The sequence below is a fragment of the Coloeus monedula genome, assembly GCF_965178545.1.
Source record: "Coloeus monedula genome assembly, chromosome: 5".
Taxonomy (NCBI): Eukaryota; Metazoa; Chordata; class Aves; order Passeriformes; family Corvidae; genus Coloeus; species Coloeus monedula.
In genome coordinates this window covers 34,984,296-35,128,474 of record NC_138785.1, presented here as the reverse complement: position 1 = coordinate 35,128,474, position 144,179 = coordinate 34,984,296, and the positions used below count along the sequence as shown (strand labels likewise).

General features: G+C 37.0%; 2 protein-coding genes across 6 annotated transcripts; one reads left to right on the top strand and one right to left on the bottom strand.

Annotated features, from left to right (window-relative positions):
• Window positions 1–25,453: 25,453 nt before the first annotated feature.
• Window positions 25,454–112,353, top strand: MARCHF1 (membrane associated ring-CH-type finger 1; the record flags this gene model as incomplete). The annotated part of the gene is made up of 6 exons (XM_082281923.1): window positions 25,454–25,555; window positions 68,478–68,528; window positions 80,591–80,670; window positions 93,463–93,643; window positions 109,640–109,787; window positions 112,052–112,353. The coding sequence occupies 6 exons, from the start codon at window positions 25,454–25,456 to the stop codon at window positions 112,351–112,353; spliced, it is 864 nt and encodes a 287-aa protein (XP_082138049.1).
• A 9,704-nt stretch (window positions 112,354–122,057) lies between these two features.
• Window positions 122,058–139,829, bottom strand: TMA16 (translation machinery associated 16 homolog). Of its 5 annotated transcripts, none has more exons than XM_082281913.1 (7): window positions 139,797–139,829; window positions 138,501–138,613; window positions 131,219–131,256; window positions 130,349–130,433; window positions 129,074–129,222; window positions 123,651–123,693; window positions 122,058–122,295 (listed from the first exon to the last, which is right to left on the bottom strand). In XM_082281913.1, the coding sequence occupies exons 1-7, from the start codon at window positions 139,797–139,799 to the stop codon at window positions 122,124–122,126; spliced, it is 603 nt and encodes a 200-aa protein (XP_082138039.1). In that variant the 5' UTR covers window positions 139,800–139,829; the 3' UTR covers window positions 122,058–122,123. The 5 variants fall into 5 exon arrangements, with proteins under 5 accessions (XP_082138039.1, XP_082138037.1, XP_082138036.1 ...); XM_082281911.1 differs by having other exon boundaries at window positions 138,501–138,640; window positions 139,797–139,805; XM_082281910.1 differs by lacking the exon at window positions 139,797–139,829 and adding an exon at window positions 139,241–139,368.
• Between the last annotated feature and the right edge of the window lie 4,350 nt (window positions 139,830–144,179).

The window sequence follows — 144,179 nt, the reverse complement described above, 5'->3', positions numbered from 1 at the left end:
AAATGTGATAATGTTGATCCTACATTTTCACTGTATTCCTTTTTTCATAATCACTGTACATAACTACAATGACACAAAGATAAATATAAACATTAATTTCCTCTATGTTTCTGATAAATATATCAGAAACATAGAGGAAATTAATGAAGAATGAGGAAAAAAGCAGAGCAACAACAATAAAAAAATAATTTAGGGAAAGTGGATCCACTACTGCAGGGCAATTTTACGATTTTATATATCTCCATTTTAGTAAGATCTGTTATTTCTTCTTACATGTGAATGTGTATTTATATGAAGACAATCCAAAGCCTTCATACTAAGCAGAGGCTTAGTGAATTTGTTGCTTGTACCAGTTCTCTATAAGGATTTTTATTTTCTATTAAAAATTCAAATGCTCTTATGCATCAAGGTGTAAGTCATGCCACGTTACTACTAAAACATTGTTAGTTAATTAATGTCCTAATTAAAAGGATTAAAACCATACAAGTTCACTGTTTGTTAAAGGAATTTGTTTCAGCTGATAAAAGTAATGGTTTCAAGTTCAAGAATACTATGTTTCCTCAGAAAAGGTTGAAGTCCTGTTACAAAATAATTGTTAAAAAAGATGTATCATAATTAGCTCTTTTGAAAAGTGGTGAATCTTTAAAAAATGTACAAGATTCCTTTCTTTTTTCCTACACATAAAGTTTATTGATCAACATCTTTGGGAATCAATAGCAGCACAATGCCTTAATTCCCCTGTTGATTAACAGCATGATTTTAGTGAAGCAGATGAAGGGAATCTTCAGTAATTCCTCAAGTATCAGTGTAAGCAATAAATAGAAATCAGGGAAAAAAAAATCGTAATTTTTGTTGTTGCTGCTGTTTGGGTTTAGTGTTTCATTTGGTTTGGTAGTTTTAGTACACAGTAATTTCTTTTCTAATTAACACCCCATCTTCAGTAAATACTAATTAAAACATAGCAAGTGCCATATTACTGTTACATTAAATATAGCAAGTATGACAGATTTTTTGTTAACAGCTTTGTTATTGTGCCTTGAGCATTCCTGCTTATAAAGTGCACTTTTACCCATGTTCCATCCTTCATGGGACTGTACTCATTATTCATTGTTGCTTCTAATGTACCTGTGAAAGCAGCTCATTTTTTCTGCTCCAAATTAAGTGCATGTATCCCTGGCTGTTTATGATGGTGTGAACATGGAGTCAACATGGAATGAAGTAAAAGAGCAGAAAAATGCTTGCCCAGCCAATACAGAATGCAGCTTCTGCAGCCTCACCAGGATCACCAAATTCCAGACTTGGGAAATCTGAAGTTTGGGCCAGGGTTGTGACAGTTATTTTGCCATGTTATATCCAGGATGTGATGTGGTCCCAAAATCTAGACCCAAGTTAAGGTAATATAATAATACAAAAATAAGAGGAGTAAATAGGACTTGCAGTAATGAAGAATAAAGGGTGTAATTTGAATGTGTGTTGCTAAGTTAACTCACTGCATCTAATTTTCAAGAACTGATGAGGGTTAAGTTCAAATGAGCCAAATATTTTGGTGCCAAAACACCTTTAGGTTCTGTGACAGGCATTTAGGTACTAAATGCCTTTCAAAATCTGAGGTTTTGGCATAGTGATAGTTGTTTGGAGATGCTTCTATTATTATGTAAAGGCATGACTTATAGTTGTGTTTTCTTTCCCTTTTTAGAAAGTAATGAACTGAATTCAGCAGACGAGTTCTCCAAGCCTAACAGTGCTCAAGATATACCTCTCCTCATGTTTGCTAGAATTTAACAACCAGGAAGTGTGAACAGAGTGAATAATTAGGGAAAGAGTAATGCTTACAAGGGTATTACCTTCTCCATTTCTAGGTTACTCTGAAATACATTTGCTTCTTTGTTGAAAAAGTAGTTATGAATGTGGATTGTATATTGAAGGGATTCTTTTATAAGCAGAAAAACCAGCAAGAATCTGCTCTAATTGGTCTGGAGTAGTATATTTCCAAGAAACTAGATTAGATATAATTATCTTGGGAGGTTAGGCAACCCTCTTATCCCCATTAGTGTACTTACATAATATATGTTTTAATACCATCTCACAGTAATGCTACTGGTAAACCATAGGAGATATGCAGATTGCCAGTGTTGCATTTTCTTTCTCAAAGGCACAGAAGAGATATCACTATTCCTGGAGATATGGTTTTCTTTCTTGTCCTCTTTTTGATACAGCTTATTATGGGCATTTGTAATTTTCCAACGTGCTTGGCCTTGGGTGTTGGGCTGTTCTAAAGGAAAGAAAAAAGTGATTGTGAACTGCTGAGTGTTTTTCCATTCCTTAGAAGAGGGTTGTGCTGCTGTTGATATCCGGTTGATTTGATGGTATAAATCAACAGTAGGAGGAGAAGATTCCTGATTTTACATGCTTTTTTTTCACTAGTGAAGGAAGGTGAGCTTCTGTGCAAAACCTGATATGCATGGGAGTGGTATTGAATGTGTAAAGTTCCATGCTAATTGAAAATTTCTGTATGATGTTACCATTGTAATGATATAAACATTGTTGTTGATGTAAACATATTAGTAAAAGAGCCCATTAGGTTTATGGATTCAAGCAACCCCTCATTAAATCCTATGAGCACAGCTTTTTAGTTGTTTTGAGAAGGAAAACATTTTCTCCATGTCCCCATGAGTGCAACACTGTCAGTAATGTGTGAACTTCTTGAAATGTCTTTCAGTGGCTCAGTGGAAGATTTTTCTTCTATTTTTATTTCTCTGTGGTTGAACACTGTCAGTTTTGGTGATCTGACAAACATGAGGACTTTGCAAGTGTTGTCTCCTTTTGTTTCAGCTTTCTTGCTAGGATATAACCTATTTAGAAGCTTCTACTTCTGTTTCATTTTTTTTGCTTTTTTTGTCTTGGGTTTTGTTTTTGTTTCTTTTCATGTTTGAATCATGAATAAAATTTCTTGTATAAAATTACAGTATAGGAACCACTACCCAACACTGAAATAAAAAAAAAAAAAAAAAGGCATTCAAGTTTAGAAATTCTTTATTTCTTGTATGCATTTTAGATTGAATATTTTCCTGTAAGGTATACACTTACTGATATGGCCAATAGCCAAAATAGTGATAAAGAGGCTATTAGGATGAATAATATTGATCTGAGGAGGGATGACTAATAAAATCTGTTTTGTTTTAAAAAGCAGCAACAAGAAAGCCCACAATAACAAAAAAACCCAAACATTAACAGAAAAACCTACTTTTTTTTGTTGGCACGTTTTGCTAATTCCACTCCACCTTTGGGTATCTATTTGAAAAGCAATTCTTGGACATGCAGCCTTCTGTGATGGGTACTTCCAGCAGGTACTTACTCAGCTTAGAGAAGGTTTTCTCCCCCACTGAGCTCTGTGTGAGCTGAAGTTATTTCGAGCAGTCTGGATTGGCACAAAGTAAATCATTAATATTAATGCCTTTACAACTTTTGCATTTGCAGCTTCATGGATCCTTCTGGGGAGAAGTGCTGAAATCCAGAAAGTCTTGATTTTAGTGTGATCATCTTGAGCTTTGCATTCGTTAGAGAATGCATGTGCTTATTAAGGAAGCAGGCAAATTCTTGCAGAGTTGGACTGAACTTGTAAAACCATCTTGCTTTCTGAACTTCTCTGATAGGTCATAGTATGGACATCTCTTAGTGATAGGAATAGCTGTTGGTGGTACTAGAAATTACAGGAGAATTGTTTCATGCCGCTAACTTTGCTAAGAGCTGTCTTCTTATATACACAGAACTGTACAAGAGTTAACCAAGGATTATGCAAGTCAACAAAAATAATCGTCAAATGGGATTGCATATTTTTTCAGTTTGTCTCAGTCTAAGGCCTGCAGGACCTTTTGTTTGGCAAACCCCTGGATTTTGCATTGAATTCCAAGTTGTAGGTTTATAAAAAACCACTTCTTTTTTTCAAAACAGATGTCCAGATATTAGTGGAACAAGTTTTCTGTATTTGGAGCTACTGCATTTAATGCATTAGAATACAATACTCTGTGTTTGTGTGTATGTAGTTGAAGCTCTCAGAAGGCATTCCAACACTTGGGACAGTGCTGCAAAGATTTTTATGTGAACATTGCTTACCTTGATATCAGTATTTGCTTTGCTTTTAAAACATATTTTAAAAAAAAATCAGAAACAGTATAGGATGTGATCTTAAGGAAATAAATCATTCACCAGTGCATCTGTTTTTTGAGGGTTTGGAGTTTTTTAAAGGGCAGGATGGACTTGTCAAATATGTTAGGCAATTTAAGTAGTACTTTTGGTAGTTTTCAATAATGGTAAGATAATAAGAATAAGCATAGAATCACAGAATGGCCTGGGTTGGAAGGGACCTTAAAGACCATCTTGTTTCAACACACCCAACAGCTTCCACTAGACCAGGTTGCTCGGAGCCCCATCCAACCTTGGCTTAAACACCTCCAGAGATGGAGACTCCACAACTTCTCTGGGCAATGTGTTCCAGTGCCTCACCATCCTCACAGGAAAGAATTTCTTCCTAATATGTAATTAAACCCAGTCTCTTTCACTCCCCCTTGTCCTGTCACTGTAAATAGTCTCTCTCCATCTCTTTTGTAGAACCTTTTCAGGTACTGGAAGGCTGCAATTAGGTAACCGAGAAGCCTTCTCTTTTCCAGGCTGAACAGTTCCAATTCTCTTAAGACTTTCCTTATACAATTTCTGGTGGACTAGATTTTAGAAGAGGAGAAGATATTATCTGAAAGGCTAACATGATCCAAAGAATTTTGGAATAACTTTTTTAAGAATTTATTTGCAGCTCGAGGTTTTGCTTTTTGTTTGAATGAATAAGCTATGTAGCAGTCACGTTGGTGATAATTTTATCTATATTTTTTGTCATCTTTAATTCCCTGCCATTGACATTCATCACTGTGTGAAAGCAACATAGAATTATCCTGTCTTAAATAGAGAACATACAAAACAACCTACAGAAATATGTGAAAATGTTATTCTAAACAGTTAAAACAGTTTAAAGTACTTGCTGTGCCTCTCAGCCAATTGCTCAGCTTTTCCGATGAGGCCAGTATGGATAGGAACAATTTTACAGGTGCACAAGTCAACTGCAGAGCTCTCCTACAATTGTTCCTACATGTATAGGGATGACTGCATTGATATATTTTCCAGTCTGTACTTGACTTTGACCTTACCTATCACCTATGATGCAAGCATCTATCACACAGTAATTTATTGTTATTTCACAAATCTCTCATTTCTGCCCCAAGTGTTGTTTAATTGGACCAGGTTTTGCAATTAAACCCAAGCTACTTGATTTTTATCCATGTCTAATTACTTTTTATTGCACAGTAAAAACAGGAGATGATGCAAAGAAATAGACTGGATTCTGCTTTTAGTGTGCAATTAATATTTCTTTCTGAAATTCCACACACTTTCATCTGTGAGAAAAAGAGTGGAATTGCAAAGGTATGAAGAGAGAGCATTCTGTAATGTGCTGGGTATTTTTGGATAATAAATTAAAAGACAGGAGTTTCTTTTCAAAGCCTAGGCTGATTTGTCAACATCTACATTTGGAAAATTTATGCAATATTCAACATTTCTTAGCAAACACTGAAAAAGAAGTGCTGAACCTGCAGCACCATTTTTATTGGCTCTAATCAGAAACAAATTGCAGTATAACTAAACTTTGTACTGTGTTTACTCTGTGATATGTAACTAGCAACTTGCCATCTGAATGCTTTCAGTAGTGAACTATCTCAAGGGGAGGAAGTATGAGATTTTTTAAAAGTCACTTTCACTATGGGATTGGCTTGCTGCTGTCAGCATGCCAAATTTGAAACCAGATTGAAAGTTGTGAGTGCGTTACAGATCCTATTTTCAGCAATCTTTATCTACTGCTGAGGAAACATGAAATAAATCCTGCATGGGGAGTGATAGAGGAACACCTTGGAAGGCATCCACTGAATTGAACACTAAGCAAAAAAGCACACACATCTACATTTTTGGACAAGTTTCGTAGCTTCCTTCCTCAGTTTAGTATTTCTCCATTCCTTACAAAATGTTTGGTAACATTTTAGCCATTTGCAAATCCCTGAAGTACTAAAGTGCATTTATAATTCTAGTATTTATAAAATTTGCTTTACAGAAGTGAATATACTATTGCTAAATGTGTCTGGGAAACAGGTTTCTCATAAGCCCTGGTTATTTTTTTCTTCAAACTGTTGTCTGTCCCTGTGCACCAACAGAAATGTTACATCTTCTTTCCTTTTGTCATTGTGCTGCGCCCACCCAGCAGACTAGGTTTCTTCCTTACTAACATATGTATGGACACAATCATGACTGTAAGGAAGAACACAGACGGCTTACGCAAAAGGGAGAAACGAGTCTGATGATATATGCTATTCCTGACCACTCCTCATTCTTTTACAGCTGGGCCTGTTGGCAAAGTATTTATTTTCCTGGCCAGATTTCAACTTGTTCTTCATTTCTAATCTAAGTTTGTCCTTAGCAAAGACGTGCTTTTCTGCAGAATCTCACCCTCCCTCCATTGGCTTTGAATTTGTTAAAAAATATACCTCAAGAAACTGTATTTCCTTACTTTAGGGGTTAAAACTTGAGTGAAAGGATTTCAAGAGAATGATGGGTAGATATTGAGTATCAGCTCAGAAGCTACATATTTCAAAAAAAATCCACTACCTTAACAAGAGATATTTATAATTAAAGGTTTTCTGAATCACAGCTTTAGCTGATAATTTTGTTGTGCTACTGTCTGAATTATCACACAAGAGGTGTTATATTTTAGGTTGTTTGTTGATTTCTGATCTTTCATGTTTCAAAGACTTTGTATCAGCAATAGAGTGTCCAGCAGGACCAGGGCAGTGATTGTCCCCCTATACTTGGCTCTGGTGAGGCCACACCTCAAATCCTGTGTTTGGTTTTGGACCCTTCACTATAGGAAAGACATTGAGGTGCTGGAGCATATCCGGAGAAGGACAACAGAGCTGGTGAATGGTCTGGAGCACAAATCTTAAGAGGAGTGACTGAGGGAGCTGGGGTTGTTTAGTCGGGAGAAAAGGAGGCTCCTGGGGGAGCCTGGAAAGAAGTTGTAATGAGGTGAAGGTCAGTCTCTTTTCCCAAGTAATGTGTGACAGGACCAGAGGAAATGGCCTCAAGTTGCCTCAGGGAAGATTTAGATTGGATATTAGGAAAAATTTCTTCACTGGAAGGCTAATCAAACACTGCAACAAACTGCCAAATAATGTGGTTGAGTCACCATCCCTGGAGCTATTTAAAAGACAGACATGTAGATGTAGTGCTGGGGGATGTGCTTTAGTGGTGGACTTGACAGTGCTGGGTTGGACTTTATGATCTCAGAGGTTTTTCCAACCTAAATGATTCTATGATTCTGTGACTGTCAAGCAACATCACAACACATAAGACTGATGCTTCTAATATTTAGAATGCTATGCCAGTGCTATGCCTTCTACTCTGTATTTGTTTCCAGTCCTTTCATAAAGAGAGGTTTTCCATGCATCAGGCAAACTGGACTTGCTGAGTCTTGTGGTTATAGCAGATAGAATATCAAATTCTTTGCTCTAAAGTGTGATCAGGCAAGAAGTTTAGTGTCCCTTTGTGATACAAATTCATTCAAATTCTTTAATATGCATTACATAAATGCAATTATTTATTTTGTTAAAATCCTTGATTCTTCAAATGTCATTGAAATGAGGCAATGAGCTCTGAATTGCTGTTATGGTAGAGAGGCCAAGTAACTTTTTAAAATCAGCATTATCTACTTTTGATACTTGAAATAAAAAAGGTGTGTCAAATGTGAGGCTATCAAGTTGACCTATTCATGTCTAAAACACTAATAGAAGTGCCAATTTACACAAAATTATGAATGTAATTCTTTCACCCTGGAAAGATTTAGTGATTGAAAATAGTTTTTTCTTAAAGCAAGCTGAAATTGAGTGTAACAACAGGAGAAAATACATTTATATGGGCATATTAGTCTGCCTGTGCTAAAATGATGCTCTCAGAAGATTACAATATATGATATTATTTGATCACTACCAAGAAAAATTAAACCATGGATGTATTGTTTTGGAAACTAGTGCTTCTTTGAGTCTTTTGTGGTTTTTTTACAGAGCACTAAACTTTCTTAAAAGTTCTTTGGTACTGGTTGTCTTTAAAAGTTATTGATGCTAGAGTCGATTCAGATTTGTTACTGGCTTCATTTCTCCTGATAAACTGAGAAATAACTTGATGAACTTTACTGTGGGGATTTTTCTCCCTTTCTTTTTTTTAATTTCTGGAGCAGATTTTTGTCTTCTCTGTGAGACATAAATTGTAGGATGTGGTAGAAGTGATAAGTTTACACCTTTCCTTGCCTTCAAAAGTTGCTGTAAAATCACCAGCTGTGATCCCATGAGTTTATCAGTGTAGCGGGTTGGGTTTGTAAGCGAGCAGAAACACCAATTTAGTGTAGTGGTTTGGTTCAAAATACTCATTACTGTTTACCTTCTGTGAGATAAGAATTAGGAGAAACGCAAAGCAGGCACCAAACTTGAAAGAATATAAAGTTTATTAACAGACCTAAAAGAAGAGAAAAAAATCATACCACACCTTCAGAACTCTTCTCCTCCCCCCCCATCTTTCTCCCACTGACAATGTAAAAAGACAACCCTTGAGATGTTCAGTCTGTTTACCACTTCCATAATAACCTTGTTCAGTCCATTTAAGAAGAGGAGTCTCTCTTGCCCATGCTATGAAAACATTATCACAACGAGACAGCCGCCCGGGTTGGTTCTCTGCTCGCATGTGAGTCCCTTCCCACGACTTGCTGCTTTTCCCACAACTGCTTTCAAGGGTCCACTCTTGAAATTACTGGGGTAAAATTTTAAGGTTGAGCCATTCAGAAACAAAAGTTCCCTTCACCCATCTCTGGGAGCATTTCATCTCTAAGAACAGAGGCCCTCCTCCTTCCCTGGGAGCAAAGGGTCCTCCTCATCTTCATCTCTAGGACTATCTCTGGGAGCATCTCTAGGTACTGAGGTCTTCTCCTTTTCCGTTTGGAGCAAAAGTCCTCATCACTTCCATCTCTCCCTGTTCAAACTTCTCATGAAATTACAGCTGCTTCAGCATCTGCCTATCTCAGCATAGGTGCTTTTGCTCACAAGTACAAGTTGAACACTCCACCCCCCATGCCTTCATGAAATTACAACGGGATACTCTGATGCATCATAGCTTTACAACAGAATTTCAGCTTTAAGCATCTCCTCTTTCTCTTCCTTCAGGTTTTCAGCTCTTCATAGCACTAAAAGGGTTAATCTCACCTAGACTTTGCAGCTGGAATGTCACTTATTGCTGTTGGTGACATGATCTCTGCCGGACACCAGGGCAGTTTCAGCTGAATCTTGGCCACACTGGAGAGGGGGAGCCGAGCTGCTCCGGCTGCCTACAGAGCAGGGCTGTGGGGGGGGTTCTGCGGGTGGAACAGGGCCCATCGGCTCCAGGATGGCCATGGTCTGGCCCAGCCTGGCCTGAGCAGGGCCTGGGCCGGGCCCACTGGCCCCCGCATGGGACCCGCAGCCACCTGTCCCTGCACCAGAAGCAAGACAGAGCTGTGGGGGGGTTTCCTATTCTTAAGTGTGCATCACAGAGGCGGTCACAACTTTAAGTGGCTTGAAGAATTGTCCATATTCAAACTGGCCAGCTGATAGGTTCTGTTAGGTCACAGAGGAAGCTGTAAGCACCCCTTTGCAAGAACATCACTTCTGGGACTATGCTTGCTAACCCATGACAATCAGTCAAATGCCCTACTCATGCAATCCTTGAAATTCAGGAAATGACAGATTTCACTGAGTCAGTTCTTGAAACAAATAATATAATTTTGCTTAATTAGGTGAACTATAATATTGAAATATGAGATTTCTATTTTTTTCAAATTCTTAGAAATCCTTAAATAATTAAGCCCATATGTTTCTCAGTGCTGCGCAAAACTGTTCAGAGGGAACAAAGCCAGTTAAAAATTCAGGGATCTAGTGCAACTAGATAGCTGAGGAAGATGCATAATATTAAGGGCTGTCACCAAGTTTTCCACCTAGAATTAGGGATTGACAGGATTTGAAAGCCACAAAACCCTAAATTTTTACTGGTGAATGGAGGATTCGTGACAACTTGGGTCACATCTTTCAATGACACATTGTACGCTGGCAAGGGCAAACCTTTCAGCACATAAAACTCCAGGTCTATCAGCCCCCTTAAGATCTGTAAATTATGTGTAGCACTGCTTTAGCCTATGGTTATGGTAGGATTGAAAAGATATGAATGTTCTGAGGCAGGTTTTATTCTCCTTCCAGGTAGTATAAAATACCATGTGTTGCAGAGGTGAAAAACAAAGCCACATATCTATGAAAGACCTCACAAATTAAGTTTATGGATGTCACAAGTTTAAAATGAGTGCTTAACATTAATGAAAAAGTCATAAAAGAATAAATGTCAATATATTTTTTTCCAATAAAAGAGCCAAAGAGGGAGAATACTTCAGGGTGGAAATTTTCCTTCCTAATTCTCATTCCATCCAGTCCCAGTAAAGGTTGCTCATTGCATAAATCCTGAAGAAGTGATTATTAGGAGCATATTCCCTTAAAAGTTGTACAGGACTTGAAACAGGTAGGCACCTGTATTTCACAAGAATCAGAACAGTAAGAGAAGCTTAATTCTGAGCTGTCAACGAAATGATTTCTGTGAATTTTTAAAACTAATGTCTGTTAACTTATGAAGCAATCAGTTTTTCATTGAAATAAAAACGCAGATACAGGAATGCTTGGGCATCCTTTCACAAAATCTTCTGGTGCCTCAAGTTTCAGACATGTTTTTCTCAGCTTATTGCTGTTGGTCACATGATCTCTGCCGCACAGCAGTGCAGCTTCAGCTGAATCTTGGCCGCACTGGAGAGGGGGAGCCGAGCTGCTCCGGCTGCCCACAGCAGGGCTGGGGGTGGGGGGGGGGGGGGGTTCCGCTCGCATGTTCTTGCTGTGGCTTTGCTAACAAGCCTTTGCAGGCTGTGGCTTCTGAGAAGGGCAGTACTCCTGTGGCTTTTCAGAAGTCAGCTTTTATGTGGTTTTGGTTAATGACCATTACACACCTAAACTGCTTCCAGGCCTTGAACCCATATGTCTGCAGTCATATCGTATTTCAGCAAAGTAAGTTTTTGGAGCCAGGCTGTCTCTGTCACCAACTCTGTGAGTGTGTCAGAGGAACAAGTAATTTGTAACCTGTATGGTGAGGGATATGTGGGTAATGGAGAGTTTTCTGAGTGTTAATTGATGCTGTACTAAAACCTATGAGGAAATCAAAATTCATCTTTTGAAGAAGGACCTGGACGGTTGGGGAGGATGAAAGTTTGGTAAGAAAGTTTCACAGATATGTAGGCTTGGCAGAAAGATCTCTGAATGTAAAAACTGAGGATGAGGTAGAAATGGAAGCAAGTTTTGCTATAGAGTAAAAGATGTTTTGCTGAAACACTGACCACTGAGTAACTGAGAAGGCAAAGGTTGGAGATGAGTTGGAAGGAGATTTTTATAAATAGGACAAAGGTATGTGACTACAAACAAAGACATGTTTTTCACCAAGTAAATAAGTCTCAAGAAGAGCATAAGTAAATAGAAAACATGTCTTTACCAAAAAGAGAGATATGGCAGGCAAACAAGAAATGTCAAAGTAGGAAGAAAAAGAGAGGTCTGAGAATTTTCCATTGTAAGCTTAAATTGTAACTTACTTACTCTTGTGATTGGGTAATAATGACTATAATATGGTGATGGTAGTAGTTATGATAGGCTATAGGCAAATGTAAAGGTGTTGTGTATGGTGCTTATTGGTTGTTATGTGTTAAGATACTCTGCAAAGAAAAGTATATAATGCTTTGTAACTTGAACAGAAAGTGGCTTCAGGTATGCCTACAGCTGGAGCTGGCAGCTGTAGGGCTGGCTCTGGATACCCACTCCCTGAAATGCTGTAACTTCGCCTTTGCAATAAACAGCTTTCAAGAGAGCCGTCTGAAGTCCAGACATCCTTCATGAAACTTTCTCCTATACTGGACAGTATAGTAAACATGGTTTCATGTTGTGGGGTTTTTTTCTGCTCTCTCTTAAGTGATTATTTTCCACTTTGAATATGATGTAATGCAAGGAAAGGCAGCATGTGACCCTATCAATGAAGTTATAGTTCGTGTATAATAGTCTGTTACAATTTTGGTGTTTTTCTCTACTTATTATTTGCTTTGTCAGCTTCAGCAACTTTCCTCAAGCAAGACTTCCTAGTGTTCAAAATTGGAAAACCCTAGTGTAAAACCTTGAACATGTCTTCTCTTCACAACAGAAATAGCTCAGCTCATATATTCCTGTTTCGGCCTACTGTTGCTCAGCTGAGACACATTTTTGTCTGACACAGAACTTTGCATAATGCCTGTGATTACTTACTTTAAATATCTTTTTCAGGAAGGTATGACCTAAAGTTCTTTGAGAGTCCAGGTAGATAGTGATTTCTATTCTTTGTTCGTTATACTGTTGACTTTCCGCCAAGAACTGTAAGGGGTCAAAGAAGCAGGATTTACCTTATTAGTATTCTGCCCATAGTTTCCTGTTACCTCATGGTTATCTGTTTCATTTTAGATTTAGCTCATTCTGAAGGTGCCTGGCTTAATTTTTCTGAAGACCATTAATGCTGTTTTTTCTAAAGGTAGTCACAGCATGAGTTGCTTAGGCAACCTTCACTTCTTGTGTGAAGCCGAAGAGTTGAGGCCAGGTTTCTTCTCTGCATGAGTAATAACTGATCAAAACCCTATGATGCAATAGGCCAGAATAACTTAAAATTTACTTGCAGCTTTTGTTCATTGTAAATATAGTTATGCCTCACTATTAGCAAGCAGTACTGTCAAGCAAAACTATTTTAAATGTTCGAAGTGAAACCAATCTTCTGTTAACCTGAGATTGCCCATTGTAAAACAAATGATAAGCAGAGTTTATTGATATTTTAATATCAATAAACTTGTGGAAAAGTATATATTGCAATATAAATATTTAGGTATACTGTATCTTCAGATTTAGGTTAAGTGTATGTCTGAAATTTAGATCTGTGACAACAATAGCTCTGTGCTGATTCATTATGCCGTGTTTTTATCTTAGTTACTTTGTTAGCATTATGTAGTTCAGCAGTTCTGGATATAAAGTTCAAGAAGGGTTTGGACAATGCTCTCAGGCACATGGTGTGACTTGGGGATGTTCCTGTGTGGGAGTTGGACGTGATGATCCTTGTGGGTCCCTTCCACCTCAGCACAGTCTGTGATTCTGTGATATGATTAGTGTGAAATCTACTGGAAAAGTTTTTAGTGATAACAATTACTGCTGTAAGTAGCTCAGAAGTGTTTGAAAGATCCTAATAGATTTCCCTCCAAGAAGTATTGTTTTTTAGCTAAACAGACACAAACCAGAAGAATAGAGAAATGGCAGAAAAAGTCAGTGGGGCAGAATTGCTGGGAATAAGGATCTACTATCTTGCATGTACCTATCAAGTAGTCTGGTTTTACTAGTCTCTGAATATGAAAAGTGTACATTGTACTACTCCAGCATGGGAGCACTTCAGTGGCAAACAAAAAAAGAATGTGTAATTTTCATGCTTTTGATACCATACCTCTTCATAGTTGCACTGAGCTTACATGAAGCAAAGCATTTTAATTCCCTGTATTGTTTCTTTTCCAAGACTTCTTTGTTACTCTTGTAAATTTAAGGATTGTATGGTTCTTTCTGTAAAACTGTATGGAAATCCTTCCATAGTGAAGCTTCTGCTCTGCTGAAAAGCAATTTCGAGCTGGCATCTTCATTCTACATTGCAGTTGCGGGCTTTTGCTTGCTGGGAAAAAAACTTTTTGGGATGAAATTTTGCATAGACGATAACAGAAGGATGTATTTTTTTTTCTGTCTTATGATAGAACTTACATTTAAATGTCATTTTTAAAGAGAAGCAGAAATTGAAACTATGTTTTACTTGATATTGTGATCTAAAATATATTCTTAACAAAAACATATTTTTTTATTACAGTGCAGGAAACATATGACATAAAAAATGCATAATGTTTGTATTAACAACAACTGGTAATTCTCTATGCAAACTCAAATCCCATGGGTTATCAGTAAAGACTTAAGTAAATACTTGTGCATGGAATCAATATATTTTGTGTCTGAGAATAGTCTGCCCCATCCTGACCACACCATATTGTAGTGCTTTGTGTTGGCAGAGATAAATGGATCGTCATTGTAAACATGCCAGTGCATCTCCTCTGATGGTCTGGGAACATCCTGATGCTTCAAAATGTGACATAGCTTTAGCATGGACATGAGATTAACAAGACTGTCCTTCACCAATTGCATGTTGGGCTGTAAGACTGCTAAGGTGCTTTGCTTTATGACATGCTCTGTGCATGCTTCATTTTTCCAGTTTTCTCATCACAGATGAGTGTGTCTGACCCCATTGTTTGAGTATCTTGTTTGCACTTTGCTATTTGTCTTTTGCTTATTCCTACCAACTTCCACACAATTATCAGGGGCCTGACCTGGATTTGCTATATCCCAGATATTGCCTAAGCTGAGAGGGAGGTTGGGCTCTTCATTTTGTTCTTGGAGTCTCTTAAAATGAGTACTTCAGTAGCAACAACAGCCTGTATGTAATAATTTTCACCAGTGCATTTCTTTTCCCCTCAAGAACTTGTTGAAATGCTCCCTAGTTTTGTGGGTGGCTGACCTGCGGTTAAATATGGGTTTTACTTTCAAAGTTATTTTTTCTCTGCTTAGCTTTCTAATTAAGTGTTAAAGTTGAATATAGGCCAACTACCTACATGTGCTTTTGCATTCATCTCTGTTTTCCATCATTTTGTGTTTCCTGGAGCATGCTTATTTTGTCTGTGGAGCTATATATAGAGGAAGGGTCCTTAATACAATCTTCATCTGTTGAGCTAGTGCTTGCTAAGTGTGTGTTCTCGATCCACTCATGCATTTGAGGAAGAGAATGGAATGGCTTTGGGAAGTCCAGCTATCTTGTTGAACTCTGTAGCATGTTATCTGTTTCAAAATTGTAAACAAGTCCTGTGATAATGTACTGAAAATTATTTGTTCAAGTTGTATGATTTTGTAGATGAGCTTTTCTAAATGCTTACTTAATTTTATAAGTGTATTGGTTCTACCACCTTGCCAGAATTTTATTGGTGAAATTTTTATTTATTAACTCTTTCAAAAAATATTTCTAGTTTAATTTATTTTTCTGAAGATAATGAAAAACTTAACACTAGAATGGAAGGTTGCTTGCTTGTTTACTTCGAATGAGAAAGCTTCATGTAAAAACACTGTGATTAGAGACATACATATATATGAAAATAAATGGTGTAACAGAGAGCTAAGTGGCAAAAAACTACAAACCTTAAGAGAACCTTAAAGAAGCAAAGATGTCTGAATTCAGTGTAAAACATCTAAATGTCTAAATGAATAAAATTTGAGCTTCAGAGAAGCTAAAGAAAGAAGGTATAGCCTATGTACCAGCTCAAGAAACTATTTTATATTGGAGAAGTGTTTAGGTTTTAATAAATATTTTAGTGATTTCAACAAAAAGTATACACTGATTAGTGCTGAATGCAGAAGAAGCCAGAATTGGGAAATGAAAAGGGAGAAATTCCTAGAAAATGGGAAGAATAATAGTGTGTTGGGAAAAAAAAGCTGAAAAAACAGCCAGCTGGGTAAGTACTTATGCACAAGACAGATTCCGTGTTAGTGAATTACATCAGGTCCATGGAAGACTTTGATTCCAGATCTTGTAGATTCAAAAACATGGTTACCCTTGAGGAGGCATTTAGTACAGGTCACAGAATCATAGAACCCCTCATCCAAGCTGGCCTTCAGCACTCCCAGGGATAGGACATCACAACCTCTCTGGGCATCCAGTTCCAGTGCCTCACTATTCCCACGGCAGAGGAGTTTTTTCTAATATCTAATCTAAACCTACACTCCTTCAGCTTAAGCCTGTTACCCTTTGTCATATCAGTACATGGCCTTTTAAAAAGTCCCTCTCTAGCTCTCTTGTAGGCTCCTATTAGGTCGTGGAAGGTTCTCCAGGATCTCCTTTGAGGCTTCTCCATGCTGAACAGCCCCAATGCTCTGAGCCTGTCTTCATAGGAGAGGTGCTACAGCCCTGTGATCAATTTAGCTTGCTCTAGCAGGCCTACATCTCTCTTGTGGTGGAGGCCCCCGAGCTGGATGCAGCCCTCCAGGTGGGTGTCACAAGAGCAGAGCAGAGGGGCAGAATCCCCTCCCTCAGCCTGCTGCCCATGCTGATTTGGATGTAGACCAGGATGTGGTTGCTTTCTAGGCTGCCAACACATGTTACCAGGTCATGTTGAGCTTTTTGTCCACCAGCATCCCCAAGTCCTTTTTCTCAGGGCTTCTCTCAATCCATTCTCTGCTCAGCCTGTGTTTTCCCTTGGGATTGTCCCAACACAGGTGCTGGACCTTGTACCTGGCTTTGTTGAATATATGAGGTTTACACAGACCTACCTTAAGCCTGACAAGGTCCCTCTGGATGGCATCCCTTTCCTCCAGTGTGTTGACAGGACTACATACCTTGGTGATGTTGGCAAACTCGCTGAGGTTGCCTCAATCCCAGTGTCCATGTCTGGACTATGTGTTGCAATTGCATTGTCATTGGTGGTGTAAGGTATCTTAGGAAAGCTAAGGCTTGTCTCTGTTATGCCCCAGCTGTAGAAGGGACAAATAATTGAAAGTTTTCACGAGGGCAAGGCTTATGGTTTAGCTGTGGAGCTGCTCTTAAGTACAGCAGCTAAACAGGTTTTGGAACAGGGCCTTTGTATGGGGCTGGAGGAACGGGTGTTGCACAGCTGTGCTAGGCCGTGTTGCACAGCTGCAGAGGCATCTCTGTGCCATGCTGTGCTGCATTCTCTTGTCTCAGTTTCAGCACCAGGGTTCAGCATAGCCCCGTAGAAAGCAGTACAAGTGGTGGCAAAGTCAGAGGAGGGTTGTCAGAGGTAGAGATCAAACCTTCTGGATGGCACAGGATCAGACTCAGTTGCCTGAGCTGCTGCACCACAGCCACTGCAGAGTTAGAAATCTTTGTGTTCACCCTGTCACCGAGGAGAGCCAGGGAGCAATGCTGTGCCATCAAGCATTGTGTTTGTTTTCTGCTGTACACTCAAGATTTCAGTTTTATAACTATGTTTTGTCAGTATCCTTGCCAATGTCATCTTCCTTCGAGGTTCTTTGGAAAGACTTGTGAGAGGATGGATACTTATATTGTGCTTAGTGTTATTTTTAAATAGAAGAGATGAACTGATGCTGTGTTTAGTTTTACCCTTTAATTAGCAAACACAACAAATACTACATCTTTAATTTTTTAGAAATGATTTGTGAGGAATGGCATATTATAACTGTGATGTGCATATGGTCTCTGTGAATCTTAGCTTGCTGACAGCACTGTGAGTTGTGGTTTTAACTGCATATACTGCATTGCTTTCATCTCACAGAGAAGCCAACCCCAATTTTCTCTATGGAAAATAATTAGTAAACTATTATGGTCTGGCATTATAATAAATTAGGTTCAGGCTTAACTTGAAACTATTGGAAGACACTCTTAAGAATCCCACTAATTTTAGTTTAGAATGCCATGCTGATATTCACCCAATCTTCTTGTACCTCTCTAGCTTTATTAGTTATTCAGCAAAACTTTTCTGGTTTTTTCCCAACTACGAACATAAAAACTAGAAGGACTACATAATCCTTCAACTGTTTTTTTCCTACTGAATTTCAAGTTATTTTTTGACAGCAACCAGAGCAAAAAGAATAATTGCTTACAATAATTTTGCCACCATTATTATTGTCTAATGGGAACCCATTTTAAAAAAGCATTATTTCAGCTATTTGAGTCATACTTTTGTTTCCATGCATTCACTTCTAAGGCCTACTTTTGTATTTGTTTTCTGGAAGTTTTGATTTAAAATTATCAGAGTAACATTATTCAAATGCTTATTCACATAATTATTAACTTTTAGGTTAACATAATCTTTACTTATGTAAGGGACTAGTTATTTAAGGTGTTACCAGTAGCTGCAGCGTTAGGCCAGTAGGCCAGTAATTATTTATAACTTAAATCCGTTCATCCTGAAAAACCCTGAATAGGCCATCTGCCATGGTTTTCTACTAGCACAGGTCAGATCGTAAGTCATGATCTTCACAATTTCTACTAGAAGGGGGCGGTATGAAAAAGAGGTACTTGCAATAGTATATTTCAGTTCGTTCCGTGTTGAACAGCTATTTAATGGGCTTATTTAATCATTATTAAAAAGGATTCCAAATTTTCTCCTTTGGTAAATCTGTCACAAGTTTTCATTACACATTTGACTCTTCTGTCAACTTATTAGGTGGTATACCCTTGATGACAACAAAAGTCTTCCTCTAAATATTTAGCAGAATTTTCTTTATTATAATGCATACAACTTAACTTCAGTAAGGGTTCTAAATATCTTCCAACAGAATATCAGGTTTCACCTTCTAATTAATTAGAATTCAGGTCTGTAGTTTTTATAAGAAAATAGCTGCACCTCAGTTTCCAGAGATGACCCTGAATTTTCTACCAACTAGCATTCAAATTAACTATTTCATGATATTGATCAATCACAGATTATCCACAGATTTGTATTGATGGATATGGCTGTAATTTTCACTAATCACAGAATGGTTTGGGTTGGAAGGGACCTTAAATATCATCTAGATCCAACCCAACTGCCATGGGCAGGGACACTTTCCACTAGACCAGGTTTCTCAGAGCCCCATCCAACGTGGTCTTGATCACTTCCAAGGCTGGGGCATCTGCAGCTTATCTGGGCAACCTGTCCCAGTGCCTCAACACCCTTACAGTAAAGATGTCCTCCTAATATCTAATTTAAACCTACTCTCATTCAGTTTGAAGCTATTCCGCCTTGTCCTGTAACTACACGTACTTGTAAAGAAACCCTCTCCATTTTTCTTGTAGGCTCCTTTCAGGTACTGTAAGGCTGCAATTAGGTAACTCTAACCAGGAGTAAATTACTTGCAAACACTGATTATTAAAAATAAGCATTAGCTACTTGCAGCCAAAAACCAGTTCAACAGTTATGTTTTATAAATTTATAAACTGGAATATGAGGGCAAATGACTAATGCTAATGATGGTAATGATGGCTGATGCTACTCACCCTAAAAGAGGTTCTGAAAACTATCTGAAATGAGGTAAGAAAAATTTAAGAGACCAGCAAAGATAAAGTAGCAGTTAGCTGTCCTGCCCTGGAGTTGTTACAGATTGTGTTACAAAGAGCAATGATATCCAAGCAAAAGGATAAGCCCTTCTTTCCAGCAGTGATTACCGCTGTCTAGTGTGGGTTCTACATGACTGACCTATCACAGGAGCAGTATCTGAACTGCTCACAAGCAAGAGCTTTCTTTGTTTAGGGTTGTCAGTGGAAGATGGTTTATGACTGCCCAGGACTTTGTACTTGACAGAACTTCTGTTAAAAATGCTTCTCTGACAAAAGGGAGATACTTCTTTTGATGGACCAAGCATGGTCTTAAGCACATTTTGGCATGTGTTTCTGGTACTTCAATTAAATCTGATTTTCTCTTTGTTCTTAAAAGCTAATTTAAATTCCATATTAATTACCTATCCTTTGATACAGCGGTGTTTAATGGTTAAATTCTGTCTTTAAGGTATTTAACCTTTATTGGGCTTTTAAAAAAAAGTTACTTCTGTCTTTGTCTTCTTATTTCAATAGTGAGCTCTGCCTGATTCAAAGTGGATTTGATTTTGCAATAAAAATATACTCTTCTTCTTCTGTAAATAAACCACATATGAATGGGAAGAAACATAAGGAAATAACTTTTAATTTCCTTTCCATAAGGAGAACAAAGTCCATTAAAGTGTTACTGTAACTTCTTATGCCCTGTTCATTTGGATAATTGCATGCATAACTTCATAAGGTAGTAAATGCTTTAGCTTCATGTGGATTTTTTGCATGTTAACATTTTCTGCTATTTCTATAGCTTCCCTGAAGAGTTTTCATCTGCCAAGTGCTGGGTATGGTTTATCAGGTGCATTTACCAGTCATGTCTTTATTTTAAGCTGCTTGGCAGTCCTGTATGGCTAAATATATGTAAACTCACAAAGCAAAAACATATACTTTGTTCTTTTTCTCAACTCCATGATCATATCAAGGCTGTTCTCCTTTCTACCTGGGAGTCTGATGCATCTGGAATTTACATGGAGAGGTCCTGAGGGAGGGGTCATTGCTCACCTGTAGCAGGAGCACATACAGTTGCACTGCTTTTTGAAGGTCTGAGGAAAATTCAATGGAGATGTCTAACCTTTGATGAGCAAAGCATTCCTGAGAAGAGAAGCTGTGATATTAACAGCAATAACCTTTTAGAAAGCAAAGTCGTATTTGAGGATGGAATAGAGGTTGCTTATGAAAATAGTTCAAAAACTGTGCATCAGTAAATACAGATTTTTATATGGTATCTACATGTATAAAAGTTGGGGGGTTTTAAACATTAAATCAATTGCCATAAATGTACATTTCTCAACATTTTCTTCTTGAAGTCTTCACAAATGCAAAATGGCATAATTACAATGCTAAAAATTTACCATGGGGAAAAAACCCTATTGGGGGTTTTCTGAAGAGCCTTGAGTGATTTAAAATTGCTTTCTGCTGTACAAAAGAGATACTCTTCCTTGTGGGGGAAAAAACCAAGTGTGACTATGAAGGCAAACATACCCACGAATTTTAAATCTTTAGTAGCCCAAAAGACTAATTTCTTTGAAAACTTTTATAGATTTCTTGTCATGCTTTGGGCATAGTAGTTAAGGAGTGGTAAACAAAGCAATATTAGGTGCAATAATTTTTGCACCAGTCATCTTAAATTTATTTATTTTCAGTGATTGAATTGTTTGAAGTGATAAGTGAAATTTGCATCTTTAGTTGCAACAAAAAAGAATCAAAGTCTTAAAGGACTAAGGACAACTTAAAATACATATTAGCAGTATAAGAGAAAAGAACAAATCAACAAAGGCTGGATTTACTTGGAAATAATTATATAGTTAATTATGGTCCAGGACCATCAAAGTAATTCCTGAAAATTGATTAGATAATATAGGTATTGATTTAGGAATATGTCATAGTTGAAAGTTTGCAAACTTAAGCTAGCTATAAGTTCTAGAAAACTTGGTTATAATATAACGTCTGCTGCTTTAGAGAGGGGCGCTGATTCTGCGATGGTGTTTTGAAAGGGCTGCATAGCTAAGTTAAATGGCAACTCTGTTTTGTCTTTACAGGTAGGGAAAGGCATTTAGATGTGCATAATTGGGCTTACGCTTCCAGTAGTGCTCTGGAAGCACTTCTGAAAACAGTCATTAATAAACATGACATGTTTGAATTCAGAATATTGCATACACTTAATGCAGAGGTGTTTGATTGTGTATGTCCAGTAGCTATACAAGAAAGCTGGTACCATTATAGCCTTGATTGGTACCATCATTTTAGGTGTCAACTTAATAATTTTTGGGCATGTCTGCATTGTTTTTAATGAGGCTAGAACATTACTATTTTATTAGCTATTATATAGGTATTTTAGTTGATTGCTGCAGGTATCAGTCAGGAAGATAAGACTTCTCTAGCTTGATGGCCTTTCATGCTATTTTAATTCCATGCTGGACTCACAAAATTATTCCTGTGTTTGGAGGGGCAGAAGGAACTCAGCACTTCTGATGATAAAAAATTTTACACGTAGTTATCACATTTGTATGTGGAAAGTAATTTTTTCCCCCGTCTTGAAAGAACCACAGCACTGAGATATTACTGGACTTTTACAGCTGTTTAAACAATCACATATATTTTAATATGAATTTATTTATTTATTTTTAATATAGAAGTAATTTTAAAACCTGAGGTTGAGCTTCTTATTTGTAGAAAGTTTTAGTGTCATTATGTTATGCTATGGCTACACTGAATTGTCCTTGTGAAACACAGCAGCCACAGGATAATGACTGGCTGGTTAAGAAAAGCCAGTTGCTCACTTGTGATTCAGAAATAGCAGAAGCTATCAGAGATTTCTACTGCATCCAGCCCATCAATTCGTGGTTTTATTCAAATTAGAATAATTGATTAGAAGGCACAGCTTGATAAGGCTCAGACAAGAGACACACAATGAATAACAGTATTTCTCTTAGCAGAGCTCAGTATTGAAGGCTATTTGTATTTCAGTATTCCTGTGGCTCTGCTCCTGGAATATTTTGATGGTCTGCCAAATCCTGCAGCGTATTTAGTTGGCTAGACAAATACCATCACTTTGATTGCTGTTGGGAATCTTTGAACACGAAGAACAAAACTTAGCTTAGATAAAGAACAGTGTGGTTTTTGTGTTCAATTTCCTGCTGTTCTGTGATAGCAGCTAGATTCTGGTAAGGACTGAAAAAGCGTAACCTTCTCATGTACTTCATCTTAATGCAGCCTTTGTTGAGGCCTTTGGTACCTGAATCTGATTATGATTCAGAATTAAGATTATAGATTATTTTCTTTTCATCTCTAAATTAATGAACTCTTTTTTAGAGATATGATGCTTTTATTTCATACAACTGGCTAGTTTTTAATACATCATTCTTAACTAAACCCCTTTTTTTTAGCATTGCTATTGTGCAAGATGAACAATAATTATGTGTCCCTTTGCTTGGCTAAATTATAAGTAAAAATTTTCTCCCATGAAAAAATATGAATAAAGTAATTCTTCAATTTTTTTAAACAAATCTATAGAGGATGAATTAAGATTGTTTTCAGGAAATTTATTTGTGGTGGTGGTTCTTTAGATGTATGAACAAGAGCTAAGTTTTTCTTTCAGTTATGACCTGGACAATGGTAGTCATTTTGATTGCTCAGGGCAAAAAAAGAAGAATTTCAAAAGTTCCAAAGGGTTCTGCACACCAAGAAGACCAGAATAGGACTGTAACTATATTCAGATGATTCCTTGTCTTCACAGGTACAGGCAGTATAGAAATGATTGATTGATAACTTACTCAGCATGTTTTTGTATCTCATGTTAGATTTCAAGAGACCAAAAAATTGTAAGAATCGATTAATCTGTAGTGTCACTCATCTAATCATCTCCAGTGCAGTAAAACTCAGGCTAATTTCCACTTATTCCTATCAGTTCCATGAGGTTGTGTGGGGGATAGAGCTTTGTGCATTTCATACTTTGAAAACTATCTATTAATGGTTAAGCGTGGAAATGGTAGAGCTGTAGTTATTCAGGAAGGGCTTGTGGTTTTTCAGACTCAGAACCTGGTGTCTTGGTTTGAAAGACAGTTGTCTGCTAAGAAAGGCAGGAGCCCCCCTTGGAATGGCAGATGCGACCCCCCTTCCTTCCGAGTTATTATAATTTTGAAATCAAGGGGCTTTTAGGCAAAGATGTGGAAAATAGGAATAACAGTTCTTTATTATTATATATCTATATGTGTATAACCAGTCAAACAAACAGCAACAACTCTGGCAGTACCAGCAAACAATCCCAAACCCAGTGCCAGCCTTCTCGGCTGTCGGGCCCTTTCCCCTCGGGTGCAGTTCCGCTCGCAGCCGGCAGGGGCGCTGGCGGCTCCCGGTGAGCAGGGCAGGTGCGATGGTTCCCCCGCGGCTGCAGGGGGCGCTCCGGAGCGAGCTCGGGGAGCACGCGGCACTGGCGGCCTGGGATCCCGGGAAGGGATGGGACAAAGGCTTCACAAAGCCCTGGGCAGCCGATCCCGGTGTCCAGCCGGACCCTCGGGAACAGCAGGCTGGAACGGCAGGCTGGAATGGCAGGGACGGGCACAAATCCCGGGTGGCAGACACGATATATCCAAACTGGAAACCCCCCCGGAGGTCTGGGCGGGCAGGTTGAGCACGGCTACAACGTAGCAAAGGTTCGAAGCAATGGCGGGGGCAGGGCGGCCACGGCCCTGCTCCGAGCGGGGCAGAGAAGGCGGGCTTGGGATCCCGGGGTTTTTCTCCAGCAGAAGGAAAAGCTAGCTCTTTGCTTTTCTTAAGTATCCAGCCATTTGTCCCCCTAGCGACACATATGGGGAAAATTCCTTTAACAACAAAACAAAACAAAACAAAACAAAAAAACAAAACAAAACAAAACAAAAAAAAAAACAAAACCAAAACAGGAGAGCTCCTAAAACCCCAACACCTGGGAAGATGAAATCGCCTGTAAATAAATGCGTATTTTGTGTCCTGCATGGAGATGTATTGCAGAAAAAATAAACCCGTGTTACAAGTGAATAATATTCAGTGATGCTACATGGTGCCATGGAAGGTCTTTGGCTTTATTGTATTTATGTTCCAGTTTTATTCAGTCTAGTGCTACCCTTGTTTGGAGTACTAGGCACTCAATCTGGCAGGTTAATCTTTCTGTTTATTATGTCTCATGATGCTACAGAATAACACATGTTAAATTACAATATGTTATAAACAACAAGATTAGAAATTGCTTCAGATATTGAGGAGAATAAAATTGCTCAAAGTTGTTTTTGTAATTAATTAACAAAGTTTTGCACTGAATTTTGCACCCCATTATCAATTTCGATTGGGAAAAAGCAGATTGTGAAATTTTAAACATATTTATGAAGGTTTCTTACACTTCATAGCACACTTTACTAGTGCTACATTTCCAGAATGTGGTATTACGTAAAAGGTATTTTGTTATTGTTACAAACTAGAAGAAAATTCAGAGATAATTTGCAGTTGGAACATAGCATTTATTGCTGGTGTGTGTACATTACTTTTTTCTATTTATAACACATCCTAGTGTAGCACTTCAAGATGAGCCAGGTATTCTGGAGTGTCTGGGTGTGGGTACATACAGGTTTGTGTGTTTTCACACTGTTTATTTGCATCTAGTATCTGCTACTCTGTTAGGGCCATTTCTACTTGTTTCAGTCAATGTGGGGGTTTGTAACCAAATGTTATATGGTTTTTGTCATGGTGCTAGTCTCAGAGGTATTCTATAATAAAATCCCTTTAAAATAACACTTTTTAAATTAAAGTTACAACTTGAGAAAGATTTAACGTGGAGAGAAGGCACTATATTTGCTGACACTGAAATAGTACTAATGCATGTAAGGTTTGCTGAAAGTGCTCAGATCTTTTCTAACCTTCAGGGTTTAACACTTTGGGATAAAGATGTATATGTTTATTAGCTTGTTCAGATACAACTTTAAAAGCTGTTTTTAAAGGCATGCATCCAGAGACATGCACAATGAATTCAAAGTGTCAATGTTTCAGGGAATCTAAATTATTTTCAGAATTTCAGAAATTGAGAAGGGATAAGTGGAAGGAGAAAATGTTGGGCTGGTGCCAAGCGATAGCTCGTAATCCTCACAGACTTCCAAACAGCACAAGAACACCCGAGGTCTCAGGTGATGCTTCACATAACTCTACTTTGGTGAGTGAAAAGTTACATTTCTTGACGGTGGCATGCTCAGATGAACTTGAGAGGTGTTAAATTTATTTTTAAAATTGTGCTGTTTGCCATTGCTTGCATTTCTTCTGTGTGTGAAACCCTTTGATATGTCATCTGTTTACTCTTTCCATTTGCTTTTTTTCGTCTCTTATGTTATGCATGGTTCATTCTGACTTGCATGCTGTCTCTATAAATCAGTATTGATGTTTTGTGAACGGTAGAGTCTTTGAGCAGGAGATGATCGAATGTGGATCACTTACATTCTTTGTGATCTTAATTGGTGCAATGGCATTTGGTCCCTGATGAATACATCTGGGTGTTATCTAAAGGCACCTGATTTGCTCTTTGTTCCTGCCAGTAACAGGAACAAAGTATCGTGTCTAAACTCGTGTTAGACAGCTGGATTTTAAAATTATCTTCATATATTAAATGTACTGTTGCAAGAGATGGTTGAGTTTCTGCATGCAAAGCTGTTGATAGTAAGTGTTTAGGCATTATAAAGTCCACAGTTTACACGGTGGAATTAAATTGTATCATATAGGATTGAATTAAGTTACTCATTGATAAGAATTTTAATCCTCCAGTTTGATTCATTGGAATAAAGCCATTTACATCAATAGACCTGGCCAGGTGAGTAAGAATTGGTGCTTGTATGTAAAGGCTTCCGACTGCCCTGACTCTAAGAGCAAAAACTGTCTCCCTGTCTGCTTGTTTTAATTCAACTGACATTTTCAGACTACAGAAAGACTGAATATTTGAAACATATTGAGTTCAATATGCCTGCTCCAATTTCATTAATGAGTGTTAAATAGACACTATATTTCCCTATCCTAAGAAACATGAGTGATCAGGAAATACTGCCCTGCAGTTGTTAAAACATGGACAGGATGACATCTAAGCTGAACGGTGAATACTTGTTCCTAACCACTGAGGAAATGTGGTAGTCCAAATGAAGAGACAGGGGTCTGCTTGAAAGCTATTGAAATTTTGGTGAAATAAAGCCCCTACTTAATGTGGCAAAATTATAATGTTCTGGGGTAAATGATATAGAATGTAATTTTCTGCTACAGAAGAGAACACAAAAAGGCAGCATTAAAAGCTGCAAATTTATAGTTTATTATATATCTTAGATTATTGTTATAGCTCACTTTCATCTAGAATACTTTGCTTTCAGAGAAATAAAAGAAAATTAAAAGTCAATGAGTCTATGAAACAAAGATGTCATGTATATTATCCCCACATTTGATTACTATTGCTATTTTATTTTTAAATTTTTTAAATTGATTTTACTATTTAGGTATTAATAGTAATAAGAGGTAGCTATTAAGGAATTAAGTGTAAATTTGCATACTTTTATTTCTGCTTTACTGATAGTCAACGTTTAATTTGGTTTGATGTGTATGAGATAAGCATTCCAATCTACCAGATGGGTTTTAGAAATGAACTGGAAGTACAGTTCAGAACTGGTGAATCCACAGACTTAGCATCTTTTAACCTTATTAATATTAAAACTTGTTCAAAAATAAGTTTGCGTGTAGACTGCTGCTTAGTTGATGAAGTGTGTAGGAAAGCCAGAGAAATAAACTACTGGGGAAGAAGTCATTTAATATTGTGACTGGCTGTAGAACAATAATCTTCACAACAGGAAATAAAACAATAATGTCTCGAGGCCTGTCAAGCTTTTAATTTTCTTTGCTTCCTGCTCTTTCAGCCATGACTTTTTCTATCCCTCACTTCCGAAGAAAAGGATATTCAGCTTTTGTTGACAATGTGTTTCCAACTTGCAGGCTGTTGACCAAAAATCCTTATTTCACTTGTGAACATTTTAAATCTGAAATTTTGTTTCAAATCAATTTTGATTTTGCTTGGTAGTCTCTGCCTTTCTATATCAAAAAAATTTTCTGTCTGGTCTTGATTGAAGACACAGACTTCAGCACTGGAAAGTGAAAAACAATGAAACAATAGAAAGTAAAGAATATGGCAAATTATTTGTTCAAAGTGTACAAAGACACTTCTGATGAGCTATTCAAGCCCCTTCTGTCTGAATTACACTTCATTTTTCAGTGCATTGCAGCTCCTCTGTGGATCTGATTCCCTTAGTATGAGTTTATTTGGTCAGTCTTGTTTCCACAGTTATGGGATGAAGACACCGCTCTTTGCTTCCTTATACTGTAGGTGACAAGTCTGGGTTTGGAAGGAAGCAAAGTGGAATGTAGACTACATCTTTTTTTGACCTCTCTCATATGCCTTTTGTGTACACTTCTGATTCAGCAGGATGTCTTCTTTATTTGAGAACTTCAGCTAAAGTATTAAAGAGTACTTTACATTTAAAACTAAACCCCAAAGTGGGCATTTCACAATGCCACTTTTCCAAAGGAAAATGATCTGAAAATTGCCAGCAAGTCTCATTAATTTTTCACGGAGCTGTAGAATACCAGGATGGAAGGAATCTCAGGGATCATCTGGTCCAACCTTTCCTGGCATAAGCACCATATAGACAAGATGGCACGGCACCCTGTCCTGCTCAATCTTAAAGTATTCAGTGTTGGGGAATCCAGCACCTTTCCTTCGGAGATTGTTTCAATGGCTCCTTGTTCTCATTGCAAAACATTTTCCTCTTGTGTCTAATCAGAGTGTGTCCAGAGTGTGCTCAACTTGTACGCATTACTACTTGTCTTTTCCTTGTAACTCCTTGTAAAAAGGGAATCTTCATCTTCTTTGTAGCTATCCTTGAAATACTGGAACATGATGATAAGGTGTCCCCTAAGCTTTCCTTCCTCAAGGCTGAGCAAACCCAATTCTCTCGGCCTTTCCTCATGTGGCAGGCTTCCCAGTCCATTTTTATGGAAAGAAGTATTTTTCTGTCTTTTTGAAAAAAGGAAGGAAGCTTATGGAGCAGGAAGCAGGTTATGATCATTAAGAAATTGCTTTTTTCATTAAGCAAGTAAATGGAATACAGAACAGTAGTGGAGTAAAAATTACAAAAGAAGTAAGATCATGAAAACATTGGAATGTATTTAAAGAGTTTAATAAAATCAGTTGCACCGTTTAATTTTATTTGATGTTAAGATGTTCTAGCTTCATCGAAATCAAATAAATTCTGAAATATTTTAGGAAAACTCTACTAAGGATTCTCAGACACATTTTTCTGTTATTGTTGTCAACCTAATTATAATAATATCCCCAAGCTTTATCACCTTAGTCTACTTTATTTGAATATTAAAACCTTTGTATTCAGTTTTAGGTGACACTCTAGCTTCTTGGTTCTGAGCATACCTTAAAAATTTTGAATCATTCTGTCATCAAAGGAGGCATAAGTTCTCAAAAAATATTGTTTAATATTGCAGTTTATTGGCTTTGGGAGTTTGCATTGATAATTTTAGATTCATAGTGAGTAAACCTTTTTATACTCAAAACAATTTCATATAGTCAATTAACTTGGCGTAGTGGAACAAAAAGCTGGAATTAACTTTGCTTCTCTGATAGCTAGAAATCATCTCTTTTTCAAGCCAAATTTATTATCAGTTTGTTTCTGTATACATGGTTTCTAAACTTTGAAGGTTCATCCTTTCTAATGTTCATCATATTTTGAGAGACCTGTAATACAACTTTCCCTTTTTGTCATAGTTTCCATGTTCCCATGAGTATATTAAAAGGTCTTGTATATTCCTGCTCCAGTTGGAACAGGAGTGACCAGTTGTGCACAGTATTCCAGATCAAGCTTTCTCTTCCTGACAACTGTAACACTATTGCCTGTCCAGTAACACATTTATCATACTACATAGGTTTAGAATCACTTTATTGATCCCTTTTTGTAGCTGCTGTTTTAGTTTTGAGACCAAACCTCTAGGCTCTGTTGGTTTTTGATACATGAAGACTGTAACAATTCCAATTATTAATGCTCTTCTATCCTTTTCCATTCACCAGGCAATATGCAAATTCATATATTTTTGATTTTTCCCTTTCTCTGTTATTTTCTAGAGTTGAGGAAGGAATCGTTTTTTCCTTTGCTTGAAAAGAATCTAGATCTTGAAAGCTCATAATTTTATGCAGTAGTATTTGCAGGTTTTTTATCTTCTGAAAAGATAATGGATATAATTGAAAATAAGAAATTTAAAATTATTTCTTCATTAATCACTCTGTGCTGACAGTGTGTATTTATACTGTGATTCTATGAGCATATGTATATGTGGTGAGTTCAAATGATTTTGATGGGAATACATAAATATGTATTAACATTGATTAAGCAATTTGCCTAGAAGCAGTTCTGTTTCTATCATTGCACAGTGTCTAGTGCTTCTCTGGGTCCTAATTCAAAACTTGAGCATTATTATAATCTGTGTTCCCAATTGTTATGTGCAGCCTCTTCTGCACAGGGCATGGACTGGTCCTCGACTCAGTACAACATGTTAAACACGTGAAGCTAATGGCACAAAAGCACGTTCTTAGTGTTGAGTTGTAGTCATTAGTATAAACCACTTTTCCCCATTTTATTCCCAACCAGAAGTACAGGTGAATATATGTGAAAGTATAGTCAGGTGAGTAACTAGATAATTTGTGTTTCTACATGCAAATGCAGTGTAGAAGTCATGGCAAGTGATCAAGCATCTGATTTCACTCTAAGGGGGGATTTTTTTTTTTTTTTTTTTAATGTGAGCAGGAAATACTATCTGCTTCCCCAAGAGAAAGTAAAATATGATTATGAATGATCTGTTGGGCATAGGTAGATCACAGGCTGCCACATCTGATTTTTGACTAACTAATCGTTGGTTTCTTCTGAATTATCTCCTTATTTGTGTAACTATTAAGTAGATTTTATGAACAAGGCTGCAGAACCAGCTAGGAAATCCACAATACCTTACCTACAAAATTCTTTATAGGCACTGGTTTTAAAAATACAGTAGTCAAGCAATGTGTAGCTGTGAGTGAAAATGTGGAAGTGAGAGATTATACAGAGAAATGTAATTCTAAAAGGCACAGAATTATTCACCAGTATAATAAATTTCATGATTTCCTGAAGTATCTCTTCATGTTAAAGTTATGGAAACTGTTCCTTGTACTGTAGGTGTTCCACATCCTTTTGCACAATGCAGCATGCTGCCCAGCAGGGCAATTGTTTTAACTACGTATTGCTTTCCAAATTACAGGATCAGCCTAAGCTGCCAGTGGCCTCAGGAGCCATGCTGCCCCAGGCCAATCTTGTTGATTTCCTTATATTTAAAGCCAATTAGCAGTTGTAACCTTGGTTACCATTGCCCTCTACCTTCTCAACATGAATGTGTTAATAAGGATGTAAAGTTGTTAAGAGGTCATTTATGTTCCTTTTCTATGCATACATAAACAATCAGAGTAGGGTAGATGTAGGCCAGAGCTTTTGGGTAAGTCTCCCCCAGTGTCATTAAATTATTTAAGAGTGAGGCAGATATGGTGAAGTTTTTACTTGTTTGACCAGTGATTTCAGTTAGACTTCCCCTGTGGCAGGCTTAAAATGACAGTCCTCACTTAAAGAATTTGCATTTTGCTTTTTCTGACCAAAAATGGAGGCTACACAGAAAATTAATATTACTTTGGATTTGTATACACAAAAATAACTTAAATGTAGGAGGAAAAAAAAAGCTTATCTGAATGCTGGATTCAATAAGGGAATAAGGTTTTATTGTTGTCATTAGTATTATTAATAATATTATTGTTATTATTATACTGTCATGTTTTATTTAGCTTTATAACCCAAATGATATTTAAGTTTTTTAGCTGTTAGGTTTCTGCATTTATTATCAGTGAAATTTGCAAGAAAAAAATTTTTTCTAGATAAAATTACTACAAGACATTGAAATAAAATATGTGTTAAATTTCTGTGTAACAGGAATAGTTTGAATAGGTTGTATTCAACCCTTTATTTTCCCCAGAATATTTCATGCATCTTGTGTCTCACAGCAACATGTGCTCACAAGATTGGTTCAAATCTATTTCATATAAATTGTTCGCAATTTGTTTCTTTTTTGTATAATTGAAGATCTCATTAATCTTTCACTTAGGGAAAAGGAGCATCATTTCGATGAATTTAACACCTATTAATTTTTTTTAGTTTTGAAGAGGAGAGAGAGTCTGACTACATTAGGGTTAATCACATGAATTTTGACTGAAAGTTCAAGAAATTATTTTTCTAGCAATTTTTGATATCTTCATAAAAACCTTACATTTAGTTTAAAGTATGTAAAACTCCAGGTTATGTGATGTAGGGTTGCAGACAGTGAAACAACGAGGGAACTGCTGGATCACAATTTAGTTTCTATCTGGCAAATGAGTTCTTGAAAATGAGAAAATCAGACAGGGCCAAGTAATTAACCTAAGTTTTTTATAAGGTGAAATGGGTTATTCTCATTCTAGCTCAGTGAAGCCTTCAGTTCCATCATTAATTGAACACGTACACTGCAATGGGGAAGTCAGGATGATAGGAAGCATCAAAGAAATGTCTCTGCTCATTCATTTATTGTCAGAGTAATACCAGCAAGGAAAGCTATGAAAGCATATTTTGTTTAAAAAAAAAAGAGGAAAAAAGGTAGTGGTAGAAGATGATAACGCAACTTTACCTTGTTAAAAATTTTAAGGTAATATTAAATGTTTAATTTAAATTGCAAGTTTAGTTATAGTCCCATTCCTGAGGCTCCCTAATTTTTATGTGGTATTTTGATGTCCAATAATACTTGAATTACAAGATCCAGAAACAGTTTAAGGATACACTCTCTACTGTGCTGACTACTGCAGTTTGTGTATTTCTGTGAACAGAAATATGTATGCATAATTTGTTTAAATATTCTGTACTTATACCATTTGCATGCTTGCAAATATGTGCATATGTGCATGTAAGTTTGTGTAGTGTGTATATATATATATTTCAACCCTGCAAGTTTAAATTGTACCTAATCATGTAAGTTTGTGCAGTTTCTGTAACAGGATTCATTCTCACTCCTAAGTGGTTCGCAAAGTAATGATTACTGCAAAATATATTCCAAAATATATTCTTAAGAGGAAAATAGGGTTGAATGTGCACACCTAGAAACCATTTTATGCACTCATCTTAGTAAATAAGTTTTGTTACAGACAGGGATGGAAGAAGAAGAAAGTAGTAAAGCTACAGGGATCTGTATACCTCCCTAGACACATTTGTAATGTATTCTTCTGTTTTGCTGTCCTCAGGAAAAGTCTTCCCAACACTACAAATGATTTGGTGTTGGTTTTGTGTCCTAGGAGGCTAAGCAGTACAGCACATCTCTGCAGCTGTTCTTCCACTGCAATGCTGTGCCAAAGTGTCATGGAGCCATTTCAGCACACATTCAGCACCATGTTCCACCCGGGCTGTGGGCTGGTTTTCCTGCAGATAATGAGCCTGCACATATCAGGGCTGTCATGTGAGCACCTAGCCTGGGTAGAGACAGCTTGAGTCCTCATTGCAGCTCTCTGTCATTCTTCCTTTTATCTAATAGAGGCATCTGTAGCATAGAAGATTAAGTAGGGCCTCTTGAAATCTTCAGCATGTACTATTTCCCTTTTTATATGATTTTGATGGAGAACTGAAGTGGAATAGGGTCTGGGGGGATATCAGACCTTCAGATAAAATATAACCTTTATAAGCTTATTCTTCCAAAAATATGCTCCAGGAAATCTCTGAAATCTAATGTCTCTGTTCCGTAGTTGTCAGTGTCACTGAATACTTGCCATTTCAGCTGGAATTGTGGTGTCCCCTTTAAACAAAAAACTGCAACAGAAAGTGCTGGAGCAGAAAAGGAATTATAATTGTTGTGTAGGTTAAAGCACTGACTTGTGTTGTATGTAACTTCCATGTAGCTTTGTGAAAGTAATTTCTACTATTATTTCAACCTCATTAATGTGAACTAATGAACATGCGGGATGAAATTTCACTTAAAATTGTGAGGTGCTTAAATCCTCTAGAGACAAAGGTGTTAGACTTATCCTGGTTGATAATGGAAGGATTTAATAACCTTGGATAATTAATACAAGGAAGGAGGAGAAATTATAGCCAAAGACCTGGTTTTTTTCTCAAGATTAATCAACGGACGGGCTGCAGTTTAGTGTTTTCTCCACAGGAGATGGAGGTAACAGCCTGAACCAAGCACCCTGCTGCAATATCAGAGGTGTTAGTTCAAATCTTTGTCTTCGAAATGCCAGTCCTATCAATTTCACTACAATGGGCACGTGGTCAAAGATGGTCTTACATGGATGCTGACCATATCACTTGTGTTGGCTCTGCTGACTGAGAAAACTGCTTGTGACCTTGTTAGGCTAATTTCATCTAGGGTTAATCTGTTGTTCCCTCCCTCTTGCCCTTTCATAAAGTATGAGATGAGAGTAATAGGATAAGGTTAAGAAGGGGAAATTTAAATTGAATGTGAAGAGCATAATCTTGCCAACAATATGTCTTAGGCTGCTGTGTGATTTAGTGTTGTGGGTTACAGGAATTCCATGTCTGTGATCCTTGAATTTGGAATGGAAATGGAAAGATTTGCTATGATATTTTTGTTAGCTTTTTTTCTGTTTCTCATTTTCTGTGCATGTAGGCTTTTTTCCTATTTCTAAAGGAAATACACCCTGGCTTTTCTTGCCCTACTAATTCTTTAGAAAAAAATCGATGGTATGAAAGGTACAACTTCTGTACTAGATCCGTTGACTGATTTGTCTGATAACTAAGCATTGTTAAAATAGAAGTGTTTGGGTTTCATCCTTTGCAAAGATCTTTTTGTTTCTGATAAAGTGTTTGTTTTCTATTTCTGTGCCCAGTATTTCAATTTTTTTTTCTCTTTTTCAATCTGCATTGACACTGGCAATATTTACTTCTTAACCGTGTGGGTTGCAATTTGTGTAACTGAGGTATTGGTTTTTAAAAGGTATTTTAAATAGCTCACATCATTACAGTAAGAAGAGAGGCACCAACTGTAGCTATGCTTCCAGCATTTTTATACCTAAATGTTAAACACTAGTTCTCTTTCATGATGGATGGGGAGAAAAAAAGTAATTTTTTTTTTCTTGTGACAGTTTTATCTTTTCTGTTGTTTTGGAGAAACAGAATTTTATGACATACAACATAATCATGACCTGACAGAAAAAGATGAAAAGCATGAAAAAAATTGATTTCATAGATGTATTGATATTGCAAAGAGGAGGTCTTGTTTTCCATTTATTTTCTACTTATGAATAAATTATACAGTCAAATTTTAAGAAGTGTTTGTTATTCTTAGCTTTAATGCGGTATTTATTTCATGTAAAAGAATCACGTTTCAAATTGCAGTGGGATATGCTCACATGTGTATTCTGCACCTTTATTATTCAGGCTGTAAATGCCTCGTTCTAGCAGTATGTAAATGTGATAATAAATGTATTTTGAGTTTTATTACTGAATTGGAATACTGTACGTTTTTTCTCTGCTGTGAGAGAGAAGAAAGATTTTCATCCTACACATATGTTGGATTTTTTTCATTTAGAACTATAGAATCATTTGAGTTGGAAAAGAGCTATAAGGTCATTGAATCCAGCCATAGACCTAACACTGCCAAAATGGAAAGTTTCCCAAAATGACTAACTTTTCTGTCAGTTTGAGCTATTCTTCTTTGATATTTGCTAGGATACTAAACAGTAGTCCTGGAAAGACTTTGGTTTGTTAGTTTTAAGATTAGGATTCTAAAATATGTATGGGAAAACCACATTAAAATTTCTTTTTTTGAAATGTAGCTGTAATTTTTTGTAATAAAATATTTGAATTGGGAATGACAGATTATGTCATTTTTCTATAGATTTGTATTCCTTCCACAGAAATCAATTTGGTAGCGCATAGAAATTTTGCCTCCCTTTGTTTCCTGTGTTAAAGAAAGGGAAAAAAAAGGTCAAAAATGAGAAGGAACAAATACTGGGGGAAAAAAGTAAAATTGAAGGACATAGAAGACTGTATTAATTCCATGTAATCACATTTTACTTTTCTTGGGTATGATTTGGCTCTTTACATTGTCTTGAGTCCCAGAGAAGGATCTCTTCTAGGACTATCTTTACTATCAATCAGTCTGTAATTGGCATTTTCAGTATAACCATTGGAAGAAATATGTAAGGGAAATAGATAAATTAGGGGAAAAGATGTATTGTGGAACAAAAAGTGATTGTAGATAAAGCTCATTTGCTGTATAGGCCGTTAATTTGAACTTGTGTTCTCCCTAGACAAAGAACCCCCCAAACAAGCAAACAAAACAAAAATCCTCAAACCTGAAATATCTGCAGACTTGTTATTCCTTGTGTTTCGTAGAGTACAGGCTTTGACTCGTGTAGATTTGAAGGCAGGCAGAGTAAAGTTATGTGTAGGGAAATTTATGGTGATGAGATCATTGAGCAGAGGTGCGTTGATGCTGCTCCATCTAATGACAAGCTCACGGTGGGTGAAGACAACAGCAGCAGTGCAGGTGCTTCTGGGGGCTCCCAAGGTGCTCTGTTGGTAGTGTGGTGCATCAAAGCTGTGTACTCAGACTTCATGTTCAGTGAGGAACTATTTTACCTATTTGGTGCTGAAATAATTGAATTCATTTTTGTATTATGGGAAACTTGTGTTTATCTAATCATGTTTGATGTTTGTTTTCTCTGGGTAATAATATTTCAGAATGTGTTAATTGCTTCATGTAATCTTTTTAATCTATAAATATTAATGCTTGTGAAATGTTAATAACAGCTGATAAAAACAAAATGCAGAAAAATGAGCTATTCAATTAATCAATTTATAATTGCTTGAATAATTACTAAATTGTCAAAACATTAGTAATTATGTGCGTTGAACTACAGTAGTGTGGGATAGGTTGGATATTTCATACCAACTAACTATGATTTACCTTCAATTTTCTTGCTGTTTTGGGTTAAGGCCATTTTATTTAGAACTGAGATTATAAAATGCTGAAGGTCTCATCTTGTGAATAGCCAACTCAAGACGATCATGTCATTTTTAAAGAAGTGCTAATGTCCCAGTACTTTAAATGTCTCATGGTGCTCCCTATCTGAAAATCCTGGTCTGTAATCAAAAAAGGTGTTTTCAAAAGTGTGAAGATAAATTTTGCTTTTAAATCACTGTTTTGGGATTTCAATAAAAATGGGCTGATTTTCAGGGAACCGATAGAAGTTACATGCTTAGAATATCTGAAGGGATGCATCTCAGAGTTGATGTTACTGATATCAAGGTCCTACACTGGAATTTTTTGAAATAATGAGAAGGTGATTAATACAGGCATGTATTGTGATGATGATGATGATGATGATGATGATGTAAAGGAGAGAGAAATGGAATGAGGAAGTGGAGGAAAAAAGGGAAAAAAATGAATACTGTATAAATAGAGATGTCAACTCCACTTTGATAAGTATCTTGTACAACTCCGACTTCACTTGTTCTCAAAAGAAAGTTTATTTTCTTCATGCTTTATCACACCATATTCACAGTTCACCTTGGCTTCTGTATTAAGCAATATAAGCTAGCTGAATATTCACTGTGTTGGCACTTCCAGCTAAGTGCAGTTTTAATGTTCTGTGGGTGCATACCCTTTTGGCATGCAAGTATGTTTAAAATACAGTGTAAAATTTTTTTGAGATATCTATCACTAATCTGTTGTTTTTGAAGATGTGTTCTAAGGAAACTGAGTTTTTATGTGCACCATCATTGACAGGAATCACTAGTAGTCATCTTGCTGTACTTCAGTCATTGGAACATTAATTTTTCCTGCTTGATCTTGAATGTTGATCATGTTTCTTTCTCAGAATAGGCATAGAGAGCAAACAGCATGACATAATTAATATAAATGTGTTTTTTTGGAAACCTTTTTCCCATGGATCCAAAAAGTGATTAAAATACGAAGAATTCTGCAAAGTGCAACATTAAAACTTTGCTTTAATGCTGTAAGTGACCTAAAAGCTTTTTGTTTAGCATGCACAACAATTTTTCATATAATACATCTCCATTTATAGGGTTGAAACAAGAAATGCTAACTACAGTACCATCTTGAAAGTATGGTCTCTTCTTCTTTAAAAGAAAAAAAAAAATCAGCTTTTTCTTAATGAGTTCAGGTATGAAAGATTTTTCAACTCGATGTTTAGAGTTTGAAGGACCATTTGCAAAGAGATAGGTTTTTAACAATGTGGATTACAGTACCATGAGTTAATGCTTTGGTCAGTCGGTGCCTGCCACGGAAAATGCGCTGCTCATCAGCTTCTCAGATGCATAAGATGTGCAATTACTGTAGCAATTTTTTATATTTATTCTCAATTCAAAGTGGTTGGTAAAGCAATTGGTTTCATACAGGTGAAAAAAATAATTGAAGCGATTTAGTTTTGTACATGAGAAAATTCAATATGGTTTGGCTATCTATGTATTTATTTTGGGGGGGCAATTAACCACATAAAGGCCAATCAGAATGGGATCTGTGTATTCCTACATATTCATGCATTCTGGAGTGACTAGCAAATTGTCTGCATTAAAAATGTGGTTTGGAGTCCAGAATGTACTTTAATTAAAAAAAAAAAACACCAAAAAAAAAAACCAAAAAAACACACTACATGCAAAGAGCCTCTTTTGTTTTTCAAATCTTTTATTTTTTGTCATCTAGAGATCATATTATTAGGAATTTTGTTTCTATGGGCCATTTTCTGGAGGTTTTGTGTTCTATTTTTCATTTTCTAATTGCATGGTACAGGTAAACTCTTTACCAAAATATGTATAAAGGTGGAAGAATATCTGAGAATTTTGTTTTCTGTTAGCTCATAGGGGATCAGACCAAATTCACTAGTGATTTTTTCAGATTTGAAACAATGTAGTAGGATGGATGTGACCTTACCTGAATGCTTTTTCTAAATTGAGAGGTTACTAACCCAGTATATGAATTTATTTGATGACAGGTTTTTATTTTCCTTTAATACAGATTGTCTCCTGCAGAGAAATAAGCTAAAAAGCATTCTGGCAAGCTTGCAGACTTGCTGCATAGCTCTCTGGTAAAGTAAATATAATTTTTAAACAAATCTGTTAGAACTTCTCTTAAAAAGTTAATGTATTTGCTTGAATTAAATAAAGTAATGCACCTTTGAGTATTTTTCTGCATTATTTTATTAGATACAGTTTAAAAGCAAAGATAAATGGAGTAGACTTTGTGGAATGAGCTCCATTGTGGCTTCATGTAAAATAATAAGCAGAATGTATTTCTTTTAATTGAGTATTGCTAAAAACATAGCAAGACAGTTCTCCAATGCAGCTTGGTAGCTTCTGGTTTACCCTGCAGGTAGCAGAGTGTCTACTTTGATTAACAGCATTTTATTTTTTTTCCAAATAACTTGAGCAGCTTTGCCTACCAAATAACATCTGTGTTACCACAAAATTGTCAGTGGTGGTGTAGACATTCCTGTTCCAACAAGCTGAGCACTTCTTTTAAGGCTTTCTGCACACTACCACAGCCTTAGGTTTAGTGCTTAGACCCCTTTAAAAACCCAAAAAATGATAAAAAAACCCCATGACATAAGAAAACCGAGACTCAGTAACTTGTGGCAGACAGGAATGACGTAAACTTTTGCAGTTTTTGTTTTAGTTATTTCATAAACCTTTCATTTGCCTTGGACTGGTTGCAGCCACCAAGAAATGTAACTGCTTCAAGATTTATTGGCTGAGTGTTTACATTATTCCATTAAACATCTCAAGTTGCTTCAAGGACATTACTACTGTTGTTATTATTACAATTATTGATATAAAACAAGAAATCAGAATATTTGCATTATTTTTTCGATGATGTTAAATTTATAAATACTTTGGGAAAGGACAAATATTTCCTTATTAAATGTGAGAATTAAATTACTGCTAAGTTTTCTGTGCCATGAGAAAGAATGAGGAGAGAAAATATATTTTACTATTTTTTTTTCTAAATGCGGTGTGTGAGGAGAATTAGATGTGTGATACTGAAAACCAGGGGGTTTACATGTTCACTCCTTTCCCTTTCAGCCCCAATACTAAATGAAGCCCAAGACTAAGAAAGGATGGCTTTTTAAATACATTATTTAGAAAGCTGAGACTGAAAATTTAATGTATTTCAATGCATTTGACCTGTAGGTTATCTTTAAAACAATATAAAAATAAATCCGATTCAGCAGGATGTCTGTGAATAACATGTCTGCTCAAGAAAGCTTATTAGTTTTCTCTAACAGCCTTCCAGTCACTGCCTCTGGATTTGGATGTCCTGAGATTGTTATATTAATGGAAACAGTATAGTTAAAACTGCTTTATAATCTTCAGTAAAACCTATGCTGTCAAGAGATATCTGTGATGAAACTTTTCACAGTCATGAAGCTGTTTTTGACATTCATGCAACTGCTTTTTTCTTGGAAACATACATTTTTGTATTGTGTTCTGTAAAGCTCACCTTTTGAACAAAACCATGAATTTTGCTTTGTCTTGTAAGAAGTAAATTTATTTTTAATAGAAATCAAGTAATTGTTGAGGTTCTTTGCTTAAAAAAGTGTTTTTAAAAAATTAATTGAAGTCTAAATTTATTTTAAGTTCTCAGAATTGTTCTAAGTTCTTATTTTAAATAGCAAAAATTAAAACCTTTCAAATATTTTGAACTTGAAAATCACATTTAGAATATATATATGCTGCATTGCCTTTCCTGATTCCCCATCATTCCCCATCCCATTATTTCCCATCCCAGTCTTGGCTGTGCACATCTGTCTTCCCCAGATCCAAAGGTCTTTTTCAGGAGGGAATTATTGTAGGATTTGATCTTTAAAATTTCAAAGCCTCAGTAATGGACAGCACAGATGTCTTTGGGGGAGAGGGATGAGGGGAAGATTTTGAACACAATTTTCTACTATTCTACCTTTCATCTCATCAACTGTGTACAATTTTTCAATATACTTCAAGTCCCAGATACGATGTTTTCAAGATAAATACATTTTTAAATGAGCCTCACTTTTAGTCAAAGCTTAAATATTAAACATTAGAAATATTTTTGCTCTGATTTGAAAAATCTTGTCTGATGTTCAGATTAGAATAGATTTGGGCTAAACCACTATGCATGAAAATCCACTGTAGAAGGTTCAGTAATTAAAGACACATGGCTGATTTTGATGGAGCACCCAACTCTTTCTTACCTGAGTAGTCCTCTTGGTTGCAAGATGGTAATCATATTAATGCTTGGTGAGCTAAGATGAGAAATCTAACCAAATGTTCATTTTAGTGCTGTAGAGGGGCATCTTTTTCAATGGATCAGGTAAATAAACATGTTCATAACCATATCCCTTGGCTGTTTTGTTGAAAGCGTGTCTCTAAAATGGTATGCACATGTGACCTGAGGGATGAGAAAAGCTGAATATACTTGGACTTTCCAGAAGTACTTTTATTTTTTTTTAAATTCCTTTTCTCTATTCCATTTCTCTCACTCATTGCAGTAGCAATGAGCACGTTAACAAAGGAAATGAACCTTTTATATTGCCATGAGGAGGTGGAAGTTCAGTGTAAATAAAAACTGCTGACTTTTTTTTAAATAATTTTTTTACTGTGAAAGTACTGAATGTGTTTGGGGGATGATTTTGGATTAAAATTTAACCAAGACTTTTCGGGTTTTGAAAATGTTTAGGTAGAAAGATTCTTGGAATCAGGTCAGAATCTCTGGTGGAGTAGTTTGTCCTTGATTATCACTTCTTGTAAACCTTTCTCTGAATGCATGCAGGAAGAAGTTAAATTAGTAAGTTTGTTCCCAGGTTAGTTCTTTAGGTACTTGGCGGTCGAGTTTCTCACATCAGGCATAATCAAAGGTGAAACAAAAAGGTTTGTGACTCTATTTGAAGACAGATCTTCTATGATTTGTTTGTACAAAAAGCATCAGTAAAAGACTGATCCTGCCTTCTATCTGTAAATTCAGCAGGGCAGAATAGCCATATGTATTTCAAAAGTAATTGTTGTGCCTCACATAGCCTGAGTTTGAGATGCCTGAGCATTCTCTGTTGCTTACAGAGTTCTAGATTCTTTGGCATTGCACAGTACACTTAGCTAAAAGTCAAATTTTTATTTTGGTGTGGGACAGAATAACTTATGCAGACCCTCTGCAATAACTATGCACTGTAACACTTGCTGGGAATTTATCCTCCCAAAGTGTTATCTAAATCTTAGTTTCATTTCAAAGTAGTTATTTTTATATGTTACATATTTATATGGGAAGTAGTCTTTCATTTGTCTTCATGATTTAGGCAAACAGGTGATTTACCATGCAGACATGGAAAAGGCTTTATATTCAAAGGCTTTACTGGAGTCACGTGCTGTCGTTGAAAGCTCTCTCCCTGGAAAACAATAATTAACATTTTTTATGTGATTTTGATGTGTTGAAAAGCTAAAAGGGTGGAGATCAAGATGTGCAGCTGTGCAGGGAGAAAGAACTGAATGCAGGGTGTATATGAAAGCTGCAGATTATTGTCAGACTACTTCTGAATCCAGGGCTGCAGGTGACCTGTTTAGTTTACACACTTTTTAACTTAATTATGCCTTACTTAGAGGCATGATTTTTTTCTTGTTTGATAAACTTGCATAGGCAATTAATATAATATCACAGGGAAGAGTTTTTCTACGATTCCATGTCTTATGTTGTTTTTTTCTGCCTCCTCTTACTTGAAGAGTCCTTTAATTAGTATCCTTGCACTTACAAGCATATTTTTATTTACACCTTCCATTAGTTGTGTGAATATTATTTTTGTATCTTTTAACATCAGCCTCAGAATATTTTAAAACTAAAGGTTTTAAGTGGGATAGTAGCAATGAGATGCTTATGTTTTGTCACTGGGTGTTCAAGCACTTTTGAAACATTCAACCTGTTTTAGAAATAGCTTGGGACTTGATAGATTAGGAGAAATGTTAAATGTGCTTTTTGTTGTTCTCTGTCACACAGGCATTAGGATGTATAAATGCAAGTACTTAAAAAAACCCCAAACCACTAGATGTTTTTTAATAATTTTATACTTATGTAATAATCTTTTGTTCTGATGTATGCTTATTATGCTGAAGTGTGCTGAGTTCCTAACTTCCAAGTTAAGTTGTCAAGGTTCCTGTTAACCATAATACTATTTCTTTCAGGTATGCAGGAAGATATTGGACTATAAAAAACCTATTAATTCCACTAATTTAGTGAGCTAAAAAAAAGACATTAAGTTCCTGATAGATTGCTAAATATGAACATATGCTGTATTGTTTGTGTGTGTTAAAATGTCAACACTGATTTGTAAGTAATGCTGCATCCAGCTATGTGATCAAATACTTTAAGTAATGTAATACTTCAGTGGCTTAAAAATAACCCCACAAATAAACTACTTGGGTATACATTGCTTCTCTTTATGACTTCTCTTTTCAACTACTTAAGTAGTTGAAAGTAAGCTAAGATACAAATTTTACATTGTTTACATCTAGTGGGAAATTTGCAATTCTCCCATGGCACCAGCAAGATCATCTATCCCAAATTCCCAAATTTATCCATGAAAATAAGAAATAATTTTGCCATATTATATCCTACTTTTTAAAGCTCAGTCAGCCCAGGAATTTGCAGAGTGATATAAGTACATTTTTGAAAAAAAGGCATTTTTGAAAAAGGAAAATTATGGTTTTGCATGAAGGTAAACAAAACCTTTTACAAAAATAAAACATAGGAAAAAATAAAGATTCAATTTACTAAGGAAATAAAAATTAACTTTTGAAATTAATATTCTAACTTTAGTAGCTTTAAGCATGCTTAGGCTGTTAGAGTAGGGGTTAGGGTGTGTTCAGAGTCATTAATTACTTTTTTTCTTAAACAGAAATTGACTCAAAAATGTATCTCAGAGTTTTCAGGTCATGTTCCAGCCTTCTGATGGCGGGCTGGCACAGGACTCATTATGAACACTGGTAGCAGCATTCACCAGGAGCACGAGTGTATCATCAGGCACTTCCTATTATTTTGTGTGCTTCCAGTATGCCAAAGACTTCATTACAATTTCGTGTCTGTCTAGCCATGCCCACATAGCAGGGTTCAGTTTACTAGTGAAATAAAGGAAACCAACGATAAGCAGTTCACATCATTCGAGCAGAGGCTTTACACTGAATGCGTAGATTTGCATTGAAACTTTTGATGTTGCTACCAAATTGAATGGGAATTTTAGATGTTATTTTCTCTATTGTAAATCAAGCCTGAATGAATCACCATTGCATTTGGCTGATAAGATAAGCAGATTGCTGAGCATAGAGAGGAGATAATGCACTAATGGACAAATCTTCATGTGTCCAGCATTGCAATCTGCACCACAACAAGGCAGTATATATCAGCAGAGCTAGTTCCAGTGCTGCAGATGTGGAACCAAGATTATCCTAGAAAAGAAAAAAAGTCAGCCTTGCTGGATCTCCTTCATTTAGAGAAGAGTAAAATGGGTGTTTTTTCAATTTCTTACTTCATCATATGCTGCAGAGTCATCGCAATCTCACATCAGCTGTGCGTATTCAAACACATGACATCAGCTGAACTTTTTTATTTGTCAGAGATGTAATTTTGGAATTCTGCTAGGTTAAAGGAGTGTTGTGATGCACTGGCCATTGGACATGGTTTCATTTGGAAGGTAAAATTAACTTTGCTGCTTATAACATTGCTCTGGTGTCACAAGTTAAGCGTGTTTCTCATTTCATTTCTGGGTTAGGTTGGGGGCAATCAGAGTTCTAACAGCATGGCGGATTGCAGTTTTTTTAATTGAGTGCTCATCATTGCACCCAAATCAAATGAGGAAATCCAATGTTATATCCTATAACCAAAGCTGAATAGAATAAAGAGATTAGAGTTTAGATATTCACCAGTATCTAAGGTACAAGGTTTATGGTTTAGCTTGCAACTTAGTATGTTTTATATCAATATACTAGTGAAATGCATGGTGTTACAAAATCAAAGCGGATTATTTTGGTGTTTGCATCATTTATGAAATTTGAATATAAAGTGATCCAGATTTTGTAACAGTTTGTGTTTATAACTTCATGTCAACTGAGCTGACAGTTGTGGAATCATCTGTGAAGTATAGAAATACTGCAGGGGAAGAAGAAACTTTTCCCCATAAATAAAATACATCTTTTTTATTAATGAATGAATGTGCTCTAGTGAAGTTTCCCTTACAGGGTTTTTGCTGCTTAGTTTCTCCTATAGGTTGAATTGAAAATTGTGCTCCTTCTACTTACTATTGAAGTAATAGTAAGATGTAAAATTCACTACAAAAAATTGGGATTCAGTCCAGTTGGTCATATTTACTCAAATGGTGGTATTTAAAAAAGAGCAGGCCAGAATTTAGTTTATTTTTATACCTTTTAATAATAGCTTCTTATAGTAAGATTTAAATAATGGAATTAACTGTCACTTTCAAATGAAGAGGGAATCAAGGATTCATAGAGTTATAAAATTTTAATGGAAACAGCTTGCAAGGTGCAAATGTTGTGTCATAACTGGGGATAATTTTGGCGTAGGGAATATTTTGAATAAAAATGTCTATCTGTATAAGAATAGTTTTATTGACAACTATTCTAAGGAAAACTTGAAAAAAATGCATATTTGTTGAAAATACTAGTAATTAGTTTTAAAATTTAACAGTAAATTGCTGTACAAGGCAATAAATATTTAGCTAGCTAAAGTAGCTAAAGTCTCAATGTTCGAGTGAATATTCACACACTCAGTTTTGAAGCTCAGTTTTGTTGGAGTGCTTAGTGTGTGAAAGGCAGAATGAAAAGTCACAAATGTGTTTGAGAAAGAAAAGGTAACAGTGAATGGAAATAGCCTTTGGATGAACAAAGGGAAATGACAGATTAGAGAAGCCCAAATCCTTTCTGTAACTAATAAGGTCCTTGAGCAGTTCTGAGAACACTGAGGAGATACAGAATCAAGGATTATGTGTTTGTTAATTATTTTGATACTGGCTAACTAAAAAAAGGGATAAATTCTGTTGATACTAAAGGATTATTCAGTGTACAGGAAATAATAAATTATAGAAGAATTAACTATTAATTTCAGGTTTGATTTAGTACTATATTTCCATCTTGGATACTGTATGTAATTTTGCGTCATGTTCCTGAAGAATGCTCTTAGCATAATACCTAGTGTTAATTAATGTGGGTTTCTTGCTGAAAGCGGAGCTCTTCTGTCCAGCTTAACAAAAAAGTGCATCTAAGCTTTCAGTTGAAAATTGAGCTTCTGTGTTTGAAATAAAGGAACACGGAGCCAGGTTTTTGATATTCAAGTTAGTTGCCACAACTGCCTTGCTTATACTGTATTTTGCATATTACATCAACAAAATCTTTAATAAGCTGTCTAGATACACGCAGTCTGAGGTCTGAGAGGTCAGACTTATACACTTGCTTGAGAGCAGAAGGCAATAAAGTGCTTATGCCATTTTGTGCTTCATAGGAATTTCAAAACCAAAACTTGCGTCATTTTTGCATTGGAAGCATTGCTCAGGCCATTCATTCTTCTAGATATTGCCCAAGTTTGAAACATTAATAATTTGAAGCTTTGAAAAGTTGTATTTCTGGTGGAAGGTAGATTGAAGGAAAAAAATTTCCTACTAAGCAGCAATTTTGGTGAAAATTAATCACCCTCTCTAATGAAAGCTACAAACCATTCTTTCCAAAATAAAATATAGGTTTAGATGTGGCTTACTCCATCATGGAGTCCATTAGTGTGCTGTTACAATTTTCGTGTTATTCTTTGATTTATTGTCAACAGTCACCTTTTTTTCTCCTCTTACTGGGAAATTGTTCTTCTAGCAATTAAGAATATTCTGTGTCCTGCCTAAATTTACTCTGTGAATATTTTAAACCCATTTATTTTATGCAAACTGTTGTTTATCTTATATTTTCCCACCCCTAGTTACCTATTGCAGCCATACCTTTATACATACCAGCTATCCCATTTTGGCCATAATTTTAGTAATCTAAACCAGTCAAACTCTTTAAGCCTCTCTAGGAGAGTGCTTTCTCTAGTGATTCTACTGCCTTTCTGCCCCCACTTCTGTTTCAATTAATCTTTTTTATGTTTCTGTCCTTGCACATGCTATTATAGACGTGATCTCATCAGTGCCTAGCACAATGATAACATTTCCTGTCAGAAAGGATGCACATTTTTTTTAGTATCAGTTAATAAAAGGGTTATGAAGAAACCTGTCATTGAAGAATTTGGATTAAAAGTTGTTATATATGACATACTGTGCTAAACCAAATGTGTCATGTAATAAGAATGGCAATTACCATTTTATTCTTGAAAAGAAGGAATTGTTCAGGCAAGAAAAGAAGTAAAGTTTTCAGATAGAAATTAGTTGCTTTCAAAGATACTGAAGCTGAAAATTCAGGAAGGAGCTTCCACGAGCTTTACATGGTATGAAAAGCTTTATATGATACAAAAAGTGAAAACAACTGGGACAAAGCTAGTTAGGTTTTTGTTTGTTTGTTTGTTTTGTTTTACCACTGCAAATACTGAAAGTTAGATATGGCAATTTAAAATAGTTTTTATAGCATCCAAAATTAACACTTTCAGAAAAATTGTCAGTATGCGGTTATGAATTCCTCAGGAGAATCTTCGTCATGATTAAAATCTAGATTCTTTGAAACCATAAGTATGAGAGTAAATCACAGGAATGAGACCATGTAAATCAGTATTAAGGCCTAGACAAAAATTCTAGAAAACTTTATACATTTTTTCCACATTTCAGAAATTGCAACTCAAAAAGATTTAGATTAAATCTTGAGACTCGAGCCTAATCCTCAAGGCCTGGGGGGGGAAAAAAAAAAAAAGAAAGAAATAGGAGCAAAATTGGAAATAGCAGTTCAGCTCAAGGAAAGATAAGGATAGATTACTTCAGCAGCAGGGGAAGACCATGCACATACTGGATGTCATAGCAAACTGGTTTAGGAGTATAATAACTTTCTCATAATGCAGGATTTTCTGTTATGATCTGATTAACAATTTCAAGATGCTACTCAGCTTGGGTAAGGATGGAAAAACGTAGAGTTCCATAAATGGCAAGTTGACTAATGAGCTATAATTCAGTTCCCAGAAGAACGAGCTGAGAGGTACTGTATGGAGTGCATGATTTAATTTCATGGTTGGGCTGAATTATTGTTTTGTTAGTACCAAAATGTGAAGGTCTTTTCTTGCTTTACATGGAGTTAATATTTTCTTTCTTTCCCACAAAGTGAAACTTGGGGCCAAGAGGCTGAAAAGACAATTAATATTTGTCCATATTGTTGATAGTTCCCTTTCTTCTCCCAAAGCCCCTGAGACTGTATATCCTTCCTTAAATGTTTCCTCTGAAGTCTCTTTTCATCCTAGGGGCTGGTGGGGCTGCGAATTAAGTCTCCAGGACCAATAGAGGTCTTTAGGACTACTAAAGATCAGCTTTTTCTTTTACTTGTATTTTATCTTGTTCTTATTTCTTGCTTGTTCATTCAGTTCCGTCAAGTTTTCTGTACAATACTCAGTGTAGTGTCTAATTAAATTTTATAGCACTAATCTACTCATCCGGGTTTTCAGAATAATTATTGTCAGGAGTCACAACATGAAGCATGTATGGCATAACTCTTCTCCCCCTCCCCTCCATCCCTCTTTGCCGGCATCATATAAAATTATATTCCCACGTCACTGTTTAGCATCTGATTTCATTTATCAAAATGTATCTGGAAATCTTTTCTTTACTAAGTTCACCAATTCAAAGGTCTTTTTAAAAAAAAAGTTGAAGTATTTAAGTAAACCTTTCTGAAACTTCTGCTAGATGAGTTAAGGACATTAAGAAAGGAGGGAGTTATTAATATGCTATGCACTAGTTTTCTCTATGACCTGTAAATTAGAATAAGAAGGAGAACTACTATTCTTGATTATCCTGCCCGTTAGCAAGGAACTTATTAAGCGAGTATAGTTTCTGATGATGATTCTCCTTTATCTCATGCAGAAATGATATCTAAATTCAGGTTAGTTCAGAACTATATTGGAGTGTTCAGTAAAGCTTTTCAGTGCATACTATGGTGAAAAAACCTTGCTCACCTCCAACAACAACAAAAATAAATCTGTTCAGAATAAGATGAAACTAGGATTCTTCTGCACTTCCTCCTCCTTTATTTCTTTCTTCCCCAGCAACAGAGTGGTATTATCCCAGGAGAGCTACTAGTTTTGTGGTTTGAATCAGACAAAACAGGGAGTGTCACAGTCGGATAAACTGATTCCACCAACTAACCTCTCTTGTTAGGTGAGTGGGAATCCTTTCCAAATGAAATTTTCTGCAAACTTACAAAATGGTTTTGTTTCAAGGAACATCTAATACATAGAAAATCAAAAAAGAATCTCAACCATTTTTAGTAATAACTCAGTGTATTTATGTTTTTGTGATGGTACCTACATGTGTTTATGTGAGGTTTTGTTGACTAACTTCTGCATAGTAATCATAGGAAGGATGGAAAAGCTGAGTTATTCTTTATATAGGTCCTATTGCATAAATGTTATACAGTATGATGAAAGAATTAGATACTCCTTGCTGTTCTTTGAGTGGTGTGCAGAATAAGGCCTGCCTGCTGTTGTAAAATTCTTTACCTACATGTGCACACTGGGAATTTAGGCTTCCACTGGGGTATTTAGCTTCTGGTTTTGGTACCTGAGATCAAAAAAGGCTTTTCTCTACCATGTTACATACCTGGTAATTATAAGTTTACCATCTTAAGTGCAAGAATATGCTGTGTAAAGTGGTACCCTAGGTAGAATGTGCAGAGATGTTAGCACTGATAAACTATTGTGTCACAAGTAGGCTGAGATGCTATCTTTTTTGGGTTTGCTACAGGCCTAATACAGATATGCCAACATGGTCTTAATTTTTTTTTAATTAAAACATTTTTTTCATTAAAAATTGTATTCTAGACAAAGAATAAAATATCATATATCTGCATGCTTGAAAATGTGCATGACAGTGATTTGTTTTCTAAGAAATTTTGTAGATTCCTCCTACCAGTTTAAAGAAGTAGTAGTGTGGATAATGTCAGTCAGAATCTGTAGAATAAGTTTGTTTACAACAGCCTTTGACTTTTTTATAGTTTGTCAAATTTTTTATGGTTTACTGTGCATTTTTTCAAATTGGCAATTGAAAGAGATCTTGTTATCAAGCACTAAATAGTGGGACCACACTGTCAGAGATGAAGTATCTTGTGTAATAGTATACTCGCTGGTTTGAAAGGAAGAAAATAAACTTCTGAAAACCATGCTTTGAAGAAATGAAAAGCTAATCTAAATGACAGAAAATTAACTAGTCTGTTACTAAAGCTGATCTCTAGCTCTATTTTTTCCACTAAGGACAAATTGTCCAACTGACTTCGAAGTAAAAATATAATCAAAATTAATCCTAGTTACATTGTGCAGTATTTGTAACCCCTGTATATATCTTGGGTGTTTTGCTCAGCTCTTGTAAATCATTGAATTTAGTTTCCTGTAAATGGTAAAAAAATTTCAAAATGTCTTAAGTTAAGGACAGTGTTTTATTTACTCTGAACTTACTGAGGAAAAAGTGTAGACATAGCTACAGATGAAGAATTCACCAGGAATTTCCCCACATACAGAAGGATTCACATCACATATGATTTCATCTTACCTTTGGACAGTCTGAATTCATGAAGGTTTTGTTGTATTGCAGGTTTTCACATTTACATTTAAAAAAAATCTCCTCACAGTTTTCAGGGCTGTTGAATTTCCAGTTAATAGAAACTAGTTCCAGTTACTTCCACTAACTTTAAGTTAATGGGAGCTAAATAATTTGCTTTACATTTGCAAAGATGTCTCCCAGGACTGAATTAATGAAATACTGTCATGCATAGTGTTGCACAAGAGTTCTATTGCATGAAAAGTTCTCATTTATCCCAATCTAGGTAATTGAAATGACAAATTTCAGTCTGATAATTATCCAATTTATGTCTATTAATGTAAGAAGGTCCAAATGAAGACAAACTAAATGCCCATGTAGCTGGTGTGCTGTCTCAGACAGTGGCTCATTGTGAATGCCATAAGGGTAAGAGGGGAGCTGTTAGCATGACTCCCCAGAATATTCTCCTGGCATCCAGTACCTTGTAGTTCAGCAAATTCCTCGCCAAGAAATAATTATTTATGTGCTCCCCTGGAATGAACTTTCTTTCTGCTGGTATATTCAGTCACTTTTTAATCCCTTGTAAGCTGTGAAAAATTTCTGATGTACTTATTAAACATTACCCACGTACAGTATTTACTTCGTTGTAAATCTGCTGTTATCGTGTATGATTTGGTGTTCTCTAGTTCTTGTACTGGTAGACTAGAAAATAATTTCCTATTTTCTATGTCTCTTATTGTTTTGTAGCCCTATAACATATTTCAGATTATTGTCTCTCTTCTACTTTGAACGGTTATTTGGTTGTTTCTTGCGCAAAGGCCTTTCCATCTATTAACCACACAAATTTTCCAGCAGATTTCTCATTCTTGGGGGAATAAAGAGGATTACTGTTGTTCTGTTGCTTATTGTCTTTTTTTTTTTCCTGGGCTCATATCTTTTTACACGTAATCACCCAGAGTGATTCACACCCAGAGATATTCACATTTTCATCACACGGACACAACTTCAGCTTTTTGTAGGTATCCTTCACAGATGTACATTGAGTTTTTTCAACACTAAAGGGGACTGAATTCAATGTGAAAATTTACCTGAGTCTCAAATTTTGAAGTCAGAAACAATATATGTTTGCTAAGGCAAGAATAAAAAATATCTTTTCTAACTGCTTCATCAGCAAAAATGCAGAAATTTTGAGCTTCAAAAATGTATAAATGAATCTCAATAATTTTCATATGAGTTAATATTTTTGTTCATTTCTCTACAGTTTTGGATAGATACAACTTTTTTGTTAGATCTGAATTTGACTTGACAGTGCTAAACAGAACATGAAGTGCTGCAGAGACATAGTCAGACCTGAGTAGGTCACTCATTGCTCAACAATTATTCTACCAGCTAAATAACAGAGTAAGGCTCCAAAAATTTTTTTGTTTGTCTTGGTTAGTTTAATTGATAAACTGTTTCATGGGAAGCTCAGAGCACCTGGTAGCAAGAGAATAGTTTTTCATGCTGGCTAAGATGAATTTGTGAAGGTAAGACTTAGGGAAAGGCAAAGAGCCTTTGAGAGGAAAGTGCCTTTTGTTTTTATTTATTTTTTTTTTTTTATTTTGTCTACCCTAGGTAAAAAATGTATTGTACAGTGGAATTTCCGTACAGCAGTTGTTACAGCCAAGCTGACAGCTTACAGTATATTTTGAGTATATATTGAATAAATATGAGTCTTATCATGATTAATTAATTGAAATGACTGAAACATTTTGTTTTAATGGTGGTTCTGTTTTGTGTTATTTTCATCATTAAAAATATCATGAGCCATTTATCGTATTTGTCATTATTTACTCTTTATGCTTTTTAAAGTACCTAAGAGTGAAAGAGGAGACTTGAATTTACCAGTTTTTTTATTTGCCAAATATACAAACTTGTTGTCATGGAAATCAGTGCACAACTCAGATGCCTGAGTCAGTGCTGGTAAAGGGAGCACCGCAGTGGATTACCAGGTAAATGTTTGACACTATTAATAGGTAAATAAAGTACAGGTGTTTGAACACATTTATTTTAGGATGCAAGGGAATTTGCTAATATCCCAATACCTACTCTCAAATTCCAGTAAGTACTTGTAAAAACACAACTTTGCATTCACTGCTCCTGTTCCATGTCACAGATTCTTAGCACCACAAAAGAAATTGTACCAATTATAGCCCTTAGAGAAGTGCAGTGTGAAACTGAACTGAGAAGCTGATGTAAATATGAACTCAAAGCTGCATCCACAGGGACACTCAAAGAGCAGGAGTGTATTGCAGAAGTGATTTGGAGTGGTGTAAAGGTATCTTTTCTTTTTATGTTTAAAGAGGAACAAGAGATTCTTGGTACTCACTGAGCATCTCAGACACAGGATGGAGAGGTGTTCCTTGGATCTTTCACATCCTGTAGCTGATTCGGGCTCCTTCGGTGCTAATTTTTGCCATGACACAACTGAGGGACTGACAGCAAGGCCATGTTGTGTTTTTTTACTGTAAGTATACCCTAACATTTCTGCAATTAGGAGCTAATCTCACTTGTTCTCTGCTTACATTGTTAAGATTCTTACTGATCACCTCAAGTACAGATTTGAGAAGGGAAGAAGATCCAGCTGCACTGTTTCTTCTTTCTGGTTACTTGCAGAAGCCAGTTGAGATGAGAACATATCATAGTCAGAGACTGACTCCAGGGAGATAGTGTTATCTGTTGTATGAGGGAGAGCTGGGACATGTATATGACTTCTCTCCCACATGGATCTCCTTATACAAAGAGCTGTTATTCTTTGCCTTGTAGATACTTTGCATCACAGAGGCTTAACATATTTTACCTGTGCAGCACTTAATCTTCTGCTTTTATCTGAGCCTTCTGAGCTCATTTTAATCCAATTTCCCTGAAGCATAATGCAGGGAAGGAAGTGATCTCACTTCATGCTTGCTGTGAGTAGTGCAGGCTGAGAGAATTTAATGGCTGAGATACTCATATTCACAGGGACTGTAGTTGTGACTGTCTTTTTGCAAATAATGGGAAGGGGAAGGGGCTTCCACTGTCCTGTCCAACTAGACCATGTGTGCGTTGATTTTAAAAGAGAAATCATATCAGCGCTGTTATTGGAGATTATATTTTCTTTTTTCACTACTAAAGTTTCTCCATGTAATCACAGTATGAGGTTATATTCATCATCCTGCTAATTGACACCATTTTCAGAAGTCAGTTTGTCCTTATCTTTCCTCTTTAGTTTGTCTCTGAAATGGATGAGTAAGCTGAATTATGTGCTGTAGTGCTTGGATGTATCACAGTTCAGTGGCTTTAGCACATCTATTTTCTTTGAATGCAAAAGGTTAATTTCATTGCAGTGTACGTTCAATCTGGATACTGACCTTTACAACTGGAGAAACAGATAGAATCATAGTTTAATTAACCTTCCAACCAGGACACATATTTGAAGCATACTCAAGAAGCCTTATGTTTTAAATACTACTGGGAGTCACATTGGAGTAGTGGATCATTGGTATCCAGAAACATTGTCATTGTCCTGCATTAAACAAAAAGAGAAGTTTATTACTGAAATGGTGAAGCACACAGCTGAGCTTGGAAAGAACTAAGGTAAACTGAAAACAGAATATTGAAATTACATCTTCATACTTTGTCTTTATTGTGAAATAGGAACAGCAAAGAAGATACTGAAACTGTCTCATTGTCTATTGACATTTTCTCTAACCTGTCCTCTTTTTCAGATCATTGTTGTAGTTTTCCATGGCCCTTCTAAGTTAAAACACAAACATGTTTTGTGGAATTAGATTTTGTGTGCTATTTTTAAAGAAACTCAGCTCTGGAAGCAAGTAAAGAAAAACAAATCTAGATTTAATCCCTTTGCTTTCTGCTTGATCACTCATCATTTCTAATCAGTTAAATGCTTAATAAAAATATCAGGACCTAAAACTGAATCCTTAATCCTTCCTCTGAGGCTCTTCTCTATAATAATTTATTCTCTTTATTTATTTATTGTGAAAGCTTTGTTTTGCTTGTTTATAGTAATAATTGGCAAGATTACTGTTTCTGTACAAGGAAAAAAGTTCATTTTGAGCTAAAGATGGTTTTTTAGACCTAAAAGAGAATCACCTGAATACCATCTGCATTTTTATATTTGTATAAGCCAATGTTTGCCAGCACTGGGAGGTGAGATTTCCAAAAATCTGAAAGGTAACAAGTTGCTGAGGATGTTCTATGAGCATCAGATTGCAAATTGTGGACCACGACCTGAGATGAATGAGCCAAATCTTCAGTGGACAAGTCTCCATTTGACTATGTGTAAGTCACCAGTTAAATACCTGCTTCAGATACAAGTGGCAGGATATTGTGTATTTTCTTTAATTGGTATAACTGTGCTCGAACATAGACAGCTGGAAATCTGGAAATGTACTGAGGACTGAAAATCTAGAGCATTTATTACAGTGAGGTCTATTGAAATGTGAAGAAGTATGGTACTTATTATATTTAGAAAATTACGCTAGAGATTTGGGAGTAATGTTATTTCACGTTGTGTAGTGACTAAGCAAGGCAGGATTCCTTGGTGAGAAAGCACAGAAAAGAATAGAATGAAATCACATATGCTTCATTACTGCCTGCAGTAATGGAAAAAATGAAGAGCATAAGGTATTAACTTATGTCAAAGACAGTAATTAAAATGTTTCATGAATAAGAGACTGGATCATTTCAGTGGTGTTTTTAGCAGCTACAACCTTGAAGACAAACACAAGTAAATGCATGGAATATTGTGTGCAAATGCTAAAGTCAATTACAGTGTCAGGATGTTACTCCCAACACATTAGTCTACATTCTGTGCAGTAATTAACAGATATTAATAAAATGAATGTAGCCTATTCCATATTCTGGTAAGTAGTTATTTATAGCTACCCTGGGAAAGTTTGAATTATTGTCTGTCCTAATTGTTCCAGGGACTTTTTTTTTAGGCATGAAGGTCTGACTGGGAGGAATTAATAACTGCCTGCAAAGTCTTTGCATTACAGTTAATCAGATATCTTGGCAGAGCTGCTTCTTATATTTTGGTCTTATTTTTCTATTCCTTCATTTGTCACATCTAGAATCAGAAACTGTGCTCTAAACAGTAAAATCTTCTCTTGCTAGTGTAACATTTTGTCTCCACCAGGACAGCGTCATTATTATCTGTTTTCCCCAATCTTCCTCCTCCTTAGCCTCGTGGTGTTCTTCTTCACATCTAAGAGATTTCTGTTTATAACACAAAATCTGCTGAGAAGGAGTAATCAGTAAATACTTTGCTGTATGTGCCCATCTCTCAACACATCTTTGAGTCTAAATGTAGGTCATGCCTGTCTGGAGAAACCTTCTGTCATGAATATGTATAACTTGCTTGGCAAGTTTGCTAACAAATAGGTGTATTCTGTGTTCCTCACTCCTTTTTGCTTGCATTATTTTATGTGGAAAAAAGAACCAACATTCAGCCTTTTAATTAAACATTAAGGTAGCTATAAAGGAAAAGAACCAAAAAAATCTTTTGTGTAATAATTTCCTTCCATCCCCTGACTGAACAAATGAATATATAGCAATAGTTAGGGCTTGTGAGTAAGCCCAACTTACTGGTCATTTCCATAGCATCCTTTAATTAATGAATATAATGAATATTTCAGAAAGCAGAGGGGAAAAAAATTGCTGTCCTAAAATATTCTAGAGGTAACTGAAACAAGGATCAAGCATTGGAACAGGCTGTCCAGGGAAGTGTTTGAGTCACCATCACTGGACATATCATCCCTGGAGTTATTTAAAAATCTTGTGGATGTGGTGCTTGTGGACGTGGTTTAGTGGTAGATATGGCAGTGCTGAGTTAACAGTTGGCTTGGTGATTTTACAGGTCTTTTCCAACCTAAACAATTCTATGATTCAGTGTTTTATGAAGGATGGATTGAAGTACATAGAAAGAAGATTTGAGTTAACTTCAGTGTTAGTTCTAAAGCAGAGACACATAGGGTATAGAGATACATTTTAACTTGAAGCTGTCTTTTTTCAAATTTTCTACACCTTTTACTGTGAATACGTGTATTACCAGGAGCTTTCATATAGAGCTTTGTTGAAAATAATTTTATAGAAATTTTGTCATTCAGGCCCTAAAGTTTTTATTGCTTTGATGGTTAAAGAGGCATGAGTTGCAATGTTCACATTTATGTTGAAAATTACAAACTACACAATAACGAAATGAATTCTATTAAATGATAAGCCAAAATGTCCTTAATTATTTATTAACCTAATCTCTCATTAAGATGAATTTAGGGATTTCCAGAAGAAGTGGGGAAGTTGTTAATGAATATATCTATGGAATCTATGTGCATCTTGGATTCAACTGGCATAAAGTTTCCTCATGTTCTTACATTTCTTATTTTCAGCTTGTGATTGTAAGGTTTCAGGAATGCTAAGCCCATAGCACCAAGATTTCCAGGGCCTGCTGGTAACATTTATGGTTTTTTGTCTGCATTCACAAGTAGGAATCCTGGCCACCAATGTACAACATAAAGACATAAAACTGTAATTAGATATCAGATATAAAAAGGGTGATATTGAACATACAGCACATAATCAAGTAATGTTTTATAGCTCTATTGTAATTGAGGCACTTTGTGTATTTAATTAAACTTTTGTCCTTTGATAAACACTTGGGTGTTAGAAAACTACTTGACCACCCAGAGGCTTTCATCTCTGGTACTAATTGATTGGAATACAGGAGGTCACAAAAACACAAAGTGATCCCTGAATTCCAGCTTCTGAAATGTGTTAGTTGGTCTTTTCAATTAAAAAATCTGCATATTTTCATCCTGAACAGAGATAAATCAGAATGCATACCATGCTGTGAAATAAAATAAATTACGTGGTCCACACACCACGTCTACTTTCTTGTAAAGAACTTAGACTATTTGCTGAAATTTGTATACTGACCACCAAGAGTGTTCTTACAAGAGAGAGGTTCCCTGCAGAGACCAGATGTTTGGGGTAGCATCCTGAGGGATGAGAAAGGATGTTACTGACAAGAGAAAAATGAAGAGCATTCAGACTGATAATGGATCACACACTGATTGGAGTTCAGCATGGTGATAAAAAGCCTTCTCTTCAGATTCACTGCATCTTATGGAAAAGCAAAGTCGTGTCTTGTACTGAGAGGTTTGGAAAATAAATAAATGCAGTGCCTAGTGTGTGTAGGAGGCTGGAGTAGCAGTTGATTGGCTCAAAACAACCAGGTGGGAAGTGCCTTATTCCATCAGAATGTTCTAAAGTTTGCAAGTAAAAGTTGTTTTGAACCTCCTGAGAATTTTGTTGTTTCTCTTGCGCAACTCCCAGAATAAATCCAATTACCTCCTCCCCCTAAATCCGCTGAGCAGACTGGGGATTACAGTGTACTAAAGTACTGTCATGTTATACAAGATGGAATGAAAAGACAGATCTTTACTGATTAAGGATGGAAATGCTTAAATACATCATCTCTAAATGATAGTAATGTGTAAATAATATACCCATTCGATTTAAGAGTGCTACAGTGAAATTTATTGTGTTGTGTTTCTGTTCATCCCAGAGAAAGACAAAATGACAACTTGATGTCATGGTGAGGAGGATTCTATTTCATTTTCTTGTTCTGTATGTCAAACCCATTTAAGATGGGTAATATGGTGTGAAAATAAGTGATAATTAAAGAGTTGCTTTATTTCATGTCTGAAACCAAGATATGTACAGTGACATATATACGTGTCACACCTGTCCAGAAGTAATAAAACTAAGCTGAACTCCTAGTCTGACATGAGAAAAACAGATTGACAAATTACAGCCTGCAGGCTGTTAATTGCACTTGTATTTTAGAGAAAAAAAAATCAGGGAAGTGGTGGTTGTCTTCATTTTCTATAGCTGAGAAATTTCAAGAAAAAGAAGTATAAAACATTTTCAGTTTTTCAAAGCACCTTTATCAACCACACCCAAACACAAAATCCCCATAGCATGTCTCCAGAGTTAAATAAATGTAAATCAAGTGTTGGTGCAATCATGCAGGTTGTTTATAAGTTCCAGGTAATTTTAAAATTAGCAAAAAAGTAGCAGGAGGTGGTTTTGACGTGGAAATCTATCACAAATCTTATGGCTTACCTGTTTTACCTAAAGTGCTCTGATTAACATAGTGAGATGGTAGAAACTAAACAGAATGCCGTTAGACATTGATACAATATTAATTAAAGCCCTGTGTTTTTGCTGAAGAGAATTAACTTGGCAAATAGCAGTGGGGAAAAAAAAAAAGCATTAATAAGATATTTGTAGGCCAAGATGTGTTTCTAAATGTGACAAGTAAATCTGCAGACACTATGTGTTAGAGAAGCTGGAGCCTTGTATTGAGTGCCAATAAGTGCACATTTCTCTGGTGAAAAACTTAATGGTAATGAATTAATGCAATTTCTCAGCCTCCCTGTAGGTTTCTCTTTTGTCTCTAAAGAGCAAGCTTTTTTAAATGCCTGTATGCATAGAGGAAATGTTTATAAGAGAAATAGAGAAAATTCTTTATATAGTTCCACATTTTGACAAAACAGGGGAAACATTTTCCCATGTCTATTTTTCATTCCATCTCTTTTCCCTTATATTTGCCTTTTTTTTTAAATTCATTTATTGTCATAGTATTTTCTTCAGTTGTAATTAATATCATCCCTCTGCATTTTGTTATTTAGTAGCCTTTGCAAATAGTATTCTATATGTCTGGATAATACCAGAGTATGTCATTAGGGTGCTGACTACCAGTTTATTGATTTTTAAATTATAGGCTTCCTACACTTTTTCCTCTGTGACTTTTTAATAAAAAAGTACTGGCGAGTTTCACTTGTCCAGTATCTGTCTTTGCAGATTTTAATTTTTAGCTATATGGTCAGCTTTGGATAAAACAGGCACCCAAAGGATAATGTGAAGGGCACAGGCAGCTAATTTTACTAGATTTTTCATGCAGTGCTATACTTAATGCCTGGTGTTCCACCACCCAGTTCCTGAGTCAACAAGGGCAGATACTATTTTAGATGTGTATTTTTTGCATGCTCAGTATTTTAGAATGCCTAACCACAGAGAACAACTGTAGGTTAGATGCTTGTGGTTTTTCTTAAGGTTAAGGTATGGCCAGTCAGCTGATGGATTCAGTGAGTGAAACTAGTGCTGTATGAAAATTTGACATCTATTTAAAGAATGGAAACAATCATGTGAAACTATGAAGGGTTTAGAGTAGGTTAACCTAGAAACTGGTTAGGATATTGCTGTCCTTAGTCTCTGGTAGATTGTGTCATTTGGAAGGGAGCTGGGTGTTACAGGACTGGGGTTTATTTTAAAAGAGGAGTGCCACAAACTTCTCTGCCAGTAGGTTCAGTCTGCTGTATTGCCCTAGAACAAGGAAGTAGAAAGATCCCCTGTGACCAGGCTGTTGCCACACAGCAGTGTGCTGCTTATTGCCCAAGTCAGTCCTTAGCCTCCTAGTAGAGCTGAGTGGAGACATTTGTCAAAAATGTGTTGCATTGTATTGAATAATGCAAATACTGGTACTTCCTACTGGCACTTGTTTCTATGAATCCCCTCAATTCTTTTTGTTATTTTAATAATTTGATGCTTTGGACATAGAAATATATGATGTTTCATGACCCTTCAAGTGAGGGTGTGATAGCATCTTGTCTGCTCCAGATTTACTTTTCAAAGTATGTTCTATTGCTGAAGGACATGTATACAATTTGTGATACTTTTGATACATTAGAACTCAATCAAATAGCTTACATTGAAAATTTGTCCTGTGGTAACTTCTTCAAGTGCTCAAAACTTAAATCACCTGGGGCTGGGGCTGGATTGTTGCACAGCATTTTCTGAACTTGGATGAAGTATGTAATCTGAAGCAGGAAAATGTGGAAGATGGTTCTTAGAACAGTTTAATATTCATCCAAGTTCTTTTCTTCTGTTCGGTGAGGGAAAGGAAATCATCTCCTTCAGCCTCTGAACTCAATCAAGTGGCTCCTCTTTGCATGTGCAGAAGGACATTAGAGCTATTTCCAGCCCTCAGTTCCTGGTTATCTTAATTGCAGTAGGACGAAGTTCACTTTGCTCCTAGAATGCAGGAGATATGAATGAGCAAGACCTTTTACCTGCTTTGTATGACTTCTTTGTTTTAAGACTCTTGCTCACCTGTACGTGTTGATCTTCTGAAATCCTGGCCTTTTTCTGTTTTGTTCCTTTAACCTACTGTTTTTGAAGCCCAGCTGGCAACTAAGCTGCACACAACCATTCACTCACTTCGCCTGTGTTGGGATGCAGGAGAGAATTGGAAGACTAAAAGTGAGAGAACTTTTGTGTTGTGGTAAAGGCAGTTCAATAGGTAAAGCAAAAGCCACACACACAAGGAAAGCAAAACAACATTTTCTCCTTCACGACTTTCCATGGGCAGGCAGGTTTTCAGCCATCCTCTGGAAGGTGGGGCGACATCATCTGTTTAACAGTTTCTTGGGAAGACAAAAGCCATCACTCCAGACATCCCGTCTTCCTTCTTCCCCCAGCTTTATATGCTAAGCATGACGCCATATGCTATGGAATATCCCTTTGGTCAGTTGGGACCAGCTGTCCCAGCTGTGTCACCTCCCAGCTTCTTGCACAACTCCAGCCTCCTCACTGGCAGGGTGGGGTGAGGGGCAGAAAAGGCCTTGATTTTCTGTAAGCCCTGCTCAGCAACCAAAATGTACCTGAATTATCAACACTGTTTCCAGCACAGTCCAAAACACCGTCCCATACCAGCTACTGTGAAGAAAATTATCCCAGCCAAAACTAGCACAAACCTCATTCCCACTTGTAATAGGCACTGCCAAAAATAATTGTCCAATAAAAGCCTCTGACTAGATTCTTACCTCGCAATCAGTCAAGGGCAACTACGTGACACACGTCTGTTAAGTGATTTGTGTTGAACAAATTCCCAGCTTCATGGTTATTTAATTTGTAATTTTGGCAAGGATTTCCAGGACCTTTTCATTTTTGCTACATATGGTAGAACAAATTAAAATCTGGCCCTTTCTGTGATCTGAGAAAGGGATTTCACTTAGGTCAGGTGGGTGTTTAGTATACTGTTTTCTGACTATTCTGTGCATGCCTGTGCTTTGTTTCAAGGTTGATTGAATGCTGCTTTTTTTTTTTTTTTTTTGTAATGGTGCATTTCTTCCCATTTGACAACAGCTTTGACCTTGAACATCTGTGCAACATAGAGAAAGTAACTGAATGTTTTAACATGGAAGATATGCATGTAATTGCAGGTAAAAGCATCACTGTGAAAGCCTTAACAGGAAGCATGCTATTGACTCATCTTGGCCTGGGATGGAAAGTGCTCTGAGCCTCATTAAAGTGTAATTAGCATTTTCAACTCAAAAGGAGGGTGGATCCAATTCTGATATACTTAGCATGCTTATTAGCAGCTTACACTGAAAAAAACAGCCATAAGTAACCCAGCAATATGTCTGTGCCATGCAGTTGGTGGCATTGTAAATTTTTGTTCAAAGGATAAAATGCTGAAAAAGAAGATAACTTCCTCAAAATGTTGACTCTGAACTATATTACAGTGGAAGTACCAATGTAAAAGTGTTATGGTCTTATGGGCTGCGAATCTGGCAACGAGGATTTCTTAGTTGCACAATAAGTGACAGGGCCTATGACAAGTAAAGCACCTGTACATTATTCTTAAGTAAGGTTACCCAATAGACCATGAACAGGTGGGTCTCTAGGATCACTGCTATGTACTCTTCTACCCATGTACAAATGTGGCAAATATACAACTTCTAAGGTAATTAAACTTTTTTTTTTTTATGTCACACTGGAATATGTAGTCTGTTTCCACAGATTACAGTCAGAATGGCATTTTGAAATGCTTCAGCATCCTCAGCAGCTTTGTTTGTCATAATTAGCTGGTTTTGCACAGTTATGCTTTACAACAGAGACCTTCAGTCTGTTTAGATTTGCCTTCTCTTTCTACCTTTCCCCTAGTGACCTTGTAGGTGATTTGAAATTAATGTTGAACTTCTTAGTAAAGTTAAAATGTCTTAGAATAAGCAAGTTATTTGTTTACAAAGAAGGGAGATAGATTTTCTTACATTTTTAAATATAGATTTGACTACCAATAATTTTATATTTGGTGATTTAGTGGTATGATCCATTTGTATGAGGAATTATATGTCTGACTGTTAAATACTGGAAAGTATGAAAAAAATAGATAAAATATGTAGCAGCACAGAGAATGATTGCATGAAAAGAGGTAACTGCTAGCTGATGATAGGCTTTTTTCTCAGTATTATTTTAGAGCCAAAATCTTCTTTGACCTCCTTTCAGAATGCAAATTCCCCACATCAAACCTGTTTAGGTATTGCCAGTTTCTCTAAGTTTGCTAGGATATCACCAGCAACTGATTTCCCCCCTCTCCTTTCCCATGGAGAAAAGGCTGTCCAGGTCCAAATTTGCCTAGAGGCAGGCTGTATGCTCTGTCAGTAGTAACATTACCATTATCTTCTTGGCATAAATAGTTACAAATAGACAGTGATTTGCTTGTATTTGTTTTAAAAATGTGGACTCCCAACACAAGAAACTGCAGTAGGTTTTGGGTAATGTAGCAATTGCCACACCATGGGAGACAGTGTTATCCTGGCTCTGGCTATTCACAGTAGCAGATAACTAGTAGAGAGTAAATACATTTGCATATCTATTCATACAAATAGATTAAGAGATAGTAATGTATTTTTAGATGTTTATATATGTGTAATACAGTATATGTGAATAATACAAATGGTAATATTCTGTGTATTTTGTTGATATTTAATTTCATCAATAGATTCTGTTGTCTGTACTTCGTTCTTTTAATGAAAGGTTGCATCTGTATCACAGTCTTTAATATTCACAGTGAGCTTTTTTTTCTGTCACCTGGCACTTTGAATCTAGCAGTTTTGTCATATTGAAAAAATTCTGGGTTCCAGTAAAATTATGCATGATGCCCAGTAATTACAGGGTGTTTAAGTCTTAGTTAACTATGGGCATTGGAGTTTTTGGTTAACAGTTAAAGCAGATGTTCCTGGTTTGTGATTTTGTCTTTCCATTTTTACGTTGAGATATTGAAATAAAGTGTATCAAGTCCATACATTAATTTTAATAATGTCAGTTCCTGCTCTTTCAGCAGCTGATGTTCCTGCTTGAGATCATCTACATATGTGATAGGTCAGGCCATAAAGGGAAATCAGTTTCTGCTCCCGTTCAGAATTCTAGAAGTGAAAAGGTGCCGAGATGAGGCTCCTGTGCAGATCCAGTGAGGGGGTACTATGTGGAGAGGCACTTCAGGCAGGCAAAACTGTGTTTGTTTGGCCTGTGTTGTGCTTACACTTAGGAGGCATTTATTTTTGTTACGTGAGACATGACTTCCAGATGAAAATCTGTTGTTGCAGTTATGTGTGGAACTCTAAGCCTGAGGACTGTGCACACGTGTGAAGCAGCATGTGGCACCACTGGGATGCAAAGATTAGAGTCCACAAAAAAGAAAAGTAAGACAAAATATTTTGTAAAAGAGGTTTTTTGGGGGGTGGGTTGGGTGCAATTGTATGACAGAAGCTGTTGCTTAAGATTCTCCTGTGATCTGAGATACCCTGATTAATTCTTGATGCTTTTGTGCTCACTTCAGAGAGATGAAGTGCAATCCATTAGCAAGGTGCTTGGGTCAGCCCGAGTGATGCTCAAAGCCAGAGCAAAACAAGGGGCAGCTGAGGAAAGAAACCAGACAAATGGATTAGTTTAAAATGTGTTGTGCTGCCCAGCAAGACTTAAAATTGTTAACCGTGCATCTGAATATTTATATATGAGCCAGAAAACAACCAGCTAATCTCCTACTTTCCTCTTTTTAATGAGAGCCTGAACTGTTCACAGCAGTATTTTAGAAATTTGCTATTACTAACATCTTCCTCTACCCAGTCAGAGTTTTATCTCTTGCTTTAAAAGCAAAAATCTGTAAACAGTCCAAGTCACATTTCCAAATTGAAAAAAAAAACGAAAACCAAGAAGCTGTATCTAAGTATTAGAAAGTTTAATGGGCTTAGATTTAAGATGGTGACTGAAATTAATATCACTTCAAAAACCCAGTCTTGGGCTGAAATGAAGTTTTAGGAGGTTGTAAAAACTGTTGTAAAAAAAAAAGAAATTTTGCACTTATTTTTAAATATTTTGATTACTAATTGCATACAGAATTTTTTTTATTATGTGGTGGGACAGGTGCATGTAACATTCCACCCAAAGCACGTTTATGAACATGTCATAATCTGAAATTTTGTGGTATTATTTCTCCTTTGTCTTCCTCCCAGAATTTATATTGAAGGCTAAATTTAATTTTCAATTATATCCTTGTAAGTGATCCTGGTAAAACCGAATTCTTACGAAATTTACAAACACAGACTGATTCTTCTTGATATCCGAATGGAATAGTTAAAGGAACTTATTTTTCTGCTATCACATCTTTGCAAAGATACCTGATGACTGCTTGCAGGATGTAGTGTAGGATACAAGAGATGAGATACTGGTGGTACAGGACATCTGATAATAAGGAGAGGCATTTCAGTGTGGTCTTCATAAGACAACCCAAAAAGCTTGTGCCTGTCCAGGAGGAGTCTTGGGAGGAGTTGTGTTGCTATTTTGTTGACTGGAGGAAAGCATTGTTTAAGAATTTTATTGAGAGGTCTCTGAATATCTTGTTTTCACTTTGTTCAAGGGCCAGAACTGTGTACGTATAAGTTTAGAAAACTCAGTCACGGAGATCAAAAATCCTCTTTACAGGCATTAAATAATTCCTGCTGAGAAGTGTAATTCTAGAAGGTGAATGCTACTTTCTTTGAAATAATCTGATTTGAAGATTAAGGAAATTGAATCTGATTTCCTCGATGCACAAAAATATGTATAGATATTTGAATATATATGTCTTTGGTTATTTCTTTCCTCTGCTCTGCAGTGCTGTGGCCTCACCTCGAGTCCTGTGTGCAGTTTTGGGGACCACAATATAAAAAAGATATTAAGACTTTAGAGAGCGTCCAAAGGAGGGCCACAAATTTGGTGAAGGACCTTGAGGGGAAGCTGTATGAGGGGCAGCTGAGGTCACTTGGTCTGTTCAGCCTGGAGAGGAGGAGGTTGAGGGGAGACCTCACTGCAGGTACAGCTGCCTTGTGAGGGGAAGGGGAGGGGCAGGGACTGATCTCTTCTCTGTGGTGACAGTGACAGGACCTGAGGGAATGGCCTTAAGTTGTGTCAGGAGAGGTTTAGGTTGGATATTAAAAGTGGTCACAGCACCAGCCTGGCAGAGCTTAAGAAGCATTTGGACAATACTCTCAGGCACATGACACTTGGAGAGGTCCTATGTAGGGCCAGGAGGTGAAGATCCTTGTGGGTCCCTTCCAACTCAGCATATTCTATGTTTTGTTAGCTTTTAAAATGTAAATTAGTATTGAATCTGTACCAAAAAAAAAAATCTTCCTGTTTAGCAAGCTTGTAGGGAAAGCATTCTTCAATAAAGATAGTTCCTCTTCATGTAGTTATAACAAAAATCGATTATTCTTAACAATGTGAGTACTTCGTAAACATAAATCGTTAAAACAGAAGTATGCAGACACTCTTTAATGACACATTTCAAAAGTGATTTTGCCATAACTTTTCTGTTCTGTTCTTTTGTTGTTGAATAGGAACTTCAATGAAGAATTCTGTATTTGATTTATGTACTGTTATTTAGTGCAACGTTTTTTGTTCTATTTGTACTGTGCTTTTCAGGATAAATTACCGTGAAATTCCTGAACCTAGTAATAATGATTAAATTTATTTATTTGTTTTTCCAAAAAAATTGTTTAGACTGCACTCTTTTTCTCAGTTTAGCCCATTCAGTGTATGAGCAGTGCTTTGCAGAGTGTGGATGCTCTGAATTTTCAGTTGGAGAGTGAGAATCTTGTTGTAAGTCAAGTGAAGGAGATAATCTGCCAGAGAGAAAAATGAATCATGTAAAAAGCCTGGAGAGTTGTAGTCAAGAAACAGATTTTGAAAACGAATCTTGAATTTCAGATTGTTGAAAGAAAAGAAGTTAGAGTTCCAGGGTTCACTACAGTGTCAGAAAATACAACGTATTTTTTAGTCCAAGTGATGGACAATGAAGGCTACATGCTTTTAGCAGGGAGTCTCTCAGCTGTGATCCCCGTTCATAATTTCTAACCACAAAATGGGAATTAATTTCATGGGTCCATAAGTTCTATTATTTTGAGGTCAAAGCAGAGCTCCTCTGAATGATGTACTCAGAATATCCAAAGTGTATTTTCTATGGATATAAATGCAGACATTCAAAACTGTATATATTTAATGTTGTTGAGAAAGGATAAGCAATTATGAATTTATTACCAAAGCTACAGGGGATAATATACCACAGAAGTAATATTTGAATCGTAGGATACTTCAGGTCAGAAAGGATCATCTACTACACGTCGCTGTTCAAAGTGGGGCCACCCTCAAGGACAAAATGTAATAAATGAATGCATAACTTAAATAATTTATTTTTTTTTAATTTTTCTTTAAAAAAAAGATGAGACTGACAAACCTGAAGGTGGTTAAGTTCCAAGAATTAGTTTCTATGATAGAATAAAACGGAAAATGCTGTGTGGTCAGGGAGCTCAGTGGTGCTCATTTTGATGACAAGTGTCCATTGTGCTACTTAGTGCTAGTGAAGACAAAGGAGAGAGAGTTCAGGATATTAATATTTAAAATACAAAAAAATGATGGCACTGAGGGATGAAATAAAAACATAAGCCACCTACAATCTGGAGGAAGAGAGATATGTAGGTATATGAAACAACAAGTAGTTTTAAAACTGTTTTTTCATATGGGTGTGCTCACTGGGATTGAGATCAAAGTGGCTTTTTAAATACAAAAATGACAAATAAAAGCGGGTTTTTTTATGTTTGCTGATAAATTACCTAAGGTTTCTTTTGGGTCATTTTTGCCACTGCAAAGCTGTTCTGTGCTACAAAGTATTGGGGAAATACTAATTTCTGGACTAGACATGCATTAACAGAGGAGGAAATTTAGCCTTTGGTAGCTGTCAGCTTCTGTATTTTTCTGTAGTTATGTTGAATACAGGTTGAGGAGAGATGGGTTGAAAGCCTCTTGTGGACATGTATGCATATATGTGTTTGCATGATGCATGAATTGCAAATAAAGCTACAGAAGTGAAAGCTCTTCTTTGGGTTTTGACCCCCTGTTTCTCCAAGCAGGTTATCTAACAGACTTACACATGATACCTAGTTCAACTCCTTCTAGGTAAAAATCAGTCTTGTTGACATGAATGTTTCACTTGAGTGTTTGAACGTACATTCTCAAAAGCTGTGAAAAATATTTTCTTGATTCTCTTAAGATACAAGCATTTACTAAGGGGATGAGCCCTGTTTCTGAAATATCTTACCTTTTCTGTGTAAATGAAGCTGAATCGATTGCCAGGGAAGTGTAAATACTGAACAAATTTTTGAACCCCTGCTCCACTCCCTCCTTTGGATTGCTAGAAAAAACCCCACAACTAACATGTGCTCTAGAAAGGTCGCTCTTTGACATACACTTTATTAATGTATTTCAGCCTGTGGTGTTGGTTTGTGCATATGTGTTGTTTGCAAGAGTGAGAGGGGATGGAGGAGTAGGTGTTAATGGAACTGCATCTCTGCATGCTTACAATTTGTTGTCCTCAGAACATATCTGTCCAGGATGTCATCTAGTACTGTTGATTTTCCTGAGAGGATTAGTTCTACTTTTTTTTAAAGCAGGAATATGTTCAGTGTGACTAGGAAGTTTTTATTTTTGTAATGAAACATTCCTTTTCATACATAAGTACCAGTTTTCATGAGGAACTCTGATTATTCATTTCACTCAAAATGGTTTTTCTAAAAAACCTCAAAATAAATGGAAATTAAATGCTAGCATTAATTTCTTACAGAACCTTTTAAAAACTTTTACTCATGTAATTCTCAAGACGTTGTGGTGGTTTATTTCTTGAACTGTCTTCCAGTGTACAGTTGGTAGCCAAACTGAAGAAAATAGAGGAAGAGAATCTCTGTGCATTCACAGTCACAGAAAAGATTAGGTAGAATCCGAATGACATAACTTTTTTTCATCTTTTAATTTTGTTTTCCAGAATGACAAATCCCCAGGGCGTTCCACAAGTCGATCAAGTAATATTTCAAAGGTATGTGAAATCTGTTTCCTTTTTCTAGGATTTAAAGGAAACTAGGTTATTAGATATAATACAGTACTTAAATCCATTATATTCCTTATATAGTATTTTATTTACAAAACCCAGATACTAAAGTTTTGCTGCAGAACATTATGGTTACCCTGTAAACTCCATCATAAATACACAATTAGTCATTACTGTAAAATGGGTAATAATAATTAGCAAATAACACATGCACTTTTTTCACCTGCTTTCCCCAAGTGTTTAATGTTACCTTAACACTTTGGCTTAAGATAGAATTACTATTTCATTTTTCTCCTCCTGCCCTACCCAAATAATAACAGCTGTAATGTGTAGAGCTATGAATCTGTCTTCATTTCGAACTGAATTCTGAATTCCTTTTACAGGGATATATGGTTCCCTGAAGCCAGGACTTTACATCTAGATGCTTTTTGGTTTCTAGGAAACAGAGAAAGGAAACATTAGGAAAGGCAAAATATGATTTGTACTGGAGTTCTCTTGGCTTAACCCCATTTTTTTCTGTATTTTTGGTTCAGATGTGGCTGAAATCTCTGCCAAAAAGCCAGTATACACAGCAGGTAAAAGATAAAAACTCAACAATTTTTTGAATCCAAGCCTAAACATCTGCCATGCATTATGTTTGATTATAAATATTAAACATTTTGCATTCAGGGTAAGCACAGTATCCTTAAACCTCTTCCCTATAATATTTTTTGTCTGTGGGGTACCCAGTGTAAAACCTTTTTCTTCTCAGAGCCATAAAACAAAAAAAAGACAACAATGATTTTAATTTAAAATACTAGTTCTATGGTAAGTTCTGCTGTCTTACATAAAGAAGGGAAAAAGGAAGACAGGGAAAAACATGTAGAATATATCCAGCCTGCTGTAGGATGTGGCTGAAACTCTTCCAGACTTACTGCCTATCTTTAAAAATTATATAGTTATAGACTTACAAACTTGATCACTGGGAATTGTAGTGATTACTTTAATTAAGAGTTTTAAATGCATGTCTCTAGCTATAGTTACTGTAACTATATGACTTAGTATGACTTTTTCTGCTTTTTTGAAATACAGGTTCATGGGTTGCACTGTGACAAAGCATAAATGTATTCACTGACATGGGAAACATGCCAGTGCCTAACATTTATTTTGAAGTGATTTCTGCAGAAATCAGTATAGTTGCTTATTAGAAAGTGATATTTGCACTGGTTTTAGTTGCAAGCTAAAAGAACAGGTTTTCAGTCCTGCACTCGATCTTTTTCTGATTTATAGCATCATTCATTGTTTTGGATCAATTTTTCTATGAGAAGCTACCTGTCAATGAAGTTTTTCAAATGCTGAAAGACATTTGATTGGCATTCCAGTTTCATTTGCTATCTGACTCAAAATGCTTTTTTGGTAAAGCAGGTTTTTATAGGTGTGTGTGTACATAGAAAAGCAAACACCTGACTTTGCAGGTTAATATTGCATGGCAGAAAGTGATAGTAAAATACTGCTCCTCAGAACAAGATTGAAAGCTTTTAGGCCAGATAAACTACATGCCAAAGGCAAGAGCTGTGTTCTGCGCAGTGTCAGATCTTGCACACAATAAAAATTTCAATGGGCAGAAAAATTAGATAGTCTTTATGTAAAACTATATATTAGTGTCATCAAAACATTGTCTTTCACTGTTTTCCTTTGCCTGTATGTGTAAGTTAAAAGGGTCAAATAGAATTATATTTTAAGAATTACTGTGTGTTAAGTATTCCACCCTTGGCTGGATGGAGCTCCTGCCCCAGAGCAGATACCACTGGATTTTGTATATTTCATTTGTGAAATGAAATATAGCATAGATTCTGTAAATACAGATTCATATTTCATAATGCTCTTAAGTTGTTTATTCGGAGATGACACCTGACATTTGCAGTGTATGCTTGGGCAATTTTGCATGCTAGGTACATTAACTCTGAATTTTGTGGTATTACAGATTAAACTGAATTGCTGAACATTGAATATGTCTTACTTAGTTATAATGAGAAGGAATGATTTTGATTTGTTATTTTCCAGATATTAGTTATTATACCTATCCAATCCAGAGATTTTAAAATCAAACATTCCCTAGAGGGGTGGATGGGGGTGGGGGTGGGGGGAAATCAACACTTCTATTTTACCATTCACTTTTGCTGTCTGTTGAGAGTGCAGGAGTTTAGCATGTTGCAAGGACTTTTCTTATTGCATATATATAGATATAAAAAAATTTCTGTCAAGAATTTCAGTAATAGACTATTTAAGGCAAATGAAAGAACAAAACTTAAAATATTTGACTGACTACTGTGGCTGTCTTCAGTGAAAAGCCACCTGGGAATTCATTCATTCATTCACCTCAGCCTTTTATTTATTTATATCAAGAAAACTGCCCTGGAACTCCAAAAGCAACTGCTTCTGTTAGTTTTCCAATCAGAGACAATTAGGAAAATGTATCAGTGTCTGGTTTTGCTGCACTTCTGGTAATAACCTAGATTTTTCCTGTGCAATCAATAAATCAAGAAACAATCTTTTTGCATTCTTCCCTGCTAGCGTTAGATTATTAAATCATATTTTGGATTGATCAGTATTTCACATTACTTTGTATGGAAAAAGTGTAGCCCTAGTTAGTAGTTACAGCTTTCAAAACCTATCTACATAAAGAAACCTGCACATAAATAAAAATATAAAGTATTTGGAAATGTGGGTTATGAACCAGCTTTGATGATTTTAAATTATTACTATTTTTTTAAGCATTAGACTTTTTTCCCCACCTATTTCCTATGTTGCTGGTAGCAGAAGGAACTTTATTATTCTTTGTAAAAGATAGTATTTTGCAGTGTTCTGGATTTCAGAATTGAAATTGTCCTATCTGCATGTGTTTAAAATCTATGTAAGTGAAAAACTTGACCTTGTCCATTACCTACTTGACATTGCTTAGTTTTCTGTGTGCTGTAACTTCTTTCATTAAAATTCTTATGTCTTCCTAAACACGTGTATAATTTAAGAGGAAAGCTAGTCAGAGAAGGATCTGGTGGATTCATTGTTTTCTGTTGTGGTTAACCAGTGGAACAAATCTCATGTCTGAATTACAGTCTGTAGAGGTTATGCTTTATATGTGTTTCTGAGGCTGCCTGGTTATGTTAAAATGCTTTCTGGAAGAAATGTTTCTAAAACATTGTAATTATCTTTCTGTATGTTAATTATGATTCAAGAGCTCATTAGAGAAGGATGCTCTCTCAGCAGCAAGATTTGGAATTCTCTGATGGGAACCTTGGGCTTATTTTTCAGTGCAGGGAAAATCAGGCTTGGAGCAAATTGCCTGAAATTTTTTTTGCCTCAATTACTTCTCAAAAACCTGGAGCAGGTGTTAGAACACTTTTTATTTACAAGTCTCTGAAGCATCCATCTAATAAAACTCTGTTGAGTTATATCAGGAAGTGAGGTGCTTGTTTTGGAATATTCTGTGTGATAATATTCACATTTCTAATTTAGAATATGAATAACAATAGAGGAAAGAAAGAAGGAAAGAATTGTTTTTGCTGTATGTTAGCAATTTCTGATTTCTTGTGTCGGGTGGGGCTCCTCTCAGTAAGATACAAACAAAAACCAAAAGGCACCAGGATGCCAAAGTAGTGCTCACTAAAGTTCTAGATGAAAAATTTACTGTTGCCAATGTATTGATTGTTGATTTGAGCCACTCAGTTTGTGACTCTGAAATAAATTTCACAAACTGGGTATCAAATCCTGTAATAAGTAATATAATATTTATCCTTTTGAATTATAAGTTACCATTTAATCTCTTCCATTAAGATTGAATAATCTTTCACATGGGTTTTGATACTCTCAAGTATTTCATCCTCTCTCAGTACAAGGTGAATGTATGAAGAGTCCTGTATGGCAGTGTGGATGGTTTACACAGCTTGAGGCAGAACTGACTATTACCCACTGTAAGTGTGTAATGGGCCAAACATGCCACCATGTCTGAGGCAGTGACACCAACAGAGAGCACATAATGTCTCCTGACAGCATTATTGTAAGGAGGAATGATAGGTTTTATGGTGAAAAAAAACCATAAAGGAGCTCAAATGTTCTTTTTAAAGAAGTTCTTGCCATGGACTTTGATTGCCAGCGCCAGGATTGCAGCATTTCCAAGATCACCTGTTGCATGTCTGAATCCTAAAGACTGGCTGTGTGACCCCTTGTGTTTTGCTACAGGGAACTACGATGCTACAAGTTGATCCATAGTTTTTACTGTTCTCTGCCAATTTCACACTAATCATAAATGAAAATTCTCTTCCAGATTGGTAGTTGATTTTTTTTTTCAAGGAACCATGTAGCCCCATCCCTTCCAATTGTAGGTTCTAGATTACTGTAATGAGCAACTGAGAAAAAAACTTAGGGCTTTCAAAAAAGAAAACAAATCAAGCAAAAAAATAAGTCCTTGCTCTTGTAAAGCGTAAAATGTCATCCTTCAAAAGTGCTTTTACAGTAAATAATACCAGGTATACAAAACTGGTATTAAAATATAAGTGTTATGTTAGTCATCAAATCGTTCTTCTTGCTCATAAACAGAATCATTATTATGAAAGGTGAAGCCTAACCTAGCGCTTAGCTCTCATTTACTGAAAACAGTGCAAAGTAAACAAGTTAGTGAAAAGATTTTGTTCATCAAAACAGAATTCGAAGGCAAAAATAAAAGGCAGAAAACCAGAAAAGCTAGAATTAGATCCATTGCATAGTAACTGTTTCCGCACTTTTTAAATTCCTAGATATGAATGTTTAATTTTTATGTGTAGAGAATGCTTTGTGGTTTGTCCATACAATTTATTCTTTATTTACAATTAGCTTAACAAAAGGCAGGACAGCAGAATTTATGTAAGTCTGCCCAAAACTTGAACTTCTGAATAAAATTGCATGAATATATGCTGATAATAAACACATGGGGACCACTATTAGAAAATAATTCAATTTCAGTTTACTCTTGGATACGCTTTTTTTTGGACCTGTTATAAACTCATGTTCTACTGAGAGGGAATACATAAAAATGTGTGATTGTATGTATACAAGAATGTGTACAGTTTTATTAAATCACTGTTTTTATCAACAGTGTATTCTGAGTATACCTGAATGTGTCACATTGATGCATCCAGATAAAACTGCATATATGTGTGGAATGGGTTGTGCCACAATTTCTATGTTTTTATACAAGCTTACACAGTGTGTAACGCCTGTATATAATTTTAATTTCTGCTATCACAAAATTCAGTCCTATCCTATGATAGCCAATATCATACAGAAGTAGCTTTGTTTTGTTTTCAGTAAATGGAGGATACAAATTATTACCTATGCTTATTGTGTATAATTATTATAATTATCTCCATAAATGTAAATAATAATGATGATCTGTTACATGTATGCTCCTGGAAGTGTTTGCATGGCATTTAATTTTTCACCATGGCACTCTGAAGCCCATTTCATGTATTTGTCCTAAAAACAATTAAGCAAACTTTATCTCTTCAGAGTTACAAAATTGGGGGTGGTCGTGCAGATTTAGGTTTATTGCACTTCATAATAAATATGGTATCTCCTGTTTTTCACAGTGATGCATTCTCAGGGTTTCACTTACTTAGTTTTAGTCATTTCAATATTCTTACTACAACTCTTTTGCCTTGGCACATTTAGGCTTCTCTCTTCCCTTAGGGATGGAATAAATAGACATCAAATACACACCAGAATGGAGTTGTTCAAATATAACTATATAACAAATATAACAATAACTGATATCCTCACGGATGGGAGTTTATCCAGTCTGCCTCCCGTGCAGTCCACCAGTCCAAAGGAAGAATATGGTGGGTGTGTGCATATGCACTTGTGAGAGCATGGCAGGAGCATCATCTGAGTGGAAGCTGTGCAGTATATAGGAATGTTTTGAGGGTTGCAGTCTTGCAGATAGAGAGATGTGAAAACAGATGTCTGCTTTGGAATAGAAATTCTGAATGGCTCTCTGAGTACTGACTACCTCAGAAATAAAGGGCTGCAAAATCCAGTAACAAAGAAAATACATGTTTTGTGCTTCACCTTTCCTATAGGCTAAATTTCCTTTTAGCTCCCTCCAGACAGTCAAAAGCTGTTGGTCTTATGGCTGTGCACCTTTTGCATAAAATCTGGTACATCCTTTGTTCCAACTGCCTACATTTTTTTAAAGAAGTATGAAACATTTTTATTAAGAAAGTGATAATGACTAGAATGATGCATCCTTGAAGAGACTCATGAATGAAAAATATTGTGTTGCTACGATACAAAGAGTTTTGCATACTATAATCCATCTGATAATTCAGAGTTTAGCTAGCAGTGCTTCTACGCCTGTAGAAAAAGTGGATTTTTTAGTTGAATCTGTACCTTGAAAATAAAGATTAACATAGATTAGTAAGGCAGGAGAAAACAACCTAAGCAAGCTGATTGAATCTACAAGTTAAAGTCATAATTACTCGTTTGCTTCATTTTTTAAATGATAGTATAGATTTGCCATTTGCAATTTTGATTTTAGATTTCAAACCACTTTATAGCATGATCATACTGACTTTCAAAGGTGCTGAATGGTACTGCTTGGCAGAATCCTAAGGATATTTCTGTTCCTTCCTTGTGAGTTACTTTTCCCTTTATTCCTTCTCTTCAGAGGCAGGTGAAAGGAGGGGAAGGAGAAAAGGAGAGAAAGAAAAGGTTTGGAGAAGAAATGTGCAAGGAATAATTTATGAAAAAAAAGAAAATCTGTGAAAGATAATTTAACAGAAATTCATTTGCCAATTAATGTAACAGTTGCTGTAAAGGCATCAATCAGATTTAAATAACTTTGAAATCTGAGCACAAAGCAGGAACTCCATCATGAAGAAACAAATAAAGAAGAGAAAAAAACCAAACAAACCAAAACCCAGAAACCCCCTTCCCCAAACCTATGCACATAAATTTCAGTTGCCATTGAGACCGAGCTTGTAAAATAACACCCGGCTTGGGTCACCTTCACCGTCTTTTTGAACTTTTTAGACCTGAGGAAATGTCCACAAAAAAAGTTCATAGAGGTGTATTTTTCCACAAAATGTTGCATTGTTTACAAAGGGGAAATTTTCAGATTAAAATACACAGACTGGGTCTCCTGCTGAGCCTATTGCTATACAAACTGCTCTAATCTTCTAAGGTGTCTATTCCTTTGTGTGCTGTTTTTCAAATAGGATAGAGTTTCAGCTTCTTAACTATAATGGCTGGTGGGATCTGGAGTATTCTGTGATGCATCACTGCTATTAGAGCAAACTCAGCAGGAGAATAAAAGCATTAGACATATTCCCTGTCTGCCCTATCACCCATCAGTTGGCCGCAGCTTTCTAGTTCAGCACGGTTGTAAGTTGACCAGCTTTTGGAAATGCCTCTATTCAGAACAGAGACAGGAGAGGATTCACTAGCCTTTCTGGTGATATCTGTGAGGCCATTTTATATAAGCTGTCCATTACATCATCTGGTTTGTTAATTTAAAGCTTCACTCCCTTCGTATGGGAATCTTTGCACTTCTGGAGTCTGTTTTTACTTAGCTTTTCAGTTAGGCCAAAGTAGAGCCCTTCTCTGTCCTTAGGCAGAGCAAACGTTACTCATGTTCCTGCACTAGTTTCAACAGGTTAAGCAATACATGGTCTGTAAGGACTCCCTTTTTTTTCTTTTTTTAAATTATTATCTGGAAACTTCTATCAGATCCTGAACACCTAAGTAAAGGCAGTCTTGATGTGAAATTCTTACTGTTTTTACCGGTTGAACTTAATTTTGTCCCCCGTATCTGTCTTTGCTGGTCTTTTAACACAGACACATGTGTGTGACTGAAGTCCCCTTGTGTTGGGTAAGTGATTATCATCTCGCTTATCCTGAAAACTCTGTATTTACCAGTATTCTGTTTGAAAAGCACACTATCAACATACCAAAAATAATTATGGATGAGTGCCTGTCATGTCTGGTAATTGAATTTCATATCCTTGACAAGAGAGTTCATCTAAACTGGCCAAGACAGCAGAAGGTGGTGACTGGGGAATCTCTCTCTACTAACAATCTTTTTTGAAATGCCAGACCTAATCAGCTGGAGTTGGCATTATCCCCTAGACCTCTTTCTTGTGTTGATGACATAGAGAAATGAGTTGCCTTGCTCATAAATGAATTGTGAGACAGCTTTATTTTGAATTACCACATTTAATTCTGCTACTGATATAATTCATTGTGATAGAACTAGTACACAGCTTGTTTAGTTTTCTCATTCCAGTGAGCTGTACAACATACCTGTCTGAAGAAGACATTCATTCAAGGAATACTATTTTTAAAAATTTCGTTATTCTGCCTCTCAGATGGAATTGGAGTCCTCAGCATCAATCTGATCCCTCTATTCACTAAATACAGTATCTCAAAATATTCAGTGTGCTGCATAGCAATATAACAATGGGATAGCAATTATAGCAATAAGATCTGTCCGCTTGAGACTGTTTCCAACATCTGGTGCAAATACATTCCCAAAAGAGCTGGACCTATAAGACGTGAGCAGAATGTATTTAAATTATCATGTTCTGGTTTGTCAGATATGCCTTGAAAATACACAATTCTCTCTGTAAATACACTACCCAAGTAAATGCCCCTTTAGGTATCTTTGCTCTCAGACTGGATTTAAGAGATACAATTATTTAATTTTTTTAAATCATTTTGGGATGTATAGTTTGTAGAAGAGATGGCAAAGAGGGAATATTGCCAAAAGAATTGGGGTAAATCCAGAGGCTGTGCTGGTAGCAGAAAGCAGATACAGTTACTGCTGTCAGAACAGGGTAGGATGAAAATGCAAAGGGGGTTGGGGATAGAGGTCTGGACTAGGCATCCAGCTGAGCTGAAATTTACAGGTTCTTAAAAAGAGCTCATCTAGCTGTGAATTATTATATTCATATGAAATGTGGTAGCAAGGGCAGACCTGATGTTAGGTCTTTCCACTACTGTTTAATTAAAAAGACTGGACCTAGTTACAAAATAAGGGCCTCCATATCCTGTGAAGTACACAAATCAACATCAGAAAATTAATATCAGAAACACTAACATTTTTGATTTTAGAAATCACTCCATCAGTTCATTTTTGTTTCCACAACATCAAACACTTTTAAGAGTCAGCTGGACAGGGTGTTGGGACATTCTGTCCACACTGTGCTTTTGCTGAGAAAGGTTGGGCTCGGTCCCATCCAACCCAATACTCTATGATTCTATGATTTTACCATTAAAAGCTAATTTAATGTAGATAAAAATCAAAATTTGTGTTACAAAGTTGTAGAAACCAAATGAATTAAATTTGATCACAGGTAAGTATCTGAATTATCTTGTGTATAACTTGTCATGTTGGAGTTTTCATGCTTTGTTTTTGAAGACTTAAGTGGCGCATTGGCTTTTTGCCTGCCAGTTGTCGTGTTTACTCCAATAGGGTTTAGACAAACAAGCAAAAAGCATTCATTTTTGCAAAAGATATTTATGTAAATTGGTTTTGAAGGAAATAAATTTTTCTCTGAGTTATGTGCAACTAAACATAACATCATTATGCCTGTAGATTTGACTGAGCAGGGCTGAAACAGTCCAGACCTCTTGACAGTTGAAAGTGAAATGTAAGATTAAAGTAGTCAAACTGGTAATGTAATTTTTATCTTATAATAATTAGATTTCCACCTGTCTGCAGTTCCAAATAATAAGTGTAAAAGCTTTTCAAGGAGTTTGTTTAAATTTTGGCTTTATTTCAGCTCTCTTAAGAGCTGTCTAGCTGGCTTCCTGCTTTAATAGCTGCTGAAAGTTTCTTGAACTTTTGCAGACCTGCTGTATGGTTACTGGGCCAGCTTAGCCAGTCTCCTTATCCCTTCAAAGGGTACTGCTTGTAGGAAGGTGATATAAAAATTCCTTTTGCCACATGGAGGTTACGTGACCACCACTTAGGACCAGGGCAAGCCCCTGTAGTACAGGGATCCCAAAAGAAGCAGTGGTAACAGTCCTGGAGCAGTGAGGGGAAAAAATAAATGAACTCATCATGAGGGATGAATTCAGGAGTCCACACTCACCTCTGGGGCTGGATTTCTTTAGCAGTCCTTTGCCTGAGGTTTAGTCTGGGGAGATGTTTTTTCACACAGCAACAGCATGTAACCCAATAACATTAGTTACTGGTGCTGATGTCTGCATCTTTCCTCATTAAGTAGCTTAGGATATGCCTAATTACCTAATGCTAATCACAGAGGCTGAAGTGGAAGAAGATTATGTACCCAACCATGCATATAACATATGTTTCTAATATGCATGTAAGAAAAATTCATACTCTGTCACAATACATATAATTGAAATATTGCTTTTGTAGAACAGGAGATACAAAGTACAATTTCTCTTTCTGATACTTGTGCTTTTCTTCCAGCATGACACTGCATGTAGACACACTAATGTTCTTTCTTTGACTGGTGAATCCAGACATGGCAAAAACTTAGAACAGGAGGATTGTGTCCAAATGCTTTATCAATTTATTTTCTCTTTTTGGCTTAGTTGTTGTATCTCTGAGCTTCGTTCATGGAACTGAAAGCAAAGAATTAGTAATATTGTTGGTGGTTTTGGTGTATTTTTGCAATATTAATCAACAGGTAAAAATGGTTACTTGAATTCCAAGAGCTAGAAGATTGTTTTCATGCAAAAGCACTGTTCTTAAGTCTCAGCTCATATCCAAATAAAAGCAAAAATGCACATAGTCGTGATTGATGTTTCCAAAAGATGTCTGCATTAAATATAATGGATATTGAGAACCTTGGATAAAAGTGAAGTGTTGATAGGTACTTGCTATATGTAATTATTTTTGCTTGTACTACTAATTTGCAAACACCTTTTTAACACCACAAAAGTATCTGTGAAAGTTGAGCTGGAAATAATTTCAGTTATCTGACTGAATTTGATTTGCTCCTACAAAAGATTGGGATGACAGGCTTTACCTCTTTGCATGATTTGTACTTTGTATTCTTGCTTAATAGTCATCCTTCCCTTGCATCTGGTGTATGATCTTACGGAATTCTGAGGCTTGTAGTATCTTGTCAGCATTTGGTAGTGGTGCTCCCAATGGGATGGGGTTGCATATAAAAGCTAATACTCCTGATCAGCTACAGGAAGGTCATGACCTTTAGAATGATTTGTGTTGAACCCACTTCCCACAATACCATGTCTTGTGAGGGATCCTGAAGAATCACAATGCTTTACATTTGGATTCCGTACAGTTCTGCTGCCAAGAGACAGCAAGGCAGATTGAAATGGTTTGCTGTTAACACCATCAAAATATATTTTCAGTGAAAGTCTTGGGTAATCGAATCTGCAATTTGTAGCAACAACCTTATGAGCAAAATGTCACATACGTGTTTTATATCTGTCATTTTAAAATGTCATACACGTTTTATATCTCTTCTGCTGCTTGAGAATGTGATCAGCTCTGTAGAGATGCAGCCTGCACTTTGGATTTTTCAGGATCATCACAGTTTAACTTTTTCAGCTCTTCTAGAAGATCTGATTGCCTTGAAAATCTTTTAAAACACACTCTAATCTTCCTGCTGTCTCATCAGTCCACTTAACCTAGGTTAGCTTTGGGTTCTTCATCACTCAAAGTATCGTAAATGCACTTCACGTGATTTGGAAAGGAATCATCATGGTTGTTTGCACAAAAGAAAACCAGTATTTTTTCCCATCAGACATGTACAATAGACCCAAATGAAAATTCAAATGTTGAAAGCTGCTTCCTCAAACAGTGACAAAAAGTAGTCATGGGCAAATGAGAGCTCAAACACTTCAGTCGTACTTAGTTCCACAAATAGGTTTCACTTTTGTTCAAGCTTCCTGTATTTTGTGAGCTTCTGTGCATTCAACAGTGCGCTATGAACAGCAGGAACAGTTATTTTAATTTTGTGATCATGTGGCAAAGCAGTAAAATATCTGCAATGTATTTCATGGACAAAGATTCCAAACTGTATAACTTATTTCAACAGGCAAGCAGTCCTACAACAGGAACAGCTCCCAGGAGTCAATCCCGGTTGTCAGTCTGCCCCTCCACTCAGGACATTTGTAGGTATGTGCTGAGAAAAATATACTCTCATCTGGCTGATATTTGTTAGTTGTTTTTATTAAATGTTATGTAGCTCTTGCTTCTGCTTAACTTTATTCATAATTGACATAGACTTTAGTTTTCTTTTGATCTCTCTTTGTTTTGGTTTTGTTTTTGCTTTTTAGTCTCATGTTTTTCTATTAAAATTCATGTTCTCATTCTCATCCTTTTTTTTTTTTTTTTTTGTAATCTCTCTTTCCACCCACCTTTACCATTTCCATCCCTTTCCTTTGCTTACTGCTTTGTCTAGATCTACTACCTTGCATGATTTGTCAGAAGATGAGCTTGAACATGCAACCCCTGTCATGGTGCTGGCTCCTTCTAATAGGGAGCCTGGTGGTAAGAAGCACATAAAACGAAGGTTTAGGCTGAAAAGAGAGACTGGAGAAAATGGTGAGCACACAGAAAAACAAGGGAAGGGGAGAAACTGTAAATTGCATCCTGAGCCTCCGAGATCCAGCTGGAATGCATCCGATTCATCATCATCTTTGGATGAGAGTCAGTGGGCTCAGGCTAGGAGAAGAGCAAGAGAAAAGGCCAGGATGGCCAGGAGAGGGAGAAGAAACAATAGATCATGCAGTAACCAGGATGGCTCATCAAACAATAATGCTGTTGAGCTTGTCACCTTGGGGACAATGGGAAAAAAGAAACAAGAGGTATCTGACCCTGAGAATCCTACTTTAAATCACCGGCGAAGGATTCCAAGGCTTAAGGAATCGCAGTCTTCAGCATCATCTCAGGAAGCAAGGATTTCCTCAAGAAGATGTGGGAAAAGCAAAGGCAAAAGCTGCCACAGAGATCAGCAGCCTGCACCTTTCCTTAGAGACATGAAGGACTCCTTTGCAGAGGCAGGCTCTGGCAGCGATGCTCGGGCAGTCCCTGATACTGGAGCACCTGCTGGGGCAGGGCCCACTGTGCCTCATGCTGCTCAGAAGGCTCCAGTATTGTATGATGACTGGTCTGATGATTTAGAAGTATGCAGGTTAGTCCCTAATAAGAAGGATTTAGCATTCTTAAAAGGAGTTTCTCCCTGCCACAGTCTGAGTGCCTTTCCCTTGACTGCTTTCTGTCCCTATTTCTTGGTAATAAACTGCTAGGCAGGCCACAGGAAATAACAGAAAAACCTTTGCTACAGAGAAATTAGCATATCTCAATCTGAAGACATACTTCTCTTACTTAAAAAGAGTAATCCTACAAAGGAACCAAATGTTTGCTCCATGAAGATGGGCCCACTTTGTCCTCTGGCTGAGTATTGCTGTGTTTTAAATGTCCAGCCAGAGGCAGAGAATGAAGCAGAGTGTCAGATAGCTCAATACAATGGGATATGGAGCTTTTCATCCTTAAGTGATCCGTTCAAATCCAGCTTTGGTCCCTCTATGCCATTTTTCAATGACTTATATGAAATAAATTTATGGTCTTGATTCAGTGTCCTCCAGAGTTGCTATTACCTCAGGAATCCCGTGGATGGTGCCTGCAGAACACTGCCTCCAGTGCAGCGTAATTTGTCCATGACTTTGCATTGCCAAACATCTCAACACTGTGAATGTGTATGAGCTGTTAGTTCAGTCACCCCTCACAAGGACTAGAATAATACAAAAGGATGATTGGGCAGAATAAGCAGTAAAATAAAAGCTTTGAGAAAGAAAAAGCAACATCAAGAGTTCTCTTTAGTTCAGAAGTTCAGGCTTCTGACAACCTGATGCCCTTGGTGTGAAGCATGCAACCAGAAGGTAAGGATTTTACCCTGGAAATGAGAGCAAGTTAGACACTTCTGGGCTAACATCCAAATTTGGACTACACAGCTGGGAAGGCTTGAGTTACTTTGTTCAGTGGTAAATGAAAATGCACCATCCCTTAAGTCTAACAGAACTGAAACAAGTATTTCCTTTTTTTTTCTCTCGCCAAACTTGTGAGCCAGCATTGACTCTCATCTACAAAGTGTCAATCAGGCTTAGTTTCTTCATATGGTAACCCGAAACTTCTCACTTTTCTTTGCTGGGAAGAATTTGCGTGGAAATGTAAACAGAGGATGAGGAAGTTCATGATGCCACATCATGCAATTTCACAATGTGCTTTAACTTAGTAAAACACTGCAAAGATCCTATTTCTGAAAAGAAAAAAAGGTAATATGCAGTCCTTCTGTGTTTTCTCACAGCAGGAGATATAAGTCATTACTAATGCAGCTGGTGCTATGCACTCCTTGTACTTACCAAGCAAAAACACACATTTCTATTGTCTGACCATTGTCTGTCATAATAATTTAAGGTTCTTCAAAGTCCAGCTGTGTTTGTGCATGAGCTTGTATATCATGAACAGGCTTGGGATCTCTCTGCCTTATAGAAATGCAAGGAAACAGCAGCAGTGGTGACCATGTTATTGAAATGTATCTAGAGGGCATGATGCAGACGTGTGCACAGGTAACTACAACAGCTTCAGAGTTGTCTTGGATTTCTGAACTACCCAGTCTGCATGTATTGAAGATCCCCTGTAGTACACGCAGTACATACAGAACAGGTAATTTAGTCATTATTAAGAACATGAGCTACCCAAGACCTGAAAAAAAATATTTCAACATGGGTCTTCATATGGGCTTAACTATACTGTAGTAAAAAAAATACACTAATAAATAATAAATAAATGTGTGTGTATATATATACACACACATACTATATATTAAAAAAAAAGTTCTGTTATTGACTTATGTAGATTAGTCCTAACTGTTGCTCAAATCACCAAACTTAGAATTTACTTTCAGATGGAAAGTAGATTCCAGTCTTTTGTTTGTCTTCTCAACCCACTGAATTTCATTATAATTTTTCAGGTGCTTTTTGCAAGACTTGGAGTTTGGTTCAAGGATGGACCTTTTGGGTGCCCATGCAGACTTTTCAGCCAGGCTCTTGTTTAGTTGAGAAAGGTTGAAAACTTTTGATAAGTATGTGCCTCTAGGCTCACTATCAGTGGAGGTGTTCTTTTGAGCAAGCAGCATTAAACTCAATGTGGTTGATAATGAGACCTGTTCTGCAAAATTTCTCAAGACAGTCATAATCGCATTTTTCTTCATGTCAGGGATAATGCTATTTTTTTGTCATCACTACATTACGATACATCGTTATGGTACATCATTATCAGATGTATCATAGTGACTGTAATACATCTAGGAAAAACATTGCAAAATCAAAAGCAAGTTAATTTTTCATAGCTAATAAGTTGTCTTACTTATCAGTTTGCAGACAGCTGAAGAAAAATGAAGACATGTTTTTACTGCCAATTCAGACTGTAGTTTCTGTTTCTCAGGACAGGTCCATGCACTTCCTTGATTTGTGTTCTGTGTTACGGGGTTTTTTCTCAAATTCACAACCTCCCATCTGATACAAAAAATAAGTAATTACATGTCAATAGACTTCTGCAGATGTACACCACTTTTCTGCATGAGAAATAAAAAAAGGAGGGTGGTTTTGTGATGTTTATTCTAAGACTAGGTTAGCATAGCTGGTTGTGATGTGGAAAATTAGTTTTCCTGGGGTGTTTCTTCAAGCTTTTCATCCTAGCTGTTCATGTGTTTTAGTTGATATGACAGCACTGGCTGAGAGGAATGGCCCTCACCTAAATAGGATTGCGTGGAAATAGCAGAGGACTGGGGATCATAAACATCTCTTGGTGACAGTTATTTTGTCTTTAAGTTTCGGGGTAGGCAGCCTTTTTCCTTCATTTCCTCATGGATTGCTGGCAGTTTCTTCAATCTGCATTTAGCAGCATGAGCAGGAATGTGACAGGACACGCCCAGTTCCAGCATAGGCACATTAGTCAGATAGAGTACCATTGTGCAATATGTTCTTCACCTAGTCTGAGGGGAGCCTCTTGGTGACTTCAGCGAAATATTTCCCCATCTAGTGTCACTGATCCTTTCCAAAATGCTGAAACAATGTCATGGCATCAATGCTGACTTTTACAGTCTCTTCCCTGAACTACTTTCTCCTGGAGTCTGTTAGGAAGCAAGGTTTCTTCTGAGATACAACATAAATTCTGGCCATGCTGAGTTGTTTTGGCACCTCATTTTATTTAAGTTTTTTTAAAGATTCACAGGATATGCTTTCTAAATCATACAGTTGGATTCCCCTTTTCCTAAGTTGCCCTGTGTCTGAGATTTTCTACATATATAATTTATCCTGGAATTTGCCATGTGGCTTGAGACACAGTCTCAGAAATAGCTTTCTTTGGTCTGCATGTGGATAATCTCCCTGAAGGGAACAGCTCTGTATTGGACATGACAAAGTGAATGGATTGTGAGAATTTAGTCACATGGATTTTCACATGGAAATTACTAAAAAAAGAAAATTGGTTAGTTGATATTACCACTAGTGGATCGTAAGTGCTTTATGTATTGATTCTGAATATATCTTGTGGTATTTTTATTATTGACTATATAGTTGAAAGATATTTTATGTTTGACTAGTTAGGCTTTTGGTGTAAAATCTTTTTGTAGTACTGATTCAGTCATTTCAGGAAAAACACATGCACTTACATAAAGTGGAGTTCCTCACTTTGAAAAAAAGATGCTTATCGGAAGTCGAATTTTGTTTTGTTGGACTCTGAATGACTCCTTCTGCAGTCAGGTAATGGCAGGCCCTCATTTGAGGAGTAGGGCATGTGAGAAAACAGGCAGGGAGGGGAGGAAGTAAAAGAGATTATGGAGTTGATTCATGAGATCTGCAGAGTATATTTCAAGCATAATTTTTAAAAAACAGTTTTAAAAATCTAGTGTGTGTTAATTAAAAGGCCATTATAAACTTAGGAAAAGAATAATATGGGCACTTTTGTGTGTTAGGACAATTATATATGGGAAGAAATAGAGTATGTGTATTGCATATGACAAGAGGCAATATGATTATCTAACTTGTCTCTGTGAAATCAAGTGCTGCAACAGGGTTGGTTTTTTTTCTTAATATTATTTAATATAAATTAAAAAAATCTTTCATGAAATTATTTACATTCTGAAATAATTCATGTAGGGGAATGCTCACAAAATCAGCAGAGAGGAAGGTGGTTGGTAGGAAACAAATCCTTGAGGAAAAAAAAGAGAAAGTTGAACAGAAGATAGATATATAGGTTCAAATTCTACCACTGAAATTTAACACTCATTCTAAATACTTATGCTGAAACCTTGAAGTTGGATCCAGTGAATAAAATGTAGTGCAGAAAACGTAGACTTGAAATACCATCCAGAGCCCTCTAAAATCACCATAAAATGGAAGAAGCTCTAGTTCCAGACTGGTGTTTGGCTGGAGGGTTTTTAAGCTGTTTCTCCCTGGGATGTTAGTGTGTACCTTGTGGTCTCAGGATGACATGTTCCTTAGGAGCTGTGTCTCTGAATCCTGCCCTGCATGTTCACTCCTCACCCCTTCCTTGAAAATAACTGTGACTCCTGCTTACTTTCCCATTCAGAGCTTTACTTTTGCAAAGTGACTTTTTGATAGGAATCTCCTGCTTTTTGAGGAATCTCCTCCTCTGCATGATGGTCTGGTGGTTCATCAGTCTTTGAAGCAGTATGAAATTCTGGTTAATTCTGTTCTCTGCCTGATGGTTCAAATCCCCATCTGTCACCTCTTCAGCCATCTGGTTATGCAGTCTCTTTTGGAAGCTCTCCATGATTCACAAGGATGCAAGGAGAACCAAAGTAAGGCAAGCATGTCTTTGTTGTGATTAGGATCACTTATCTGGGGGAGAACTGAGTCCTGGTTTCTGCTTGTTTCTCTCAGAACTTATTCTTATTTTTAATGAAAATAGGTGAAATGGCACAGCTTCCTTAGAAAGTTACCCTCAGTTTTAGGGGTACTGTTATTGAATACTTAAAACTTGCATATTTTCTGTATGGAGTTTAGTTCCTTAAAGCTTTGAGTTTCATTAGGTGGGTGGGAGGAAATCTTTATCCTGTTTTAAGATGTAGTCCCTAGCTCTTTGAACTTGTTCAGTGCAGTAAATCTTGTCGGACACATATCTTGCACTAACAGCACATCTGAGGCAGCAATTATTTGTAACTCTTTAGATATCCTATTTATCAGCTATAAAGGAAGATTAATAGAAAGACAAGAAATGTTGACAAAATAAAATATTTATGTGCTTTCGCTATGTTGTTTGCTCTTGGGTCTCTTACAAATTCTGACCACTTTTGCAGAAATGAAGAGAAAGCTTTACCTAGGTCCTTATGAAATTCCACTAGTGTGGCGCAACATTTTAAAAATGGTTTTTCCTCTAGTCAGGTAAAGACAGCTGACTGTGGAGCATAATGGAAGGGCAGGAGTGACAGGGAAGAGATATACAAATGGATTACATTTGGTATGGAGAATTAATGTGCTTCATTCACACTGTGATTAAGTGGAGAGGAATACCAATTTGTCATTGAGATTACTTTGTGATTTAAAAGTGAAAAGAATGGAAATGAGATTAAAAAAAAAAAAAGAAGCCTGTAAAATGAAAGCAAGAGAAACATGGCACTCTGTAGCCTATTGCAGGGTGGACATATTCAGTGAATTTAACCTTTTATTTTCCGAGTGATAAACTATGCATGAGCAGAGTTTGGTATTTTTGTGGGTGCTTTTTATGAATGACAATTACTTGCTGTGAGTTGTTAACAAAGTTGTTTAGTTTTAGGTTCGAACTGTCTAAAAGTACTGTAAGCACTTTATAAATTGGCAAAAGAGAAAATGACCTTTTTTGGACTGAATAGTTTTCCTAAGAAAAAATCAAACAGTAGTGACAGCAATTTTCTGCATCCTTTTGCAGTCCTGGGGAATTGGAGCCTTTTGGTCCAATTAAGATAACCTAGGAGCTCATGGCATTTCATGCTGGCAGCTAATACTCCTCACAGCCAAAAATCAAATCCAGAGATTCACTTGCTCCAACACTTTTCAGCTCTGCTGTTTCTTCCTGACTAAGCTCCCTTTAGCAATAGTGAGATATAATGATGAGATGTACGCCCTGAACAGAGTAAAAATTTTTCTTTGCATAATCATTATGAATTCGTATGTGCTTTCCAGTGAAGGGCCAGATTTAACTGCCTTTTCAATAATTTCTCACCAAAAATAATACTTCTGGAATAGGCATTGTCTTCCTGGAGCATATTTATATGGAGAAAATATTTCCCTCTTTTGTTAAGGAAATCTGTCAAAAGTTCGAAAGTATTTCTCTTGTACTGGTATTCTTCTATCTTCAAGAAGATGACATTATGGTTATTAGGCATCTGTGTTAATTTAGTTCACATTGCCTAGAAATTGCATCACAGTTGCTGTAAACGTTCTGCAGTCACAAGGCTGTAGCTTGTCCTAATTTTGTGAGTGAAGGGGCCTCCACTAGTGCTTTAATTCAGATAAGAAGCCTGCTTTTGAAGCACATCTGATCAACATTACTTTTCCCCTGGTTTAGATCATGCTGAGAATTTGTCTCAGGGTTCTTCAGCTGTATTCCCTTTGAGTGTATTCCTGGTCCAACTCAAAATCAGTTTCAGATCAAAGAAACGCCGCCAAGATGTGTCTGGTGTAGATACCTCAGGTTTTAGCACTAGCTGTTTTCTTTCAACAGATTTGCTACACTTTCACTGTAATGCTTGTTAGCATGGAGAGCACCCAGAATATTAAAGAACAATGCAGGCTTTACATAATTACATCATTTATAGCCCTTAAGTGTAATTGTACATCATTATGAGTATGCCCGTGCCCCCATATACATTTCTATTTTTTAAAGCCTCAGAGGCATTCCCCTACATTGTACATTTGTTAATGACAGTAAAATTTGATCTGGTGTATTTTTAAGGAAGTCTATAAAAGCATCTGTAGCTAAAACCCTTGGTCTATGTGTAATGGCCAGAAATCCTTAAAAACTTTACCAGGTACTGAGATAAGGTGCCAGTTGCAAATATGGGATCCACAGAAAGAGTTCTGGTGGTGCAGAATTGCTGCAAACACTTTTCCACCAGCGCTGCTCCTAGGGACAATGTTCTTAATGTGGCTTGAAGCAGAAGGAGGGACATGCTGATTGATTCTTGTTCTTTATCACTTTCCTGTGGCAGTAGTCATTCATGGGAATCAGCTGGACAGACGCTGTCACAGAGGAGCACTTGCTGGCTGGGTAGGAGTGGAGCACTAAGCCTCACAGGACTCCTGCAGAATAAATGTGTTTTCCACTTCACTACCGAGGCAAAGGGATCAGACTATTTTCGTAATTTCTGAAGTCAGGTGGATTAGTGAAGGACAGGTTAGGAAAACTGCTGGGTTTCCAATGAGGTTGGAGATTAGCAGCTGTTCTCTGTAATGAGAGTAAAACTGTTAACTGCATGTGAAGAAAAAGCTACAAATCTGTTGGAATCTGCCTGTATCTCTAGCAACAAGCAGCTTGGATGCTAACCATCTAGATTGCAGTTTCAGTTGCCATGATTTTGCCAGAATAAATAACTGTTGGGAAAACCTGAAAGTCTTCCAAGTGACCTCCTTGTTCCATACTGATTTTAGACCTTTTAAACTGAGATTATGCTTGTCTGTATGGAAAAAAGATCTTAATTTGATGAGAAGTGAAGGTTAGTCATCCAAGATAGCTCTTGCTGTTTTTCTTAAAATCAGCCAAAATCCAATGAGCATAGGAATGCCTACAAGTTGTAGACTGTTTTCATACTTCCCTTTCTGCCTTTTACCTTTTGCAGTGAACAGAACTGTGGAAAAGATGGGAAAGCAATTCATAGTCATGGAATTTAAGACAGTATGACAACAGTACTTTCTGAAGATGCCTCACTTCTGAGTGTTTTCTTTAGCTGCCTCTCATTATGTTGGTCTGATAAGAAATTCGTTTTGTTTTGTTTATATATGTGTGGTGGCAATACAAGAGCTCTGCAACAGTTTTTATATGAATTATGAAAAATCTTTCACAAACAGTGATTTTTTCAGTGTTAAAATTTTGGGGTTTTTTTCCTGCAAAATATTTTTCTTAATTTGTTGCATTATATGTGAACCTGCTGTTTAAGAACATCTTTAAAGAATTTTTGTGCATTTTTTTTCATCTCATATATGCACAGTGTTGGCATTAGTTTCTCTGTTAGCTGAAGGTGGTAGAAACAATTCTGTGCTAGAAAAATATGTGCTGGGTAACTAAAATACTGGCATATAAAGCAAAAACTTATACATAAGGATGACAGCGCTGTTAGAGTATTAGTTAATAAGGACTCACAGTGAGTTTTATTTAAAGAAATACAGATATTCTGTGATCTCAGTGTGTAGGGATATGTTTGTAGGTGTATACACGTAAACACACAAAATTTTGTATATCTGAATCAGAAGATCAGTGCATGGCTCATCTATCCTCTATTGTCTGGTGTACACGATTCATACAGCCATAGCTCTATGGAGTCCTGTGCTCATCTTTTCCCCTGGAAAAGAAAGGTCCTGTTCATAGAGAGGAATCTTTAAAGCACTAAGCTGTCAAACATTAAAAAAAAACCACCAAAAAAACCCCCAAAAAAACGAAAAAAACCAAACAGGCTCAGTTTTTTGAGGATTTGGGCAAATTACTTCCTTTCCCTCCATTTCCAGATAGTCAAAGGTGTTTCTCTAAAGTGAATGCCGTTTATGGAGTAAAGGACTAAAAAGTTGAGAAAAGCTGAGCATGTAAACTCTGTAGATGTGTCTGAGCAGCTAAAACTGCAGCTATTAACAATGATCGGTGCTGTACTACAACTTGTAAATAAATCAGTATAGATTTAGCAAATTATATGTTTTTTACTTTATGGTAAAGAGTGTTTTTGGGTTTTTTTCAATTCAGTTAATTTCTAAAGTATGCAAACAAATTTTACTCTCAGGACAAGTTCAGTCCACTAAATAATCAATCTGATGCATTAAAGTTTCAAACAGTTGTGATCATTTGATAACAGGAAACTAGAATGAAAGTTCTCTGCCTCCAACTTGGTTTAGATATGATTCAGGTATGCCTGTGGTTTGTATCCCTACCTCCATTCTGTTTTCACAACAAACTTCTCAAAACCATTATTAACAATTTACTCTCTATGATTTGTGATGATTATGATGTACATTATAGATGAACGCATAAAAGAGCAAAGATGCACAAAATTGTGGTTCAGTTCTAACAGCTGAGGAAGACAGAGCGAGTTATCTGCTCCAAGTCTTTAAAAGATGTTTAAGCATTTAGCCAACAGTCTGTTACCACAGGTGTTGGGCACCGAAAAATCTTTAGACTGTCACTATGAGTTTAGGTAGCACAAGGGTCTTTTAAGCTAATTTCTTCTGGTTAAACAAATAACAAAGACTTAAATTGCACCAGAGACCAAAGAGTGTTCAAGCTAATGAAAGCCATGCCTTTGGTCATTTTCTCTGGACTTTAATTCCTACTGAAGTTTAATTCTCATTACATATTTCATGGTTAAAATATAAGCTGAAAAAGGCCATTAAAATACTTAGTTTGAGCTTCTTCATACTGTAAGTTCTTAGTGTCACCCTGTTATTTATACAATTGTCTTGTGACTTATGTACAAGGAAACCCCAAATAGAATGTATAATGTGTGTAGTGTTCTTCTGTAGAAGTATTTATACTAAGGATTATTTCTATTCATTTCAAATTTGCAGTGTCACTTTATTTGAAGATCCCATTGGAATTTTAGGCTTGTATTTTAGGTCCGAAAATAATTTTAAACAATCTTGGCAGTAGTAGAAAAAAAGACTATTGGGTACATAGCTTAGTTGTCTAATTTCTAAATAATTTAACTGCTAAGGCTGTAAAATAAATTATGTATGGCTTGAATTTAAATGAACAAAGAGTGCTGGTCTTCCTTTGGGGAATAGCTTTAATTTAAAAAGAAAATTATGTTTTTTATGAAACTCTCAGTTGGGAATGCATTTGTTAGAAAAATAACTATTCAGTGTTTTGAAAATATAGTTCTTTTTAAGCTAGAGGCTCAGTAAGAAATCACCATATAGGCAATTCCCATCTAAGAACTAAGTTGCTGATGCACCTAGCTCAGCTGGATTAGTAAAGACAAGACTGTAAATTGAGTTCTTGTAAAATGTGTCTCAAAAAATGAACATGTGCAAGAAGGAAGTTGTGGGTAATTTGTTCTCCTCTTCACTGCTGGGGGGCATGAAATCCTGTGTGAGCACCACTGAAGAAATTGAAACCTGGCTTTTGTGGACCAGGTGTTCAAATCTTCATTTATCTGTTGGATTTTTTTGGTCTCTTTATTTCTGTATGTCCAGCAAAGCAGCTTGTTCTGCTTTCCCATTATCATAGATTCATTTTCTCGTGGCTCTGGGCTACATTGTGGAAGAATAGTGGAGCTGCCAGTTTTGATCTATAGATCTTTCCTGTAGACTTTGGAATTTCCTGCCCCCCTGCTTATAGACATGGCAGCCTCAGAGCTGTGCAGTACCCAGTCTTGCCTGGGACATCTTTGCCAGGTTACCTGCTGACGTACGTCAGGAGCTCCTGTGTGAGGAAGGTCACCCCTCTTCCCTCAGCTGTCCAGTAGGAAGACAACCACATCCTAGGGCTCTCCTACCCCTTTTCCTACTCCAGGAGTGGTGCAGTCACAGTTTTCTGTGTAAAAGGGTGTCATTCCTCAGATGTGTTCAGACACTTCTGCATCTGCGCTGAGAGTGCCATTCCTAAGTACTACATTTCTAAGGCCTATGTTTCATTTGTGTGACAACAGGATCTGTGCTGTTACTGCTACTTCTCTGTTTTGAAATAGCATTTCTCGGGCTTCAACTTTTGGGGTTTTTTTCCTCTTTTTCTCTTGCATGCTACTTCAGACACTCGTTAGGCCTTGGGTGCTTTGTTGTGTTTTTCTAGGTTGGGGATGGGAGAGAATTACTCTTCATTGAGGTAAACCTCCTTAACTTCAGGTGTTTGGTTAAGCCTTCTGCTCGCTGTAGAGATTTCTCTGCCTTCAAAGAGATGCTTGCCAATAAAAGATTGGGTGAATGTTTTCCTGATGTGATGAGGAGGCTGTTGGGAAGAGGGGAAGATCAGCAGGACATTTGGACACGTGTCACAGAAGAAACCCTTCAGATGATGATGTTAGAACACTGATCACTTTATACAAAGCCACAACATGAAAAGCTCTGTATCCCATCGTAAGGTAAAACGGTTCTGGGACCAACCTCTGTCTTAGGGTCTGCTTACCTCTGTTTTCCCAGATAATGCAGCTGTCTGCTTCATAGGGAGAGTGAAGAATAAAAAAATTGACTTTTCAATACCTGCCTCCTAAAAAGTGTGCATGTGTGTACACACTGTGCCATATGCATGACTCCAGAGTACTCAAAACTGCTCTCTGATTCTTTTAGTTGTGTAACTCCAAAGAGATATCCTAGGAACTTTTTGCACTTCTCATGCTGGATATTTTCAGCTTGGGTTAGATTTCTCTACCTTTGAGGATTTTATTGGCATTACTCACAGACCAAGAACTATTCCGTTCTGGTATTTGCCTTAAAGGTTTTGCAATGCATAAAAGGGAAAAACTGTTATTTCTATTGATTCACCTTCAGACCACATAGCCAATTCAAAGAGAAATAACTAAGTGAAGAGAAATTACTAAATGGCAGAAAGGAACAAGGAATATGTTCCTGGGCCTCCGTCTGAAAGGTCATATACCTGGCATCTTTTGAATGTCAAGCCTGAAGATGAGAAAGCACTGTAAATAAGCCAGTGCCTTTGCATTGCTGGTTGGCAAGCTGCCTCACTTGCTCTTGCTGTCCTTCCTGTCAGGATCTGTCACTGTGAGGGAGATGATGAAAGCCCCCTCATCACGCCGTGTCGCTGCACGGGGACCCTGCGCTTTGTTCACCAGGCCTGCCTGCACCAGTGGATTAAGAGCTCGGACACGCGCTGCTGCGAGCTCTGCAAGTACGACTTCATCATGGAGACCAAGCTCAAACCTCTCCGCAAGGTAGGGTGTTTTGGGGTTTAATTGTCCTCAAGTGTCAGAGCTCCAGAATGGCTGTGAAAAGTGCAAGCACTGTTAAAGAAACATCTGTCCAAAATGGCTTTGTAGTTGCTGTTGTTAATCAGTCCCAGTGATTTTATTCTTACATTTAAGTTGGTTAATTTTCAGCAGCAGAGAACTTGACTGAAGACTCTCTTTCATTACACATACAATATAAATGCACAAATAATAGTCTTTTGTTTTAGACTTTTTATCTTCAGCTTTTTGGTGTTGGTTCATCTGCCTATTTCATGTTTTGCTCTAAAGTAACACAGTCCAGTTCACCCAGTAATTTTTACATGGACCCCATAACTTTAGGTGGAGAATGATGCTTATACCAATGTGGAGACAGAAGTTATAAAGTAACACAGTCAATTTAGCTGCATCTGTTGTAGCTGTTACACTCATGGGCAAATTAATCACTTCTATATTAAAATTAGTTCATGGAATTTAAAATACAGGGTGACCTTGCATCCTGAATGTCATATGTATGTTATCTGCACTCATCTGTTTTCTAAGATAAATCAATATAATGTAACACAGACTGTCAGTATAGGGGAGGTGAAGAGTTTATTAAACATATTTGGCTCTGTTTTCCTGGGAGTGGATAATTTCTCTCCAAATTTTTATTTTAACATGCTCTCATCCTTCTGGAGTTTTGTTAAATCTTTGAAGTTTGAGTCAATCTGGAACTGGGCAAGTTTTGATTTAAAATAAATTTCAGAGTGAGAGCCCTTGACAAACATGTAGAAACTATTACTTATGACTACCATTTGCTTATATAGTAGTGTTTTAATGGGAAAAGACATTTTGTTTTTGTCGGCCTTACACAGGTAGCAGTAGTTCAGAAAAAGGAGAATCAATGGAATTCCTTCACATTTCCCATTCAGAGGAATTTTCTAGTAAGTCCCTGGTGACAAAACACTTCTGAAGAGAGAATTTGGGCTAATTTGGCAAGCAAAGCTTGTAACAGAAAAAGACACAGTTCTCAAATGCCAGGTAGATCTGACCACGTAAGCTAGAAATTGAAACAGATGTAAATAGAAAAAAAAGGTGGCTAAAAACTTAATTATATTGACTTCAGTTTTAGTAATTGCAGATAAATTTTAACTAATGTGACAGGATGAGTGAGATAATTGTATAAAAAACCCTGCCTGTTGCATATCTTTGGGGTATTTTTTCAATATATATGTTTCTATTTTCAAACCAAATTGCTTTAAGATCTAACATCTAACAAGTACTCTCACAACAGTTATTTTTCTCAAGAGAATACACCGATATTGGTATTTTTAACAAAAGCCTTTTCCTGGTTTTGTTAGATAATACAGCATCTTTTATAAAAGGGAAACAAGATTTATAGCAATCTAGGAGAAAAGGAATGAAAAATGTGCATATCTTGATATCAGAAGTAGGCACTTTTAACTCTGTGTGTGGTCAGTGCCACATCTCCTCCCCCATTTAGAGCGGTAGTGCAATGCCTGCAAGTCTGTAATTTCTTAACTGAATGATTTCCACCTTACTGAGCTTATCATTGGTTCTCAGGTATGTTTTAGATTTCTGACATTGGAAAGATGAACCTCTTCTTTCAGGCAGGATATTTTTTTTCCTGCTCAAAGCAGTACTCAGAAGTAGTTTATCTGCCTGGCAGTCTATGCAGGCAACATTCCTCCCTTCAAATGCAATGCTAACAAATACCTGTATGTGTTGAATGGAGCCAGCATATAACTTTCTTATAAGTCACACCCGTTTCAGAAACCAAAGTTTCCAAAGATTTCAAAGTTAAAATTAGTTGTCCTTTGGCATTTATAGCATTCAGCTGTGACACCCTTCACGTGTTACATTTAATTAAACATATGATCCTTACTAAGTGTGAGCCATCGCCATCATTCACAAATTTATGAAACACTAAACAGTTTATGAGAAACTGTTTTGCAAACCAGGTGTTTTGACAGCTGTAGCAAAGACAAGGTAAAGGGAGGAAAGAGTGATCATGAGACCGGCCATATGAGTAGAGCTGACTGGTAAATTTCCACCCAAACATCCTTTATAAAAATCACTGAAACTGTTTTGTTTGGTTTTTTTGTTTGGTTTGGGTTTTTTTTGTCAAAACCTATATATTTTGCAAAAGTGGAAAGTCCCAGTGGAACACTGTCAAATTTCTTGGCAGCTTTTATGAAGCCCAAAATCTCACCTTTGGGGCACTCCTTGGAAGTCTGTTTTCAAAAGATTGGCACTAAGGGTGGTTACCAGAGACCGAAGTACTGTGCGACAGGCAGCTCCTAACACAAAGCTCTCCACAATCCTGTCTCCTTGATGCAGGATCTGAAAAGCATTACGGACTCTGGGATTTCCAGACCTTGAGAACTTCGGGTTTTGCTAAGGCTTGGTTCTGTACTAGACCTCAAGGGCCTTCAGGCCCTAGCACTAAATCTGGCCTGTCTGCAATGAATCAAAATTTCCAAACTTCTGAAATTCTCTTGTCATGATGGCAGGGACATTAGGAGTAGTTATATCTGAAAACAAAGCAATTCTTGTCAACTTTGTTGGATGCTGACTGGAACAGCAAAGTTGACCCAAAAACGATTATTAATTTTGCTAATAAGCTTTGAGGAATTCTGAAAACAGATTTCTTTTCAGTGCTTCCTGAACAGAAGATGACATATTTTGTTTCAAGAAAGGAGTGCCTTTTCAATTCCATAAGAAACTAATTTATTTAAAAAATTAAAAGGAATTTGTTTCCCCTAGAGTGAAAGTTCCTGGCCAGCTCCAGATGATGCAATTTCCATTGGACTTGGCTTTGAAGTAACATTCTACAAGTGGAAGGGCTGCATCTCTTAACCAGTTCTGAATTTTTGATTCTTAATCTCTCTCATCACTCATGATAAGAGATTCTGAAGTTTGGTTACTGACTGTGCCTTGTTTCATTATGATGAATTTTATCATAATGTCTTTTTAAAATTCCTACTGCTGGTCTCCTGAAGGGAAAAATTTACAGACTACCAAACTTAATTACAGAAATCTATACTTTTGCATTTTGCAGTATCACAAAAGCATGATTTAAATATAAAACAAACTATTTAATTCAATAGTGAATTACCATCTTTATTTATGCCTCAGCCTTTCATGCACCCTCAATGTTTCATAACAGATTTTTTATCAAAGTCTAAGGTTTTATAGCACAAGTGTTTTAGAATATCATGCCATATCTGTTAGCACCCATAAATGATAATGTAGAGCATACTAAGTTAACATAAATTAAGATAATTGCTATTAAATCAATAGGTTTGTGCCAATGTGCAACAGTTCTTTAATTAGAGAATCCCTGAAAGCACCAGACGTCAAATAAAACTCAGTTTAATCATTTTAGTGAGTCTTTGCATTGAGGTAATCCTTTTAAGCATTGATCAACAGACATTGCAAGTGTTTCATACATTTGGACAGGTCTAATTACTCAGCTCAAGATAAATATAGAGATTAAATATTAATCATTGCTTAGTGTTTCTGGTTTATTTCTCATGGTCTCTGTTACATCTGTCTGTCATTATAAATAATACAGCTGCATTTGTAGCTTTGCCTCTCAGCATCTGCAATCCGTGATGCAGAATTTATAAGGTGACTTTATCACAGAAGGAATTAGAAAGTGGTGAGAAGCTTGTGTGAGTTCCTTATTGACCTTGCTCAGGTAAAACATTTTTTCTTTCAAAAGGTGCAACCCAGAAACTAGCACCTGCATTTCATATCTCTTGAATTTGGTGTTTGAAGACTAATAGAAACAGAAATTAAATGAAAATGCCATGAGTATGAAATGGATTAAAGTAAATTAAAAGGAGCTTAAAATGGAGAAATGTCTTTAAATAGAGATTTCTCAACAGTGTCCTGCTATACTTCAAAATACTTTTCATATTTAAATTTTTCTATCCATTTAAGATGTCTGGTGTCTGATGCGATGTCTTACTTTAATGCATTATCCCAACAGATTATTGTGTGGTGTCAGAGATGTCTATTTTCTCTCTCAATTTTATTTTTGAAATGATTTACAAATAATGTCTTATTTATGTGAGGCATAAGCAATATTTCACATTGTTACCATGTGGTTGCTCTTGGTCATTAAGGAAGAGCAAGTCAATTTTTTTGTTTGCAGAAGCATTATGTACCAGTTGAGCTTAATTTTCTGTCTGATAGAAAGGGTATCTGAATTTACCCCTTTTAAAAAATAGAGGACTGGGAATTTTCTTTTGGTACACAGTGATATGTTTCTATTAAATTAAACAGAAGCAAAAGCAAATGCTGATAATGAAATAAACTTGATCTTATTTATTTTGAATGTGTACATATACCTTCTAAGTGCTTACCACTCTTGTATTCTGTATTTGCTTATATGCTGATATAAAAAAAATCTGGTAGCATGCCTGAAAAATTCAGCGATGGCAAAATAAGGGTGGGGTTTTTTTACTTTTGGTTTAATGGTAGCTGGGTAATTCATATTTACATTCCTTATTTAAGGGTATGGTGATCACTGCCAAAAGCCATAGAACCTGCAGAGAAATTTCTGTGATATATTGCTATTAAATCAAAAGTGCTTGCTGTTAGAAACTACTTCTGCCAGAGTAAACTCAGAAGTGACCAGAAGAGTCGCACAGGAAAAAATCCCAAACTTTTGAGCAGTCATTATCACAGTGCTTGCTGTTTGATTCTTATTCCCTGTGCTGTGAGGTATGAACCACCTGGCTTTCTCATCACTTTTCTAATAATGCTCATGATAAGAAGTGATACCAAATATTGCATAGGACTTTCTGTGGGACAAGTTTCCTTTTAACCCAATTTGATGAATATTTTGCCATCTTCAACATAGAAAGAGCTCCTGCTTTTTTTTTTTTTTTTTTCTGGTGCAGTTACGTATTGTCGTCAAGGCAACCTGCTCCAGTGTTATCTTTCTTCCAGTAAACTCTCTCAAAACATCAGTAGCCTCAAATAATTGCCTGCAATATGTGGGGTCAGACACTTCACCAGTATGCACAAAGGCACAATGCTATTACTTTCTTGTTGGCTATCATGTCATTATAGCAAATAACTTTGGGCTCAAGGGACAATGTGTATATTAAAGCTTGTAAAGTAAAAATAATTCTATAGCATTTATATCCTGTTCTGATGCCCTGGGGATGCAAGGGACTACTTTGTTCAGACAGTTGTATTCTTAATTTTTGAGGATAATAGAGCATTGCTGCTAATTTATCTGTATCTAGATAGCATGCTGTAGTTCACAGAATAATGCTGTCTTGCCTTTTCTGCCACAAGAGCAATACTAGAACTTAACTTTCTTACAGTGGTAGAATTTGTGCTAGCCTGCCGTCTCCGTATGTCTTTCTCTTCCATTCAAAACACAGCTTTATTCACACAGCTGTTCCCATTCCCATGGACTTCTGACAAAAGATTCTCGTACCTCTTACCTTGAAACCATCAAAGCATATACCCTTAGGCTTGGTAAAAGTCATCCTACTGTGATGCTTTGCTGGGACACCCCCATGTGCAGCATCCTTCCTGGAGGTGGAGCAAGATGTTTGTACTGTCATTGCTTTGAACTTGCATTCTTTTAAGAAGCAAATGAAAAATATACAAGAAAATTAAATGAAAACTCTGTCCTCTTCTAATTAAATGCCAGGAACCAAATTGGCTACTTCTGCTGCTCAATAGCATTTACAAAAGCAAAGGGAATTTGGGAGATTGTTCAGCTCTGGGTATTAGTAGTGTTATCCACCATCACACAGAACCACGAACATGAGCTCTGGGAGGTACAAATCTTCTGTGCTTTCTGAGGCTGAAATAAACAGTTTGATTTGAGCTGTTTTACAGATGCAACTTGCATCAAAAGATTCAATTTCCATTTTAGTTTGAGAGCCCTGTTCCATCCTGCAGTTCATCAGCCTCTCTCTTATTTTTTAAGAACTTGGGGTCTCCTTTTCATTTTTTTATTTCAGCCTTCTCAGTGTTTTGTTTTACAGCTTGATCTCATCAATAGCTATAGCCAAGGAAGGGCTGGAAAGCTGAAGCATTGAAAATAATTAAGAGACTCTCTGGCTTTACGAATAAAGAAAGTGTAAATGGAATGCTGACACAAAATGTATAGCTAGTGATAGGAAATTTAAAGAGCGTAATCAATCCAAGCATTGACCTAAACCAGTCACTCTTATTGATGGAGTTTTCCAAAAATGCCATTTTTACCTTTTAATTTTGAAGTAGGAACTTTACCAACTCCCATGGGAGAGGGCTGCTATTCATGATCTGATTAATGTGTGTAATTAACACATACAATTTGGTTTTTGCCTCAAATTTATTTTACCTGGGACCTATTGGTGATCTGTTCACAGGTTGATTCTTGCTTTCTGGTGGAATGCATGCTAAAAATGGCTTTTCTTTACCACAGTGATGTTCTCTTGAACACAGAAATTCCAGTAATGGATCTAAATTATGATCAAAATGGGATAACTTTTAGTTTATTCAGGTTTGGTGGTTTTTGTTAATTTAATTTTATTCCTGTAGCATTTTATTAAAATTATTGGGAAAAATTAAAATTTCCCCCTTTTGTCAGAATGAATAGCTTCCCTTAGCTCTTTACTAGAGCACTAGGCTGTAGTTTTGTGTTAATTACTGCAGCTTTCCTCAGCACAAATTTCCTCTATTTTATTTTTATTTAATTGGATCGAAAGAATCTCTCTTGTGGGAAAATTAAAAGACAGAGAAGGCAACTGTAGCTATACATTGGGAAGTCAGTATTCTTGCTAAAGCCACATTTATAGATAATTAAAAGCATCAGCTCCTCTTTTTAATCTTTATTTCATGGCCATTCAGACATATGTATAGATACTGTATAGATAGCTGCAAAAATAGGATATGTTGAGGTATGTTTAAACAACAATGTATTTAAAAATACCATGGTTTTGGCAAAAAAAAGGACATTTAAATCAAACCACATCTTTGTAACAATTTGGACTGATACTCAGCAGGCTGAACAATTTGACGTTGACGAAATTAAGCACTGTGATGAATACTGGAGAGAAGGCGATTGAAGTAAACACTCTCTAATAAAACTGTGATCATGTACTACAACTATGGTTTAGGTACCTAAAACAACAGATCTTCAGAGAAATTCCCTTCAATTGGACATGACTGAAAGACTAGAGGAAGTGGAGAGGTGTACAAAACTGTCATAGGATGTTGGTCTCCAGCATGTTGCTATATCCATTTTTCTAATTTCTCTCCTTTTCCAATTTCTACCGTGCTGTCCGAGCCTTCTGTCCACATCCATCACACTATAAACACCCAGATGTGCAAAGGGAACCCATCCCACTTGGTATTCAAAGACAGAGACTCAGGCACGGACTGCTGGGAGATGGTTTGTTATGGCTCCTGTAGTGGAGAAAGGACTTGTGGTTGCTTTTACCCCAGCAGAATCCCTCTCAAATTCACCACTGAGCCTGTCTCATGGCTGCTTTTGTATTGCCTAAAGAATACATACCACAAAATGCAGCAGCCCCACCTGCTTTGGTTGGAAGGGGAAATCCCAGCATAACTGGTCTTGCAGCAAAATTATGGTCTGTGCTCTTGTGGTATGGCACATCGATTGTTTTTTTTATGGTTTTCTTTGTGTGTGTGTGTGTGTATGTGTGTCTAAGTTGTTTGAGAACCAGACTGTGATATAAAGGTATTTGCTACTCAGTGACTGGAGCAAATGTCATGCCTTCAATTAGATCTGCTGCTCTTTTGGAAATACAGACTAGACAGAGGCAGGAGTCGACAACTGCTAAAGGAACAAAAGTGACAAACTAGATCCTTTTGATAGAATGATTGTAGAAATACTGTTGGGAGAGCAGACAACCGCAGCATCTGTTTCTGTTCTTGCTAACCGTGATAAAAGTTAATGGAGACATAGATTCTACCCCTTTTATCCATGTTTCTTTATGGGTTACCAACATGTAGTTTGTTTTTTGATTTTTGAGTAATAAAGGCATGTGCCCAGGTATCTGAAGTAAATATTTTCGAGAGTTCTACATGGGTGCCTGTTGTTCTTAGTACAAGGAATTCCCCATAGTTTTACATTATGATGGTAGTTCACTCTTGATCAGTGGTTTAATGTTTTTCCTGCAGTTTATCTGTTAGGATTATCTTTTTAGATAAGGTAGCTGAAGTGTACTGTGCTTGGAGATAATGATCTTTTTCTTAGAGGTCTTACAAGCCAAGAAAAGAAAAGGTCATTGTAAAAGAGGAGTTCATGATAGCACTGAAGGCTCTATTGAACAAAAAATTGGTTAATGTCTTTTCAGCGTTCAAAGAAGATACTTGGAAACTAAACACTTTGTCAAGTACTTCTGCATTCTATATATTGATGTAAAGCAATTTATAGCAGATGGGAGCTAGAAAGAGGCTCGCAATATGGAGAGATTATGCTATAATTACTTGCCACGGGGTTTCTTTCACATCTCTCTGAAGCATCTGGTGTTGGTCTCTGTCCGAGACAGAGCATTTGATGAGAGGGACATGAGGTCTGGATGTTCCTGGATCCCCAAAGCATAGCATTTTTTTTGGTTTAGTCTGTGTTGGGATCATTAGGATGCAGGTACTGAAGTTCTTTTAGTAGGTAAATGACAAGTATTCTCATACTACTTTCATATTGCAAAAACAGCTACTTCATTTTAGAAATTATACTCTTGAATTACTTAATTTTTACACTTCTTAATTTCTACACTTCTCTTTTACACCTTTTAAGGGTTTTCTAATTGATGTCATGCACAGCTAAAAATTGCATAAGCTTGTGAAGAGTCATACTGATTATATCACTTAAGTCCAGCTGTTTTAATTGTCACTTAGAAAAGAAATAACGTGCCATCTTGATTATGATAAAACTGAATTATTAGTTCTTTGCAGATGATAATCTTAAGGTGTTTATCAAAGTAAGATTTTTCATTATGTATTTCTTTTATTACTCTACATATGCATATCACACGAAAGTGAATTGTGTTTTTCTTTAGAAATGAAGCATTTCTGGTTCAGTTTTAAATTTTTAATAGGTGTTTTAAATACACCACAGAAATTCTCTTGAATTCCAGACACGTTTGTTTAGTATCTCCTAGGCGCAGAAACAGATCTTGGGCAAACCAGACAGGTTTACCAGACAATGATCTGTGCTAAACGTCCAATGGGATAACTAGATCAAGGTAAGGTTGTGCACAGATAGGGCCATATGATGCACCAAGTGACATGGGATTTTAAAAATTCATTTTATTTCCCTGTTCAGTGATTATCATAGCAGGGGTCTAGTTATGGCCTTCTATTCTTGATCCTTAAAAGAGTTTCTTCTCTGGGATACATTTTTGATAAAAGGCAATGACACATATTGACTGAATCTGGTCAGTTCTTCCTTCTCTCTGGATGTGTCTGGAAAAAAGAACACAGTGTAGGTGTTTTCATGGCTCAAACCCTTCTCTTGTCATACATCAGACCTGGCACATTCTGTTGGACTGTCTGAGGGGCATTTCTCACCTTTGAGCAGGATGTGGGGACACATGCCTTGTCCTTTAAGACACAGTCCCCACAGTACAATCTGCAACCACATGTTGTTTAGATGGCACAGAGAAGCCCAGAATGCTTTTATTCAAATAACAAGGTTTGAATTCTCATCTCTTATGAACTCTTCAAATCTCCATGAGGCTATTTTATTCTCCCAAAGTGAGTGGAGCCCTGTTGTCCTTTATTACTATTATTTCTTCCTCTTCCACCCACTATACAAATTCCCTTCCTCAAACTACCATGGCAGCTGCTTTCCTCCAGCTGCTAGGCTGATAGCAGTGAGCAGCTCACTGTGGAGCCTGAGCCAATTAGTACTGCAACAAGTGACCAGAAAGCCCTCCCTAATATAAATGACTCTGAGCTACATGTTCAGACTATTGACATATCTTCACTGCTCAGCTCACTTCAGCATACACCGCTGAAGTTCTTTTTCAAAAGTGCTGGCTAAATCCTTTGGGTCGAGTTTCGGGTAAGATCTTTTTCTGTGTTTTTAGTCTGTGCACAGAGTGCAGTTTCTACAACAGCCCGTAGTAAGTAATTTTAGCCTTTATTTTGCAGGCGTAATTACTTTAAGATAAAGGTTTTCTCAAAGTATTTCTTTAGAGAATTCTTTAGAAAGAAATCAGGAAATATTGCATGATGACTTTAGCTCTAGGTGAGAGCAGAAGTCCTTCCATCTGTGGGTGTTGTTTACATACATTACAATACATACATAGTCATTTTTTTCTGCTAAATGATGGATAGGGAGAAAAATGTCAGGAAAAATATTTAATATTAGCAGTGTCATACCCCTACCAGATTCCCCTGTCAGACCTCCTTACATGCAATTTTTAAAACAGGGTTCCTGAAAATACCCAGGAGTTAAAAGTCCAGGCATTCATAGCATACTGCAAAGCAGCCCATTAACTTCACTTTCAGTATTTGGCATCCTCAGTGCTGAGCCCCTGCAGAAGAGAGACCGACAGCTGTTAGAGGTGTGAACATGCAAACCTGCAGTAGAACTGCAGTTGCTTCAGGACATCAGTGTAGACAAAAATCTGTAGCCAGTGCGACAGAAGCTTACCATGAGCAGGAGGCAACGTGTGGACACAAAGTGGAGGATGGGAGCAGGCAGGCAGCAAATCTATAATGTGAAGGTGCAGAAAAGAAACACAAGCAGCAGAGTTTGCTGAGTGCCATTGTGAGGTGTGGAAACAGCTTTTGTGTGAGCAGTGTGAAGCTTTCGGTTCTGCATTGGGCCATCGTGAAACCACTTTGCAGAAAGCGTAATGTATGGGAAGGAATTAAAATTGCAGATCTGTTTCTGTTAGGAGAGGCTGTGTTGGAACGTAGGATATGAAGCAGCATGCCCACACTCAGAAGGAGTGTTTTCAGAACATAATAAACAAAATATCTGTAATTATTTGTTGCATATTGATTAATCAAGCTTTTATTAGAAGTGACATGCAGGGGGGCAGATTTTTGTCCTTTAAAATAATATGAGAGATTTTCTCAAACTACGTTACAGGAAAGGGAAGTGGTTGGCTACACATGATTTACAGTTCCCTGTATGTTATTAGGGGTTTTTTTTCTTTTTTCTTTTTTTTATTTTCCCAGAAGACTCATGACTCATAATTACGGGAGTGGGATTTGAAATCAGTAACCATTCTCTTGAAATTTCTGAGTGAAATAATCTTTAAAAACAAAAGCAAAATGCGAGGTAGAAACCTAGAACAGGGTACAGTTTTACAGATGCCACTTTAAAGATTATTCCAAATTTCTCTGGCAGTAAAGCATAGGAATTCCGACTGAGGTTCACGTTGTGTTTTAGAAGCAGCTGTAAGTAGTAGTTGGGGTGGGACGAGTGTTTCTGATGACATTGACAACCCAGTTTCTTTCCATTCTGGTTTCTTGGCAGGAACCTGTGAATCAGGCAGTCTCCTACCACCCTCCAGTGGTTTTCAAAGCACAGTGCAAGCAACGTGTTTGGAAAGCTTATTCAGAACATAAAAACGGGGCTGGGGATATTCCAAGCTTTCTAGTGGGGACACATATTGTTACACTTTGGATTGGTGACTTGTGTAAAAGGTCTTTTGGTCCTGGTTAGATGTTATAAAGTGTTCTAGCACACCTGTTCTGTGAAACATTATGATATTCATGTGGTTGCTTGCACATTAAACCATCTGCATCTGTGATGATTTCCAGTCTTTCTTTGCATTGCTGCCAGGATTACAGAATCTGTGGGTGTGACAATTGGATGTACAACAGTGAAGGGGTGCTTTGTAGGGGGCTGGGCAAAAAGCTACAGTTTTTCTATGAATTTAGTAGCTCAATAATTTGCAAGTCATGATAAATGTCTCCTCTGGCTGTTAATCTTCCATTTCTTTCTCTCGTTAGCCTCTAGAGCACCTTAGGAGTACTAACATCTAAGTTTCCAAGGAAAATTGCATCTGTGTACTTAATTTTGTGCTATTTTCTGTTCTTGGTGGCATCTGATATTCTATCCATGGTATGTCACAGTGTCATCAACCTGATGACATTTTTCTTGGAGATCACTGACCTAGGTAATAAAAAACATGACACAATTTATCTTGCTATTATGAATGTAGCAAGCCGTGAGAACTGCAGGACCTTCAAAACACAGCAGAGATGAATTTATCAGTGGTTAAGGAGGTATTAATGCACTGTGTGACATGAAAGGTAGCACCTGCCAAACCTCCCCACACAACTTTAGGCTGTATCAAGTCCTGGACTATAAAGCACAAGTAAAAGGGGCCGATGCTTTCATTGCTCAGTATATTGTTGTCTTGTCCTTTGTTATGGATTTTAAAGCCATTTTCATTTCACATAACTGTGCTTTTGTCCAAGCAAGTCTGTGCTAAAACTAACAGTTATTTTTTTGATATAAGCCTATTGTGAAAAACGTAAAATAGGGAATTGCACTTTCCTGCTCCAGGACAACATAAATTGCTGGCTCGTCTACTAACATCACTCATCTAGTAGAGAGTGAGAGTAGTCACAAAGTACTCTCTGCTCAGCCAACCTAAAATACGTGAGTAGGATGGGGAAGTTACATCAGCTACAACTGAGATCACCAGAAGTATAGCACAACCTTTAATTGAATTTTCCCTTCTGAGTTCAGCCCATAATCACCAAAGCTGAGAGAACTGGGACTGCAACAGGGCAGGGCAAAACAGAAGAGCAGCTTTGGGTCACACTAAAAACTGTAAAATGCTCCCAGTTATCTGTCTGTGAGAGATGGAGTCTCTCCTTGGACCTTATTCCTTCCTTGAATCCCAAATTGGGAGTACAAGACATTCTGCACAGTCTTCCAGTCCCATAATCACCCATGCCCTGGTGACCTCTCCCGGTGTCTTGGCAGCCCCCTTCTGTCTGGTGTGGTAACGTGTGCGTGGATGGAAGAGACCGACAGGCAGGCAACGAAGGCAGGTAAGCAAAGGCAAGGCAAGGCAGGCAGTCTTGTGGGAGAAGAAAAGGGGCCAGTTAGAGGAAGCAGAGTCCAGTAGGCCTTGGCATGTTTTCTGGCTGGATTTGATCATGGGATGTTAGGAAAAAGGCCTGCTTTAGCCAATTTCTGCTGGCTCCCTCTCCTTATATACTTTTCTTGTAAATCTCAACAGAATTCTGTGAGCTTGTGCCTTTATTTACCTATCCTGCCTGCTGGTTGGTTGATTTTGTCTGGGTTTTTTCCACCTACAAAATGTTTACCTTTAGACTAATGGGACCAGCATTCATCTTTGACTGGGCATTCAGATCAACACTAAGGCTTTTGAGTATGTTAGAGAGTAAAATAGCTATAATGAGATTGCACATATACATGACAATGACAATTTTGCACAGAGTCTTCTCTCCAAGAGACCAAACGGTGTAGCATCAAAGTTGAGATGACAGACAAACTCTTTTTTTAAGAACAAATCACTCTTCTTCATGTTCTATGTTGATCTCTCAAAAAGCATCCACAGGTGAGTGAAGAGCTAGGGTAAAACCCTTTCTTCCATCTGGACAAAGACAAGGTTTCTTTCTTTGGAAAGACAGTCTGTTACAAGACGTGAATTGAATTTTCTCTGGAAAAAGGATTAAAGTCTCCAGGTGAAAGACTGTGTTACCTGGTGACTGTAAAGATGTAAGACTGTGATAATGCCACATACTGTCTGGTCTGACCACTGAATATTATGTACATGGACTACAATGAATATAAAGTTTTGGAGTTTTATTACTTAAAAAAAAATCTAATATTTTTTTTAAATTTCCCATTTTTCCAGACTGCCATACAAAACCCAGCAAGCTTAGTTTTCACTCCTAAGTAGATGTATCAGAAACTGCAATGAGGTCTCAGCTAATAAATAAACTGATGGCTCTGACTCTTTGTATATTACTCAGTAAATACTTTCATCTTTCTAAACAGTTATTTTTGCTTTGTGTTCATGAAGCATGATCAGCAGGTCAGGGGAAGTGATTCTCAAGAGACCCCACTAGGATTGCTGCATCCAGCTCTGGGGTGCCCACACAGCACATGTTGGAGTGAGTCCAGAAGAGACCACAAAAAATGATCAGAGGGCTGGAGCACCTCTCCTGTGAGGAAAAGCTGGGACAGTTAGGGTTGTTCAGCCCGGAGAGAAGAAGGCTCCAAGACCTTATTGCAGCCTTCCAGTACTTAAATAGGGCCTGTAAGAAAGGTGGAGCAAACTTTTTAGCAGGGCTTGTTCAGTAGGACAAGGGTTAATGATTTTAAACAAAACAAACCAAAAAAAAGGGTAGATCTAGACTACATTTAGAAGAACTTTTTTATGATGAGTGGTGAAACAGTGGAACAGGTTGCCCAGGGAAGTGGTAGGTGTCCCATCCTGGGAAACATTAAGGTCAGGCTGGACAGGGCTCTAAGCTGTTCTAATTGAAGATGTGCCTGCTCATTGCAGGGGAGTTGGACTGGATGACCCTTAAGGTCCCTTCCAACCCAAAATATTCTGTGATTCACAGAATTTTGTCAAGGGCTAGAAAATGTTCTAGAGATTGTGTTTTGAGGCAACAGCTCTGAAACATGTCTTTAACTGCCATTAAAGACTGAAATTTGTTTGGCCTGGTATGTCCTGCTCTACAAGCAGGAAGAAGTATTTCTGAGAGTTCTTCCTCTTGGTGATGTGGCACTGACCCTCCTCACGTTTTTCTGCAGTTGTGCTCCTTCAAAACGTAGCGTGACAGCAAAGAGTGTTCAGAGTAGAATGGCCATGTTGGTTCAGGTTGAAGGCTAAACATTTAGCTTGGATGGCATCTCCAGCCCCAGCCTAAGGAATTTAGAGAAATTTGTTATTCCCCAGAAAAAAATTTAAAAAAAATCCCAAATGGTGAAAACAGGTAACAAAACCAAAACAATCCAGAAACCTAAACAAGGAAAACCAAGCCAAACTCACAGCTTGGCAGTAAATGTACAGCACAGCAGTGCTCTGCAGTGGCTGGGGTTGCTGTCCCAGCTGTAGCAGGTGGCAGCAGTGCTGTGGCAATGAGCTGAGTGCGGCTCAGTCGGTGTTTGCAGGGCCACAGGGAGGTGGCACTCGCGTCTCGTGCTTTGCACTGCTTTCCTTCCTCAGATGCCAGTGACTGACTCCAAGATTATCCATCGGAATTGAGGCATTTTGCTTTTAAGTGTCCTATTCTTTCATCTGTTTTCAAAGGCAAACGTTTTAGGAGAGAAGGGTTTTGTTTCAAAGAAGTGTTGGGAAAAAAAACGTGTCACAAGTGAGATTAAAAAAAATCGCTTCAGAGGCTGCATTCTTCAATTGCAGAGAATAGTGTATTTCATCTTAAAATAGCCGTAACTTAAGCCAGGATTTAGCACTATAATTCACAAACAAGTGCCTGGAATATCCTCCTTGCATTACTGAGGCTATTTGGCTGCTATCATATATGATCATTTCCATGTAATCATCTTTTCAAGTTTATTGAATTTACTCCTCAGTGCAGTTGCATTTCCTGTGCTTTTATTTTATGGGAAGACTGTTACATAACTGCATTCCCCTCATTTTAATACATATTACAAACTAATGTTTGGGCTTTTTCTTCTCTCACCACCAGAAACGCAAATTTAAAGTAAATATTCATCTTTTTACCTGTCTATTAACATGTTTTGGCTGTACTGTAATGAAATTACTTAAGATATCATTCACAAGCAGACACAAACAGAACAGAGCTCTCCATTCCTCTGAATCTCTGAAAATGAGATCATTGTGAACTTTACAGGGACAATGCACATACTCCTGTAATGTGTATAACCAAAACAAAAGGATTTATTAATTTTATTACTGCTTGTGTTTTTGGTAGAAAGACCCACAATGGCCTAATCAGTTTAATGTAAAATTTTGTAAGTCAGATTTTTTTTAATTTTTTTTTTTTTTTTAATTTCAGTGGGAGAAACTACAGATGACAACAAGTGAGAGGAGAAAAATCGTGTGTTCAGTCACATTCCATGTAATTGCAATTACCTGTGTTGTTTGGTCATTGTATGTTTTAATTGATAGAACCGCTGAAGAAATTAAACAAGGCAATGATAATGGTAAGTATCTTTTACCTTCTTTGGTGCTGTTGATAATGCAATGGCTGGCTTTGAAAAGCAGCTCTGTAACCAGTCCCATTCTGTTCTTAAATAACAGCTCACACGGCTACACCAAAGACTTTAATGCAGAAGTTCTGAATGCGTCACTATGAAAATCTTATCTTATGCCCCTGCAGAGAGAACTCTACTTCTTGTAATCGTTACAACAGCTTAACTAGCCTGGCAGTTCTTCCTGGGTTATCTCCCATTATCTGGGTAATTGTAAAGCTCAGGCAAAAAAGATGAGTCAGGTTCAAACAGCTCAGTGCAAGTTCAGGTCCTTAAAATAGCAATTTATTCATATTACTCACTTGAACCTTGATAGGAAGTAAAGTACAAGAGGGCTGCTTCATTAACAAGCTTCCTAATATGAACTTCCAAGAGACAGTTTTCCAGTTGTGTTAGTCCTTCATGTGGGACTTGAGTAGCATGGAAAGCCATTCCTGTGTCCTTTCAAACAGAATTTCACTGTGAATGTCCATGTTCCAGCTGTATTTATTGGTTAAGCACTGGAACAGAGAAGTGATGGAGTCTCCATCTGTGGAGATATTGGAAATCCAACTGGACATGTGTAACAAAATGCATGCTTAATGTAAGTAGGAGCCACACTTAGCATATGTGGAAAATATATCTGAAATTGAACTACTGTTTTCCATTTCAAATCTAAGTTTATTTGGTCTTTAGTCTTAAATGCAATCATGATGATAAAAAGCTTTTGAGTTTTGATCTGAACTGAATTTAAGCACCCTAGAGGAACAAAGGTCTCTAACTTTGTGTTATATTCTGAAGTTAACATGGAAAACAAAACAGGTGGAGCTTTGTTCCTTGCTAGTTAGATAAATATTTGATGATACTCCTGATGCTTGCCTTTCTTGCCTCAGAGAGGAAAATAAGCAACAAGCTTCAGTAAGTCACAGATAATACACACTACAAAGTCTTGTTTTGCATTCTTTCAAAATGGGTAACCTTGTTTTTTATCTCAAAAAACCTGGCCCGCAGGACAGGACTAGGAATGGCTTTGAACTTCTATTTATGAATACAACTACATCACCCTACTCATTACAAGTAGGAAGCTATTTCTGTAGATTAGCTGAATTTACATAACAAAACAGCTAACAGGCATTTTTGTTGTTACACACAATGCAAAAGAATCATGTTAATTATTCCTGGTAGGCTCAAAAAGTATTTATGATTTGTATAGCATTCAATATTTGCCAAATGTAACAGCTGATTCTTTACACTAAAAAATGGACAGATGCCCTGAAGCTACTTAGAACATGCAGAAGTAAGTGTTTGTGCAGAGGATGCTTTTGCCCCAAAATTTGCTTGTTGCAGGGGAGAGTACTTTTACAAGAGTGTGTATTTGGGGGGAGTAAGAAGGACATATATGTAGTTTATTTTCTTCTCCATTTTCTCCCTTTAAATGGGAATTGCCAAGACAAAGACAGTAAGCACTGCGGAAAAAACACCTTTAAAACATATTTTGAGAAGGAGAAAAATTGAAAGCCCTCAATAATACTAGTACTGTTTGTTAATATTCTGAGTTTAAAAATCCCATTTTTAAATGGGTATCTCAAATTATTTAAAGGGTTGAGGGTTTTTTTTCTCTTTAGCGAAATATTTGATGCAAACCCTTTAATTGCTAAACCTTATACTGGTTTATAGAAAAGCCAGTTTAAAATATATTTAAAATATTCTAGAATCTATATGGCACCAGTGGTAGAGAATCAAGTTTCACATAAATTTATTCTGCTTTAAGAAACAGGTCTAGGTTCAGCTGAGCTTTCTGTCCTAGTAAAGCTCAAGTCTGAAAATTTGGCAATCCTGGAAAATATGAAAGACACAAAACTCTCTGTCCTATACCAGTTAATAAAAAAAAGATGCTTCCTGTATTACCACAGAAGCAGCAGCAGCCTATCTCTAATGTTAACAGGTGGAAGAAACCCTGAAGGAAAGCTTCTGAGAGTGGCATTGAGCTTCTTGTTTTACCAAATGGGGGTAAAATCAGTTAAAAGTGAGAAGCAGTTTCCTATTCCATAGGCAGTTTCTTGGCCGACCTATGGAATAGGAAACCCCGTCTATTTTCTAGAGCCACAGAAAGTGTGTACATGCCCCAACAGTGTGTACATACCCGGTCATTCTTAGCAAGTGGCTTCTTTTCAGTATATGTTACTGAAACTCAGTGTTTGATATTCAATATATAACACAAACTCTCTATTTCAAAGGTGTCCTTGAATGGCCATTTTGGACAAAACTTGTTGTGGTGGCCATTGGATTCACAGGAGGCCTGGTCTTCATGTATGTGCAGTGTAAGGTTTACGTCCAGCTGTGGCGCAGGTTGAAAGCCTACAACAGAGTGATCTTTGTTCAGAACTGCCCAGACACCATCAAAAAACTGGAGGAGAAAAACTCCCCATGCACTCAGCCCTCGGAGGTGAAGGACGCGGTGGTGGTGCCAGTAGCACAGACAGGTACAAACTCTCAGCTGGCAGCGGAAGAAGCGACATCGGAGGTCATGCCAGTTTGACACGGACAGCATTGCTTCTTCCCCACAGAGTAAGACGTAGTGTTTGCTACACTACAAGTGCTACAAGAAAGTAGAAATGACTGTGCGTTTTCTCAGTTAAAAAAACCCCAACCAAACAACAAAATAATACCCCGTACACAAACCAAAACCATACAAGGAAAATGGATTCAGCAAAGCAACTTGTTACTGTATGGAATGTGACCGTTCGTGACGTAGTTTCGCAACTAGTCAGCAAGTGTAGTGGAAGTGGAAGTGTAGAAAGTGCAGTAGAGAACAGGTTTAACAGACAATGCCAAACCAATGTGACAATGTACTTTTTTTTTCCTAACTGGGCTGGCTGGGAAAGTAGAAAACAGAACTGTTACAATAATTTTGTTTACAGAAGACGCAAAACCTTTCATCTGTTTACTACTAAAAGTTGTATTTGCTATCTACCTTTTCAAAGATGCGCTTCAAAGGGTACCAGTCCAGTTATATGCATTAAGAGAATTCCAGAGAGCTGTATTGCAGCACTCGCTCTCTCAGCCTCGTACAGTAACAACTTCATGTGACTGTAGCGGAGCCTCAGTGTTTGGGCAGCTGTGTCAACTATGGATATTTGAACCAGCTGGTTTTAACTATGGCTGAATTTTTGAAAAGTAAGCAGTTCCAACCAGTATAAACTCATGTCTCCATAAGCTACAGTCAGTCTTTTTAAATGTCAGTGAAGTAAGTACAGGAAGGAGAGAGTATGTCGATATGCATTTAGAAGAGCAGCTCTGCTGTTTATTTTACTTTATAGGAGTGAATTAGACATAAATTGGATATGCAAAGTATTGAGGCAGAATTGTAAATTTTAAAAAAGCAGTTTACTGCAGAATCACACAAAAATAAATTGTCTGTTATCAAAGGTGTGGAAAAGGATGACACATGGTAAAGATGGAAGCTATTTTTGGTTTTATTTTTTAAGATTCATGATACAGAAAGGTAGATGTAAGAGAACATACCTACCTATGTATCTTAAGAAAACATTAGTTTTTATCTCCTTGTTCTAAAAAGTTAGTTTTTATCTTCCTGACTGAAAAAACCAAATCAATGGTTTCCTTCTGTACAGGTAAACTTAAGGTGTTAGAGATTCAACAGTTCAGTTGTTAACTTCATGTTTTGAGCACTGGCATATAAAAATGAAGTGTGAATAGCATTAAAAGGTGCAATAGATAAATGAATGTAGATGTAATACTGTGTCCAACAGGGTGAATTATATAAAGAACCAATTTTGTGATTCACTTTGCAAAACTGTGGTGTTTACTTCAAGGACACAAGAGCAAGTATTGACTTGGAATAGTTACATACTGGTGTGGACGAGTCTGGGCCCTGAACATAACATATATTTTAAAAAAAAGTGAAAGTTCTTTTTTTAATATTGTATTTAGTAAAGGAGGAAAAGCAAAAAACAGCAAATAAAGAACCAGAGTAATAAGGACAGGAGAGTAGAGATTCACTTAAAGTAGGGCTATCTGCCACAATTACAAGTGAACTAGAATTCTACAGAAGCCTTGAAGTTTCTACTGGTAAATTTTCTCTTTCTACACTCACGTATTTACAGTGAAATAACAGATTCATCCCATTCTTGCAAATATCCAGGCTGCTGGGCCTAAGATGTATTGGAGTTTATATACTAGGTATTCCTTTGTGAATGTTTACTGGCTTAAGGCTCAGGGAATACTAGAAGTAGCAGTGTTAGTAAGAAATGTGTCTTTAATCAGATTATTATATACTTTTGTATTGGATTTGCTCTTGTAATTTGGCTGTGACTAAGTGATTATTATCTGGCTAGACAGGACACAAAATCTTGGTGCTTGAATGGGTCCTTAATACACGTCAATACTTGCTGTAAGTTACTCCAGGTGAGTTGGATTAATGTTGAAATTTCTTCATGTAATGGCACGCACTTTTTATATAAAATAATTTCCCAACTATACAACTGCAACTTCCAATTGTAGCAGCTTCTTATTTGAAATTACATACAAGAGATACCAAATCATTTCTCCATTTAAAATTGTGGAGGAGACTTCAGAAGGTCTTCAGAGCATGATGACATGACTAAGGAATGTCTTGTAACTGCACATGCTTAAGATAGTCTGCAATGACATGGTTTTCAAAAAGCTACTTGAAAGGTAAATCTCATTATATCTGAAGTGAGACACTTAAAATTACTAACTGCATCTGAATGTTTGGAAAGATGTTTACAATAAACCTGAGGAATCGGCAAAATTTACTGACAAGGAACATTATTATGAAGGATAATTAAGAGCTTTCTGAAATAATAGTTTCTTACTAAGTGAAAGTAACCCTGCTTCTTTAGCCAGCTTGTTCTTTGACTGCTGTAGCATCATGACCCCATTGAAAGTACTTTATCCCCTCTTTTGTCAGTTTACTGGAGACTAATTCAATTGGGGTTTTTTTCTTGAACAAGTACAAAATTCACCTCAAAGAAGAAAAAACCTGAAGATTCTGAAAGCAGAACTGTAGCATCCAACAAGATTTTGCATTTTTTAAAAAATATACTGAAGAGTCAGCAACACAAAAGACAACGTGCAAAATTTTATACTAATGCCTTCAACTTCAAACACTGTTCTGGCACTGAACCATATATGCAACTGAGTTTACACTTAATTAAATAAAAGAAAGGAGAAAGACTTCAGTTGAAATTCCTCCTCTCCCTTGGAAATATTTAATGTGGACAGCAGGAAAAGGAGCAAAATGGGACACTGTTGAGATGGACAATGAGACAAGTCACCAGCAAGAGAGATTTCAGCTGTCTTGAAGCAGCCTTTAACCTTTTAAAGCATTACAGAGTTAGTCCATGCATCCCTTTCTCTTTTTAGGTACACTGGATTTTCTAGAGCTTTCAGGGATTTCATGCAGGATTGGAATTGGTTTCTGAAGCAGGGTACAACCTCTTCAAGAGGGCAAGGAGATATTCATACCACCATGCCTTGTATTCTGGTCTTCAGTAATAAGAGAAACTAGACAGATCCTTACCAACCAATGCTTTTTCATTCCCACACAAAGTACAATTTTCTGTATTAATTTATTAACCACAGTATTCTAACCTGAAAAAAAAAACCTAAACAAAACAGTGTACTGAAGGTTATAAGAAAAAGTCTAAAGACTTTTCAATGAAGATGCCATCTCAAATAAAGAACTGTATCAAACTCCTGTGTAGCCACAGTGCAGCTCTGGCAAATATGCTGACAGTGGAATTTGGCCTGGCTAAACCTACAAGGGCAGAACCTGGCTCTGAGCTGCGATTAGCAAGAACAGCTTAATCTGCATTCTTGTTTAAACAAAGTTTTAATAAAGGTAGGTAAAAGTAATTTGGTGTCAGGTCAGATCTGGATGTTTAAACAAGATACTCCTGTATTCACTCCTGTGAACATGCACATTTATTTTCCTGTTTTTAAGCTACAAGCATTATAAAGTTTATTTCAAACTGGCATAAATATACCACTTCTGACTATCAGTAGCATTACAAAGATTCTTGACTAGTCCAACTGTGCCATTCACACAGTGCTATCTGAAGGTAGTGTCTATTTTTGTTGTGTAGAAAAAATAGCAACTCCCCATCTCCAGAACAAACAGTTACTAATTTCCAATAATGCAATGAAACTTACACTCTGATGAAAGTATTTTACTGTGTATAATATTTGGAACTACGAGTTTGTGTTACTTGTTTAACTCCCTCTCTTTTGCAAAAGAAAAAGTGTATGTTTTTGTGGGTGAATGTGTACTGGAAGACAGAAGGCAAGGAAAACAAAAGTAATGTATCTGCTTAATGTTGTGAAAAAATGTATTTGTATTAAACAAATTACTCAAACCACTGTAGTATTCTACATTTGTCACCTTGTTACATAGAGCATCACATGCTGAACATGAATTGGCAAGACCACACTCTTGCAAGAAAGATGAACGATATATTCTGCTACTTACTTAATACTGATAAACCTGCTAAGCTGCAAGGGGCTACTTTTGGGTACCCTGCCTTGCAGAATGCTCAGGAAAATAACTTGTAGTACAAAAACCCTTGAAAAGAATTATAGTTACTTAGCTTGCAGGCTTCAACCCTATAAAGAAGCCTAGAGCAACTGGTTTTACATCCATAGAATAATGGACAACTAGTACTGGGTTTCAGCTCCAGGAGGGTAAGAGCATGAAAGCTTCCTAAGAAAATCAGTGCCTTGGAACAAACTGTTACAGTGATTTTGGAATGTCCAACACATAAAAGCTTTAAATATGGACTGGACAGTTAAGTACTTTAGAGCTAATCCCAGCTCAGACTGTCAGCATGGATCCTGTTCCTTTTTGTATCATTTTATACTTTGACTTGGTGAGGTTTTCTCCTTTTTAAAAACCCTAAGGACATTTTTTAAAATGAAAAGGAATATTACATGTTTGCATTATAAAAAAGCCTGTACATTTTCTGAAGTGTAAAACCAAAGAAAATATCTTACCTTGACTAAAACAGAATGTTCCAACCAAGGTCCAAATTTAGTTTTCTACAGATCCACCTACCCCATACCTTTCTCCTAGATGGCCAGCTGGGGAGACAGTGGGCTAAGTTTCAAAATACCACAATTCTAGCTGGAATAAGTCATCATATGGCTGATGATTGGTAAGAATATATGTTCAAAACACAGAAGTAGTGTTCTAATTAATTTCATTCCCTACATCCAAGGCTAACCACTTGTTCACTTTCTTAAAGCTGCCCTAACTAGCTCACTATGTAAATAAAAATGAATTCACAATTCAAGATACAATACCAAAGAAACAGCATAACCAAAGAAGTTATAGTAATAAAGATATATTAATTTCTGTTTATTAGCATATGGAAAAGTGGAGCCAAATTTGGTTTCAGAATTAAGAGAGTAGAGGTATGGGTCCCTATGCCTTTTTTCTTTGCACACAAGAGTTTGAATCTCTTATGAAGGGTACCATTAGAACACAAAACATGTTTCTGTTCAGTTTGATGTCCGTGTACACACATCCAAGCCAATAAAATATTAAGGCTGTTCTGCATGAGCTTTCCTAAAAGTCAAAGAAATTGTCAAAAAACTTGCCAAAAATACTGACTGGTGTAGCACATTTCCACTGCCTATGACACAGAGCTAAGAAAATAACCTTGATTGAGAACAGAATGATTCCAGTCTGCTGGAGAATGTGGGCTCTGGGACAAATACTAACTGAAACACAACACTTCATTTTTTTTTTTTTTAAACACCTGAAAGATAATAGATATACTACTACAGTAATCAGCACTATTCCAAATAAAAACCAAAGAAGAAAGGTCACAGCAATTTTTAAGTGTGTTAAGTAAATTACTAATAATTTGAGGAAATACTTCTATAATGAAACATGGATCACTACATCTGTGTATGCACATGCCTGGGAATGTGGCAAACAACATGATCAACAAACTTTAATAATGGCACACAAACAGCACAGAAGTGAAAAGCAAAGTAGCAGGATTTAGATGGGGTCATATTAAACTCAGAAAAAAGTTCACGGCTCACAGAAGAAAGACTGCTACTTACAGGAGCCCCGAAGATACAGTCAAAAGAACAAATCAGTCTAGAAATTCAGGCAAAGGCTTTAATGAATCTTCAAGTGCCACTTTACCTCTAAGTTTGCTACCAAATTTTGAGAGCTGGGGAAAAAGAGTATTGCATTAAAAAGTATGGGTAAGATTTTTTGAGCACTTTGTATCTTAGCAATGGGCATTATCACTTTATCAGTTTTCAAATCAGCATGGTTAATTGTGTGAACTCGAGTGAGAGCTGCCATTCTCTTCCATCTTTATTTAGAAATAAATAAAGCTCTTCCACAGCTTCCATCTTTATTTAGAAAATGCTTCCATTTTTAAAGTAATGCTGTCATTTTAGTCTAATAACTTGATTAGTTTTATTTTTCCTTTGTAACAGGTAACTAGTTACATATTAAACCCTCCATTTTAATGAAATTGGACAGTATTTCCAATCCAGCAGTCAAGGCTTAGGGAAGTTGATTACAGGACCACTATGGTAAGTATATCACCATCAGCTTATTTTCAATTTCATTACAGGAACTCCCACAGGACCTTCCCAGCTGTTTTTAAGACAACAGCTTAAACTGTAGTGCATAAATCACAACATACCACATGAGCAAAGTCTCTCACCTTCTGAAACACTTCTTTTGGGGAAGCCTGGAGTCCAATTATAATGAATTTTTACTCTTGAAAGAGCTATAAGATAGAAAGATAATGTATGCATTGTATCATTCTGAGACTGACCAAAGAAGCCAATTTGACATAATTCTGTACTGCAGGCATTTTATTGTCCTTTATTAGAAAACTAAACCTGGAAGGTTCCTTAAGCAGAGAACTTTTTCTGACGAGAAAAAAAAATTTTTTTTTTACTACCCTTTCCTATCTGCCAGGTGTCTAGCAAATCCCATTTTTAAAAAAGTTTAATATGCACGTTTTTGATCCCCAGACTCTGTCCTCACATATGGCAGTGTAATCACAGAGATGAGCAAATATGCTATTGCACTGAAAGACAAACAAAAAATCATGACACTCTATAACTATATTCCCTTATGAATGGCTTAATTTGTTTCCAATGCTAAAGAATTGTAAATTAATTAATTTACATTTCCTGCCTACAACCAGCTTTCAGAACATCAGCATCTTCTGCTTGGCTTTGGTTTTTCTTTTTCTTAAATCACATTTGATTTGTTTACTATGAAAGAAAAAAGTAATTATTTCTACTGGACTTAACAGTCAGCTGGTTCTTTCCAGCTGAGACCATCAATAGGGTATGTTTCACAACTAACAATTCAGCTGCTACTGAAAGTTTGAATGTAATTCTGCCAGTTCCTTAGAGAAGTCTTAGCTCTACTCCAAGGTTGGCTGAACTAAAAGTATAACCTAGTAAGAACACTGCAACGAATTGGAAAGTACACTAAAAAACCCTCTTCTTATATGAAAGTGACTTTATGTGTAAAAATATTACTTTTTTGTTTGAAGTGTTGTATATTTAATATGAGCCCTGATAATTAAAGAAACATGAATTTTAACTGTTACAGCTTTGAGTTGAAAACTAAAAAAACACAGGAACATTACAAAACAGTACCTGACAAGTTAGAATCAAGAAATCTCTAAAATTAATCCTTTACTAGAAAAAAAGACCTATAAATTACAGAGAATTATAACACAGAACTAAACATTAAAATCTGAAATCCTTAGCTCCAAAAGAACAGAATTTTAAGGTATTCTCCACAGCAACTTTGTGAGAACAAAGAACATCACATAACCATTTTGCATTCCCACTGTTACCAGCATCTACTTTCTAGATTTTAAAGAAACAGAATAACAAATCAGAACTCCTGAGAGCATTCGTCTTTTTTTCACCTGTAGGGAAGAAACTCATCAACATACAAAACTCTAATAGCTGGCTATAAAGCATGATTGGTTTATGAAATTAATTGAAGAGATTCCAGCAGCTCATCTGTGAGGCAAAAAACTCTCTCTACATGCCCCCCACTCCAGTTCTGCCAGGACAAAAAACTCTCAGCACAGAAATTATAAATAAATACATACATACATACATACATGGCTTTGGGGGTTTTTGTTCTTTCCCACTGCCACATTAGTATTCTGCAACAGCTCATCTGAGAAATTGGTCTTGCCCATCATCAGTTTAAGCCTAGATTATTTGCAATTCAAATATGAATACCTGACAGCTACATATGATTTTTTCTGATAATTCAGTGTAAAAAGTTCACATGCAGACACTGTTTTTTCATTACTTGTGCAGTAGGTTAACAAAAGAGTTTAAAAGCCAGCTAAACAAGCAATGAATATATGGATTTCAAGGGAGAAAATCCACAAAGTCAAAAAGGTCTGATCTATAAACATGTTCTTGTGGTCTGAATGAAAAATGTTAAAAAAAACATAATTTCAAATATTTGACTATCACATTAACCAAATTTTTAAAACATCTTATTACTGGTTTGTTTCAAGGAATATAGAATATATCATTCTTCATAACTTTGCATGACAATCTTTCTGAAGCATTCACCAGGATGTCAGCCTAACATACTGTAATTACTATGACACCTTCCAGTTATTATCTGCTCATTTTCGATCCGTATTTTACAGAATGTCATGGGAAAGTGACTCAATGTTTCTACTTGCAATTTCAAACATCAGACTTTGTATACAAGCAAGAATTCAAAATGAACTTTTAAAAGGCAAAATCTGTCAAAGCACTGAAACAACCACATACACAATTTTAATTCAGTCCAATTACCCTGGCTGAGTTTCTACCACAGTTTAACACCTCAAGTTTTATAAATCAAAACAAGATAAATTCCACCACACAGCTCAATTTAACAAAGACATAAAAATATCAAAGCCCTGCCCTGAACTTTAGCACACTTATCTCTCAAACACAAGCACAAAGCAGTGATGTGATGGCCTGGAGATGTGCCTGGTGTCAGAGGGTAAGACATATAGTCAGGTTTAAGACTTGCAGTCCTCCTGAAGATGAATTAGATCACCCACCTATGCTCCAAGTCTGTTAAATTTATTCAGGTTTCTCTTTAGATTAATTTAAGGACAATTGTTAATTCTGTATAACCTAAACAGATTGGTTTCCTAAAACGTGAAAGGATAGCACAAGCCTATTTGTAAAGAGGGAAGAACTTAATATACGTATTAACAGACTTAACACTCATCAGTAACTCTTGCTGCACAGCTATGAAAATACACACCTGGATGTCTGTAAAGGAAATCTGGGAAACCCACAAAACTATTTACTATGACAAAGACTTGATTGTTTAGCACACAGAAGTGTACCAGGGATCACATATTAGAAAGATCATCCACCAGGAACAATTATTTCCACATAATTTACAGGCATCTGAGCTGTGACTACTACCATGTGTGCAAACAGTTCAGCTGAACTGTGACTTCTGTGCCCAGACAACCTAATATACAGTGAGATCTCCTACTTAGTGCCTGCTGTGAAATTATCCCTAGTTTTGCCCTTGCCCTTTCTTCCTCTGATTTTTATTCACTTTACAGCTTTTAAAGTGATGATCTGCTAAGAACTTCCCTGAAAGACACATTTAAAAGCATCTAAAGAGTTGCTTCATAAAGCAAGCCTGCTATTGGAAAGTCCTGAGCAGCTTCAATTTAATTCTCAACAGACGGGTTAGAAAAAGAATATGGACTAAGATACATTTAAAAACAGACTGTAGGGACTTTGATTGGCTTTTGATCTGAATTCTGCAATACAGATTGCTGAGGACAGCAACTCTTTCAAAATCTCTTGACAAAACATAAAATACCTTATCTTATTGAAGCATTTCCAGCTATGATCCTGACACGGACTCTCAAAGAAAAGAAGGTACAAGAGAAGAGCTCCTCATGTTTAGCAGATTATTGCAATTACCACAAAAAGGTAAGGATTTCTGACCACAAAGTATTCCAGTCTGAATCTAGACAGAGAAAAGGTACTCATCTAGTTGGGATTTCAAGATATAAACTTACACAAGTAAGATTTTAAGTATTTATTTATAGTAAAAAAATTTTATCCAAAATTATACAGCTTTACCCAGTAATAATGTTTACTCTTTACCACAGGTACACAAATCATAAAAAAAGCAACTAGCAAAGCCTTTAGAAATATAGTTAAATTTTATTTTTGTTTCCAGTGATAATTAAAATATGTTTCTTACAATTTGTTTCACTATTTCAGCTCTTGAATCAGCTGGTGCTCCTCAGGGCCCACCTCTTCTCCTTCATTCAAGTCTTCTTTTGCTTCTTCATCTATCACCTCAGGATGACTGCAGGCAGCATCCCTAGCTGAGAGCTTTTTCATTTTGATGTTTGGGAGTTTCCTCAGATCACCATCCCATTCTCTTAGAGAGAGAAAAAAACTAATGAAAACCAATTACCAACAGAAAGGAAGGAATGGCAGAGTTAACTCACATATCCTCAGTGAGGCTGCTTTTCTAAGTTATCCTCTCTCCTACTGTGGGTATGAATAAGCACCACAGATTTTCACCTGATTTTGTACACTACAGAAGCTGTAATTTCTCTATGAAGAAATACGTACTTTCAGATGTAATATTCTGAAACAAAAATATATTGTTCACTTTATTCCCACAGACTTATTGTATCCTCAGTTACTTTTGGCCACCTGCTTTTAGGTTTGTCTCATTCAACTTGCAGTCTGGTAAGCAACAGAAAAGCAGGTCAGAAGAGTTTCTTCATCCGGATGCTTGATTTACATATGTAATATCACATGTACATGAGTCCCTCATGATTTATGGTAAATGTTAACACGTTGTATGACTGACTTCAAGAGAACACAAAGTGTTCGTTAGCATTAATTCACATGGTCACAGTGTGTTATTTCCAAAGGCTGGATGAAGGAGAAAAGGTTGTTTTAAACATAAGTCAAACCCAGTACTCACTTAATAGAATGCTTTCTTGATTATAGTAAGTGCACTTCATGGATAATTTTTCCCAAGGGCAAAGACAGTGTTTGCCAATTGTAAGATATGTTTTTGCTCTACCAAGGCAATACAACAACACTCCTATCTGATGTCCCAGTTCAAGAAATCAATTGCATATTTATAAATACAACAGTCTTTCTTTGGGATTTCTGGTTTTATTCCAACATCCTGTATGTATGCCTTCTGGCTACATACCACCCCTGGGAGTCAGTGATATATCATTCTTTGCAACATAAGCATTCTTATATTTTTTTTTTCATGTATTTCATTTGATAGAGCTGTCAGCAAAAATGTTCATGCAGTCTATTGCCAGGACATACCAACATGCTGGCCCAGATGAGCCAGTTTCACAGCTCCCGGATCTTTTAACTGCATGCAAGTTGTACATTCATTGAAGATTTTCAACTAGTACATGCACGATACCAAAATTACTGTGAACAGCTGAGGTCAGCATTTTAGGTAAAATATTATCTAAGATAATGAGAAAAAAAGTTACTTAAGTTAAATAAATGGCATTCTAACCGTTGACTCTAAATCTTCCAATGTTTTAATTAATAACTATCACCAGTGTTTAGCTTGTAACAGCTACAAAATGCCAAAATAATAATGCCATACCTATTCTGCTTTTTCAAATGACAAATTCCTTGGCAGTTTTGCATCAGTTCCTTTTTTTATGAAAAGAGACATACAACAGGTGAACTTCAGAAACACTATTTTGCATAAACAGATTATTAGTGATAATAAAAAAAATTTACCTGAAAAATTTAAGATGCTTTCTGTTCATAATGTCTGGGATTTCTAATAGGAAAGAAATTAATTTCTATTAGATCTGTTACATTATTCAAGTGAGTTTCATTTCAAAGGAAGAAATGTGAGCTAAATGGCTTCTAACCAAAATGGCTACATACCTCCTTTCCATTGCAACCAAATTGTTCTAAAAGAAACCTGCCATACATATATATACAAAACCACCACTCATTAAGTGTTGTTTCACTCTAATCTGCCCCAAGAGATCTATCAGCAAGAATCTCAGTTACCCTCACCTTCAGGGCCTGGCCATAACATAAAGTACTGAACACAGAGAAACTAACATTCCAGTTACTGAAAATGCCTTTTAAATACTGCAGTAAATGCAACAGAACACTTACAGAGACTGGTGGCATCTGTCTCCTCTCAGTAGTTCATGTACATCTTGGTTGAACAGAAACAAACACCAATAATTTTAATGACTGAAAGTTTTCAGTCTTCCCCGTTAACAGAAATAAGTACATATACTCATGATAAATCTGTACTACCTTTGGTAGTAAAAAGAAAGGCAAATGTTTTGTATCGAGACCTGTGGGACAGACCATTTTGCTTTTTTCCTCCTGGAGTAGCCAAAATCTTCCCATTAGATGTGTAACATATAAATTTAGGCAGATTTTTACATAGGATGCCAAAGATGCTTTGCCTCAGTTCAGTGTCATTCTTTTCTTGGTCGGTCCTGCAGTGTTGCAAGTGGCCCATGTTTAATATCACCACTAATTTATGGAGATTTATGCCTTAGGAGCCTTGACATCTTTCCACAGTATAGAACACCTCATTACTGTCTATGAACTGGACAGATTTCACAGCCAGCAGGTTTCTCAACAAGACAGATGTTTTCTACCTCTGTAACATTAAATCCACTTTATTTTACCTCTTAAAATGGTGACATTTCAGCAACTTTTATATTGTCCTTGAACAAACAGTTCTGCCTTTGTTCATCTATTAATTTTCTCAAGTCTTAGAGTAATAAATGAGATCATGCTATCAATGCAGGATTATGGATGATTCTGCTCCTACAAAACGTAGGATGATGATACCTGTGTCATTTATCTTTGTGGCCAGGCAGTCCTTACTATTCAGAAACCTATTCCCTCCTTTCACACTTGGTTATAAAGTTACCAGTTGAAGAACAATAGTATGTGCAAAATGTTTTGATAACAATTACAGGGATTTCTGCAGACTGCTTCTCGGTAAACAGAGGAGGTGATACTGCTCACAGCTGAGCAAGGCAAGGCAAAGAAACATTTACCCTAATGCTTTTTTAGTCTGCTGATTCCTTGGTTTCAATAAACATCCATGCCACGTTAGGTCCATCCTTCTCAATAAAGCCTTGAAACAAAGCCATGGTTGCTCTTGCTTTCTTTGCAGTCCCTTGAACTGCACTCATGGCAAGCACAGTGCCAAACGCTGGAACATCCAAGCTCCCACAAGAGAAAGAAATTCTTCCCTTCTCCCAGGTATTTTACAAGATGCAATCAATGCTACTCCGTTTGCCTCTAGTAGTGCATGTAGTGATGTAAACAGTGAGTTTGGCAGAAGTGGCACCACACTGAGATTTGTATTTGTTCCTTTTATCAAAGCACTGATTCAACATACAGTTCAGTGTTCTTGTCAGACAAACCAGGACTAAATGACAAGACTTTCAAATGCAGCCCTTTCACTTGCTTTTCTCTCTCTTTTTTTTTTTTTTAAACATTTAATGGGTTTAAGTCATGCAGGACCTTTTCCAAAGGGAATATTCTAACAGTTTTATCTAGCCCATCATCCAGGGCTCACCAACATCATGAGAAAGAAGGCACTCTAAAGAGAGAAAATTCTGTGACAAACCAAGATTTGGCACTGAATTCATCTTTACTGCTTTGGCAGTGGCAAAATTTTTAATCTGCACTTACATGTGTGTTTGCAATATGTTACACAATAAAAACTACTGAGTTGCCAGATTAAGATTAGAACTGTGTGTAGAAATAAACTATATACGGCACAGTAACTGATTTTCTAAATTATGCTGGATTTAATAACTCTTGTCCAACTCAGCTGCATCTCCTTAGCATGCACTGATGCCATGGTTTTTGCTGCTGCTTGTGAACTCCTTCATTTGCTTTAAAATGTGAAGTCACAGGAACATGTTTTTCTGAACTAAAGATAGAAAAAAATATAAGAAATACGGTGCAGGAGTTAGTGGGAAAGAAATGAAGACAGTATTTAGGGGGAGTAGATTATTGTCTGGCCTAAGATTAAGTATTCAGCAGTTTATGTGCTATAGCAAAACAGCAGTGATGATGCCTTAGGATTTTAGCTTCTATATTTTTCATATATCTGTAATCCTGTAATTCTTTAGTGTATAACTCTAAACTCCCTATACAGTTTTAGCTACTGCTCTCCCATTTTGGTCAGACAAAACAATTCCTCTCTAGGCCTGAAACTCAAGGACACCTTACTGTCTCAGGCCCTGAGAAACGTAAACAAAAGTGAGTTGAGGGGGAGCAAAGCTGGGGGTAAGTGACTTCACTACCTGAAGCTGTAATTGGAGAATTAACCCCCGATACGCAAATGAACCAAACTTACAGAAGTATGGAAACCTGTGACCCCATCGTCCTTTTCGGGTGTAGCCCCTGGGTGGGCTTCGTCTTCCCTAATGTACCTGAAGGCCCTTCCATAAATATAACTGCTTTTATTCTCTTAATTTTGTCTAGCCTCTGATTTTTGGTAGTCCTAACAAGGCACAGTGAAAGATTTAAGTAAACATTTTTTTATGTTTCTGACCCTTTCAGACAGTTCTACTTTTCTTTCTTTTGAGGAAGAACAAACAGCCTGTTAAAAAGAAGGAAACTGTAGATGCTCTTTAGGCAAAGAACCGTTCAGTTGTACAATAATGTTCACTACAGAAAACAGAAGCTAACAAACAGTAACAGAAATTACATTAGCAGATACATGGAAATGATACAGCTTTCATCTGAATTAAATTGATTTCCCTGTAATGTGAAGCCTCCAGAACTAACTAATAAAGGTATTTAGTTTTAAAAGCCACTTTCCCCCAAGATTAATATTATGCGTCTGAGAGAACATGCAAGGTAATTAGAAGCAAATTATCAAAAATGGATGATATTCAGATGAAGTAATTATGATGCTTTTCCACTGAAAGCATGCTAACTCTGGGTTACAAATAAATAGATAAATATCTAGCATTGCCTTTCAACAGCTTTGCTATAAACATATAAGACCAGATTAAACAAAAAACGCAAACACAAAAATGAAAACAAGAGGAAGAAAACTGCAGTAAAACTATGGTAGATATATTTGAGGAGTAAGGACAAGGAGTTGCTAAACCTCAACAATCTCACTGATAATGTTCCCTGTATAGCTACTGTTCGTTTAAAAAAGACTAAAATTTATATATTTTAGGATGCCTACCACTTTTGTAAACAAATTTTTACAATTTATAAAGCATTATTTTTTCATTTACATGTATCTTTGACAGGATAAGAGGAAATGCCCTCAAGCTACACCCAGGGAAGATTCATGCTGGACATCAGGACAGATGTTTTTTCACTGAAAGGGTGGTTAAGCATTGGAACGAGCTGCCCAAGGAAGTGGCGGAGGAATCAGCAGCCCAGGAAGTGTTCAAGAAATGACTGGATGTGGCACTTGGTGCTATTAAGTTGACATGGTGGTGCACTTAGTTGACACAGTGGTGTTTGGTCAAAGGTTGAACTTAACAATCTTGGAAGTCTTTTCCAACTTAATTGATTCTATGATATAAAGAGACTGCATCCAATTTTAGTAGACTTCCCTAAATGAAAAGAATACATATTATGCAGTCTCTTCAGAGCAAATGCACACACATACAAGAAATAACTGAGTTCAAGAATGGGGGGGTGGGGGGGAGCCCAACAAATCTAAGTCAGTTATAGAAGCTCCACACACTAAAGCTTCCAGGATTAATAATGAGCTAGAGGCATAAAAGCACTCTTTCCAGCTGATTTCCATTTATGCCCATCTGTAATTACAGTATTTAGTTGCTATAGTACTTAGCAGCAACTATTTTCTCTAAATGAACACTGTCCTAGACAGACAGCAAAACCTGCAGCAGCTGTGATAACAAATAATGAACGATTTGAAAGTGTATTTAATATGTGAAGTTGCACTGTGCTCTCTGAATGCTTTACTTACTAATTCTATAATAACCTCCAATTGTGCCTACAATATTTCTAGCTTCTTCATTATTTTTATGTTGTGCTTGTGCATTTGCCATCTTTTTCTCTAGCCCTACTGCTTTTTTCTGTCAGTTTTCCACAAAGCAGTAAGGAAAAAAAGAACTAAAACTTAAAAGCAAAAAACAAAATGAATACTTTCTACAACTGAGCTATTTGATGACAATCACAGCATCTATTTTCCTATTACTTTTTTTCCCCTCCTTCTAAGAAATCAAAGATTACACATGAAGTCATACAGATATTCCTAATTTCTCTGCCTCTGCAGGCTGCACTGGCAAATTTTAAAGTCATTAATAATAATTTTTTCTTTATTTGTACAATACATATCAGGGTGTGCTGATTTTGCTGGGGTAGAGTTAATTTTCTTTACAGTAGCTAGTACAGGGCTGTGTTGTAGATTAGTGCTGGAAACGGTGTCAATGAAAACAGGATGTATTCATTATTCCTGAGCTGGGCTTGCACCAGGAGCTGGGAGGGGACACAGCAGGGACAGCTGACAGGGGAATATGATACACAACCCAAACCTTGCTGTGCTTTGTATCCTAACTACAAAATAATGTCGATTTTTCATGTCTTCCATGACATACTTTTACTATTAGAAGGACTGATTATGACTAGATAATACTTTAGCATTAAAGCCAAGTTCACCACTCAGCTTCAACATGCATATCATTGGTTAAACCAAAACACATACACTTCACTGCTTGACTATCCTCAAAACAACTCTTCACTTTTTGCACTTTCTTTATCCCTTTGTCTTTCTTCCTTATTTCACCAAACTATTGCTGCTTCCCTTCAGCCTAGTTCCAGCTGTCAAATGAAGGTCCAAACAAGCTGCTGAACAGTTTGTATTCAAGACAGCTGCATTAAAAGCTCACTTTAGTTTCAAAAATAGGTTATGTATGCCTGCACTGAAAAGACAGTACTAGCAAAGATGCACAGAGACAAAAGCAGAATATATGGCAGACCTCCACAATCTTTTTTTCTCCTTTTCTTCACCCTGCCCCTCCTCCCAAACAACTCCGCAAGGCATAAGCACCTAGCACTTAGTTAATTTCTTTAAAGAGAAAAATAAGGACAATGCCTAGAAAGTTTGCCTAGATTCTGGCCTTGTGAGCAGGTGTGAGCACAGAATTCTTTCTAATGCATTTACATACCTATTCCATAGCCCTCATAGAGTTGTCTTTCACGTTCTATTGTCTGCTTGATGACAGTTTCCCGTGAACCATGCTGTCTTCCTTGTCTGCCTTTAATACTGTTTTGTAATTCAATCTGCTCCAATTCAGCATTGAATCGACACATGTAACTGAAAGAAATAAAATGCATTATAGCCAGATGCAGTCATGCAAAAAATTGCAAAACAGAATTACTCTGATAAATTATTTTACTAATTGTATTTATTTCCTAATTTATTTTCTAAATTTGAGATATTTCTAAGACTTGAACAACTACTTTGATCTTCAAAGTGGAAGCTCCATTTGGAACTTCCTTTAAATCACATGTGGCTTCCAGAAGAATTTTTTTTTTTAATTTGCCTTTTTTTCTTTAACTATGTTTGCATAAAACAAAACTACATCATTATTATAATTCACCTGCTCTGGAAGACCCATGTTTAATCTGAGTGAGTTAAATTCCAAACTTTTAATTGCTGGATTTCACCACCTCAGTTGTATCTTCTAAAGCAAAATTCTTCTTTGGCATGTGTTCTACATCTCTTTGCAAACTTCCAACTCAAATCCCAAGAGTAAGCTTTCACTGTCTTTGAAATATCACTAGCATTGATGAGCATGTAGAACATGCTGTTCATGAACAGTGTAGGAAATATGTCAGAGCTTCTAAAGGAAACTGATACAATACACCTGGGTAAGAATATGTATGTATCCCATGTTATTTAGCTAGCAGGTGAGAAACGGTGACAAGCCACAGGCATTGAAGAAGTGAAGAAATAACAGAATAGCAGTGAAGAAATAACTGAGTTTTTTCTCATCAGATTAAAATTTGGTAGTTCCTGCCCTACAAATTGACCCACCTGACTAGTGTTTAGTCTTCTCAGCGACGAAAATCGGAGACTAAAGGAGTAAGTAGTGTGAAAACTGTGCATTCAGGTGTCACAGAATAATGCAACAAGCAAATGCATGTGATTACTACTGTCCAAATCATTTACAGTCCTCCACACACTACAAAACTAGGGATATACTTCAATGATTTAAAAAAAGAAACTGTAACACATGACTTATTTGAATAATTCTAGTATGACTATACACATTTCTCAATATATGTCAGTGGTAACAAAATCAACTACGTGGTATTATAAAAAGCAATATATAAAAAGTCCTTCTCTGAGTCATCATCACTTTGCAGATCTTATACTAAGAACATTATTTTTAAAGACAAGTCAAGCTTTTTAATCTTGTTTTTAACACCAGCCTTACTTTTCAATTAGCTCGCCAGCTTCTTTCTTTGTGTACTCGATTTTACTGGGGTCAAGGTGACTCTGAAACCATTGCAGTTTTTCTCCTACAAGAATAAACTTAACATTAATGATTACATCACCACTGTAGCATCAATACAGATTAAAGTTTCTCAATGTTTTTTAAATGCCAGCCCATTTTTCAAGATTTTGAATGGCATCATAGACTCTGATACTGTGGGGACCAGATATGAAGGTAGCTGCAATAGAAACATTCCCACATGATTTCAGATTTATTTTATACCTTCCACAGGAAAAAAAAATACATTAAGCTTTGTTTTACTGGAAATTAATTAAAATATCACTATATCAACTGCTTAGGAAGGAAACTAATAAAGGGGGAAAAACCAACACAATGGCTGAGTAAGAGTTCTGATCATCACAATTTTTAAACAGATTAAATTGAAAAGGTGCAGATAAATCACATGGAAGAGAAAAATATTCCAGGTTGTGTCTCAAAGTTTCGAATTTACTTGCTAGCATAATGTGTCTTTTAACCTACATATATCATCTTCTTTTACAAGCAATTATAGAAAGCATGGAGGCCAAATACAATAAATATGTGTACAGATGTACAAAACACTAATTTGGTCTATATTACCCTTTTGTTGTGCACAGTGACTAAAGATTAGCTATGGTCAGCCCCAAATTCAATCCTGTATATATTAAGTAGATGTCAGGTATTTCAGTATTTCAACCAAGTCTGGTTGAAAGATTGCAGAATCAGATTATAGAGAAAAAAAAACTAAGTGGACATCTAAAAAGCTGATAAAACTTAGACTCTCTACTAAGAAGCTGAATACCGTACTCAGTAATAGAAGTTTCTGCTTACCAATAATACTTAAACGTAAAGCTTTGTCAGTCTTCAACCTAGCAGAGAAAAACCAGATATGTTAGCCAGGAATGAGTACCTTATAAATACTGACCTCAATTTTATTCTCAAAAAGTGGGTTTTTTCAGTCACAATGAAAGTCAAGGTAAAATTTCAAATGGAAATATTTGACAAATTCCAAACAATGTAAAACTTATCCTGTTTCACTCAAAACATCTACTTTTTGGTAAAACTACTATCTGAAATTTGTCCAGTTTACCTATTAGTCTTAACAGTTTCTTGGAAGAAATAAGGACGCAACATTTTTCTCAGAGCACAACGAAAGGAATTTCACCAAAGAGCTGCACTGTCACAATTTCACTGAGTATTTCTGATATTCTTCTGGCACATTTAATGAGTTTGGAGATTTCACTGCACTGCACTCTTGCAAATCAAGCATGCAATGTGAAAAATACCATTCTATTGCCCAAAAACTTAAAATAATTGAAGTTTGTGCTTAGTGAACAGTAAAAGTTAATGTGTTAAGAAACCAAAGTTAACAACATTATTAAAAAAGATGAAAAAAAACCCCAACTCTATCTCATAGTACTTTTAACTCCACCTGAATCTCTGGCAAAATACTCAAGGTCTGCTGTACTCTGTGGGACGTATGTACACAATTTTATTTGGGATTAATTTTTCTCCTAATTAGGAGTTCTGAAAAGAGACAAGTTCTCCAACAGGAAATCCTGTGCCTTATGCTCTTTTCTCCTCAAGGTGTCAGATTCAATCTGCATCAAAGGATGTTGCAATGTTCTGTTGTTTCCAGAAAGGAAAATAGGACATTGTTGGGGTAAGTATGAAATTTGTCACTGGAAAAAATATCTTAGCTATGCATATTCAGTGTATATAATCAAGGACCTCTGATAGAACTGACTTTTTATTATAAAATAGGCAAATTGGTAACAGGTTAAATAAATCATAAAGGATATAACTGACGAAGAATAAATAATGCTAAAAGTCACCACAGTTCAGAGCTACTGTGCTCCTTTATTAAATTCCTTTTACTCAATAAAATTTAATGAGCATTTTCGAGCTAACTGAAGTAACTCAGAGCACAGCCTGTCACCTATCACAAAATCTGGGATCAAAAGACAAACCCTTACTTTCCGGAGACAAACATATTGTGTCACTTGTCCACAAACCTACATTATTTAAATAAATATCAGCTTTTTCAAGAAGTACTTCATCCTCTGAAGACTGTCTAAAAGCCATGTAAAAGCAAACGCACAGCATGCGGGAGCTGCTAAGAATTCCACTAACATATTCAAGAAATTTTTCCTGCTATGGATACCCCAGCATGTGCAGAAAAAGCCTTCAATAAAAGCTAGGCAGGCTTTTATTCTCAGAGGACTTACAGCAGGGAGCTTTGGATGGTAACTGTCCAAGAAAAGGACACATACTCTGCTTCAGTGGAACTCCACATCAGCAATCCCTGCTGGGAACCCTGCATGGCAACACTGCCAGACATCAAGAAAAGCTGCCTAAACAGAATCATGTCATGCATCTATGTTCTGAAACACTACAGATTGCCATTTGCACCTGCTAGGGTCACTAAAACATTTATTTATCAATGCAGCAAAGTATAGAACCACCATTTTCTTATGGAAGAAAAACCTTCAGTCTCCTGGTGCACACAACTACTTTCAGTATGAGAAATAATGAATGATAGGCTTGGATGTTTCCTTATTGTACTTTTCACAAAAACCTCACCTCAGTGACTGCTACAAGACAATAGTGTTAGCAGTGAGGCTAATCAAATCAGGTGAGTCAAAGAAACTTCCTCTCATCTCCTTCCACACAATGAGTAATAGCTTTTGCTCAGGGGAAGGACAAGGATACAATCTTGTGGCAGGCTGTTGTCTCTTGATGATTTTCTCCTTCTCCCACCTCCCAGAAATCCTCTGCTTAGGCACTGATTACTAATAAAAATAAGTAGCTTTCTTGATGTCTACTAGGTACTTAAAAAGTAAATTCTACCTGTTCCTTCAGCAGATCTTTATCTGTGATATTGTATTCAACTGTTCTACTCTAAATGCTAACAATGAGTAAGTATTTCCCAAATCAGTTTACAAACTCAGTATTTTTCCCTGGTAACATCCACACATACAAATGCCACCTATGGCTCTGAAAACTAAGATAGGCTATTCACTAAGAAAGAAAGAAAAATTAATGGTTGATAAGACGTATTTCATTGTTTCAGACTGCTAAATACCTTTCATAATATTCCATACATGTCTGTTTTCGTTAGCTGGGTTAAGCATTTTCCATATGAAAATCCCTCTACAATGATGCCTTGATGGGGCTGCCTAAAAAAAGAGGCTAGGCAAGATTAAGAGAATAAAAGCAGGTATATTTATTGAAGGGCCTTCAGGTACACCTTGAGCAGTCAAAACCCTCCGGGGCTACACCCAAAATGGACAACCGAGTCATGGGTTTTCATATTTTCGTAAGTTTGGTCAATTTGCATATCAGGGGTTAATTCTCCAATTACAATTTCACGTAATGAAGTCATTACCCCAAGTTTTTTCACCCCTTAATTCATTTTTGTTTACATATTTTGGGGCCAGAGACAGTAAGGTGTCCTTGAGTTTCAGGCCTAGAAAGGATCTGTTTTCTCTGACCAAAATGGGAGAACAGTAGCTAACAGGCTATATGGAGTTTTAGACTTACATACTAAAGCATTACAGGATATGAAAAATATAAAAGCTAAAATCCTAAGACACCAACAAGAATTAATTTTTTTCTCTTTTGCTTCATTTATTTCTATAAGCAAAATAAATGATTTTAAAAGCTAACATTTTTTCAGTTCCTCATGAAGAATCTGCAAGAGCATGTCACATAGCATCACTGCTGCCAGAATGCAAGTAGAAGCATAGTGGGCCAAGAGAGATTAGGAGGTTAGACAAGGGAAAACCCAAGGAAAACCAACCAAACAAAGAGCTATACCAGGAGACATTGTAAGGTTATTGCTTACTCCCAAAGGTACTTCACGCCCCATCACTGTAAAAACTCCTTAGCTCTCATATCTCAGAGCATGTCAGTTTTAGACAGGCTTATTTGTAACGAAAATGCACTACTTTTAAGAAATTTATAATGCATGCACAATAGAAAGGGTCTATTTTGACTCAGGGGGGAAAAATGACAGATAAAAAAATCCAGTGTTAGGTTTGCTTTAGCTACCAAAACCAGATAGGTATTTCTGCAGTTGCAGGCAAAAGATGACTGGTGTTGGTTCATCACTACTACAGAAGTTCCATGAATTTCCCACTATGGTCTGGTTTTCTTAAGTGTAGAAAAGTCAGTGTTCTGCTACTGCCAGTGACACAGCTATTGCTGTCTCATGAGAACAGCCATGTAATTATTTAACAGATCAAACAAGCTGCCTAAAGGAATAAGGACTTGCATGTAGATTAAGAGAGAATAAACTGGTAGTAATACACTGGAAGTTGTTGCTGTTCATTAGACCTTGAAGAGAACTGAGAGGAGAGGGATGCAGGCAAGCAAAAGGTGTCATTCAAGTGAACAAGATGACTTAAGATTGTAGCCAATTGTCTAAAAGCAATTGGTCTGTCTCCTCTTATTATGGTTAAGGATTGGTCTTTCATAGTGCAGTCACAGTTTCTGAACAGTAAACTTATAACTGCTGTCATATTTCGTTATGAATGCTTGCAGTAAAGAGTGGACAATGGAGGCTGTAAAAGACTTCTGCAACTTAATGCAGAATTGCTCCCTCCTTTTTCCCAGTGCTGCATTTAAAGTGTTGAAATTCCTTGTGGATAATGTCTTTTATTTTTTCTAGTTTGGGCAAAAGATACCGGAATATGCATCTCATAACTTAATGCGATTTTCCTTCCTGTATAACATAAAAAGGAACATTCACAGCAGTTATTTCTTTTTTCTCCATCCTGTAGGAAAGTTAATAAGTAAATAAAAGCCTAAACTGTCTCCAGTCCTGAATCCTGTCTCCAGACAAGTACCAAAGGAAAAACAAAACAACAAAAACCAACAAAACAAGCAAAACAAAAAGAAACAAACCACACAAAACCAAAATCATTGACTGATACTTCTATAAAAGACATTCTCATCCTCCAGTAACATGCCATTCAAGGCCTTCCTACATCCAAGGTAACACCTTTGTATTAAATAGTAATCAACAGATCAAATGTACATATGTTCAAAAAGTATTACTTCACAAATTTAGCCAGCCACAATTAGAGCATCTTTTGGCAAGGAAATCCACAGCTTAATGAAAATAATACAGATAAACTTTATGGACTTCCAACATTCACTGACTACTCTAATCCAGTTTATCCATTCTGCAGAAATGCATGAGCCTGTACAGAGAAATGACCCCTTTACTCAGGCCTGGTGAGATCATATTGAGCATTCTGTTTCCAGTTTGGTGTCCTATTCATACTTCAAACAACTTACTTCTACACAGTAACAAGCATGGCCAAAAAAATACCAGATTTGTAGATGGGACTAAGGAAGAAAATTCTGCAGAGATTACAAGGCAGCTTCTCCCATTTACCACCAAAAGATGTATTAACCTTCCAACCAGAGAAAAAGGCTGTCATTCAATAGAAGTAATTTCGAAAATTGTTTAAAAACATTTAATAGACCTGCAGAAGCAATGCGAATGAACAAAACTGGTGTGAGCTATTTCTTTTTCCTGAGAGTGTAGGAGTGGAAAGCTTTCCTCTATCAACAGCATCAGAAATTTGTCTTTTTCAGAGCTATACAAAATGAATCCAAACCTCAGCATTTTATTACAGAAACTGAAAGCTAAGTAATTACAATAAAAAGTTTAACACATATTTAATTTCCAATATTTAAAAAAACATTTACCAAGCTGATCATTTAGATAATAGAGATTCAAAAGAAATTGGAACCCTTAACGAGTCTCTTAAAAACACTACGGAAAGTAAAAAAATACATATTATTCATGTCTTTCCAATTCAATTGTTCTTCAAGCCAAGACAATAGAGAAAATAGAATATAGACAATTGGAGGATGTTTTCAATGCAACTAATTTTTAGATGTATTTTTAGAACACCACAACGAAAGTGATCTACAAAGTGCAGATCTGTGAGCAACATTAGTTAACTGTTTAGGACCCAGAAGCGTAAGATGTAGAGATCTTATTTATTTGATAAAAAAGATGAAAAATATAAGATCATTTTGCTATCAAAATATGTTTTGGATGGTCAAAACTGACACACTATTCTTGGTGGAATAGTTTCCCTATGCAAAATGAAAGGCTACATCTTTTACAATCAGCCTAGATTGAAATAGCAAGGATAGGGCTTCTTCAAACACATCAGTAACCAAAGGAAAACTAAGGGTAATGTGGGCCTGTTACTGAATTGAGGGGGACCCTGGTAACAGGACATAGAGAAGGCAGAAATACTGAACACCTTCTTTGCATGGGCCTCCACTGCCAAGAGCAGCCCTCAGGGAGCTCTGACTCAGCAGACCAGGATTAAGGAATGTTAGAAGGAATACTTTCCCTTGGTCAAGGAGGACTGGGTTAGAGAACACCAAGGTAAACCTGATATCCACAAAGCCATGGGCCCTGAGGGATGCATCCACAAGTGCCAAGGAAGCTGGCAGACACATGGCTAGACGGCTCACAATTATCTTTGAAAGGTTGTGGAGATGAGGAGTGGTGCCTGAGGACTGGAAGTAAACAAATGTCACCCCGGTCTTCCAAGAGGGCAGGAAGGAGAACCCAGGGAACTACTAGCCAGTCAGCCCCACCTAAATCACTGCATAGGCAACAGAGCACCTCATTCTGGAGGCAATCTCTATCGACACGGAGGACAAGGAGGTGATCGGGAGTAGTTGGCATGGAGTTACTAAAGGTAAGGCATGTTTGACCAACCTGATTGCCTTCTATGATGAAACAACTGCCTGGAGGGGTGAGGGGAGAGCAGTGGATATTGTCTACCTCAGCTTCAGCAAGGCCTTTCAACTTTTTGGTGTTGCAACAAAAAGTATCACTCCAAAAAGAAACATCAGCACAGGTCTTGGTATCAGTGTAACTCTAACCACAGGAGACCATCACTAAAAGATTTGAGTGTGCCATGTCATAATGAACAATCAGTAAGTATCGCTCCCTCTAAAACTAAGTTTTCTTGTGCACGTTTTTCCATGTGATGAAATCACAAACGCAAGCACTAAGAATCAAGTAAGATTAAGTCATCTCTTGTGATTAAGAGCTGTGAGTGGCTGCTAGGACACAAGGTGAAAGAGGTAAGGGACAAAGTGGTCAATTTAGCAGTAGGAAAATAATCTCCAATAAAAACTTACAATCAAAACATACAGTCAGAGAGCACAGAAAAAATACGAAGCAACAGGGAAGACTTCTTGCATATTAGGAAACTGCCCAATCCTCAACACATGCTACTTGTGAATTCTTGCAGCAGCTCTGCTGGAGGCTACATGACCCCACTGTGGTAGCAAAGGCCCCCTTTCTAGTTAAAGCAACAGTGCAACTGCCGTGGATAAGGCTGTACATCAAACCCAACAATAAAACTGCACAGTCTCTGGACCAGGAGCTTCCAATTTAACACCTTCAGACAAATGGGTATTTGGGCTCAGCTCACACTGTCCATCCAGACCCTAAAATTTATATGGCATTATACAGTTTATATAGTGCTATATTATACTTAGACTGAAAATGTTTTAGTAACTTCCTAAATAAACATATTTATGCATAACAACAAGAAAGATGAGATAATGTAAAATAAAGGACAGTCTTCACCAGCTGTCTTTTCCCTCTGTGGAAGGGGGAAGTAAAACTTAAAAGAAGAAAAACAAACTTGCCATGGAACAGCAGAAAACCACGAAAGAGGAGTTAACTGTACAGTCTGACTCAGAAGTCTCTTGCAGGAAGGCTTCTGAGTTTTCTTTTCTATTAATTCAGCCTTTCAGCAGAAGCAGTTAGACCCTAAGCAGGATTCTTACCAAACTTGAAGTAAAGCCAAACTAGGTGACTTACCTTCATGTGAAATCACCAGCAACGTGCTATTCAGACTATCAAAGGCAAGAAATCTGACTTGTAAGAACAACACCGGAACTGAAGCAGCAGAACTACAGACTTTGTATAACCTGATTTAATGCATGCAACCTGTCACTTCACATGGCCCAGCGGCAGTACTAAGTTATACAGGCCTTTCTGTTATCTTATGATTATATCAGCATAACAGTCCATGTCCACTACATGCAATCAACTTACTTTTCTTTCTTTTCCTGTTTGTGCACTTCCCTTGCAAGCTGTGCAGCTTTTCTGCTGTACGGATGGATAACTTTTTTCTCCTGCTTCCCTCCTTGAGGTTTTCGTAACTTTGGCTGAAAAGAAATCAAAGATACTATGCACTAATAAGGCCGAGTAAAGTATGAAACAGAAGACAGAAATACACATGGTAAAGACTTAAAAGGTCATGCCCTGCTATCTCAGAAAGCCCTTAACTTCCAGTAGCACATTATCAATTTCACCCACTTCAATAATAAAATTACTTGAAGTCTGTACATGCTGTAACAAAACCACTAGAGTACAGGAAATGCTGTGAGAAATCTTACATAGTGACTGCTGTCAAACTACCTACTTTGTAGAACTCTGCAGCTAGGAAACTAAGATTACTTCTCTGTACCTTTGCAGTAAATGTCCCCATTCAAGCTTCTATCAGATTGTTGCATCTGGGCTTCTGACAAGGGCCACATGTAACTTGTACAACACAACAAAAGGGATTTTCTTGTTCCTCCCAAGATACCATTGGAATGCCTCACACCAGGGAGCAGACACGGGCTTTCCTTCTCTACTCCTTCATACTGCACAGAGAGGGAATAGTACTCAAGAATTTCAAAAGTTCGGTAATACTACTCTAAATTATGCTACTTTCTGGTAAAAAAGTGTTTGAACAGAACTGAAAGGCTTTATGAAATAATATATTATTTAACTGCGTGCAAAACAAACACCTTAAAGCAAGGGGGCTTTCCTGCATCACAACAAATGGCCATCAACAAACGGAGGCTTTAGTACATCCAATTCTATGTGATCGCATCAGGGCTTAGAGCTGCGAAAAAACAGGTGATGTCAAAGACAAAACTACTGTGAATACCTCGGCAAATCTCAGGCGGCGGCACCGCGCACCTGCTCCCTACACGGACCGCGCCTCCCCCCGCCCGTCCTCCGGAGCCCCCGGCGCTGCCGACCCCGCTGCCCCAGCCCCGCGGCCGCCCTGCCGGGAAGGCTCAGAAGGACGCGAACCCCTCCGGGAAAAAATGCAGCAGTTTTTAAACGCAAGGTCGGGTCACCGCTGGTATCGGCCCAGAGGGCCGCCAGCCCGCCAGGGGACCCGCCGCAGACCCCCGAGGCCTCTCCAGGGACGCGGTGGGGCCGCTCCCGGGGGGCAGGAAGGGCCCGGGAGCACCGCGTGAGCAGCCACCGCCGTCCCCAGAAGGGGAGGCTGCGGGAGCCGCACCCCTACCCCCGTCCCTGTCCCCATTCCCCTCCCGACCCCGCCGCACGCACCATGGCGAGCGAGCCTCCTTCCGGCACGGCGGTGCAGCAGCCTCAGCGCTCCGGGCGGGCGGCGCGGGCGGCGCGCCGGGCGTTCCGCGGCTGCCACTCGCCCCGAGCGGGGCTGGCTGCGCCCAGGGCAGCGAGGTCCCGGTCAGACCGTGCGGGTGCGGCCGCACCGGAATGAAAGCTGCATAGTATCTTGACAGCAGCTGGAAAAGTGTAAAAATTCTTCCCCTCAAAACACTTGAATCAGTTGCGCTTCGACTTTTACTGCAAATATCCCCACCATCCGTGAGCTTGACAGACAGGCGTTGCTCTGTCTCAAGGGGAAAAAGAGGAAACCAAAAAACGCAGCTAAAAAGCTCGATTCAGGCCAAATCACTTTGGCTACTGAATTGATGGGGCTGCTACTGCTACCCATGAGCTTGAGATAAAAGAAAAAGTAGAAATAGTCCAAGAACCTGGTGGTCATTATGAGGAAGAAATTCCACAACTGGTGCCTATGCAAAGAAGGAGCTTTGCTGAACTGAAGAAAATGGAACAAAGTCAAGAAAAAGGTGACAACCTGTATGAGAAAACCAACCTTTCCCTTGGTAAGAGAAAGAAACAACCTCTACTTCTGGAAAGTCCAAAATCAAAACTTAAAGTTACAGGAGAGTTACAGGAGAGCATAACTCTCTGACATGCAGACATCACCAAAACAGAAAAAAACCCACCCCATCTGTCACCAACACTCCTGTGACACCTCAAAGCAGATCATCACCTACACTATGGGCCTGTAGAAAAGCAGTTGTGACTGTACAGCTCCAGGCATCACAGGCTCAAAGGAGATACCAGCTTAAGGCATTAATACTTTATGCTCTTCAGACACCGATAACTCTTAGAATATATAAAGAAACCTATTAATTTTAAAGATCGTCCCTAAACAGCAAGCCCCCAAATCTTTTCCTAAAAACATATATAAGGAAAGTGGGATTATCTAAAGCAACGTCTTCATTCAGCTTGTATTGGAACATCACCTATTTGTGTGCTTGCAATAAAACTATTTCAGAGTTTTACAGAACTGCTACAGGAGGCAGTGACAGTAGCAATTTTGATTTTTAATCTAATAATTTAGGATGTAGCAGTCACAGACAGGAAATTGAGCATGGAATTTTAAATAGTCCATCCAAGTAAATAGATTTAATGCTGTCAAACAGCGCAGGAATCATAGTAGCAAAATGGGGAATAGCTCTGTTTTAATACTGTTTAAATCTGCTTGGGACCAGCAACTCATGTTTAATTGAGGGATTCTGAAGGAAGTCAGGCAATAAGGTAAAGTGGCAGTGAAAACAATTTGACTATGGGGCCCACTCATGCATACAAATGAGAAATGAAAAAAGTAATTTGTGGATTCTTTCTTCATTTGGATGAACAGCTTGGAGGCTTTAGAGCATGCATGCCTGGGAATATCAATAGGTATGCCCCTCCCATCAAAATACCACAGAGAAACTGATGTGGTCTCCATCTAGTTTTATTGCACAGAGCAATGCTAGGTGGGAAGCAGATGTATAACTGGCTTTACTTCTGAGCTGGAGGACATGGTTGGGACAGAAGCTGGAGCTGAAAGGTACCCACAGTAAATTTTTATTTGGAACTGTAAGGAAGAAACATAGACTCTGTAGATACTTACACTTAATGGGCAGCTCCGAGGAGCCTTTCAGCTGGTCTTCTGCTGCTGACTGTAATGAGACCCCTGGGTGATGATGCATTTAATTTGGTGACCTAGTTACAACCCAAAAAGTATTCAGTGTAAATGTGCCTTGCTTTCTAGTCTGGTCTTGTTCTTTAAACAGTTTGTAATCTGGAAATTTTTTTTTTTTTTTGCTTTTTAATACTTCACTGTGTTCATCTACGAAAGATCTTTTGTAAAATGTCTTGACAGCTGTGTGGAGTAATTGCTGTGTAAGTTCTCCTAAGTCATGTATTTATCCTGGGGGGGAGGGGCAGGGACAGACACAAGAATCCAAATTTGGTGTGTTAATAACTGGATTTTAATTTGCAATTTTTGCATTAATTTTACTGATGTTATTACAAATGCATAAGTTAAAATAAAAGAATATCTGGCTGTTACAGTCTTTCTTACAGTGTTCAGTGATGCAAAATAAAGTAGGTTTACTAAGTACAGTTTAATTCTTTCGTCCTTGATCTGATTTGCTATTAAATTCCAGTTACGTTCCATGAAATACTATGTTAAATATTAAAAAGCAGTGACTGCAGTATGGGACTTAGGATACAGTAGCCATACAATTCTGAGAAGGAGGCCCCATGATAATGACAATAGCACGTATCAGCTTTTCAGAAATTCTGACATTTACGTGTCATGAATTAGACCAATTGACAATAGATTTTGACTGATTTCTGAATATTCTTAAAAATCTCATTTACAGTGTTATAACTGCATTAATAAGAATAGAATTTTAAATCGTGTTTAACTTAGTTCTAAGAATATACACATTTCCTGAGTTCAAGGGGATCAGCTAAAGGTTAAAGCAATTAACAGCTGCATTTAGACTCGAGAAAAAAAAAGTAATGAGCAAGGAAAACTATATCAGTGAGGGGGCAGTGGGCAGTCAGAGTTAGGATCTGCCATAGTCTGAAATGCATCTGTAGTAGGGCTTTAGTGGAAAGACACATGTAGAATTTCTTGAGTATATTCCATGTTATCAATAAGACCAAGCAGTACAGGAGAAACAGAAAACTGCAGTTATGCTTGCAGTTGTTTAGTGGATTTTTTAGGCTAATCTCTCTTAAATTGGTGATTTTTTCATGTGCTATTATCTTAATGAATAAAGGATATATCCCCCTGGATCACTTAGTGTATATTTATTGCAAACTTCCCGATTTGTTTACTTTGAGAAAATTAGAGTGTTCAAAGCAGGCCGGCCGCTGGCATACTGCAGCTAGGAATAATGGAATAGGACTCCGGTTCCATTTTTTGGTTTCAGAAACGGGGCCATGATTAAGAGGGACGGTGGGGGGCATTCATATTGTGCCGCTAGAGGTGAAATTCTTGGACCGGCACAAGATGGCCTAGAGCAAAAGCATTTGCCAAGAATGTTTTCATTAATCAAGAACGAAAGTCGGAGGTTCGAAGACGATCAGATACCGTCGTAGTTCCGACCATAAACGATGCTGACTGGCGATCTGGTGTCGTTATTTACTTCAGCAAGGCCTTTGACACTGTCTCCCATAGCATACTCCTGGAAAAGCTGGTAGCCCATGGCTTGGACTGGAACACTCTTTGCTGGGTCAGGAACTGGCTGGATGGTCAGGCCCAGAGAGTGGTGGTGAACGGTGCTGCATCCAGTTGGTGGGCAGTCACCAGCGGTGTCCCTCAGGGATCTGTGCTGGGGCCAGTTCTGTTCAGTATTCTTATTGATGACATGGATGAGGGATTAGGAAAAAGTTTTTCACTGAAAGAATAAAGTACTGGAATGGTCTACCCAGAGAGGTGGTAGAGTTACTATCTCTGGATGTGTTTAAAAAAAGACTGGACATGGCACTTGGTGCCATAGTCTAGTTGAGGTGTTAGGACATGGGTTGGACTCAATGATCTTGGGGGTCTCTTCCAACCTCGTTATTGTGTGATTCTGTGTGATTAATTATATGTTCCTGGGAATTCCAGTTTCTCTCTGCATATGCAGAGTTCAAATTTTCTCACAGCAGGGGGGTATGAATGAAACTGGTATTGTTTAAATATAAATAAATTGGTCAGAATCATAAAGCACTGAAACTGATACATAACCTCGGTTATTTTAATATCAACCTTTATGAGAATAAATCAGCTAACAACTGAGCTCATTTTTGTCACAGTTAGGTGACTGACTGAGCTTCAGCAAATCTGAGGATGCATCCGTTGGTTTAAAGACAGACCTTAGTATTTACTGTATCCAGAGCTCATAAATAGAATGCCATTTGCTTTTAATTTAGTCAGGCTTATGCTTTGACATTAAATTCCCATCAATTCAATCCTACTGTTTATGTCCACAGTTTGCAGACTCTGAACATGTGTGGCTGAGGTAGTATTTCTACAAATTCAACTTAAATGACTCAAGAGAGTTTTAAATGAAGGCAAGTTTTAAAACCTGTTGTAGCAGGTTCAGTTTGTAAACCGGGTGGAAACACCAATTAAGTGTAGTGGTTTGGTTCAAAATATCCATTACTTACTTATTTTCCATCTGTGAGATAAGAATTAGAAGAAAGCAAAGCAGGCACAAAACTTAAAAGAATATAAAGAAGTTTATTAAGAGACCTAAAGGAAAGAAAAAAAATCAGACCGCACCTTCAGAACACTTCTCCTCCCCCCACCTTTCTCCCTTCTCCCACTGACAATGTAAAAAGACAACCCTT

Bases quoted from the DNA above. Each gene is read 5' to 3' on its own strand.
- TMA16 (XM_082281910.1), bottom strand. From the start codon at position 139,282: ATGGCCATTTGTTGTGATGCAGGAAAGCCCCCTTGCTTTAAG. The intron at 129,223-130,348 runs GTAAGGCTGGTG...TATTTCTTTCAG, and splicing joins GCTGGCGAGCTAATTGAAAA to TTACATGTGTCGATTCAATG. The intron at 122,296-123,650 runs GTAAATTTTTTT...TCTCTCTCTAAG, and splicing joins AAGCATCTTAAATTTTTCAG to AGAATGGGATGGTGATCTGA.